General features: G+C 29.4%; 1 protein-coding gene across 1 annotated transcript; it reads right to left on the reverse strand.

Annotated features, from left to right (window-relative positions):
* Positions 1 to 58,570: 58,570 nt before the first annotated feature.
* LOC119609566 (homeotic protein distal-less) lies at positions 58,571 to 121,519 on the reverse strand. Its single transcript, XM_037964410.1, has 6 exons — positions 121,411 to 121,519; positions 117,420 to 117,613; positions 62,146 to 62,290; positions 61,920 to 62,024; positions 59,842 to 60,056; positions 58,571 to 58,783 (listed from the first exon to the last, which is right to left on the reverse strand). The coding sequence occupies exons 2-5, from the start codon at positions 117,549 to 117,551 to the stop codon at positions 59,842 to 59,844; spliced, it is 597 nt and encodes a 198-aa protein (XP_037820338.1). The 5' UTR covers positions 117,552 to 117,613; positions 121,411 to 121,519; the 3' UTR covers positions 58,571 to 58,783.
* Positions 121,520 to 124,711: the final 3,192 nt, after the last annotated feature.

Genomic DNA, 124,711 nt, shown 5'->3' on the forward strand with positions numbered 1-124,711 from the left:
ATAAACTAACTAACTAACTAACTAACTAACTAACTAACTAACTAACTAACTAACTAACTAACTAACTAACTAACTAACTAACTAACTAACTAACTAACTACAATCATTAGACAAAAACAGCGGATGATTTTTTCCCGAGCATCTAATGGAAATGTTTTACTTCTCGGCCGGTTTTTCTCCAAACTTCAATGGCTGGTTGGTGGGTGGTGTTTCTTCACATAATTGCCGTCTTAATTATATTTATAGACATAGACATTCCGACAACTGCGGCGAATCTCTTCGCTTTAATAGTAAAATATCAATATATTTCCCTGGGGTCGTTAAATTGATGTCAGAGTTGGGATATTCCCGTAATGAGAATCACTTTTATACATATAACTAGAAACTTGATGGAATATTTTATCTTCCAATATGCGTCCGATTAGATAATTTAACTGAATTTTATTTTGAAAGTGAAATTTTCGTTATGTGCAAAAGTGTTAACTCAAATATATATCAAAAAAGAAATTCGAAGTCAGTCGTGGATTTTACACTTTTACAAAACTCTCTAATTAATTCGCTTCAGCTGTAAAACCTCTTGATTTCATAACGCCTTCCTCCTAGTGTCGAGCTATACATTCCGCCGATATTAAAGCGAGTCCATAATTTTACCAAAACAATTGATCCTATTGGCAACATTAATAACAACATTTTTTGAAACAATTCTACAGAAATTGAGTATCTTACACTTTCTCTGAGAGAACATTCCAAGCTATCAATGAAAGTCAAAGACATTCCCTACAGCAAAATTTGGTAACAAAAAAAAAACAGAGCTTTTAAACTTGTAATCTCTAAAGGATTTACGATCTTATCTCGGAATTCCAAACATCTTTGAATGGAAGTAGCTTACGTATCTCCCAGTTAAAGATCTATTTGCTATTAAAAATATCTTACATTTCTCTTCGAGTGTAAAATAAATATTTAAAGCTAAATCCACATTTAAAGTAGCAGCAAGTACCAGTAGCTACAAAACTAAACGAGGAATGACCAAACTGCCGATATATTTAAATCAACGTTTTTTTATCATTTTTTTCTACTAAGAACAATTGTCTCAAACATAAAAAGTTTAAATGAAATAAGTAAGAAAAAAGAATGAACCCAAAAACAATCAAATAAAATTTGTATAAAACGAAAATGTCTACACGAATGAGGGCACAACACTTTAACAGACACAAAACAATAGACACCAGTTTGTCTCCTTCACGAATGAAAAAAAAAACATATATGAAAAATAATACAATTGTAACATCAATAAAAGAAGGTTCCCAGACACTGAGGAGATACTCCAACGAAAACGAAAAACGCACAATCATCATCATCAACATCGTCAACTAACCAAAAGTAACTTGTCGGTGTATTTCATATTTTATTTTGGATTTTTTTTTGTTTGCACTTGATAAAGACTTCAAGATTTTTATCAGTTCAAAACAATGATGTTACAGGATGATGATGACTACTACTCCCTTCAGAATTTGGTCATCGTTTTCAATCTATCTATATTTTATGTTTTAAGTAACAATTGTCTCAAACGAATGATTGAAGAATGAAGTTTTTTAAAGTTTGAAAAGCTAAAAAGATGAGAACCAACCATCAACAAAATTGTGTGAACATATGTCAGTGTCATAAATTGATCATCAACTCAGCGTATCTCTCTCCCCAACATATGAAAACTCCATCAAATTGAGAACTTACTCTCTGTCCTACTGCAAAATAATCAATTGGTTGAACATCTTTGTTCTTGAATAAACACGGAAAAGTGATTTATGTTTATTTCACAGGCAATTAAGATAAAATTGTAAGTTTGACATAAAATTAAACAGTGGTTCTGAAACTATATAGCAAATATTGGTTTGCAGGGGTTTTTTGGAGACAATTTCCAATTTTTTTGATAGACAGAAAGCTTTGAAAGCTGATAATTTGACAAATTACAATAAATTGACAAAAGATAGATAGATAGATAGATAGATAGATAGATAGATAGATAGATAGATAGATAGATAGATAGATAGATAGATATAGATAGATAGATAGATAGATAGATAGATAGATAGATAGATAGATAGATAGATAGATAGATAGATAGATAGATACTAGATAGATAGATAGATAGATAGATAGATAGATAGATAGATAGATAGATAGATAGATAGATAGATAGATAGATAGATAGATAGATAGATAGATAGATAGATAGATAGATAGATAGATAAGATAGATAGATAGATAGATAGATAGATAGATAGATAGATAGATAGATAGATAGATAGATAGATAGATAGATAGAGATAGATAGATAGATAGATAGATAGATAGATAGATAGATAGATAGATAGATAGATAGATAGATAGATAGATAGATAGATAGATAGATAGATAGATAGATAGATAGATAGATAGATAGATAGATAGATAGATAGATAGATAGATAGATAGATAGATAGATAGATAGATAGATAGATAGATAGATAGATAGATAGATAGATAGATAGATAGAATAGATAGATAGATAGATAATAGATAGATAGATAGATAGATAGATAGATAGATAGATAGATAGATAGATAGATAGATAGATAGATAGATAGATAGATAGATAGATAGATAGATAGATAGATAGATAGATAGATAGATAGATAGATAGATAGATAGATAGATAGATAGATAGATAGATAGATAGATAGATAGATAGATAGATAGATAGATAGATAGATAGATAGATAGATAGATAGATAGATAGATAGATAGATAGATAGATAGATAGATAGATAGATAGATAGATAGATAGATAGATAGATAGATAGATAATAGATAGATAGATAGATAGATAGTAGATAGATAGATAGGATAGATAGATAGATAGATAGATAGATAGATAGATAGATAGATAGATAGATAGATAGATAGATAGATAGATAGATAGATAGATAGATAGATAGATAGATAGATAGAAGATAGATAGATAGATAGATAGATAGATAGATAGATAGATAGATAGATAGATAGATAGATAGATAGATAGATAGATAGATAGATAGATAGATAGATAGATAGATAGATAGATAGATAGATAGATAGATAGATAGATAGATAGATAGATAGATAGATAGATAGATAGATAGATAGATAGATAGATAGATAGATAGATAGATAGATAGATAGATAGATAGATAGATAGATAGATAGATAGATAGATAGATAGATAGATAGATAGATAGATAGATAGATAGATAGATAGATAGATAGATAGATAGATAGATAGATAGATAGATAGATAGATAGATAGATAGATAGATAGCTAGATAGAAGCTAGATAGATAGATAGATAGATAGATAGATAGATAGATAGATAGATAGATAGATAGATAGATAGATAGATAGATAGATAGATAGATAGATAGATAGATAGATAGATAGATAGATAGATAGATAGATAGATAGATCGATAGATAGATAGATAGATAGAAGATAGATAGATAGATAGATAGATAGATAGATAGATAGATAGATAGCTAGATAGATAGATAGATAGAGATAGATAGCTAGATAGATAGGATAGATAGATAGATAGATAGATAGATAGATAGATAGATAGATAGATAGATAGATAGATAGAATAGATAGATAGATAGATAGATAGATAGATAGATAGATAGATAGATAGATAGATAGAAAGACAGATAGATTGTTGTAAAGCTAGAGTTTCATAGTTGGTCCAAGACCCTTTTGTGAGCCTATGATTCCCCTTTATTTCGCCTAGTGATGAGTATGACCACAAATTTCAATCCAATTTTTATCTTATCATTAAACCACTGTGCTAAACATAAATCATATAATTAAAACCTTGAGTGAGTAACTTTTTAAGGGAGCGTCAATTTGAAAATTCAATTTAATCAATTAAAGGTCGCAATGCACTTTTATACATTTGTTAATCAACTTTGTTTTCGGTTTCTATGTCTGTTATTGTATGGACAACTGTAACATCTGACTTTTCCCAATTAAAGCTATTTGTCGGCATTAAATTAAGTTTCTTGCGCTCTAGCATGTCAAGCGTTATGTTTAACCTTTAAGAGCTTAATTTACAATGACATTAATTAATTTGTTGCAATTATTTTAGCTTTTCTTATACCCTTTACCTTCGTGAGAAGGTTATATTGAAAGTTTGTCATTCCGTTTGAAATTTCTATAATTGTCCGACCCTGTAAAGTACATATGTATATATTCAGGATCCTTATAGATAGGGGAGTCGATTTAGCCAAATCCATCTATCCGTGTGTATGGTGTTTAGTCTATAGTCTAGTCTATAGTCTAGTCTATAGTCTAGTCTCTAGTCTAGTATAGTCTAGTCTATAGTCTAGTCTATAGTCTAGTCTATAGTCTAGTCTAGTCTAGTCTATAGTCTAGTCTATAGTCTAGTCTATAGTCTAGTCTATAGTCTAGTCTATAGTCTATAGTCTAGTCTATAGTCTAGTCTATAGTCTAGTCTATAGTCTAGTCTATAGTCTAGTCTATAGTCTAGTCTATAGTCTAGTCTATAGTCTAGTCTATAGTCTAGTCTATAGTCTAGTCTATAGTCTAGTCTATAGTCTAGTCTATAGTCTAGTCTATAGTCTAGTCTATAGTCTAGTCTATAGTCTAGTCTATAGTCTAGTCTATAGTCTAGTCTATAGTCTAGTCTATAGTCTAGTCTATAGTCTAGTCTATAGTCTAGTCTATAGTCTAGTCTATAGTCTAGTCTATAGTCTAGTCTATAGTCTAGTCTATAGTCTAGTCTATAGTCTAGTCTATAGTCTAGTCTATAGTCTAGTCTATAGTCTAGTCTATAGTCTAGTCTATAGTCTAGTCTATAGTCTAGTCTATAGTCTAGTCTATAGTCTAGTCTAGTCTAGTCTATAGTCTAGTCTATAGTCTAGTCTATAGTCTAGTCTATAGTCTAGTCTATAGTCTAGTCTATAGTCTAGTCTATAGTCTAGTCTATAGTCTAGTCTATAGTCTAGTCTATAGTCTAGTCTATAGTCTAGTCTATAGTCTAGTCTATAGTCTAGTCTATAGTCTAGTCTATAGTCTAGTCTATAGTCTAGTCTATAGTCTAGTCTATAGTCTAGTCTATAGTCTAGTCTATAGTCTAGTCTATAGTCTAGTCTATAGTCTAGTCTATAGTCTAGTCTATAGTCTAGTCTATAGTCTAGTCTATAGTCTAGTCTATAGTCTAGTCTATAGTCTAGTCTATAGTCTAGTCTATAGTCTAGTCTATAGTCTAGTCTATAGTCTAGTCTATAGTCTAGTCTATAGTCTAGTCTATAGTCTAGTCTATAGTCTAGTCTATAGTCTAGTCTATAGTCTAGTCTATAGTCTAGTCTATATAGTCTATAGTCTAGTCTATAGTATAGTCTATAGTCTAGTCTATAGTCTAGTCTATAGTCTAGTCTATAGTCTAGTCTATAGTCTAGTCTATAGTCTAGTCTATAAGTTCAGTCTATAGTCTAGTCGATAATCTAGTCTATAGTCTAGTCTATAGTCTAGTCTATAGTCTAGTCGATAGTCTAGTCTATAGTCTAGTCTATAGTCTAGTCTATAGTCTAGTCTATAGTCTAGTCGATAGTCTAGTCTATAGTCTAGTCTATAGTCTAGTCTATAGTCTAGTCTATAATCTAGTCTATAGTCTAGTCTATAGTCTAGTCTATAGTCTAGTCGATAGTCTAGTCGATAGTCTAGTCTATAGTCTAGTCCATAGTCTAGTCTATAGTCTAGTCCTATAGTCTAGTCTATAGTCTAGTCTATAGTCTAGTCTATAGTCTAGTCTATAATCTAGTCTATAGTCTAGTCTATAGTCTAGTCTATAGTCTAGTCTATAGTCTAGTCTATAGTCTAGTCTATAGTCTAGTCTATAGTCTAGTCTATAGTCCAGTCTATAGTCTAGTCTATAGTCTAGTCTATAGTCTAGTCTATAGTCTAGTCTATAGTCTAGTCTAGTCTAGTCGATAGTCTAGTCTATAGTCTAGTCTATAGTCTTGTGTAGTCTATAATCTAGTCTATAGTCTAGTCTATAGTCTAGTCTATAGTCTAGTCTATAGTCTAGTCGATAGTCTAGTCTATAGTCTAGTCTATAGTCTAGTCTATAGTCTAGTCTATAATCTAGTCTATAGTCTAGTCTATAGTCTAGTCTATAGTCTAGTCTATAGTCTAGTCTATAGTCTAGTCTATAGTCTAGTCTATAGTCTAGTCTATAGTCTAGTCTTTAGTCTAGTCTATAGTCTAGTCTATAGTCTAGTCTATAGTCTAGTCTATAGTCTAGTCTATAGTCTAGTCTATAGTCTAGTCTATAGTCTAGTCAATGGGGCTTGTAAATTTGTATTGTTATATATAAAAGATATGTAAATGAAATTTAATTAAATAAAGGACTCACCTGTTAGCAGCAATATGTATTTTTGGATGATGGGTGGTGGTGTTATCAAATCTAATGCAAAATAGTTTTTATTAAAACTCACACATTTTCGTAATATTTTGCTATTTTATTAAAATTTTTTAATATTTTAAATTTATCACTTTTTTGCCCTTTGGATTATGCAGACTTCAATATATTATTTGATTTACATATGATTTTATTTTATTTTCTTCCTTTTGACTTAAATTTTTGCCAAATATAATTTATTTTATTTACTTTTATTATACCTATTAACTTTATTAATAACTGTTAATTGACAACAACCTGTGGCATTTCTATTATTGAGATTAGATTCTTTACTTTAACATTAATCTTATAAGAAATTATAAACTTTACAAAAACAACAGCGTAGAATTTCTTTACCCTCTTTTACACACCCTCTTCTTTATTTATTTACTTCTATTTCTTATTTGCAACGAACGGCCAAACTAACGCAACACAACGACTGCCTCTTATTTGCATGAAATTTCAAACAAACTTCTAACACTTTTTTCACTAATTTACTCAATACTTTTCACCAACATTTTTACACACAATTATTAATAAACATTTAAATTACATTTTTATGCAAAAATATTTTAATTTTCTTTAGTTTTTAAACAGATTTTTTAATTATTAAACGACACTTATCATTAAACAACCAAACACTTGTTAAATTTCCCGAAAACTAAAAAGGAATTCAAATAAGAAGAGATTATTACTGTCGTTGTTGTTGTTGTTGCTATTTGTTCTAGTAGTATTGCTTAAAGCCAAATGGTTTTTGTGGTTGTTGTTATTGTCATTATTATAGTTGTATTAAATGTGTGTATACTTTGGTGAGAGGAAATTAGTGGGATATTATTGAAAGGCGCAATGGAGTTAAATGCAGTAAAGATAAACAAGGTGATTGACATTCAGTTGCAAATATTTAACTGTCAGTATTTTTGTATGCATTTTGACAGTTTTAATATACTTTAGCTTATATATACGGAATAATAAATGGTGATTAACTAAACACTTGTATAAATACCTTGATATTTGCGCCTAAAAGTTGCAAAGAATTTGGTACTTTTTTATATGTTACTAGTCGAAATGGGATATTTTGTGGAATGGTAACAAAGTGGGTCAAATGAAATGCTGTTAAAGGAATTTTTAATAGAAACATGTCGCTCATTTACTACAAGACTGGTATAACTCAAAAAACGTCTACATGCATTGTTTTCCTAACTTATTTTTTATAAATGTTTAGAGGGTCAAAACATTAATAAACTGACGGGTAGTTCACTAACTACTTTTTAACTTTTAAACAAAATATATTTTGAAATTTTTTTTTACAAAATTCTTAAAATCCAAGGCACCGATACACTGTGGTTTCGAAACTTTTATTTTTGGAAATAATTCGATAAATCTGGAACTATTTGATATATCGCAATGAAATTTCACATGTTCGGAGCTGAGTGGGGATTGAGTGGACAGTTGTAGGTGATTGTGGGCGGTATATGAGTCAGTGTTTAGCCCCTCAAAGTTGATCGGGTATTAATTTTTTTTAAAAATCGACAAAAATTAATTTTTGATCTCAATGTAGTGAAATTTAAAATACAACTACAGCTTGAAAAGATCTACAAAAATTGTGTTTACATGTGTGGATCAACTCTTTTGCTTTAAGAGTTTTTAAGGTTTAATTTTATTTATTCCTAAATTTTCACGATCTATTTTTAGTTTCTTTTAATGTGGTGGGCCTACGGAGGTCTCTTACATTATTTAAAAAATATTAAAAGTTATATATTCTCTAAAAATAGTTAGACGCATTAATATAGAGGCGTGTAAAATAAAATACGGATTATTTAAGCTGACACTGCCCCCACCTGCCTTAACCAAACTTGGTCAATTTTGAAAAAAATATTTTGATTTGCATAAAAAATTTAAAAAAACACAAAGCACCGATCCTCACAACGTACCCATATTTATATATCTATATACATATGTATGTTCCTTGTATATATACAACGAATTTCTGTTATCACAGGGTAAATAACGACACAGTGGACACTTTCATCGAAAAAATTTCATCCAAAAATTTTTTTCGAATACCATTATTCGTTCAAACTTTATAGTAGTGTTTTAAAATAATCCCTTTATTAAGATTTTTTACTCTTACGTAAATAGTGTTCTAATAAACGATCCGTTATATTTTATATCAATTAAGGTATGCGATATATGCGTTCCAAAACAAATCGCATAAATTGAATTCGCATAAACCGATACTCTAGCTTCATATAAAAACTAATGATTCGTTCCAAAGTTCTGAAAAATCGCATAAATTCAAATTTTAATTAAAAAATCAAAACAAAAACGCATAAACGTCACTTTCATAACTAGATATTATGATCATATTGCCATCATATGGTAGAATATCATTTTCATTACAAGAATTTACAAATCAAAGAATTTTTAGAAGTTTCAATTGTTTCTTTTCTTGCAATATAGTTCGTCATCAAACTTTGAGATTTTGAATTTTTATGTTGCTCTTGATATCCGGAAAACAGATCAGTCAGTCCGCGTTGGATCCATATTAAGAATTTTATTTTGTATAGTATACTGAGGATATGACCAATTCAAAAACGCTAAAAAGGTAAAAAAAACATCTAAAATTTCAAAATCTGTTAAAATTTCTAATAAAAAAAATTTTTCTTTTTAAAATCGTATAAGTTTGAATAAACTTAAATACCAGAAAGTTCCCAAACTTATAATCCTTTGATATTTTTAATGCTTTTTTATGATTTGCAAGTAAATTTTGCTTTCCTGCTCCTGAAAAGGAAAATTGTCTTTGGTAAGCCTAATTGTATTTCATCGGATCTAAAATTAACTAGTAATAAGTTTTAACCCAATCGGATAATTAAAATTAGTGGAAGAATTCGATAACTTATAACAGAATTGGGTAAATTTGATTGGGTAAAAATAATACCACAAAATATTATCTTTAAAATAAGGTATAAAATACTTAAATTGCGTCAAAAAATAGGCAAGTTGTACACATTTTTATACTAAAATATGTTAAATACAATCCCATTGATTAGACCCTTCAATCTTCGTTGTGCAAAAGACATTTTTTAATGTATTTTTCAAAATGGGTCAAATATGCGTAAATAAATATTTTTATTTAATAATTGGTCTAATAAATCGCGAATAAATTGGTTATTTCTGAAATATATAGGTCCAAGTCTTTCTAAAATAACTGCGTTACCAGTTATCTCATTTTCTATATACAAATACCGAAATTCCTAAAGCTTAAAAAAATGTATTTTAAAAGAATTACTTTTTGATAAAAGTGTCCACTGAGACGTTATTTACTGTGTGATAATAGAAATACTTTATATATATTCAATAAACATTGTGAGGAAAGGTGCTTCGCGTTTTTTAAATTTTTTATTCGAATCAAAATATTTTTTTTTTCAAAATTTACTAAGTTTGGATAGGGCTGGTGGGGGCAGTGTTAACTTAAATGAACCATATTTTATTTTACATGTTTCTACTTTAAGTTCTCAGTCCAGATCATAAACAATTTGAATAAAGTCAAAAAAAAATTGTTTCTAAAAAAGAAAGAATATAGGAACTTTTTTTGAAAAAAAAAAACTAAAAATTTATAGTGATAAGATAACTGTTGACAAGTTTTTTGTGTTTTGTTAAAATTTTTAAAAAGAAATTAATACTCGAGGTGATCAACTTTGAGGGACTAACCATTGGCCCATGTTCCGCCCACGATCACCTACAACTATCCACTCAACCCCAAAACACGTCAGCTGTAAACATGTGAAATTCCATTGCGATATATCCAATATTTCCAGAGATATCGAATTATTTGCGTTTTAATTTTTTTTAAGACATTTCTTAAAATGTTATTTGTTTAAAATTAACAAAACCATGCATCTAGACGTTTTTTTACTTATAACATTCTTGTAGTAAATGAGTACATGTTTCTATTAAAAATTCCTTTGTCATCATCTCACTAAATATCCCATTTCCACTAATAACGTATAAAAAAGTACCAAATTTTTTGCAACTTTTAGGCGCAAATATCAAGGTATTTATACAAGTGTCTAGTTAATCACCATTTATTATTCCGTATATATAAGCTAAAGTATATTAAAACTGTCAAAATGCATACAAAAATACTGACAGTTAAATATTTGCAACTGAATGTCAATCACCTTGTTTATCTTTACTGCATTTAACTCCATTGCGCCTTTCAATAATATCCCACTAATTTCCTCTCACCAAAGTATACACACATTTAATACAACTATAATAATGACAATAACAACAACAAAAACCCTTTGGCTTTAAGAAATACTACTAGAACAAATAGCAACAACAACAGTAATAATCTCTTCTTATTTGAATTCCTTTTTAGTTTTTGGGAAATTTAACAAGTGTTTGGTGTTTATTGATAAGTGTCGTTTAATAATTAAAAAATCTGCATAAAAACTAAAGAAAATTAAAATATTTTTGCATAAAAATGTAATTTAAATGTTTATTAATAATTGTGTGTAAAAATTTTGATGAAAAGTATTGAGTAAATTAGTGAAAAAAGTGTTAGAAGTTTGTTTGAAATTTCTTGCAAATAAGAGGCAGTCGTTGTGTTGCTTTAGTTTGGCCGTTCGTTGGTGCAAACAGAAAAAAATGCAAATAAGAAATGATAGTAAAAAGTAAATAAATAAAGAAGAGGGGGTGTAAAAGAGGGTAAAGAAATTCTTCGCTGTTGTTTTTGTAAAGTTTATAATTTCTTATAAGATTAAAGTAAAAGTGAAAAATCCAATTTCAATAATAGAAATGCCACAGGTTGTTGCCAATTAAAAGTTAATAATAAAGTTAATATGATAAAAGTAAATAAAATAAATTATATTTGGCAAACATCTAAGTCTAAAAGAAGAAAATAAAATAATATTAATTAAAAAATATTAATTAAATGGCAAAAAAATACGAAAATGTGCGAGTTTTAATAAAAATATATTTCATTAGATTTGATAACTCCACTCATCATCCAAAAATACATATTGCTGCTAACAGGTGAGTCCTTTATTTAATTAAATATCATTTACATATCTTTTATATATAACAATACAAATTTACAAGCCCCATTGAATCGCTATACAAACAAGGACTATACCTATACGTAAATTTTTGTCTTAAAGAAAACTAATAAATTTTAGTTTTTGTAATTTTTCTATTTTCAAAAAGATTTATTTCTGAATGCAAAACCGGTTCTATAGACTAGACTAGACTATAGACTAGACTATAGACTAGACTATAGACTAGACTATAGACTAGACTATAGACTAGACTATAGACTAGACTATAGAATAGACTATAGACTAGACTATAGACTAGACTATAGACTAGACTATAGACTAGACTATAGACTAGACTATAGACTAGACTATAGACTAGACTATAGACTAGACTATAGACTAGACTATAGACTAGACTATAGACTAGACTATAGACTAGACTATGGACTAGACTGTAGACTAGACTATAGACTAGACTATAGACTAGACTATAGACTAGACTATAGACTAGACTGTAGACTAGGACTAGACTAGACTATAGACTAGACTATAGACTAGGACTATAGACTAGACTATAGACTAGACTATAGACTAGACTATAGACTAGACTATAGACTAGACTATAGACTAGACTATAGACTAGACTATAGACTAGACTATAGACTAGACTATAGACTAGACTATAGACTAGACTATAGACTAGACTATAGACTAGACTATAGACTAGACTATAGACTAGACTATAGACTAGACTATAGACTAGACTATAGACTAGACTATAGACTAGACTATAGACTAGACTATAGACTAGACTATAGACTAGACTATAGACTAGACTATAGACTAGACTATAGACTAGACTATAGACTAGACTATAGACTAGACTATAGACTAGACTATAGACTAGACTATAGACTAGACTATAGACTAGACTATAGACTAGACTATAGACTAGACTATAGACTAGACTATAGACTAGACTATAGACTAGACTATAGACTAGACTATAGACTAGACTAGACTATAGACTAGACTATAGACTAGACTATAGACTAGACTATAGACTAGACTATAGACTAGACTATAGACTAGACTATAGACTAGACTATAGACTAGACTATAGACTAGACTATAGACTAGACTATAGACTAGACTATAGACTAGACTATAGTCTAGACTATAGACTAGACTATAGACTAGACTATAGACTAGACTATAGACTAGACTATAGACTAGACTATAGACTAGACTATAGACTAGACTATAGACTAGACTATAGACTAGACTATAGACTAGACTATAGACTAGACTATAGACTAGACTATAGACTAGACTATAGACTAGACTATAGACTAGACTATAGACTAGACTATAGACTAGACTATAGACTAGACTATAGACTAGACTATAGACTAGACTATAGACTAGACTATAGACTAGACTATAGACTAGACTATAGACTAGACTATAGACTAGACTATAGACTAGACTATAGACTAGACTATAGACTAGACTATAGACTAGACTATAGACTAGACTATAGACTAGACTATAGACTAGACTATAGACTAGACTATAGACTAGACTATAGACTAGACTATAGACTAGACTATAGACTAGACTATAGACTAGACTATAGACTAGACTATAGACTAGACTATAGACTAGACTATAGACTAGACTAGACTATAGACTAGACTATAGACTAGACTATAGACTAGACTATAGACTAGACTATAGACTAGACTATAGACTAGACTATAGACTAGACTATAGACTAGACTATAGACTAGACTATAGACTAGACTATAGACTAGACTATAGACTAGACTAGACTAGACTATAGACTAGACTATAGACTAGACTATAGACTAGACTATAGTCTAGACTATAGACTAGACTATAGACTAGACTATAGACTAGACTATAGACTAGACTATAGACTAGACTATAGACTAGACTATAGACTAGACTATAGACTAGACTATAGACTAGACTATAGACTAGACTATAGACTAGACTAGATAGACTAGAACTATAAGACTAGACTTATAGACTAGACTAGAGACCGACTATAGATAGACTAGAGACTCGGACTATAACTGCGGACTTTTGGAATGTTATGACTATAGACTCGACTATAGACTAGACTATAGACTAGACTATAGACTAGGACTATTAGACTAGACTATCGACTAGACTATTATAGACTAGACTGTTAGACTATTCTGATTGAATCAAAATCATAAGAGTAGACTTCCTGATACTTTTTCATTTTTATAACAGGTATTTTTTTGATTTTTTTAATAATAATTCGTATTGTAGGTATATAAGATTCCGCATAAAACTCTTACTTATTTTTCTTCATTTAATATTTAATGGGTTGGACAACATTTGTTTGGGTTTGCATGACTGTTGGTTGTTTGTATACAATTCATTTTCAACGTGCTGAATTGTTTGAGTTTTTGGCATTTTGACCTTTAGAGGTCAATTAAATTGTCGTCGTTATTTAACCACAACAACGAAATAAATGTCTTTCTCGGTGTCTTATGGTTGTTGTTAATTTTCTTGCTTAAAGTAGTAGATATTATTATTATTATTGATGATAAGGGTGTTGTTATTGTTGTTGCTGTTGGTCGATCGTATTGTCTTTGTCTTCTGACACAATTGTCTTGATTTGTTTTTAGTACAAAATCATCACAACTATTTAATGCAATTATTACACTTTAATAGTTTAACATTTGTTACAAACACCAATAACAACATCGACAACATGGAAGAAGAAGAACAACACACGCAAACATTTAAATTGACCCATATTGTAGATGTTTGTCCACAAGTGTTGATGTCCTCCTCATAGTTATAAATTATTGAATTAAATAATCATTAATTCATATGTATGAGAATTTGTTTGTCTTATAAAAATTTTAAATTAAATTTGCTATAACAATTTGTTTGTAGTTTTAGGGAGAGCTAGAGCGATATAGGGCAAATAACGAACCATTGAAACAACGGAAGTTCCGGCAGATTGTATGTATGTAGGATTTTGATCTCAGGGTTAAATGTGGGGACTTTGACAACTACAAATAGTTATTGCCTCAATATGGTTATATTAATAACTATGTTGAATATTTTTGAGATACATACAAATATTTTGGCGAATGTATTATGCGATTGGGTTATAGGCACCCCTCTTTTAAGAAAAGCGATCGGTTTAGATGATTTCTCATACTTATAGATTATTTCTCATACTTCTTATTATTGTTGTTAGAAGACATCATAAACATTAAAATTATGTTAAAAAAGTTTCAATACGATTGGAAACCTCTGTCAAGCACTTAGTCAAAATGTGTGTCCAAAACAAAAAGGGAGGTAAAGTATGATAACTAGACATAATCATTTTTGCGTCAAATTCTTAAAAACGACTTAAATTATAAATTAACCAATGATTTGAAAATGTCAAAAAGTAGTTCGGACCATGCTTTATAAGGAACTGATTTTAAAGAATTTCAATTTTTATATGACAAACCTTTAAATCAGATCAGTCCCTTTTCCCAATTGGAGGTTAATTCATGATCTCTCCTGTTATGAGTAAAAAATGCTATAAAATCGGCAGTAGTTTTCAAATAGTTTACACGTAAGGTTGATTTTAAATTTCTAGATAAAGGCAGTTACCAAGTGTATAGAAAAGGAGTTGTTCAGTTAGTTAGTTAGTTAGTTAGTTAGTTAATTAGTTAGTTAGTTAGTAGTTAGTTAGTTAGTTAGTTAGTAGTTAGTAGTTAGTTAGTTAGTTAGTTAGTTAGTTAGTTAGTTAGTTAGTTAGTTAGTTAGTTAGTTTTGTAGTTAGTTAGTTGTTAGTTCGTTAGTTAGTTAGTGTTAGTTAGTTAGTTAGTTTAGTTAGTTAGTTAGTTAGTTAGTTAGTTAGTTAGTTAGTTAGTTAGTTAGTTAGTTAGTTAGTTAGTTAGTTAGTTAGTTCGTTAGTTAGTTAGTTAGTTAGTTAGGTAGTTAGTTAGGTAGTAGTTAGTAGTTAGTAGTTAGTTAGTTAGTTAGTTAGTAGTTAGTTAGTTAGGAGTTAGTTAGTTAGTTAGTTAGTTAGTTAGTTAGTTAGTTAGTTAGTTAGTTAGTTAGTAGTTAGTTAGTTAGTTAGTTAGTTAGTTAGTTAGTTAGTTAGTTAGTTCGTTAGTTAGTTAGTTAGTTAGTTAGTTAGTTAGTTAGTTAGTTATTAGTTTAGTTAGTTAGTTAGTTAGTTAGTAGTTAGTTAGTTAGTTAGTAGTTAGTTAGTAGTTAGTTAGTTAGTTAGTTAGTTAGTTAGTTAGTTAGTTAGTAGTTAGTTAGTTAGTTAGTTAGTTAGTTAGTTAGTAGTTAGTAGTTAGTTAGTTAGTTAGTTAGTTAGTAGTTAGTTAGTTAGTTAGTTAGTTAGTTAGTTAGTTAGTTAGTTAGTTAGTTAGTTAGTTAGTTAGTTAGTTAGTTAGTTAGTTAGTTAGTTAGTTAGTTAGTTAGTTAGTTAGTTAGTTAGTTAGTTAGTTAGTTAGTTAGTTAGTTAGTTAGTAGTTAGTTAGTTAGTTAGTTAGTTAGTTAGTTAGTTAGTTAGTTAGTTAGTTAGTTAGTTAGTAGTTAGTTAGTTAGTTAGTTAGTAGTTAGTTAGTTAGTTAGTTAGTTAGTTAGTTAGTTAGTTAGTTAGTTAGTAGTTAGTTAGTTAGTTAGTTAGTTAGTTAGTTAGTTAGTTAGTTAGTTAGTTAGTTAGTTAGTTAGTTAGTTAGTTAGTTAGTTAGTTAGTTAGTTAGTTAGTTAGTTAGTTAGTTAGTTAGTTAGTTAGTTAGTTAGTTAGTTAGTTAGTTAGTTAGTTAGTTAGTTAGTTAGTTAGTTAGTTAGTTAGTTAGTTAGTTAGTTAGTTAGTTAGTTAGTTAGTTAGTTAGTTAGTTAGTTAGTTAGTTAGTTAGTTAGTTAGTTAGTTAGTTAGTTAGTTAGTTAGTTAGTTAGTTAGTTAGTTAGTTAGTTAGTTAGTTAGTTAGTTAGTTAGTTAGTTAGTTAGTTAGTTAGTTAGTTAGTTGATTGGTTGGTTGGTTAGTTCGTTAGTTGGTTAGTTGATCGCTTTTGCCAGTACCTCTGGTGGGAGTTGAACGACCCCGGTTTGATCGACTCCAGCACGAACAACTGACCTTGAGGCTCACAGCATTTATACCACTATTGAATAATGGGTCGATTATGTTAGTTAGTTGCCATTTCAGTTGCCTTAATAATGTAGATACTGATCGTTTTTTAAGCAATAGCTTGGAAACTTTATAAGTAATGTGTGTTTTTTTCAATAATACTCTTAGTCCAATCAGCTTTTGATTGGCCTGCACTATTTCTAGACTGTAATCGTTCTCTTATTTTGAAGCTGGCAACGTTACTTAAGTTCGGTTGCCATACATAATCGACCCATAAGTCAACATTGGAACTGGTTGGTGAAAAGTCATCTAAAGCAAAGTTTTTGTCATAATAACCATATTTTCACCCCAGTTGAGAGCTTCAACCAAATATGGTCCCATACAAAAATATTCTCCATTCTAACTTTAAATTAAATCTAAATTCTATTTCAAACTATTCTATTAAGTATTTATATGATCTAACAAAAATATCTTTGCAACAACTCAGACAATAAATTGCTGCTATCGATTATTTATTCAGAACAAAAGAAAAACAATCAAGTGAAAACAACTGGAATGGATTCTTATGAATTTTTTACATTTTTATTTGTGCAAATATATCTATATATATAAAATTCTAACGTTACTGACTGACTGACTGACTGACTGACTGACTGACTGATTCATCATCGCACAGCCTAAACGGTTGAAGCTAAAGAGCTGAAATTTGGACAGGAGGTTGGTCTCCCGCCAAATAGATCCACTAAGACGGGATTTTTGGAAATTCGAATGTTTAGGGGGTAAAAAAGGGTAAAAACGGGTAAATTCGGTAACCTTATATCTCCTAAACTAGAAAAGATACAAAAACAGTTTAAAGCTTATCGCCGTTCATTTAAAAAATAAACGGACAGGTGTCTGGTACTTTTTTAAAATTCGGCCCCTTTAGGGAATAAACGGGTAAAAACTGTATTTTGGTACTTTTTTCGCACCCCATGTATCTTTTAAACCAGTGCACATTCAAAAAATATTTTTGACTCCTTCATAATTTAACGAAAAAATAAAAATATGAATTTAGTACTTTTTGGATATTCGGACGTTTAAGGGGTTAAAATTGTACCTATTATTGGTACTTTTTTCATAAAACATTGTTTTTGGTTTATTAACTTATACATATGAATACATAATAACGGGCTCCCATTACGATGTTGCAACTTTTTGGAATAGAATTTTTATTTCGTTAATGGGGAGGAAAAAAGTACCAAAAGGGGTAAAAACGGGAAATTTGATTTTATTCAACCACAATGATCCAATTTAGATAAAATTTTTAAATTTAGAAACACTAAATATCCTAATGGGGTGTTATTTGGAACCCCGGTATCAAGTGATATTTTTTGGTACTTTTCATTCTCCAACTGGTCCTTTTTGAGTTTTCTGTGACATTGAAATAGAAACATGAAATTAATAATAAAAGGACTTTTCGCTACTTTTTCGTTCTACACAGGTACTTTTTTGAGTTTTCTTTAAAATTAAACCTAGAAACATGAAATTAAGCATGTAGAGCTCGGAGTAAATGAGAATCTATAAAACGGGACTTTTTGGTACTTTTTCGTTCTTCAAAAGGTACTTTTTGAATTTTCTATAATATTGAACCTAGAAACATGAAATTAAACATGTAGAGACCGAAGTAAATGAGAATCTATAAAAGGGGACTTTTTGGTACTTTTTCGTCCTTCGACTGGTACTTTTTGAGTTTTCTATAAAATTTAACCTAGAAACATGAAATTAAGCATGTGGAGGCCTTAGTTAATGAGAATCTATAAAAGGGGACTTTTTGGTACTTTTTCGTCCTTCGACTGGTACTTTTTGAGTTTTCTATAAAATTTAACCTAGATACATAAAATTAAGCATGTAGAGCCCTTAGTAAATGAGAATCTATAAAAGGGGACTATTTGGTACTTTTTCGTCCTTCGACTGGTACTTTTTGAGTTTTCTATAAAATTTAACCTAGAAACATGAAATTAAGCATGTAGAGCCCTTAGTAAATGAGAATCTATAAAAGGGGACTTTTTGGTACTTTTTCGTCTTTCGAATGATACTTTTTGAGTTTTCTATAAAATTTAACCTAGAAACATGAAATTAAGCATGTAGAGCCCGGAGTAAATGAGAATCTATAAAAGGGGACTTTTTGGAACTTTTTCGTCTTTCGACTGGTACTTTTTGAGTTTTCTATAAAATTTAACCTAGAAACATGAATTTAAGCATGTATAGCCCAGAGTAAATGAGAATCTATAAAAGGGAACTTTTTGGTACTTTTTCGTCCTTCGACTGGTACTTTTTGAGTTTTCTATAAAATTTAACCTAGAAACATGAAATTAGGCATGTAGAGCCCAGAGTAAATGAGAATCTATAATAGGGGACGTTTTGGTACTTTTTCGTCCTTCGACTGGTACTTTTTGAGTTTTCTATAAAATTTAACCTAGAAACATGAAATTAAGCATGCGGAGGCCTTAGTTAATGAGAATCTATAAAAGGGGACTTTTTGGTACTTTTTCGTCCTTCGACTGGTACTTTTTGAGTTTTCTATAAAATTTAACCTAGAAACATAAAATTAAGCATGTAGAGCCCTTAGTAAATGAGAATCTATAAAAGGGGACTATTTGGTACTTTTTCGTCCTTCGACTGGTACTTTTTGAGTTTTCTATAAAATTTAACCTAGAAACATGAAATTAAGCATGTAGAGCCCTTAGTAAATGAGAATCTATAAAAGGGGACTTTTTGGCACTTTTTCGTCTTTCGATTGATATTTTTTGAGTTTTCTATAAAATTTAACCTAGAAACATGAAATTAAGCATGTAGAGCCCGGAGTAAATGAGAATCTATAAAAGGGGACTTTTTTGAACTTTTTCGTCTTTCGACTGGTACTTTTTGAGTTTTCTATAAAATTTAACCTAGAAACATGAATTTAAGCATGTAGAGCCCAGAGTAAATGAGAATCTATAATAGGGGACTTTTTGGTACTTTTTCGTCCTTCGACTGGTACTTTTTGAGTTTTCTATAAAATTTAACCTAGAAACATGAAATTAAGCATGTAGAGCCCAGAGTAAATGAGAATCTATAATAGGGGACTTTTTGGTACTTTTTCGTTCTTCGACTGGTACTTTTTGAGTTTTCTATAAAATTTAACCTAGAAACATGAAATTAAGCATGTAGAGCCCTTAGTAAATGAGAATCTATAAAAGGGGACTTTTTGGTACTTTTTCGTCCTTCGACTGGTACTTTTTGAGTTTTCTATAAAATTTAACCTAGAAACATGAAATTAAGCATGTAGAGCCCTTAGTAAATGAGAATCTATAAAAGGGGACTTTTTGGTACTTTTTCGTCTTTCGACTGGTACTTTTTGAGTTTTCTATAAAATTTAACCTAGAAACATGAAATTAAGCATGTAGAGCCCGGAGTAAATGAGAATCTATAAAAGGGGACTTTTTGGTACTTTTTCGTCCTTCGACTGGTACTTTTTGAGTTTTCTATAAAATTTAACCTAGAAACATGAAATTAAGCATGTAGAGCCCGGAGTAAATGAGAATCTATAAAAGGGGACTTTTTGGTACTTTTTCGTCTTTCGACTGGTACTTTTTGAGTTTTCTATTAAATTGAACCTAGAAACATGAAAATAAGCATTTAGAGCCCGTAGTAAATGAGAATCTATAAAAGGGGACTTTTTGGTACTTTTTCGTTCTTCAAAAGGTACTTTATGAATTTTCTATAATATTGAAAATAGAAACATGAAAGTATGCATGTAGAGCCTGGATTAAGTGAGAAACTATAAAAGGGGACTTTTTGGTACTTTTTTGTTCTTCAAAAGGTACTTTTTGAATTTTCTATAATATTGAACCTAGAAACATGAAATTAAACATGTAGAGCCCGAATTAAGTGAGGACCTATAAAAGGGGACTTTTTGGTACTTTTTCGTCCTTCGAATGGTACTTTTTGAGTTTTCTTTAAAATTTAACCTAGAAACATGAAATTAAGCATGTAGAGCCTGGAGTAAATGAGAATCTATAAAAGGGGACTTTTTGGTACTTTTTCGTTCTTCAAAAGGTACTTTTTGAATTTTCTATAATATTGATCCTAGAAGCATGAAATTAAGCATATAGAGCTTGGAGTAAATGAGAATCTATAAGAGGGGACTTTTTGGTACTTTTTCGTTCTTCAAAAGGTACTTTTTGAATTTTCTATAATATTGAACCTAGAAACATGAAATTAAGCAAGTACAGCCAAGATTAAGTGATAACCTATAAAAGGGGACTTTTCGGCACTTTTTCGTTCTTCAAAAGGTACTTTTTGAATTTTCTATTATATTGAACCTAGAAACATGAAATTAAGTACGTAGAGCCCGGAGTAAGTGAGAACATATAAAAGAGGACTTTTTGGTAATTTTTCGTTCTTCAAAAGGTACTTTTTGTGTTTTTTATAACATGAAATTAACCATGTGGAGCCCGGAGTTAATGAGAATCTATAAAAGGGGACCCTTTGGTAATTTTTCGTTCTTCAACTGGTACTTTTTGAGTTTTCTAAAATATTGAATATATAAACATAAATTTAAATAGGGGACTTTTTGATATTGCAGATATATATACATTTACAATAATATTTATTTTATTCCATTACGATGAGGGTAGCGAAGTACACTGGGTATAGCTAGTACTTAATAAAAATGTAACTTTATGAAAAATTATTCCACAAGTGTTACGATTATAGAAAATATATATAAAAAATGTAGAAAAAATCTTATGAAAAATATATACAACTTTGTAAGTTGGAATTTAATTTATGCGAAAAAAGTTAAAATGTCATCTACACATAAATTACACACATACATACTATGTATGTACATAAGCAATCTTGAAAGTATTTGTATAGATTTTCTCTACCATTTACACTTACTGTTATTCACTCTATGTTAGGGAGAGTTTTATGTTATAGATAAGTTATGTAACACTCTAAAACTTGACATCCTAAGATTTCAGCAAAGCCAAAAAAGTATAGCTGGGTACATCAGGTTATGTTGAAATGACGATGTATCTTACATCAGATCCAAAACAATACACACACACAGAGGTTGCTATTGCGGACTATAGTACGCCCCACTTTTATGGAAATGGTTCCCGTAAAACCTTATAAATCGATCTAAGAAAATAATTAACGTCCAAGGTTCAGACACTCTGTTTCATGCTCATAGATCTTTAGGAGTTTCCATCTTAAATAACACCGATCCCAAGAAATTTATATCTTATTTCCACGAAAGCCTGGTAATGAAAGAGAAGGTTTTCACTTTCCACTCCCTATGCTCTTTATTAGGATCTCTTAATCTCCATATTACTAAGGTAAAACAATTGCTATAACTAGAGAAACCAAGAAAGATATCAATTTGACTTCAAACTATATCAAGATATCGGAAAACATTCTTCAGCGTTAAAGCACTGTACGCTACGAAATGCTGGAACAAATCAAATAGAATAATCCTCATAACCTTTTTAAAAACCTAAACAATTTATTACAAAAAGTTCCTTTTAAATATTTGAAAGTACTATTAACTAAACATCAACACTAACTCCTCATATCTCCATCAACTATTCTGTAGGGCATTTAAAAAAGATAACAGCAACAAGAAGAACATACATGCATGATGACAAAAAAACACTAGACATGTCTTGAGCATTCATTTGGTATCATTGGACAATGTTTTTGTTGTTGTTGTTGTTGTTTTTTCATTCTTTCACTTTTTGTCAAAGTGATACCTTTTAGAGGCAAAAGAGTGTATAGACCTTATAATATTTCCCAGGCGATTTTAGGCGTGAATCTATTTAGTTTTCTATTCAATAAAACAGCAACATTCAGCATGGAACACTGCAACATGGAAATATAGAGTTAAGACAAAAAACACCAACAACAACAAGAAGTAACACAATTTATACTACAACTGTCTAGTATCAAAGAAGAGTGTGAGCAATAGATTTCTTTCTACTATTGAATGGTTTGTAGTGGTTTGTGCTGAACAAACTCTACAATGTTGTTTGTGTTAAATGTATGTTAAAAATTTATATCGCTCATGTTTTATGCGCATGCTTAAACGTTTGAAATGTCGTTGTTTTTTTCGCTATTGAGGTTTGTTCGATTTGTTTGACTGCTGTTTGGTTTACTGCTTTTTTTTTTAAGTCTTACAGATGAGCTTTTTTTTTCAAAAAACATTTTAAAATTTTGTACCTTTTTGTTTGTTGCTGCGATTATTTGTTGTAAGTAGCTGAAGTTTAATGCCGGCAGCAAAAACACTCAATATCGTATGATTTTTATTGATGTTACAACAACTACAACTGCAGCAGCAACAACAATAACATTTATTTGTTATAATTCGTATTTGGTTGTTGCTGTTGTGTTGTTGATGTTGAATACCTCGTAACATGTGTTGTGCTCAAAGTCGATTGCTTTGACACCTAACATCGGTTTTCTGCTATTGTTATTGTTTTTTTTTTTGTTTTTATAGTTGTTATTATTTTTGTGATTTTTTTATGGCTAATACTCTTGTTGTTGTTGTTTCCCCATCGGTGCTAAACTAAATGTGGGGTTAATTGATAAGGTTTTCGTTGAGATTACAATCTGAAGTTAGAAAGACTGAAAGACTATAGACTAGACTAGAGACTAGACTAGACTAGAGACTAGACTAAAGACTAGGCTAGACTGTAGACTAGACTATAGACTGGACTATAGACTAGACTATAGACTAGACTATAGACTGGACTATAGACTAGACTATAGACTAGACTATAGACTAGACTATAGACTATAGACTAGACTATATACTATAGACTAGACTATAGACTAGACTATAGACTAGACTATAGACTAGACTATAGACTAGACTATAGACTAGACTATAGACTAGACTATAGACTAGACTATAGACTAGACAAGACTATAGACTAGACTATAGACTAGACTATAGACTAGACTATAGACTAGACTATAGACTAGACTATAGACTAGACTATAGACTAGACTATAGACTAGACTATAGACTAGACTATAGACCAGACTATAGACTAGACTATAGACTAGACTATAGACTATAGACTAGACTAGACTAGACTAGATAGGACTATAGACTAGACTAGACTAGACTAGACTAGACTATAGACTAGACTAGACTAGACTATAGACTAGACTAGACTAGACTAGACTAGACTAGACTATAGACTAGACTAGACTATAGACTAGACTATAGACTAGACTATAGACTAGACTATAGACTAGACTATAGACTAGACTATAGACTAGACTATAGACTAGACTATAGACTAGACTATAGACTAGACTATAGACTAGACTATAGACTAGACTATAGACTAGACTATAGACTAGACTATAGACTAGACTATAGACTAGACTATAGACTAGACTATAGACTAGACTATAGACTAGACTATAGACTAGCCTATAGACTAGACTATAGACTAGACTATAGACTAGACTATACTAGCCTATAGACTAGACTATAGACTAGACTATAGACTAGACTATAGACTAGACTATAGACTAGACTATAGACTAGACTATAGACTAGACTATAGACTAGACTATAGACTAGACTAAAGACTGGACTATAGACTAGACTATAGACTAGACTATAGACTAGACTATAGACTAGACTATAGACTAGACTATAGACTAGACTATAGACTAGACTATAGACTAGGCTAGACTATAGACTAGACTATAGACTAGACTATAGACTAGACTATAGACTAGACTATAGACTAGACTATAGACTAGACTATAGACTAGACTATAGACTAGACTATAGACTAGACTATAGACTAGACTATAGACTAGACTATAGACTAGACTATAGACCAGACTATAGACTAGACTATAAACTAGACTATAGACTAGACTATAGACTAGACTATAGACTAGACTATAGACTAGACTATAGACTAGACTATAGACTAGACTATAGACTAGACTATATAGAGACTATAGACTAGACTATAGACTAGACTATAGACTAGACTATAGACTAGACTATAGACTAGACTATAGACTAGACTATAGACTAGACTATAGACTAGACTATAGACTAGACTATAGACTAGACTATAGACTAGACTATAGACTAGACTATAGACTAGACTATAGACTAGACTATAGACTAGACTATAGACTAGACTATAGACTAGACTATAGACTAGACTATAGACTAGACTATAGACTAGACTATAGACTAGACTATAGACTAGACTATAGACTAGACTATAGACTAGACTATAGACTAGACTATAGACTAGACTATAGACTAGACTATAGACTAGACTATAGACTAGACTATAGACTAGACTATAGACTAGACTATAGACTAGACTATAGACTAGACTATAGACTAGACTATAGACTAGACTATAGACTAGACTATAGACTAGACTATAGACTAGACTAGACTATAGACTAGACTAGACTATAGACTAGACTAGACTAGACTATAGACTAGACTAGACTAGACTAGACTATAGACTAGACTAGACTAGACTATAGACTAGACTATAGACTAGACTATAGACTAGACTATAGACTAGACTATAGACTAGACTATAGACTAGTCTATAGACTAGACTATAGACTAGACTATAGACTAGACTATAGACTAGACTATAGACTAGACTATAGACTAGACTATAGACCAGACTATAGACTAGACTATAGACTAGACTATAGACTAGACTATAGACTAGACTAGAATAGACTAGACTATAGACTAGACTATAGACTAGACTATAGACTAGACTATAGACTAACTATAGACTAGACTATAGACTAGACTATAGACTAGACTATAGACTAGACTATAGACTAGACTATAGACTAGACTATAGACTAGACTATAGACTAGACTATAGACTAGACTATAGACTAGACTATAGACTAGACTATAGACTAGACTATAGACTAGACTATAGACTAGACTATAGACTAGACTATAGACTAGACTATAGACTAGACTATAGACTAGACTATAGACTAGACTATAGACTAGACTATAGACTAGACTATAGACTAGACTATAGACTAGACTATAGACTAGACTAGACTAGACTATAGACTAGACTATAGACTAGACTATAGACTAGACTATAGACTAGACTATAGACTAGACTATAGACTAGACTATAGACTAGACTATAGACTAGACTATAGACTAGACTATAGACTAGACTATAGACTAGACTATAGACTAAACTATAGACTAGACTATAGACTAGACTATACTAGACTATAGACTAGACTATAGACTAGACTATAGACTAGACTATAGACTAGACTATAGACTAGACTATAGACTAGACTATAGACTAGACTATAGACTAGACTATAGACTCTATAGACTAGACTATAGACTAGACTATAGACTAGACTATAGACTAGACTATAGACTAGACTATAGACTAGACTATAGACTAGACTATAGACTAGACTATAGACTAACTATAGACTAGACTATAGACTAGACTATAGACTAGACTATAGACTAGACTATAGACTAGACTATAGACTAGACTATAGACTAGACTATAGACTAGACTATAGACTAGACTATAGACTAGACTATAGACTAGACTATAGACTAGACTATAGAGACTAGACTATAGACTAGACTATAGACTAGACTATAGACTAGACTATAGACTAGACTATAGACTAGACTAGACTATAGACTATAGACAGACTAGACTAGCTATAGACTAGGAAACTATAGACTAGACTATACTAGACTATAGACTAGACTATAGACTAGACTTTAGACTAGACTAGACAATTCTAGAGTAAAGACTATAATTAATACATTTTTACAAACACCTTTCCAATTTACCCACTCGGGATATTTCATAAGTTTTTGAACAATTTCATTCCATACTTAAGACATACACATTCCTTATTGAACTCGAAATAATGTATGTAATATGTTTTTGGATTTTATAATCCTATTCCATTATTCCAATCTCCGGTGCACGTCCCACTGCAAGCATTCATCCATGCAGCCAGCCGTTCATACATCTATCGAGTGGCTGCACATGCTCGTAATCATCGTAGTTAGAGTAGAGTTTGTGTGTATAAGTACGAAAGTACTTATCTTATGAAGGTATGAATGCATTTATGCAGCATCTGTTCCCAAGAGACAAAAACCGATCATCGTGCCCGGGCAATAAACACATTAACGCATTATTTAGTTGTCAACAGACGGCAGAGAGTTAAGTTCGCATCATCAGATAGAGACTTTTTTACTTTTTAGCAATATTTATTTATTTAACTTTATTTTTTGTAGATTTTATTATTGTTTATTTATTTATTGTTTTTTTTTGTTGTTGCTACAACAAAATGTTGCTAGTTGTTACAATGATCTCGATTTGTTGTTGTTGTTGCAGACATTCGTATGTCTTCGTTTGTTCTGTTACTGTTTGTTTGGAAAGAATCTTTGCAGTTGTGATGATGATATTGAGCAACTCTAGTTATTGTTGCGATCGCTGGTAGTCGGTGGACTTGTCGGCTTGTAGTGTTTGATGTTGGCAAAACATTGTTTTGTACAAGTGATACACGCCTTTTGTCATCGTCATGATCGAAAATGATGTTACTATTGCTTTAGCTGTGCTGCTACTGATGATGATCATAAGCATGATCATCTTTTCCCGGTTTGTCGGCGCATCGTGCATTGGAATTTTTTGGAGACATTTTTAACCTGATTTGGTTTGTGAGAGTTGTTCAACAAGATCTTTTATTGGCCGCTTAAAAGAGCATCACTATAAATTCCGCATGTATATTCATGGCAATAATAATAATAATTGTGCAGTACTTACTTACTTACTTAGATGCACCAACTACAATATCCTTTTTGGTGAAAGAACAAGCGTTATACAAGTATGAAATTGCTTAAGAATTATTTGGAAATTTGATCACTTTTTTTTGTTAGTAGAGAAAAAAGGTATGAGAAATCCTTGGGGAGAAAATGTTGCATCGATTTAAGTCTATCTTTCTAATAAAACCTTTACTTGAAGGTTTGAATTGAGTCCACATTAGGAAATCAAATAAAAGATATTTGAAAAATGTGATCATCTCTTTATAGAGAAATAGTTCTTAAATGGCAAAGTACTAATTGGCTTGTGAAGGTTAAAAATACATGTCTTTATTTATGCATTTCTAGGAATGAAAGTAGTAATGAATTATTTTTTCATTAAATTTTCATAAATTTATAAATTTTGCTATTTGTTAAACAATAATAACTAAAACAAATGATCGCAACTGTCAACACACATCCTTTAAACATATTGTCCTTTTTGTGTAAAAACCCCCCATAGGGATGATTATGCCTCTTATTAGAGAAAAATGCATTTACTCCCTTACATTTTGCCACGCCTCCAAAAACACTTCGAATTTTTGCAAATAACATTAACAATACTGTGTGAATTTTTTTAATAATCCTTATTGTACATTTCAGATAATAAAAATATGTTTTACTAACCTTTATCGGTTTGTTTCGTTTTTAAGAGGATTATTAATATCCTCTCTTTATGAAAAAAAATCAATAGTTTTGCAAACAAAACATCGATCTTATTTGCTCTCTTTACGTTTTTGTTGAAATTGTAACACTGTTATTGTGTTGGCATAAAGTAGTATGTCCTTTTTGTTTGCCAACTCAGTTGGAGATCAGCTAATTTATACAAATGTTTTTGGTTATGTTTTCCTTTTTATTGTTTTTTTTTTTTTGCATTAGGGAGGTGTGATCAGGAAATATAATGGAATTTTAAATAGTTTTGCTAGATAACACTACTAATGCAAGAGGAATTATGAAAAAAAGAGGATTATTGTGTTTTGTTAAACAAAATAAACAACTGAAGGCTGTTTTTTAACATTTTTGTTGGAACATCGATGATGATCATCAAATCACCTTTTTGGAGTTTTGTTTAAGAAATTAGGTGATGAGCCTTGTTTTCCAGAAAATTTATCTATTTTGAAGTTGTCCATACAAAAATTGGAATTTGATGAAAGTGATCGCAAGTTTCCTTTCATTTGCCAATTCCATCAAGGAATCCATCCTTGGTAGACGTTCAAATGGTAGGCATTTGATGGACTATTGGCTTATAGTTTTTGATGCCACCGAAACGTTGTTGTACGTGCATTCATCATCGTCATGATCTGGAGGGACCAATGATGATCCGTGTGTTAACATTGTTTATCAATATCATTATCAGAAGATTTGAAGTTCATCCGACTCGATCCATAACTAACTAACTATCTAACTAACTATACTAACTAACTAACTACTACTAACTAACTAACTAACTAACTAACTAACTAACTAACTAACTAACTAACTAACTAACTAACTACTAACTAACTAACTAACTAACTAACTAACTAACTAACTAACTAACTAACCTAACTAACTAACTAACTAACTAACTAACTAACTAACTAACTAACTAACTAACTACTAACTAACTAACTAACTAACTAACTAACTAACTACTAACTAACTAACTAACTAACTAACTAACTAACTAACTAACTAACTAACTAACTAACTAACTACTAACTAACTAACTACTAACTAACTAACTACTAACTAACTAACTACTAACTAACTAACTAACTAACTAACTAACTAACTAACTAACTAACTAACTAACTAACTAACTAACTAACTAACTACTAACTAACTAACTAACACTACTAACTAACTAACTAACTAACTAACTAACTAACTAACTAACTACTAACTAACTAACTAACTAACTAACTAACTACTAACTAACTAACTAACTAACTAACTAACTAACTAACTAACTAACTAACTAACTAAACTAACTAACTAACTAACTAACTAACTACTAACTAACTAACTAACTAACTAACTAACTAACTAACTAACTAACTACCTAACTAACTAACTAACTAACTAACTAACTAACTAACTAACTAACTACTAACTAACTAACTACTAACTAACTAACTAACTAACTAACTAACTAACTAACTAACTACTAACTAACTACTAACTAACTAACTAACTAACTAACTAACTAACTAACTAACAACTAACTACTAACTAACTAACTAACTAACTAACTAACTAACTAACTAACTACTAACTAACTACTAACTAACTAACTAACTAACTAACTAACTAACTAACTACTAACTAACTAACTACTAACTACTAACTAACTAACTAACTAACTAACTAACTAACTAACTAACTAACTAACTAAACTAACTAACTAACAACTACCTGACTAACTAACTACTAACTAACTAACTAACTAACTAACTACTAACTACCTGACTAACTAACTAACTAACTAACTAACTAACTAACTAACTAACTACTAACTAACTACTAACTAACTAACTAACTAACTAACTAACTAACTACTAACTAACTAACTACTAACTACTAACTAACTAACTAACTAACTAACTAACTACTAACTAACTAACTAACTAAAAAAAAAACTAACTACTAACTAACTAACTACTAACTAACTAACTAACTAACTAACTAACTAACTACTAACTAACTAACTAACTAACTAACTAACTAACTAACTAACTAACTACTAACTAACTAACTAAATAACTAACTAACTAACTAACTACTAACTAACTAACTAACTAACTAACTAACTAACTAACTAACTAACTAACTACTAACTAACAACTAACTAACTAACTAACTAACTAACTAACTAACTAACTAACTAACTAACTAACTAACTAACTAACTAACTACTACGAACTAACTAACTAACTAACTAACTAACTAACTAACTACTAACTAACTAACTAACTAACTAACTAACCTAACTAACTACCTGACTAACTACTAACTAAACTAACTAACTGAACTAACTACTACTAACCTACTAACTACTACTAACTAACTACTACTAACTAACTAACTAACTAACTAACTAACTAACTAACTAACTAACTAACTAACTAACTAACTAACTAACTAACTAACTAACTAACTAACTAACTAACTAACTAACTAACTAACTAACTAACTAACTAACTAACTAACTAACTAACTTAACTAACTAACTAACTAACTAACTAACTAACTACTAACTAACTAACTAACTAACTAACTAACTAACTAACTAACTAACTAACTAACTAACTAACTAACTAACTCACTAGCAATCATACTGAGTCGCATTAAAAAAACTTGGCCCTTTAAACTTCAATTCATCTCCAGATTTCAGTACGAATTTAAATCCATCCGAGGGTTATTTTTAAGGAAAATCCTCCAGTGGGTACAAAATCTGATCTGTCAATCTTTGGCTAGTTACTATTCGTTCCAGAACAATTCTATTGTCACTAGATGTTTTTCCTTGCGGGAAAAGTTTCTGTTCAGTCAGATACGGTGAGCCGACAATATTTTACCGATTGGTAAACGGTTGTACCAAATCTGAAATCTAATTTTTATGAGAAAGAGTATCGTGGTTATGTGGCTAAATTTTCCACAAAATCCACCTCAAAATTTTGAATCCGATTTGATTTGCCTGAAATGTTCAAAGTTCGTCTATTATGTTAAGTGTCACAATCAATTGACCTATATTCCTTTAATTATCAAAATATTTACAATTTAATATTTAAACAGAATGACATTAAAACTTCAAAATCAAATTTTCTTGTTTTTATAGACCAACAAATTAGAATTTCAATATTAAAATATTTTCAATTGTTCTGCAACCAATGAATAATTGTATTTAGCTTTAGTTTTATTTAACTTTAATTAAATTATGTTCATATATAGTTTTTAGTTTTCATTACAACTTCCGCTAGAACTAAACTAAATTTCTTGTTTTCAATTTAACACTGGCAACTGGACTGCAGAGTGTTTGAAAATTTTTGTCACGTGTTTTATGTTCCAAGTGCAACGCCCCCATCTAGAGTTTCCGTTCACCCCTCTAAAATCAGCAAATCACAACTAATAATTGGCTGCATCATTTACGTCCCTAGCTATATTAATAACGGTATGAAATCTTCATAATATGCGGCAATATAATGAAAACAACATTACAACTAGACTCTTTAAATGACATAATGAGGGTTAATTTAATTAAATGTGTTTTTTTTTTGTACGAAATAATATTAGCTACAATTATATAAAACTAAACAATAGTTAAGATGAAAAAAAAAAAAACGTTTTCATACTCTGAAATTATTAAATTTTTTAGAAACATATTAAATTACATTTTGGCAGGCTTACGCCTGCGTTGTATTATAAAAAAAGCCCACCTCACTTCACAATCTCATTTTATATGTATTTAAAATCCAAATTTTTTACTTTTCTTTTTCGTTTAGTTCGTTTCTTTTTTTCAAATTTACCGCCTTTTTCAAAACATGACAGTTACAAATTAAATCATTTTCAACACCTATTTTGACAGTTCATAAAATACATTTGTCATAAAACTTCTTTCTCAATCTGATGTTCATTCGTTCGTTCGTTCCTTCTTCTTGGTCCTTTTTGTATATTTTAATTTTCTCTAGTTAAGCGAAAAGATCTCTACAGATAATGTTTAACAACCAAAAAAAAAAAAATCAACCCAGACCTTTTGAAATATTGGTTTTGTATCCACTAGTACTCTTGCTAAAGGTTTTATTTATAATGGTCATTGAAAATTCAGTTCAAACTTGTATGTTCTGTCTGACAGTTTGTCCAAAAGGAGTTTGATATGACAAAAGAATACAAAACTAAAAGATTTGTCTTTTGGTATTTTATTTTCAGTTTGTAGCATTTTTTTTTATTATTTCTTTTTTGCCAACATTTGACTTGAAGTTTTATGTCACAGCTGGATTTTATTGATGAAAGACAGAAATCAGTGTGTTTGCGAGAATAAAAAACAAAGTTTTATTTATGATTTACCTTAAAGGGCAATTGGAAGGATGGAGTAGTATTACTGATTTGCTATAGATCTAAAACACAATTTATGATAAAAGGAAACAAAAATCAACTTACTCCTCTTCTCCATTTCGGGACCTAACTCCACTTATATTTATAACTTCAATGGAAATATGTTATTAGAACAAGTGCTCGAATTTGTTCAAGTTCAATCCTTCAACAATATTTTCTTCCCGGTATCAATGAAGAATACTGATTCCTTACTATTACATTTCGTTGTGCAAAACTCCGATCCAAAATATGTATCTTGGTCTTGCTTTGACGGCCAAATCCCATTGTGAACTGTTTCATCCACTAGGTGGACTAGAGATAGTCCTCCAATCGCCCTTAAAAGACTTAAAAAAAAACTCCAAAGCCGCACTTTCTCAAGTGCTTGAGCTAAGCAAAATCTTCCTCTAATAGACCCATTTCGGAATGGCAGGGCATAATGAGTCAAACCCAATAATATCTCGACAAAAAGGAGGTTATCACTTAGTCGGGTTAGAGAGGGGTTCCCCCAAATACCAACAATCGCACTTTATTAACGGTCAATGTTCTTATAAACGTTCTAAAGACAATGTGTTCTTCTTTTCTCTAGTACTTGAGCTAAACGAAATCTTCCTATAGTAGACCCATTACGAAATATCAGGCAGCATGAGTTAAACCCAATGAACAAAAGGAGTCAATGGACAAAAAGGAGTCAATCAGGTAGTTGGGTTAGAAAGGGGTTTCCTCAAATATCAGCAATGTTCTCTAAAACATTCTAATGACAATGGGTTCTTCGCAAAGGAATTACTCGAAGTTCAACAAACGATCGACCAAGGCTTGATGATTATAACAACAACAATTAACACACACTTAAGTGTACTCCTCGGCCTCTTATTTCGGAAAGAACATCGATCCGAAATCTTGCTTAGTTGAGTTAAGGAAGAGTTCTCTCAACAACCCCACCTGATAGATCACTATGCTTCTATCTAACCACGGAGACGAACTCTTGGTGGATCTTCAAAGAAAAACTCCAAAGCTGCACTTTCTCAAGTATTTGAGCTAAACGAAATTTTTCTACAGTAGACCCATTACGGAATAACAGGCATCATGAGTCAAACCCAATGAATATCTGGACAAGAAGGAGTCAATCACTTAGTTGGGTTAGAGAGGGGTTTCCTTAAATATCATCAATCGCACTTTATTAACGATCAATGTTCTTATAAACGTTCTAAAGGTAATGGGTTATTCCTTTCTCTAGTACTGAGCTATCTTCCTATAGTAGTCCTATTACGGAATGTGAGGCACCATAAGTCAAATCCAATGAATATCTGGACAAAAAGGAGACAATCACTTAGTTGGGATAGAGAGGGGTTTCCTCAAGGGTTCTTCGCAAAGAAATTACTCAAAGTTCAATGAACAACGAACCAAGGATTGTCAACTTAGCAATACCGATTTAACACATCTTAATTCTTATAACAATAACAACATTCTCGTGAACAATATCATACTCCAGAAACACACTTAAGTGTACTCCTCAACCTCTTGTTTCGGAAACAACATCTATCAGAAATCTTGCTATATTATGAGTAAAACCCGACAAGAAGAAGGTTATCACTTAGTAGTTCAACGACCAAAGATTATCAACTCAGTAACACCGACTTAAGATGTCTCGTTGCTATAACAACAACGTCAACAATCCCACCTGATGGACCACTATGGCTATGTTTAACCACGGAGACGAACTCTTGCTGGTACTTATAAACGTTCCGGAACTAGTCAAAGTTCAACGACCAAACATGATAAATTCAGTAACACCGACTTAACACGTCTCGTTGTTATAACAACAACGTTTTCATGAGCAATGCTGAAGATACCTCAATCTCGAGAGACTTACTAAAGTGAGATCTGTTTTGGCCTGTTGTTTCGGAAACTTCGACTACATATGTTCAAAACAGCAACGCATACTCAATCAATCCATATTGGCCCAAATTTCATTAGATTATATCAATCTTCCATTGTCCACGAAATGACAAACAACTGCCAAGTGTTAACCTGACTATTAACCCGATATCACGTACTTCAGGAAAGTGGGCATTTCAGTACATTCTGAAGCAACACGAGATGCATTGCCAAATCATCAAAATGCTTATACGACAATCGGTTCTTCACACCGGAACTACATGGAATGTAGGGAATAACTAGACTAGGGTTTTCAACTCAGCAATACTGACTTTCCAAGTCACGTTTCTGCGGGCCAGTGACTCCGATGGAAATAGATAAGATACATATATCTCGTTGCTATAACAACAACACTTTTATATGCAAAGCTGAAGATACCTCAACCTCACTCACTTAAGTGATTGAGTATATAGCAATGCATACTCAATCAATCCACCTTGGCTAAAACAAAAACAAGGAAATTTTACCCATATTTCATTAGATTATATCAATCTTCCATTGTCCACGAAATGACAAACAACTACCAAGTGTTAACCTGACTATTAATCCGATATTGGAAGAGGCTATCACGTACTTCAGGAAAGTGGGCATTTCAGTACATTCTGCAACACGAGTTGCATTGCCAAATCATCAAAATGCTTATACCGAAGTCCATAGAACTTGCATTTATCAATACTTTAACCAATATTCTCTTCCTACGATTTGGGTTTCGCAAATCCTGCGACTTGGTTGGGTTGCGAGGTACTCGCATTCCTACGACAATCGTACCGGAACTACTCTGAATTCAATGAACAACTAGACTAGGGTTTTCAACTCAGTAATACTGACTTTCCAACCCTGTGACTCCGATTGAAATAGATAAGATACATATATATTGTGGTCAAACTGCGAGACTGGCACCACCATTTCGAGATCCCGTCTATCACATGGTAATGGTAGCACTTCAATTTCCCTAGATTGCAATGACTCCAAAGCGAGGGATGATTCAACAAATTAACATAACCAGAGGGAATGTAAAACTGCCTAAAAAAGTACTAATTTCTGAAGCTGTGTAGAATCCAGATTTGTAGATCGTTCTCTCACTTAAACAGTTTATACAGGCCTGCTAGATATCGACTCAGTATTCTCAGTTCTATTTGTCGATTCTATAATTTTCAATATCGGAACCAAAGCAGTATGATTGTCGTTAGGCTGCCTAGAAAATACTAATTTCTGAAGCTGTGTAGAGTCCAGATTTGTAGATTGTTCTTCCACTTAAACAGTTTATACAGGTTTAACCGTTTATACAGGTCTGCTAGCACAGACATGCAGGATTTGCAAAATTTTCAATCTCTTGAAAGAATAGAAGAAGTCGCAGAGGGTATTTAGGAGAGCATTATGTTTCTCGGAAAACTTCGAGTATTAAATTAGACCAATACAATTTTGGACTTAATGTAGCTTCCAAAACGAGTGCCGTAAGAAGTGCGAGTGTTTTGCAAATTGGTAATAACCTTCTTTCCAGTCATCGTATGGAGCTTATTGAGGACAACTTGACTTTAGTAGAATTCAGTGAAATAAAAAATATGAACTACGATAGTCTTTGGTTTCAACAAAATAACACACCAAGTCATGCAGCTCATCAAACAATTTACTTTTGATCAGTTAAAGAATCTTTTTAACATCGTTCTTGGCGATATCAATGAGCAGCCACGGAGTTTCAATTTGAGTCCTTGTACATCGAGCACTCTTTGTAATCGAGTACTTTAAATCAGAGGTTCGTATTTCCTGTTAAAATATTATGTTTCTGACATCATAAGATCGACTGTCGAATCGGCTACCGATAGAAGTAAACCTATTAATGAAAACGTTTCATACGTGTATAAAGAAGAGTAACTCCTCAAAAATTGGGTATTGGGAAAATTTCATGTAAATTGAGAAGATCTTTCTATTCTACCCATAAACTTAAAAACTATTTCTGATCAATAATAGAATAGAAAATTTTGCAAAATTCTCAACTGTAAGCCCCAAAACATACTAACTCTTCTACCAAACAAGATATACGACTATAAGGAAAAACCTAAGAAAAAAAATTTTAGCATTTTTTTGACGAAACCCAAAAGTAAGAAATTCCAAAATGTTGCCTTATGGTCTTCATCAGCAAAAAAGAAAAACAACGGCTCACAGTTATTGACAAAAGATTCCTACACTTTTGTTTAAGTTTAGCCAAAACCTAAAACTTGCAACAAAAAAAAAAAAACCCAAACCTTTTAGGCATTGACATCAAACAGACAACTTCTTCGTAGTAGTTTTTTTTTGCTTTAAAAGTCTACTACTGCAGTGCAATCGATATGCGTACAGATGCTCCACTTTGATCAGGTCATCAGCGACACATCGTTCATCATACCATGAATCCTTTAGCAAATGGAATGCGCATTGCAGTAGCATATCCAGCATATATTTCCAAACAAAACCCAAGGAAATCAACAACAACAATAGCAAAAACTTTATTTAGTTTCAAGAGCTGACCGGCAGCCGCAGCAGTAGAATAGCTTCCAAAACGTAGTAAAAAAAAAGCAAGGAACGCTTTTTATGTTTTACGCCAAGACAAACCCAACTAACAGTCAACTAAAGTAAACACAACTAAACGAGTAGTCAGTCATTCGCAGTATTCTTGGATTGCAGTCTCTTCTGCATAGGACTATGCGTTCGTTGGCTATAATGTCTGTCTCTGGGTCCGTCCGTCTTTCTGGCTTTCTGTATGTTTGGTCTTTGGCAACTCGTACGCATTTTGTATTTCTCTGTTGGTTTTCAGTTTGATTTGACTTTGGTGAAGCAGACTTTGATGGATGCATTTCAGAAATAACTTTTTAAGGATTCCACTTGTATTTTTTATTGTTTTTTTCGCTTACTTGTTTTATTTCCTTTTCTCTTTGTTTGCGTTTTTCGTGTGTTTGTTTTACTATTGACATTGTCTTTGTTGTTTTTAAATGTTTTTTGTTCTCTTAGATTTTATTCGTTTTACTGTATTTTGATCGCTAATTTGGTATGACGATTTTCAGTCTGTCCTTAAACTCTGCATCACAGCTTTTGCTTAACAGTTAGGGGGGACAATTTAAAGGCAGACGATATTAATGCGTATGTAAGTAATGGAGACTCTTTCGATCTATTTGACTCAGTATTCTCAATTCTACGTTGTTGTTTCTATAGCTTTCAATATCGGAACCAAAGCAATATGATTGTCGTTAAGCAAAACTGATTAGTTACAGATCACCCATCTCCTTTCACTTTCTCCCATGAGATACTTATTTTTCTTAACTCCAGTAGTGATCCTTTTCAAGATCACCAATCATCTTTTACTTTCTCAAATGAGATCTCCAAAATCTATTTATCTTAACTCACGCAATTTCCGAGTTGAAATTAACATTTCCATGTCCCTAGATATTACATCGAAACAAATCTGTAACTAAAAATCTCCTGCCTCTAAACCTATTACCACAACTATAATTTATTTACTTAAATATTTGTTCTTGAGTCATTCTATTCATACCTCATCTACCACTTCGATAAAAACGTCCCTTTTTTAAAACGTTAACTACAGCTAACTTTGTATCTGTTAGTGGAAAACAATATCCAGTGGTTCGATTTCTTGGCAGTCATATTGACGCTACTATTGCTTAAAGAATATACGAAATAAATTCCACTATTGCTACTGATCTTTTTTATTTTATTCAAAACAAATTCCTCTCTACAAGTGAGTATTGTAAATAAAAAAGTAAAAAAAAAACTATAACTTTGCAAAACCAAAATTGTGGTAGCCTCTTCATTCCGAGAACACGGTTCAGGTCTAATGAGATGTAAAAATATTTTAGGCTTGGACTTTGCTAAAGATCAAATCACTAAAATAGTCAGTCTGCTATAACCTTTAAACTAGATGGTACACAAAGGCCTAATATCAGATGACTTTTTCCGATAGATTGTTTTGGCGAATATTTCAAAAGCTCAGCTGTTGAATTTACTAGCAGAGGTCAGAGGTCACTGCTTCATCTAGGTACTCGACAGGAGTTCACACTCCTCTGGTGTTGTGATTAACTTCTGCAGAAATTGGTAGATAAAGGAAGTGATCGTCTGTTTAACTACTTGGCTACTTTCCAACCTACCTATGGATGGTTAAAGTGATTGTTTAAACAGACTCGTAAGGACTTCATTTTGACAAGATCACACCACTTGTCCTACTAATTGAAATATTTACAAAGATGTAGTACTAGATTCAGTATGTTGAAGTCAGTTATCTTAATATGTAGGTCATTTACTTTGGACCCAGATAGTTCATCAAATTTAGATGTCAGGTATTTGTCAAGGAATCTAGGGCATTGTCTAGTAAATTTTTCGTAGAAAGAAGACCTCCTTAACTTGGTCTCTGTACATTATAACTTCCATGTTCAGCCTTTTGAAGTAAGAATCTGAAGATACTAGGTTAGGTCAGGTGATAGTCGCCTTTAGTATAGCTCCCTTTGGTTCAAACAAGCTACCGTTATGATACCGTTTTATCAAAGGAAGGGTAATGACAGAAAATATGTTCTGATGTTTGCTTTTCTATCCTTTTGGCCTATCTGCCCACTGGCCAATGATCAGTTATAATCGCTATAAGGTCTCTGAGATGGAGTCTATTTAGGTTTATCATAAAACGCGTCCTTTTTGAATCCACAATGGGTCATGGTTCCAGTAAGTTGGAGTCGCAATTAGGCTGCTTCATAGTGATCTGCTCTTATGTCTTGAGAAGTGTCAATTTTGGCAAAAGCATTCGCACGTTGGTTGCCATATATGCGACCATGCGTCCCAACTAAAGGTAACCTTGGAATGTCTCGATATCTCCTCCAGAGAACCATTCTTGAACCATTCTTAAAGTGGTTTACACATTCTGCAGATAAGAGAGAGCATCGAATCATTTTTCTTGATCTCTTCTTGCTCAACATTTGAAACAGAAATCTTAGCAAGAGCAACCGCTCATTGGTAGCCATATATGCGCCCATGTCCAGGAACCCATCCAAGGGTAAACTTTGAAAGTCTCGCTATCTCCTCAAGAGACATTCAGGATTTCTTGAACAATTCTTAAAGTAGTGTACACATTCTCTAGATATGAGAGAGCTTCGAGTCATTTTTCGTGTGCTCTTTTTGCTCAACATTTTAGAAGAATATTCGAAAGGATTAGCTCCTCTCTGATCCTGGGAAGCCCTAGAGATGCCTGGTTTCTAAGAATTACGCTAGGGTTTCGACCGTCTACCAGCTTAGTCGAAGGACAAGAACTCAAACTATCAGATAATTATTTCATTGTCGGACCAATAAGTGTAAGGAAGTGTAATAGTTTGGTAAAGGTGTACACATTCTCTAGATATGAGAAAGTTTTGAATCATTTTTCGTGTGCTCTTCTTGCTCAACATTTTAGAATAGAATTCGACAGGAATAGATCCACTCTGATCCTGGGAAGCCCTAGAGATGCCTGGTTTCTAAGAATTATACTGTATTATGCTAGGGTTTCGACCACCTACCAGCTTAGTCGAAGGACAAGAACTCAAACTATCAGATAATTCTTTCATTGTCTGACCAATAAGTGTGAGGAAGTGTAAGAGTTTGGTAAAAGAAGTACCTCCAGGTTGTCGAACAAGATTTCTATATTTCCACAAATATTGAGATCTTATAGTGCCTCAAGTTTAACTAAAAGTATATCAACACTTATTAAATAAAAACTTATGCGGAGTTATCGGTCATCTAAACCTCAATTATACGAAAATTTTCTGTCATGATAAGAAATGGATTTCAAAAGAATAAATGCCCTCTGAAAGATTAAGCAAAACACTAAATAGGGTCGAAAAGGACCATAGTGCAGCACTAAACGGTTCAAACTAATACAATTGCAAACGTCCTTTTCGATGTGACATGGATTGGTACTGTTCGTTTCTATCAGAATTTTCGTTTTTTAAGTTCTATACCAACTGACTGACTGACTGACTGCGAAATTAAATTCGATATCGAACAAGATCTCAATATCAATATGAAAATGAATTTTTGATACGATCACTTAAGCGGTAATTTGGCCCCTGGATTAATGTCAAATCCAGACGGAACTTTCTGAAAAAAGTTAAAGGAAACACACTGAAAATTTCTCAACAATTTCAAGTTAACAGCATTAGTTTCTTAACATCTAAATCGCTACAATCAAGTTGCAAAATTTTGAAGGGGGAAAACAAAATTAAAAATTCAAATAGTGTTTCCAGCATTGTCTGCTAACGCACTTAGTTTCGCGGTCATTGTCACCCTGATTCTTTAGAAATTACGCAAAGTAACAAATTTGCCATTGTTTCCACTATTTCTACTGTCATTAACAAATACTAACAATGTGCAACAATGTAAATAAATTTCAAAAAAATTTTACATCGTAAACAATTTTAATGCAAACTTTTAAAATTTGAAGAAAAAATTAAAAAAAAAAATACACACATACATACAATGTACTTTAAATGAATTATTGTATAACTAGTTCTAGGACAAGTCAATAATATAAAAAGATACTACTTTAGTTTTTCTGTAAGAACTTTTAGTTGTTTTGTAATTCATTTCATAACCTTCATACTTACTATTATACCACAGCTTTAACTTAGTTGTATATTTGTATCTAGTGGATTTATCATTCACATTATTATACAAAAAAACAAAACAACAAAACAAAATAAAAATAAAATATTTTAACTAAAACATTTTATACAAATACAAGTTGTACGTACATAGTTATGTTTGTATTTAACAAAATATGTTTGTTTGTATGAAGTACAATTCTTTATTTCTTTCAACTTGGACAAAATAATTTCAATAATGTCAACAAAAAGATTTGCCGCGCACATCTTCAATTCAATACAAGCAGCCAATCCAACGATCATACAGAAAACACTCTAAATGTCTTCACAGACTCAATGGGACCAACTAGACTAAAAGTGAAAATGTAACCAACTGATTTAGATACCTCCGGCCTTTCCCCGTGTATCGCTCCAGTTTAGTTCTAGTTCTGTTCTAGTTTTCTAGTTTTCTGTTCTAGTTCTGTTCTGTTCTAATTCTGTTCTAGTTCTGTTCTAGTTTTCTAGTTTTCTGTTCTAGTTCTGTTCTGTTCTAATTCTGTTCTAGTTGTCTAGTTCTGTTCTAGTTCTGTTCTAGTTCTGTTCTAGTTCTGTTCTAGTTCTGTTCTAGTTCTGTTCTAGTTCTGTTCTAGTTCTGTTCTAGTTCTGTTCTAGTTCTGTTCTAGTTCTGTTCTAGTTCTGTTCTAGTTCTGTTCTAGTTCTGTTCTAGTTCTGTTCTAGTTCTGTTCTAGTTCTGTTCTAGTTGTGTTCTAGTTGTGTTCTAGTTGTGTTCTAGTTCTGTTCTAGTTCTGTTCTAGTTCTGTTCTGGTTCTGTTCTAGTTCTGTTCTAGTTTTGTTCTAGTTCTGTTCTAGTTCTGTTCTAGTTCTGTTCTAGTTCTGTTCTAGTTCTGTTCTAGTTCTGTTCTAGTTCTGTTCTAGTTCTGTTCTAGTTCTGTTCTAGTTCTGTTCTAGTTGTGTTCTAGTTGTGTTCTAGTTGTGTTCTAGTTCTGTTCTAGTTCTGTTCTAGTTCTGTTCTAGTTGTGTTCTAGTTGTGTTCTAGTTGTGTTCTAGTTGTGTTCTAGTTGTGTTCTAGTTGTGTTCTAGTTCTGTTCTAGTTCTGTTCTAGTTCTGTTCTGGTTCTGTTCTAGTTCTGTTCTAGTTTTGTTCTAGTTCTGTTCTAGTTCTGTTCTAGTTCTGTTCTAGTTCTGTTCTAGTTCTGTTCTAGTTCTGTTCTAGTTCTGTTCTAGTTCTGTTCTAGTTCAGTTCTATTTCAGTTCTAGTTCTGTTCTAGTTCTGTTGTAGTTCTGTTCTAGTTCTGTTCTAGTTCTGTTCTAGTTCTGTTCTAGTTCTGTTCTAGTTCTGTTCTAGTTCTGTTCTAGTTCTGTTCTAGTTCTGTTCTAGTTCTGTTCTAGTTCTGTTCTAGTTCTGTTCTAGTTCTGTTCTAGTTCTGTTCAGTTCTGTTCTAGTTCTGTTCTAGTTCTGTTCTAGTTCTGTTCTAGTTCTATTCTAGTTCTATTCTAGTTCTGTTCTAGTTCTGTTCTAGTTCTGTTCTAGTTCTGTTCTAGTTCTGTTCTAGTTCTGTTCTAGTTCTGTTCTAGTTCTGTTCTAGTTCTGTTCTAGTTCTGTTCCAGTTCTGTTCCAGTTCTGTTTTAGTTCTGTTCTAGTTCTGTTCTAGTTCTGTTCTAGTTCTGTTCCAGTTCTGTTCTAGTTCTGTTCTAGTTCTGTTCTAGTTCTGTTTAGTTCTGTTCTAGTTCTGTTCTAGTTCTGTTCCAGTTCTGTTCCAGTTCTGTTCTTCTGTTCTAGTTCTGTTCTAGTTCTGTTCTGTTCTAGTTCTGTTCTAGTTCTGTTCTAGTTCTGTTCTACTTCTGTTCCAGTTCTGTTCTAGTTTGTTCTAATTCTGTTCTAGTTCTGTTCCAGTTCTGTTCTAGTTCTGTTCCAGTTCTGTTCCAGTTCTGTTCTAGTTCTGTTCTAGTTCTGTTCTAGTTCTGTTCTAGTTCTGTTCTAGTTCTGTTCTAGATCTGTTCTAGTTCTGTTCTAGTTCTGTTCTGTTCTAGTTCAGTTCTAGTTCAGTTCTAGTTCAGTTCTAGTATTGTTCTAGTTAAGTTCTAGTTCAGTTCTAGTTCAGTTCTAGTTCAGTTCTAGTTCAGTTCTAGTTCAGTTCTAGTTCAGTTCTAGTTCAGTTCTAGTTCAGTTCTAGTTCAGTTCTAGTTTTGTTCTAGTTTTGTTCTAGTTCTGTTCTAGTTTTGTTCTAGTTCTGTTCTAGTTCTGTTCTAGTTCTGTTCTAGTTCTGTTCTAGTTCTGTTCTAGTTCTGTTCTAGTTCTGTTCTAGTTCTGTTCTAGTTCTGTTCTAGTTCTGTTCTAGTTCTGTTCTAGTTCTGTTCTAGTTCTGTTCTAGTTCTGTTCTAGTTCTGTTCTAGTTCTGTTCTAGTTCTGTTCTAGTTCTGTTCTAGTTCTGTTCTAGTTCTGTTCTAGTTCTGTTCTAGTTCTGTTCTAGTTCTGTTCTAGTTCTGTTCTAGTTCTGTTCTAGTTCAGTTCTAGTTCTGTTCTAGTTCTGTTCTAGTTCTGTTCTAGTTCAGTTCTAGTTCTGTTCTAGTTCTGTTCTAGTTCTGTTCTAGTTCTGTTCTAGTTCTGTTCCAGTTCTGTTCTAGTTCTGTTCTAATTCTGTTCTAATTCTGTTCCAGTTCTGTTCTAGTCCTGTTCCAGTTCTGTTCCAGTTCTGTTCTAGTTCTGTTCTAGTTCTGTTCTAGTTCTGTTCTAGTTCTGTTCTAGTTCTGTTCTAGTTCTGTTCTAGTTCTGTTCTAGTTCTGTTCTAGTTCTGTTCTAGTTCTGTTCTAGTTCTGTTCTAGTTCTGTTCTAGTTCTGTTCTAGTTCTGTTCTAGTTCTGTTCTAGTTCTGTTCTGTTCTGTTCTGTTCTGTTCTGTTCTGTTCTGTTCTAGTTCTGTTCTAGTTCAGTTCTAGTTCAGTTCTAGTTCAGTTCTAGTTCTAGTTCAGTTCTAGTTCAGTTCTAGTTCAGTTCTAGTTCAGTTCTAGTTCAGTTCTAGTTCAGTTCTAGTTCAGTTCTAGTTCAGTTCTAGTTCAGTTCTAGTTCAGTTCTAATTCAGTTCTAGTTCAGTTCTAGTTCAGTTATAGTTCAGTTCAAGTTCAGTTCTAGTTCAGTTCTAGTTCAGTTCTATAATTTTTAACTATTTAAACTTTTGATCCTATCCCTAAATAGTTGGTCTTATTTAACAGACTTGTAGCTTTACAAACATGATGACAAATAAAATTTTCTATCTTCAAGTTCTACTGCTCCACGCGTAACCTCAAAAAACTTCTGCTCTTATTTTTATTGTATTTTTGGCACAAAACCAGATCAGACACATACAAGCACGTAATTCGGTAGTCAAAATCCTGGCATATTTTATCCAAACCCACAAATATTCATTGTTTTTTTTTTTTTTTTTTTCGTTTATTTGCCCTTTATTCCTACTATCTCTCTTTTTTGACCATCCGTCCGTCCAACCAACCATCCAAAATGCTGAATATTTTAAAAATATAAAACAGAAAAGAAAAAAAACAATTTCTTCAAGTCCAAAACAAAAATACGATCTCTACGCAACCGAACGTACCGAATGGAATTAAATAAGAAAAAAAACAGAACCATTCATTCTTTTGTGTTTGGCATAAATGTTAAAGTGCGATTTTTTTATTCGTTCCTTCAGTTTTGTCACCGTTTTAGGCAACCACCACAAATCTTGTGATATTTTTGCATTTTTTGTCGGGTTTTATTTTTATTTCTTGAATATTGGATTTAAGGTTTAAACTTGTCTCTTCGTTCATATAAAGACATGAGAATTTTAACGAAAAAAAAATTAAGAAAAAAAAACGGAATACAAAAATTGCTAAGTTAGTAGCAAGTGACTGACTTAATGAGCAAAAGGAAATGATTGACATATGTTAAATTTTGATGAAACATTTCGTCAACATCAAGGTAAATAAAGGCTGTATTACAGTGACATCACTAGGAAAGGGATTATGGTTTTTTTTTTGCTCTACATACTACTAATAGGCATAACTAGGTAGATGAAGTCAACTAGTAATTTGTTTACTGTGGGCCTGCTTTAGTAACATGACTACACTGAGATAGACTAGATTATAGACTAAACTAAAGATATGACTATAAAGTAGACACTATAGACTGAACTATAGACTAGACTGTACACTAGACTGTAGACTGGATTATATACTAGATCATAGACTACACTATAGACTAAATCATAGACTAGATCATGGAATACACTATAGACTAGATCATAGACTAGACTATAGACTAGACTATAGACTAGACTATAGCCTAGACTATAGACTAGACTATAGACTAGACTATAGGCTAGACTAAAGACTAGACTATAGACTAGACTATAGACTAGACTATAGACTAGACTATAGACTAGACTATAGACTAGACTATAGACTAGACTATAGAAAATACCATAGACAATACTAGAGACTATACTATAGACAAGACTATTGACTATAGACTATGGCTAGACTCTAGACAAGACTATAGACAAGACTATAGACAAGACTATAGACAAGACTATAGACTAGACTATAGACAAGACTATAGACTATACTATAGACTATACTATAGACAAGACTATAGACTATGGCTAGACTATAGACTATGGCTAGACCATAGACTATGGCTAGACTCTAGACTAGACTAGACTATAGACTAGACTATAGACTAGACTATAGACTAGACTATAGACTAGACTATAGACTAGACTATAGACTAGACTATAGACTAGACTATAGACTAGACTATAGACTAGACTATAGACTAGACTATAGACTAGACTATAGACTAGGCTATAGACTAGACTATAGACTAGACTATAGACTAGACTATAGACTAGACTATAGACTAGACTATAGACTAGACTATAGACTAGACTATAGACTAGACTATAGACTAGACTATAGACTAGACTATAGACTAGACTATAGACTAGACTATAGACTAGACTATAGACTATACTATAGACTAGACTATAGACTAGACTATAGACTAGACTATAGACTAGACTAGACTATATAGACTAGACTATAGACTAGACTATAGACTAGACTATAGACTAGACTATAGACTAGACTATAGACTAGACTATAGACTAGACTATAGACTAGACTATAGACTAGACTATAGACTAGACTATAGACTAGACTATAGACTAGACGATAGACTAGACTAGACTATAGACTAGACTATAGACTAGACTATAGACTAGACTATAGACTAGACTATAGACTAGACTATAGACTAGACTATAGACTAGACTATAGACTAGACTATAGACTAGACTATAGACTAGACTATAGACTAGACTATAGACTAGACTATAGACTAGACTATAGACTAGACTATATAGACTATAGACTAGACTATAGACTAGACTAGACTAGACTAGACTAGACTATAGACTAGACTATAGACTAGACTATAGACTAGACTATAGACTAGACTATAGACTAGACTATAGACTAGACTATAGACTAGACTATAGACTAGACTATAGACTAGACTATAGACTAGACTATAGACTAGACTATAGACTAGACTATAGACTAGACTATAGACTATACTATAGACTAGACATAGACTAGACTATAGACTAGACTATAGACTAGACTATAGACTAGACTATAGACTAGACTATAGACTAGACTATAGACTATACTGAACTGACTATAGACTAGACTATAGACTAGACTATAGACTAGACTATAGACTAGACTATAGACTAGACTATAGACTAGACTATAGACTAGACTATAGACTAGACTATAGACTAGACTATAGACTAGACTATAGACTAGACTATAGACTGACTAGACTATAGACTAGACTATAGACTAGACTATAGACTAGACTATAGACTAGACTATAGACTAGACTATAGACTAGACTATAGACTAGACTATAGACTAGACTATAGACTAGACTATAGACTAGACTATAGACTAGACTATAGACTAGACTATAGACTAGACTATAGACTAGACTATAGACTAGACTATAGACTAGACTATAGACTAGACTATAGACTAGACTATAGACTAGACTATAGACTAGACTATAGACTAGACTATAGACTAGACTATAGACTAGACTATAGACTAGACTATAGACTAGACTATAGACTAGACTATAGACTAGACTATAGACTAGACTAGACTAGACTATAGACTAGACTATAGACTAGACTATAGACTAGACTATAGACTAGACTATAGACTAGACTATAGACTAGACTTATAGACTAGACTATAGACTAGACTATAGACTAGACTATAGACTAGACTATAGACTAGACTATAGACTAGACTATAGACTAGACTATAGACTAGACTATAGACTAGACTATAGACTAGACTATAGACTAGACTATAGACTAGACTATAGACTAGACTATAGACTAGACTATAGACTAGACTATAGACTAGACTATAGACTAGACTATAGACTAGACTATAGACTAGACTATAGACTAGACTATAGACTAGACTATAGACTAGACTATAGACTAGATATAGACTAGACTATAGACTAGACTATAGACTAGACTATAGACTAGAATAGACTAGACTATAGACTAGACTATAGACTAGACTATAGACTAGACTATAGACTAGACTATAGACTAGACTATAGACCATAGACTAGACTATAGACTAGACTATAGACTAGAATATAGACTAGACATAGACTAGACTATAGAATAGACTATAGATAGACTATAGAAAGACTATAGACAGGACTATCGACTAGACTATAGATAGACTATAGACTAGACTATAGACTAGACTATAGACTAGAGTATAGACTCGACTATAGGCTAGACTCTAGAATAGACTATGACTAGATTATAGACTAGACTATAGACTTAGACTATAGACTAGGGACTATAGACTGGGACTATAGACTAGACGAAGACTAGACTATAGGAATAGATATATACTCTACTATAGTAACTAGACATTACACTAAATAAAAATGAAGTCCAAATTGTTACTTCTTGACATAATCAATTGTAATATATTAGTTACAATAGAATGTTTTTTAAAGAATCTAAAGGATTTATTTAGAAAATAAACTTATGCGATTTAGCCTAAATCAACCATATAAAATTTATACATAATTTCCAGAAGTTCAACTGTATTTTAAGTCTAAATAATTTAATCAAACCATAAATAGAGAAAAACTATTTAATAACAAGCATAATTTTTGTAATAACTACAACCATAAGCCATAAATAATTATTTATTCGTACAATTTTACCGCATGGATACGAATTCTTGACATGGAAAATTAACTTCCAATACTTATGCTTACTTACTGCTCATTTGCCGGAGTGTATAGTCGTCGTATATAAATATCTTCTCTACAAATGGTGTGATCATTTAGTAAATATTTTTTAATTTTCAACCTTTATTATCCAGATATTTAATTAATCTAAAGAATGATGGGCGTAGAGAAGAGTGTATCCTTTAAATACTTAACTTAGCCAAGAGTAAATTATTTAAAACGAATAGCACGAGTAAATTGTAAATTCTTAACAAAATTCATTAGTATGTACCTTAGTAATCGGTATCCAATGGGGTGTTCGTTCGATGCAGTTTAAACATTCGATTGTTGGTTTTATTAAGGTAATACGACTCTAATAGATCTCGTACATAAATAAAATATTAGCATTATTATGTATTGTTGTTATGGAAGTGCTTCCTACAAATTCCCCATATAATAAGCAACTACATACTACCTATTGATACACACATGCCAAATCATACAAATAAATCTTTAGGATCGATATTTATTAAGGGACAACCAACACCTTAATATGGTTGCAGGTTGTTGGTTGCAGTTTTGTATCTTACTCCTCGTATGGCAAAAGGAATAGTCCAGTATGTTGTTGTTCTATTTTTGCTTTTGCATACTAATTCGATTAAGCAACATTTTTCCATAATTAATGACTGTGAAAACATGTACCACAGTTCCAAATACATACAATTATGGCCATTACATTTATTACACAAAAACATTGTCCTTAATTGTAAAATACGATTGAATCGCATCAAATATATTTATCTGTTCCACTACTACTTACCCTAGCATGTGTTGTGTGTTTATGAATAAATAACAAACTATTCTAACTAATTTTTTTTTTGCCTTCAAATACATACATTCATATTATATGTACCTATTGCCAATAATAGATTTATTAGTTGAATACTATTTAGATGCAGTTGTTGGTTTGCACACTCGAGAAAAAAATTTAGTTGCATTACACGAATGATAGTCTAGTATATAGTCTAGTGTATAGTCTAGTCTATAGTCTAGTCTATAGTCTAGTCTATAGTCTAGTCTATAGTCTAGTCTATAGTCTAGTCTATAGTCTAGTCTATAGTCTAGTCTATAGTCTAGTCTATAGTCTAGTCTATAGTCTAGTCTATAGTCTAGTCTTAGTCTAGTCTATAGTCTAGTCTATAGTCTAGTCTATAGTCTAGTCTATAGTCTAGTCTATAGTCTAGTCTATAGTCTATCTATAGTCTAGTCTATAGTCTAGTCTATAGTCTAGTCTATAGTCTAGTCTATAGTCTAGTCTATAGTCTAGTCTATAGTCTAGTCTATAGTCTAGTCTATAGTCTAGTCTATAGTCTAGTCTATAGTCTAGTCTATAGTCTAGTCTATAGTCTAGTCTATAGTCTAGTCTATAGTCTAGTCTATAGTCTAGTCTATAGTCTAGTCTATAGTCTAGTCTATAGTCTAGTCTATAGTCTAGTCTATAGTCTAGTCTATAGTCTAGTCTATAGTCTATCTAGTCTAGTCTATAGTCTAGTCTATAGTCTAGTCTATAGTCTAGTCTATAGTCTAGTCTATAGTCTAGTCTATAGTCTAGTCTATAGTCTAGTCTATAGTCTAGTCTATAGTCTAGTCTATAGTCTAGTCTATAGTCTAGTCTATAGTCTAGTCTATAGTCTAGTCTATAGTCTAGTCTATAGTCTAGTCTATAGTCTAGTCTATAGTCTAGTCTCTAGTCTAGTCTATAGTCTAGTCTATAGTCTAGTCTATAGTCTAGTCTATAGTCTAGTCTATAGTCTAGTCTATAGTCTAGTCTATAGTCTAGTCTATAGTCTAGTCTATAGTCTAGTCTATAGTCTAGTCTATAGTCTAGTCTATAGTCTAGTCTATAGTCTAGTCTATAGTCTTATCTAGCTAGTTCTATAGTCTAGTCTATAGTCTAGTCTAATAGCTCTTAGTCTATAGTCTAGTCTATAGTCTCAGTCTATAGTCTAGTCTATAGTCTAGTACTATAGTTTCTTTGTCTATAGTTCGTCATAGTCTAGTCTAGGTAGTCTTAAGTCTAGTATATAGTCTAGTCCTATAGTCTAGTCTATATCGTCTAGTCTATAGTCTAGTCTATAGTTCTAGTCTATAGTCTCGTCTATAGTCTAGTCTATAGTCTAGTCTATAGGTCTAGTCTATAGTCTCGTCCTATAGTACCTAGTCTATAGTCTCAGTCTATAGTCTAGTTCTATAGTCTAGTCTATAGTCTAGTCTATAGTCTAGTCTATAGTCCAGTCTAAGTCTAGTCATCGTCTAGGTCTATAGTCTAGGGTATCGTCATAGCTCTAGTCTAGTCTATATATAGGTCTATGTCTAGTCTATAGTCTAGTCTATAGTCTAGTCTATAGTCAGTCTAGAGGTCTACGGGCGATCGTCTAGTCTATAAGTCTAGTCTATAGTCTAGTCTATAGTCTAGTTAGTCTAGTCTTAGTCTATCTAGTCCTAGTCTATAGTATAGGTCTATAGTCTAGTCCTATAGTCTAGTCTATAGTCGAGTCTATAGTCTAGTCTATAGTCTAGTCTATAGTCTAGTCTATAGTCTAGTCTATAGCTAGTCTAGTCTATAGTTCTAGTCTAGTCTAGGTCTAGTCTTAGTCTAGTCCTATACGATCTAAGTCTATAGTCCTAGTCTATAGTCTAGTCGTCTATAGTCTTAGTCTATAGTCTAGTCCTAGTTAGTCTAGTCCTATAGTCATAGTTCTCGATATCTAGTCTATAGTCTAGTCTATAGGCTAGTCCTAGTCTATAGTCTAGTCTATACTAGTCTATCGTCTAGTCTAAGTCTATTCAGTATCTTAGTCTATAGTCTAGTCTAATAGTCTAGTCTATATCTAGGTCTATAGTCTTAGTCTATAGTCTAGTCTATAGTCTAGTCCTATTAGTCTAAGTCTATAGTCCTAGTCTATCTAGTCTAGTCTATAGTCTATCTATAGTCTAGTCTATAGCTAGTCTATAGTCTAGTCTATAGTCTAGTCTATAGTCTAGTCTATAGTCTAGTTTATAGCCTAGTCTATAGTCTAGTCTATAGTCTAGTCTATAGTCTAGTCTATAGTCTAGTCTATAGTCTAGTATATAGTCTAGTCTATAGTCTAGTTATAGTGTAGTCTACAATCTAGTCTATAGTCTAGTCTATAATCTAGTCTATAGTGTAGTCTTGTCTATAATCTAGTCTATAGTGTAGTCTAGAGTCTAGTCTATTGTCTAGTCTATAGCCTAGTCTATAGTCTACTATGTAGTCTAGGCATTGGCCATTGTCTCATCATTGGACATCAGTATGATGACACAATCTTGACTTGGAAACCTAAACTTCTTGATCGTTAAGTCCTTCCCTAATATTACCACCAACTTTTATTATAAATTTCCTTGAGTGTAAGTAAAACATCCATAAATTTATTCATGTTTAAATGGAATGAAAAAGAAAGAAAACAAACAAATTGTACAATTCATCTTGATTGTAATATGACCATGAGTATTCGAATATTTATGGTTAAAAGAGATACAAATACAACATGGAGAAAAAAAGTTGGAAAAAGTGGAAAACATGATGATTGAACAAGAAAAAGTGACAAAATACATGGTGGAGGACAAGTGTATGGATGGATGTCCGATAAAAATTACAAAATACAAAATTTATTGAAACGAATGTGATGGCACGTGGATCAAACAACGACACCACCAACAACAACAACAAGATTATTGCAGCCAATACAACAAACACACTTACGCTCAATATTATTACTGATCTATGAATTTCTGATTATGACAATGTTGTTGATGATGAGACTAACTGATCGTGTTGCTGTCATTGCTGATGAGTGACTCGTCTGAAATAGTCCCAACTAGAGAGTAGAGTAGTTTAAAATAATGTTAATGATCTGATGATTTGATCATCATGATTAGAAATCTATAATATAAAGAGAAAGAAATGTTTATTTGCAAATTTTATATTGATCATCAGCAGACGTCAACACGAGTAGCAGCATCACCAACCACCAAACATTAACAACGATACGACAAGGAAGGAGCACTTGTGTGTGTGTTAAACCAAAAATGGTGATATCGAACAATTTAAATGTTGCTGTCCAAATGGAAACACGAACAACAAACTTACACCATTCGGCTGAATATTGTGGTGTTTTTATTTAAGTTTGCAGACGGAATAACAATTTCAATACGAAAGTAATAATAAATGAACAAATATCAAATCAAATCGTTTGTCATCATCAGTGGCAGCAGCATTTACAATTATTCATTATTTTATTTTCTTTATGGGTTGTTCCTCTTCTTTCTTCATTTCCATGACAGAGGAGGCTGTTGCTTGCCGCACAGTTGCAGTGATATGGTTGGATGTGCAACAATTTCATGCGAAAACATCAAGGAAAATTATTTACTAATTAATTAACAAATAACGATGTGATCGGCATAATGATTTTAACATTAAAACTTTATGTTTCTGCATTCCGTTTGTATTTCGTTTAAATAAGATTTTTTAATTTGAAAATTAAAATGACAAGTTGTTCTTAATTTTAAAGCGTTTCTGACTTACTGTACCATGCAGGTATTATGGATTATGAAAAATTTATATTCAGTTTTAAAAAGTTGATTTTTTTTAGAAATAAAATCTTCTATTCACCAAAACAGGCCGATGTTTTCTTTCAGACGCAAAACTATATACTAGGACTGAACTAGAACTGAACAAGAACTGAACTAGAACTGAACAAGAACTGAACCAGAACTGAACTAGAACTGAACTAGAACTGAACTAGAACTGAACTAGAACTGAACTAGAACTGAACTAGAACTGAACTAGAACTGAACTAGAACTGAACTAGAACTGAACTAGAACTGAACTAGAACTGAACTAGAACTGAACTAGAACTGAACTAGAACTGAACTAGAACTGAACTAGAACTGAACAAGAACTGAACTAGAACTGAACTAGAACTGAACAAGAACTGAACTAGAACTGAACTCGAACTGAACTAGAACTGAACTAGAACTGAACTAGAACTGAACTAGAACTGAACTAGAACTGAACTAGACTGAACTAGAACTGAACTAGAACTGAACTAGAACTGAACTAGAACTGAACTAGAACTGAACTAGAACTGAACTAGAACTGAACTAGAACCTAACTAGAACCTAACTAGAACTGAACTACAACTGAACTAGGACTGAACTAGAACTGAACTAGAACTGAACTAGAACTGAACTAGAACTGAACTAGAACTGAACTAGAACTGAACTAGAACTGAAATAGAACTGAACTACAACTGAACTAGAACCTAACTACAACTGAACTAGAACTGAACTAGAACTGAACAAGAACTGAACTAGAACTGAACTAGAACTGAACTAGAACCGAACTAGAACTGAACTAGAACTGAACTAGAACTGAACTAGAACTGAACTAGAACTGACTAGAACTGAACTAGAACTGAACTAGAACTGAACTAGAACTGAACTAGAACTGAACTAAACTGAACCTAAACTGAACTAGAACTGAACTAGAACTGAACTAGAACTGAACTAGAACTGAACTAGAACTGAACTAGAACGAACTAGAACCTGAACTAGAACTGAACTAGAACTGAAACTAGAACTGAACTAGAAACTGAACTAGAACTGAACTAGAACTGAACTAGAACTGAACTAGAACTGAACTAGAACTGACTAGAACTGAACTAGAACTGAACTAGAACTGAACTAGAAACTGAACTAGAACTGAACTAGGAACTGAACTAGAACTGACTAGAAACTGAACTAGAACTGAACTAGAACTGAACTAGAACTGAACTAGAACTGAACTAGAACTGAACTAGAACTGAACTAGAACTGAACTAGAACTGAACTAGAACTGAACTAGAACTGAACTAGAACTGAACTAGAACTGAACTAGAACTGAACTAGAACTGAACTAGAACTGAACTAGAACTGAACTACGAACTGAACTAGAACTGAACTAGAACTGAACTAGAACTGACTACTAGAACTGAACTAGAACTGAACTAGAACTGAACTAGAACTGAACTAGAACTGAACTAGAACTGAAATAGAACTGAACTACAACTGAACTAGAACCTAACTACAACTGAACTAGAACTGAACTAGAACTGAACAAGAACTGAACTAGAACTGAACTAGAATTGAACTAGAACTGAACTCGAACTGAATTAGAACTGAACTAAGACTGAACTAGAGCTAAACTAGAACTAAACTAGAACTGAGCTATAACTGAACTGGAGCTGAATTGGAACTGAACTAGAACTAAGTTTTCGATTAAAATTTTCTTTGTATAGAAATTTGTTAATAAAATGAATTTGTCAATTAAATGTATCCCTAAATCTTCCTCTTCTGGAAATGTCTTTTTCGAATATTAATTTAAAATACATGATTTCTATGTACAATATATTGTCATAACTTTTGTGTAGCAATAGCTCTTGTTATCCTGCTGTCTGCATTTGTACAAAAGAACAATTTATAATGAAAAGATAGGAAAATTCATTCAAGCAGATAATGGAATCATTCATGTTCATCAAAGTCACTTGTAACACTAACAAGAGCCACAATTTTAGTCAAAGGCTCATACTCCTTAAATGATGACAGATATGCTGACTGTGGAACAATCAGGAACAATAACCTTACAGTGATGGTATGAAGCACACAGTCTGTGTTTCATAATCCTCTTCTCTGTGAGTGAGAGCATGTTGTACATGTTTTGTCTTTTCAGTCTTAATGTATGAATCCTTGTATCCTGTTGCATTTGTATGTCGTCGTGTGTGTGAGTTTTGTTAATGGTACAAATTTTTTGTTTCCTTCCGCTGCTTTATTGCAGTTTGTAGTGATTGTACATTAATGTACAAAAGCATTAAATAACGAAAAACAAATGAAATGTATTTGAAATGACGAAGAAAATAAGTGAATAAATGAATAAATAATTTCAAGTGCTAAAAATCTTTTCGTAGTCCCTTTAAATATAAAATGATGATTTTAAATGCGGCACTTAACTTTTTAAGGACGTTATTTTCATTAAAATTTTAATGAAATAAATTCTATTTAGTCTCCAAGAAGGGTGTTTCTTTTTTAGAATTAGTTGTTATTATCTTAATAAATTAAAGGGATATTATTAATAACTGCAATTTGAAGAAAATTAAAAAACAAGGAAATATTATAAACAAATTGGAATTAATTTGCAAGTACCTCTACATATGTATTAAGAATGTAGAAGTTAATATCGGAGATCTTACATTTAACATTTTCTATCCATCCGTCCGTGTTTGGACTCTTTGAAATCGGTAGAAAACTTCTCACAACTCCTTAGAAATTGAAACAGCGTTAGAATAACTCTGACAGTTTAAATAACTACATTATACTCTCTAGATGACTTAGGGACAGTAAATTTATGGTTTACTTACTCTCCGCATTATTAGAGGACATTATTAGAGGAAATTGACTACTGTCTTTGCTTTGCCTTAGAAAATTCTATACCTCTATAACTGTATAACTTCTGTAATTCTATAACTGAACTAGAACTGAATTAGAACTGAACTAGAATTGAATTAGAACTGAACTAGAACTGAAATAGAACTGAACTAGAACTGAACTGAAGTAGAACTGAACCAGAACTGATCTAGAACTGAATTAGAACTGAACTAGAACTGAACTAGAACTGAACTAGAATTGAACTAGAACTTAACTAGAATTGAACTAGAACTGAACTAAAACTGAACTAGAACTGAACTAGAACTGAACTAGAACTGAACTAGAACTGAACTAGAACTGAACTAGAACTGAACTAGAACCGAACTACAACTGAACTAGAACTGAACTAGAACTGAACTAGAACTGAACTAGAACTGAACTAGAACTGAACTAGAACTGAACTAGAACTGAACTAGAACTGAACTAGAACTGAACAAGAACTGAACTAGAACTGAACTAGAACTAGAACTGAACAAGAACTGAACTAGAACTGAACTAGAACTGAACTAGAACTGAACTAGAACTGAACTAGAACTGAACTAGAACTGAACTAGAACTGAACCAGAACTGAACTAGAACTGAACTAGAACTGAACTAGAACTGAACTAGAACTGAACTAGAACTGAACTAGAACTGAACTAGAACTGAACTAGAACTGAACTAGAACTGAACTAGAACTGAACTACAACTGAACTAGAACTGAACTAGAACTGAACTACAACTGAATTAGAACTGAACTAGAACTGAACTAGAACTGAACTAGAACTGATCTAGAACTGATCTAGAACTGAACTAGAACTGAACTGGAACTGAACTAGAACTGAACTAGAACTGAACTAGAACTGAAGTAGAACTGAACTTGAACTGAACTAGAACTGAACTAGAACTGAACTAGAACTGAACTAGAACTGAACTAGAACTGACTAGAACTGAACTAGAACTGAACTAGAACTGAACTAGAACTGAACTAGAACTGAACTAGAACTGAACTAGAACTGAACTAGAACTGAACTAGAACTGAACTAGAACTGAACTAGAACTGAACTAGAACTGAACTAGAACTGAACTAGAACTGAACTAGAACTGAACTAGAACTGAACTACAACTGAATTAGAACTGAACTAGAACTGAACTAGAACTGAACTAGAACTGATCTAGAACTGATCTAGAACTGAACTAGAACTGAACTGGAACTGAACTAGAACTGAACTAGAACTGAAGTAGAACTGAACTTGAACTGAACTAGAACTGAACTAGAACTGAACTATAACTGAACTAGAACTGAACTAGAACTGAACTAGAACTGAACTAGAACTGAACTAGAACTGAACTAGAACTGAACTAGAACTGAACTAGAACTGAACTAGAACTGAACTAGAACTAGAACTGAACTAGAACTGAACTAGAACTGAACTAGAACTGAACTAGAACTGAACTAGAACTGAACTAGAACTGAACTAGAACTGAACTAGAACTGAACTGGAACTGAACTAGAACTGAACTAGAACTGAACTAGAGCTGAACTAGAACTGAACTAGAATTGAACTAGAACTCTACTAGAACTCAACTAGAACTGAACTAGAATTGTATTAGAAATTAAGTAGAACTGAAGCAGAAAGGACCATAGATCATCCAATAAACTTGTCTAGATACTGTCTATCGACCAATATATAAACTATTTATGGTTGATTAATTTTCCCTGTCATAGTTATTACCCAAGGACATCATTTACCTGTCTGAATTATAGTTGAAAGTTGGTAAAAATTTACGATTTGCTATTTGGCTAAATTGTATTTTAAAAAGTAATAAATAATGAGCTCATTTGTATTTTTATTTAATTTTTTATTTCATTTTAATTATTTTCATATAGGGTTTTGTTTTTTTTTTTTTTGCTACATTTTATTTTCTTTTTAATTGTAATTAATTTTCTTTTATTTTTAAACATTTTTATTTTATTTTATTTTATTTTATTTTATTTTTTTTTTTTGTGTTAAGACAACTTTTTTTAAGATCATCAGCTGATTTTCAATTCATGTTTATTTTGTTTTGTTTTTTATTATAATATTATTAATATAAATTACAAAAAATTATTATAAATATTTACAAAAAATTATTTTTTTTATTAACTCAAAAGAAATGCTTGTTTAAAAACAATGAGGAATGTTTTCTTTTTTTTAATTTAATTTTTTTATATATATTTTTTTATTATTATTTAAATGTTTTTATTATTGTATTTATATTAAAGTAAATTGTTTTATGTCTTACATAAAAATTATATTTAAAACTTATTTTATAATTTATATTATTATTATTTTTTTAGAGCTAATTAATGCAAATTTTATTTAAAAATAATAATATTTAATAATAATAATAAAAAAAAACATCTGATTATCAAATTTTATTTTAAATTTTTATATTAAATAGTAAAAAAAAACTTTTTTTTATACAAGGTGCACTTTTTTTACACACACACATTTTTCTTTTTTATTAATTCATACAATTTGTTTAGGCATTTTCCTAAAAAAAAAACAAACAAAAAATAATTATTTTAAAATTACACTTTTTTTAAATTACTTTAGTTTAACTTTTGTGTTTGTGTTGTTTTTTTGTAATTTTTTAATTAAAATTTAATTAATATATATGCATAGAATTATCTATAGGATCGGTTTGGTAAAAGGTTGTTGTGGTTAGAGTAGAAGGAGGTGTTTGTTAAACCGCTGGCCATACCCTGCAAAGAGAGAGAGAGAGGAAAAGAGAATATTTTATTAATAAAAGTCTATTTTATATTTAAAAATATATATAAAGAAAACTTAAAAGCTTTTATTAAAAAGTAGAAATTAAACTTTAAAGTTCAAAAAAGCTTAAAGTTTTATATATAGCCAAAAGTTTTTCAAAAGCTTTTGTTGTTATATGATTCAAAAGTTTAGCACTAATCAAAAGCTTAAAAGCATTCTATAGAAAACCCGAACATTTAAAAACTTTTAATAGTTAAAAGTTATAGTACACCGATAGCTTTAGAATAAAAGCTTTTGAAGAGCGCTAGCTTAAATAATGCTACCTTAAAGTTTATGCATTTCCACTATGAAACTAAAAAAGCTTTTGCTTAAAAAACAATTTGATCTAAACGCAAAAGCTCATAACCATTCAAAAGCTCATCATTGCTTTAAAGCTCATAATAGGATAAAAGCTCATTGTCGCTTAGTTAATCACAACCGTTTTAAAGGTCATAATTGCTTAACAGCTCATAATTGCTTAAATGCTCATAATTGCTTAAAAGCTCATAATTCCTTAAAAGTTCACAATTGCTTAAAAGCTCATAATTGCTTAAAAGCTCATAACTGCTTAAAACCTCATAATTGCTTAAAAGCTCATAATTGCTTAAAAGCTCATAATTGCTCAAAAGCTCATAAATGCTTAAAAGCTCATAATTGCTTAAAAGCTCACAATCGCTTAAAAGCTCATAACCTTTGAAAAGTTTAAAGCTCATACATAAAAGCTCAATAGTTTGAACATTAAGTAAGCCCGTGGTTTTATCACATAAACTTTTAAAGATTGCAAATTTTAAGTAAAGCTTTTAAAAGCTTATATATCTAGTACTACGAAACTACAAAAGCTTTAGCTTTCAAAAGTTTTCTAACAATAAAGCTTTCGCTTTAAAAGAAATCGCGGGCATTATAATTTTGAAATAAAATGAAAATTAACAAACGCTTTCCAAATTTTTAAGCTTTTTATAAAACTTTTTTTCATATAAATATACATTAAAGCAATTAAACATAAATAGTTTACCTACGTTAATAACGATGGATTTGTTTCTGGCTGATACCAGTATTGAGGTACATAACCGCCCATTTGTGGTGGTGGATTATGATGATGTGTTTGCGGATGTGACGCTGCTGGATGAGGTGGTTGTGGTGTCATTTGCGGTGGTTTATGATCAATCCAATGTGGTTTTTGATCCCATGGCGCTTGCGTTGGCGGACTTAATCCCGTTGGTGGAAATTCTAGAAAGAGAAAAGAAGAAATAATAAGATTTATGAGTAAAATTATAAAAAACAATAATTGCTGAATAGCCGCTGAATAAGATTTCTTGCAGCTGAATAGGGAAAATATACAATTAAATTCAATAGTAATAATTTTTAGTTGCTGAATAGCTCAAAAGTTTAGCTGAATTACTTAAAAATCTTATAAATATATAGAGTTTTCATTAAAAGATTAATAATTTCTTAGCTAAATAGAATTTCTTACAGCTGAATATGAAAAACTAGCAGCTGAATTCAGAATAAATGTTAAATAAGTTTTTTAAACATAAAAATGTTTAATAAAATCCATATTTTCATGCAAATAAAGTTGCTGAATACGATTTTTTGTAGCTGAATTGCTTTAATTATAAGCTGAATACAAAAAATGTGCAGCTGAATTCAATAGAAATGTCATATAAGTCTACTAATCATACAAATGATAGCTGAATAGGGTTTTTTGCAGCTGAATATGAAAAATGTTCAGCTGAATTTAATATAAATGTCAAATAAGTTTTCTAATTAAGAAAATTTGTTAATAAAAACCCTTGTTTAATGCAAACAAAGTTGCTGAATAGGATATTTTGTAGCTGAATGACAAAAAAAATTTAGCTGAATTCTCAAAAAAGTATTAAAGGAAACTAAAGACACTAGCTGAATATAAAAATATTGATAGAATTTTAGATTTTCATAGCTGAATAGGATTTCTGGTAGCTGAATATGAAAAATGTTAAGCTTAATTGTTTAAAATTTATAAAATAATTTAGCTGAATAGCTAAAAAGTGTAGCTGAGTACGTTTAATTGTAATTAATGTTTCCAATTAGAGAATTTTTTAGCTGAATTGCTTAAAACTGTTGCAGAATTTAAAAAATTTACTAGTAAATGTATGAATTTATAAAAATACTTTAATTTAAAGCAGTTTTGATATACATAATTTCTGTTAGCTGAATATGTTTTAAGGTAGCTGAATTGCTAAAGAAAGTAGCTTAATACGTTGTATACTTAAATATTTGGATTTTTGACAGAATTTATCTTAGCTGAATTAGATTTTTCGCAGCTGAATTGCTAAAAAGTTTAGCTGAATACGTTTAATTGTAATAAAAAGCTTAAAATAGAGACATTTTTTAGCTGAATTGTCAAAAACTGTAGCTGAATTGAAAAAATTGTCTAGTAAATTTGTGAATTTATAAAAATACTTTGATTTAAAGCAGTTTTGACACAATTTCTCTTAGCTGAATATGTTTTAAAGTAGCTGAATTGCTAAAAACTGTAGCTGAATACGTTGAACTAAAATAAATAGCTTAAAATAGATAATTTTTTTGCTGAATTTGCCAAAACCTTAGCTGAATTGCTAAAATGTGAAGCTGAATACATTGAAACGTAATAAATACCTAAAAATAGAGAATTTTTTAGCTGAATTGCCCAAAACTTTAGATTTATAAAAATTCTTTAATTTTGTGCATTTTTGTGAGAATTTCTCTTAGCTGAATATGATTTAAAGCAGCTGAAATGCAAAAAAGTGTAGCTGAATACGTTAAACTATAATAGATATTTAAAAATACAGAATTTTTTAGCTGAATTTAAAGATTTTAACACAATCTCTCTTAGCTGAATATGTTTAAAGACAGCTGAATTGTCAGAAATTGTTGTATTTATACTGGGACTATAAAAATACTAAAGTTTAGCAACACTTTTAATAGGTTAACTTTAGCTGAATAACAGAATTATAAAGTTGATTAAGAAATTTAATTGATTTGAACAATTTCCCAAAGAAATTTATTAACTGAATTGTTTTTATCAATCACTTAATGATTAATAGTTTAATTGATTATTAGTTGAAAACTTACCGGGTGATAATTCAGATACAGGCGTACTTGAAGGCGTCGGACTATGTCCGGGAGGTAGATAATGTGATGGTGAGCCACTATTTGAACCGCCACCGTTATTACCGCCTAAAAATAGACAATTTATATTAAATAATTAAATAATTATAATGAAATTGTTTTTTTTAATTAATGTTATTTTTAAATCTAAAAGTTAAGGGGGTGGGGGGGAGAGAATCTTCAAACTTACCACTATGCATATTTTGATTGGGACTATGTTGACCAGGATTTGGACCACCACTGCCCAAGGGCATGCCACTACCTTGACCAGGACCCTGGGCGGCTTTCATCATTTTTTTGTACTTTGAGCGACGATTTTGAAACCAGATTTTAACCTGCAATGATAACAAAAACAAAAACACACACTTGTCAGTTACAATTATTATAAACAAAAACAGTAAATATTAAATAATATTTTGCATTAACATAACATGACTTTTCGAAATTAATTTTAACACTTTTATAAGACACAAATAGAGTTATTAATAAGTCACATGGCAAAGAGTGTTGAGGGGGGATTTGGGGCTATTTGTGTGGAAATTAATGGGTCATTTTTCATTTGTGCACAAGAGGTGTGCAAAAACCAAAGCAAAAAATAACGTTTACATAGATTTTAATTGGTTAATATTAATATTATTAAATAGTTTATAATAAACTTAAAAATACTACTAATATACTAAAGAGATAAATGAGTTTGTGTGAAAAAAAAAAAATGTTAAAGAGTGGTTTTGGTCTTATAATTATATAAACTTGTCATGATATTTATTTGATTCCATAACGCTATTTATTTGGCTAATAATGATGATCATGATGTCTAACTACAAATGTTGTGGTTTTCAGTGATCGGTGGTGGCATTTTCATAACTTATAGTTAATTAAAGTTAATTTAATAAGTTTTTAATAGGTTTTAATAAACACTTAGGCATTCTATTAAAAGCTTTATGTTAAAGCTTTTTTTTGCAATTAATTCATTCATGAATTTTTAGTAATTTGAAAACTTCGTTTTAAACTAATTTCGTGTTATGAACAAATTTGTTAAGTAGAAAATTTATTAACAATCTTCTTTTTTATATACAAAATTTATTATGTTTAATGTTAATTTTTACTTAATAAATTTATAAAAAACACGACAGCTGTAATATTATTATTTATCTATAACAACCACTTCATTTAAACTATAGCCGAATTACTTAAAAGTTAACTGAATGATTGTAAATCATTTAAAAAATTTAAATATGAAATACATAAGTCTATAACTCCTCAGCTGAATTAGGTTTGTTGCAGCTGAATTGCTTAAAAGTAAAGCTTTATAATTAGAAAACTTTTCTAGGCTTTCAAATATATAAAATGTTTATGAAATATTTCAATATTTCCTTAGCTGAATTAGGTTTGTTGCAGCTGAATTGCTTTAAACTCAAGCTTAATTGTTTAAGAACATTTCTAAAATTTAAAATATGTTAAATATTTATGAAATATTTCCATATTTCCTTAGCTGAATAAGGTTTGTTGCAGCTGAATTGCTTAAAACTCAAGCTGAATTGTTTAAAAACATTTCTAGGCTTTCAAATATATACAATTTTTATTAAATATTTCAATATTTCCTTAGCTGAATTAGGTTTGTTGTAGCTGAATTGCTTAAAACTCAAGCTGAATTGTTTAAAAACATTTCTAGGCTTTCAAATATATAAAATTTTTATTAAATATTTCAAGATTTCCTTAGCTGAATTAGGTTTCTTGCAGATGAATTGCTTAAAACTCAAGCTGAATTGTTAGAAAACACTTCTATATTAAATTTTTATCAAATAGTTCAATAATTCTTTAGCTGAATTAGGTTTAGTGTAGCTGAATTGTCTAAAAGTAAAGTTGAATCATTAGAAAACACTTCTATATCAATATTTCTTCAGCTGAATTGCTAGAAAATGCCGCTGAATAAGATTTCTTGCTAAAAAATAAAGCTGAATTGTTAGAGAATACTTCTATATTAGATTTTTATTAAATAGTTCAATAATTCTTTAGCTGAATTAGGTTTATTGTGGCTGAATTGTTTAAAAGTAAAGCCGAATCATTAGAAAACACTTCTATAACAATATTTCTTCAGCTGAATTGCTAAAAAATGGCGCTGAATAAGATTTCTTGCAAATGAATAGCATAAATTTGCTGAATTTTAGAAAACATAAGAAGGCTTATAAAAATAGTATTTTTTCAAAAATAATTTAATATTTTCTTAGCTGAATAGAATTTCTTGTAGCTGAATAGCACAAATTTGCAGCTGAATTTATTACAAACATTAAATAAGTTTTAAAGGAAAACAAATTTGTCTATAGAATACCTTTCTGATGCAAATAAAGTTGCTGAATAGGTTTTTTGTAGCTGAATAGCTAAAAATTGTAGCTGAATTATTAGAAAAAGTTAGCAGGATTATAAAAATATAAAATTTTCATAAATAATGTAATATTTTCTTAGCTGAATAGGAATTTTAAAAGCTGAATAGCTTAAAATTGTAGCTGAACTGTTAGATTTCTTAAGCAGGCTTATGGAAACTCAAAATTTTGCTGTATAGCTTAATATTATCTTAGCTGAATAAACTTTTTGGCAGCTGAATTGTTAAAATTTTTAGCTGAATAGCATTTCTAGTAGCTGAATAAGAAAATTGTTCAGCTGAATTGATTAAAAACATTTATAAACAAATAAATTTGTTAATAAAACTTCTTATTTGTTGTAAATAAAGTTGCTGAATAGGTTTTTTTTAAGCTGAATAGCTCAAAATTTTAGCTGAATAGTTCGAAAACATTAGAATACTTATGAGATTATTAAATTTTCATAAATAATTTAGCGTTTTCTTAGCTGAATAATGGTTTTTGCAGCTGAATTGTTAAAATTATTAGCTGAATAGCATTTCTAGTAGCTGAATAAGAAAATTGTTCAGCTGAATTGATTAAAAACTTCGAAAAAGTTTTGTAATCAAACAAATTTGTTAATTAAATACCTTATTTGTTGTAAACAAGTAGCTGAATAGGATTTTTTCCAGCTGAGGCTCACTTTTCAATAAAGCAGGGACAAGTTTGAGACTCATAACCTCCAGAATAGCGAAATGTAGCATTGATCTTTCAATTTGTTTTCATTTAAAGATATTATTCTTTCTAATGAAACTGAAATTAAAACTGGATATTTTACTCATCAAGTTTGCTTTATTTGCATTTAGCTGAATTTACTTTTTATTTCATTATTATTGTAATTATGATTAGAGTTGTTGTTTGTTGTTGTTGTTAAGACAATAACTGACATTTGAAAATAAAAGCCGCTCTTGTTTTATATCTATCATAATAATGATAAAAAATAAATAATAATTTATGCTATTTGCTACTTAAAGCAAAAGTTTGTTATATGCAAAGTATATCTTGTACAAACTTCTTGTTGTGTTAAAGACTTTTTTTTCATATCTAGATTGTTTTGAAAGTTTTTACAGCGAAAGTGGTTTTTTGTTTGAAAAAAAGTAGAAAAAAAAACTAAAAGTGTAGAAAAAAATTATTTATAAAAAAAACAATAAAATAACTTTAAACAACAAATGACTGAACAACTTCATCACAAAATATACACAGTAGCGTTTTTTTCTATTATAAATTATATTTTATAACTGATTTTAATGGCTTCCTGTCATAATAAGAAAAAGTTGTTAATATAAGATTTGTTAGATGATATAAATTTATTTATGAGCTTTGTATTTCAAAAAAGAAACATAACTAGTGGCTGGCTAAAAACAGACTTTATATAACTTTTAATGGGGATTCCCTAGAACATTTCACTTTTTTTTTTTGGTTTATTAATCTGGGAATTGTTTCAAAAATCTATTCTTTCAATAAATTGAATTGAATTATAATTTATTATTTTCAAATTCCCATAAAACAAAACTTTATTAGCATATAAACAAATATTCCCACGTTTTAAACATTAATTTTAGTTTGCAAACTTAACTTAATAACTACACTAATGTGTCATAAACATTTAACACTAGTGTGTTTTTAACTTTTATATATAGATTTTTTTTAAACTTTTTTCAGTTTTCTTATTAAACATAAACACTTGTCATATAAATTAAAACTAAAATTTAGTATTTTATAGGCTTAACTATTACACTATTACTATAACAAATTGCTTATTCAAGCAAAACTAACTTAAAATAATATTGGCTAATATGTTTAGCAAAGAAAAAAAAGTTGTTAACACACAAATTTTTAAACAACTTTGTAGTTGGCCATTTACTTATATGGCCCAAAAATAAACAGTAAACTGCATGTATAGACTTTATAAAGCAATCAAGTGCAATGTTTTTATTAATTAATTATGATTTCTAACACCAAAACTAATTAATATAGCTATTCAGCTAGCTGAATACAAATAAAAATATATTAAAAACGTAAATAATTAAAGTTTTAACAAATTTTCAATGAAATAATATTATTCAGCTAGCTGAATAGAAGAAAAACTTAGAAAATCAAAAAGAAATTTTTTATAATTTTTTAAAGAAATTTTGTAATTCAGCTAGCTGAATAAGTGAAAAAAATCTAAATTTTGCTTAATTAAGCAATTTTTTAGGAGTTTTTGTTTAATTCAGCTAGCTGAATTAGATTTTTATTACACACATAAACTAAAAATTTTCTTTTTTAGTATATAAGAAAAGTTTTTGCTTTATTCAGCTAGCTGAATTTGATATTTATTAAACAAATTGTTTAAAAAATTATGTATTGTTAAACTATAAGTAATTTTTGTTTAATTCAGCAAGCTGAATTAGATTTTTTATTATACAAATAACCTTAAAAGTTTAATTTTATGTAATTACGAATGATTAGCTGAATTACATAAAAATCTAATTCAGCTAGCTGAATTACATAAAATTAGACTTTTAAGCAACAAAATAGCTAAAAAATTATATTTTGTGAAATTAAAAAAGAAATTTGTCCAATTTAGCTAGCTGAATTTGGTTATTAATAAAGAATTTGTCAAAAATTTACATTTTCTACAATCTTGACCGGATTTTATGGAATTCAGCTAGCTGAATTAGATTTTTATTTAAGGAATAACCTTAAAAGTTCAATATTATGAAATTATGAATGAATTTTATGTAATTCAGCTAGCTGAATTAGACTTTTATGAAACAAATTGGTTAAAAAAAATAAATTTTATGAAATTATAAAAGAAATTTGTTGAATTCAGCTAGCTGAATTTGTTTATTAATAAAGAATTTTTCAAAAATTTACATTGTCTACAATCTTGACTCGATTTTGTGGAACTAAGCTTGCTGAATTTGATTTTTATTAAAGAAATCACCTTAAAAGTTCAATATTATGAAATTATGAATGAATTTTACGTAATTCAGCTAGCTGAATTAGACTTTTATGAAACAAATTGGTTAAAAAATTAAATTTTATGAAATTACAAAAGAATTCAGCTAGCTGAATTTGATTATTATTAAATAAATTTGTGAAAAATTTACACTTTATACAATCTTGACACGATTTTGTGGAATTCAGCTAGCTGAATTAGACTTTATGAATAGGAATTTATTCAATTCAGCTAGCTGAATTTGATTATTATTAAAGAAATTCCATTAAAAATTAGATTTTCTACAATCTTGACACGATTTAAAGTAATTCAGCTAGGTGAATTAGACATTTATTAAACAAGTTCACTTAAAAATTATATTTCCATAAATTATTAATGAAATTTGTTCAATTCAGCTAGCTGAATGTGATTATTATAAAAGAAATTTCATTAAAAATTACATTTTCTACAATCTTGACACGATTTAAAGTAATTCAGCTAGCTGAATTACGTTATTTCTTTTCATAATATTAAAATTTCAATATTTCTTTGTTTTTATAGCATTTGATGTTTATTCAGCTAGCTGAATTGTAAAAAATTTAATAAAATATCAACTTTTTTGTAGTAAACTATATACCAGCCTTTGGTTGCTCTTATTCAGCTAGCTGATTTAACTTAATTATACTTTTTTCAATTAATTCTAAAATCATCTCTAACTAACTTAATTGCTTTTATTGAAAGTAATAAAATTGAAAACATCTGTTTTATTTAGCTTTCAATTTAAACTTCTACAATCAATAGAGCATAACATTTGTTGGAAATGTTTTCGACTGCAAACCCTTTTGTAGACATTTTAAATCATATGTTTATATGAACGGAAAGTAAAAGTGTATTAAAATTTACAAAGCCCGCATATTGACAAATATGTCAATAATATGTCATTTGTTAAAAAGAAAACGAAAAAAAAACAACAAAAACACTTTCAATTGTAAGTATCAATCAACTGAAATACAAAGTTAAGAGAAAATTAGCATATCTGCAACAATAACATCCTTTTTAACCTACTTTTTTGCTGCTGTTGGCTGGCTGTTTGGCTTTTGTTGTTTGACCAACAATTTAGAAGGAATGAAGAGAGAGAAAAAAAAGCTTGTTTTCCGACTTGATCACTCACTTCCTTAACATGTCAGTTGTTATAATTTATGTTGGTTTTTTCCTCTCGCTTTATTGTTGTTTCGGTTACTAGAGCTTTGTTGTTGTTGTTGTAGATGTTGCTTAACAGATTACAGACATTTATGACAGGTCTTAAGACAAGACTTGCAAGTGTTTTTATTGTTTATTATTATTATTATTTTTTTTTGTTTGCATTCATTCTCTTACTAGTTTATAAATTATGTTTAGATCTCAGGGGTATTTAAAGTGTAAAATACATTAAAAGAAGCTTTAATGTGTCATATAGTTTTTTACTGTTTACCAAGTAAAGTTGTTTTTCTTTATACTTTGTTAGATTTTAGCTTTAAAATTTGCTATTCAGCTAGCTGAATTGGTTAAAAGTAAGCAAAATATTTTAATTAAGCTTTTCTTATTCATTGATGTTATTGTTTAGCTGTATTCAGCTAGCTGAATTGTATAATTTCTTAGCTGAATACGTTAAAATTAAACAAAATATTTAAATAAGACTTATTTTAGCACTGTAATGCCAAATATAACGTTATTCAGCTAGCTGAATTAAACATTTTTGCTGTAAATATAAAGATTTTGTAGTAAACTTTTCTAATTAAATGATATTTTTGTTATTCAGCTAGCTGAATTGTCATATTTCATTGTAAAACTCTTGAAAATTGCTTAATTTAACAAAAAGTTTAATTTTTCTAGTAACAAATTGTAGTTTTTTCTTATTCAGCTAGCTGAATTATATATTAAAGCTTAAAAACACTTAAATAAATCATTATTTGTTTTATACTATACAATTTTTCGCTATTCAGCTAGCTGAATTATATTATTAGGTATTATAGCTGCTGAAAATTTAGACAATTCAGCAAAAAATCTTATTTAAAGTAAATTTCTTAGGTTCTTGGCTTTATTCAGCTAGCTGAATTAAACAATTTTTGTTAAAATACATAGATTTAGCTGTAAAATTTATAAAAATATATTTTTTTAGCTAATATGTTTACTAAAAGTCTAATTCAGCTAGCTGAATTGCTAGATTTTGAAACTAACAACAAAATAATTAATGTTTAAATAGTTTTTTTACACAAAAAACGCTATTCAGCTAGCTGAATTGTTGAAAAAATTAAAAAAAAAAGAAACTTTAAAGTAGGCTTTGACAGTTTAGGGCCAAAACTTGTAATTCAGCTAGCTGAATAATAAAATTTTTTGTAAATTCTGTTTAAAAAATGTTAAAAAAAAATTGTTTAAAATTTAATTTAAAAACGAAAGTTTTAAGTAAATTTTCTGAAATAAATTTTAAAAATTTTTAATTGTTTTTAAAGTACAAATCTTGTTTTATGTTTTCGCTTATAAAACCAACAACAATTGCATTTACAAACAATGTATATTTGTAGCAGCAACAACATGTTGTCGGTGTTTCTTTGTAAGCAACAAAACTTAAAAAAATTGTTTTTAAAATACCAGTGCAAAATTTACAACAACAGCAAAAGAAAAATGTTAAGCTGCTTGTTGCAAAAAGAATTTATGAATGAAAACTTTTAACAAGAGTTTTGAATCTTTTCAATAAACAACCAACAGCAGCAGCAACAACAACAAGCAGAGCAGAGCGGCTTTTGTGTTGCACATAGTTTTGGGGCTCGTTAAAATTGCCAACAAACGGAAGACGTTCAAACAGGTTAAAAGGGTATTTTCTCTTTAGATCAATTTCAAACAACAGCCCGGGGAAACAAATAATTCTCATTAATACTGACTGTAAGCACACACAGTGCAACTATTTTTGTGGTAACATGTTGTCTATTTTCCAGCGTTTAAGCCATAAATTTATTAACAACTTTTTTGAAAATTTTAACTATTTGGCTTTTCTTCTTCAGTATGTTTTCCCTTCCTTCTTTCTGGCTCAAAATACCAAAAATTGTTTATAACTATTGTTTTGGGTTTTTGACTATGGAAAATAAGGCGTTGTTAGTCGTCTATTAACTATAGTAACTATGGCTTTTGGTAAATATTTGTTAAAGCTTATTTTTATTTCAATTTTGGTAACAAATATTAATGTGGTGTATGGCTGCATGGTACGTTGGTTAAATGAATGATGTATGCTTTTTGTTCAGTTTTGCATACAAAGGAGACATAAGTTTATCGCATATTTAAAGGAATGCATTCGTGCCTTATAAACAAACCTCAAGAATATTACAATTTCTTCCACGTAAGCCTTTGGCGTGTTAAAGTATTTCTCATACAGAGAGTTAAAACTATAACTCGTTCGCATCCCCCAATAACTAGTTACAGTACTAGTTCTGTATCAACACTCTTCTCTCTAAAGCAAAGATGCACAAAAAGCACTCTTATGAGCTTCTCTTGCTTTCACGCTTATTTGTCACTCTCTGCCTCTACTTGCTCTAAAACAAAAGCTACATAGAGTAAATTAGTTCTATGATTTCTCCCTGACTTTAACTGCTAACCTGGAGCCACTAAATCGGTTTCAAGTTAAAGAATACATTATTTTACCCCACCTGCTTATCATCATCATTCTTTTTAACAAAACCAAATACAATTCTTACATAAAACATGTACTCGTATAACAAATAAAGTCATTATGCATTTAGCATAAATTCCTCTCACAAAAATAAAATACTTAAAACAAGAAAATGATTTACAGTCTTAGTGGCGCTTGAGAAATATTACAAAATAATTTATTTCTTTTACAGAAGATCTTTTCCTTTACCTCAAATAGTTAAGAATGCATTAAAAACAAAGATAAGTGTTAAACTAAGAGGTCTTTTGCAGAAAAAGATTTGCAAAAGATTTTCAACTAAATAAAGTGGAAATTTTAGCTTCAACGACAGAGAATTATGCAATTCGAAAGGATATTTTTCTTAAGAGAGAAATACTGAGAGATCTTTGTGGTCATCAAGTTTAGATCAACGATTCATAGTTCAGTTCTAGTTCAATTCCAGTTCAATTCTATATCAGTTCTAGTTCAATTCTAGTTCAGTTCTAGTTCAGTTCTAGTTCAGTTCTAGTTCAGTTCTAGTTCAGTTCTAGTTCAGTTCTAGTTCAGTTCTAGTTCAGTTCTAGTTCAGTTCTAGTTCAGTTCTAGTTCAGTTCTAATTCAGTTCTAGTTCTGTTCTAGTTCTGTTCTAGTTCTGTTCTAGTTCTGTTCTAGTTCTGTTCTAGTTCTGTTCTAGTTCTGTTCTAGTTCTGTTCTAGTTCTGTTCTAGTTCTGTTCTAGTTCTGTTCTAGTTCTGTTCTAGTTCTGTTCTAGTTCTGTTCTAGTTCTGTTCTAGTTCTGTTCTAGTTCTGTTCTAGTTCTAGTTCTGTTCTAGTTCTGTTCTAGTTCTGTTCTAGTTCTAGTTCTGTTCTAGTTCTGTTCTAGTTCTGTTCTAGTTCTGTTCTAGTTCTGTTCTAGTTCTGTTCTAGTTCTGTTCTAGTTCTGTTCTAGTTCTGTTCTAGTTCTGTTCTAGTTCTGTTCTAGTTCTGTTCTAGTTCTGTTCTAGTTCTGTTCTAGTTCTGTTCTAGTTCTGTTCTAGTTCTGTTCTAGTTCTATTCTAGTTCTATTCTAGTTCTATTCTAGTTCTGTTCTAGTTCTGTTCTGTTCTGTTCTAGTTCTGTTCTAGTTCTGTTCTAGTTCTGTTCTAGTTCTGTTCTAGTTCTGTTCTAGTTCTGTTCTAGTTCTGTCCTAGTTCTGTACTAGTTCTGTTCTAGTTCTGTTCGAGTTCTGTTCTAGTTCTGTTCTAGTTCTGTTCTAGTTCCGTTCTAGTTCTGTTCTAGTTCTGTTCTAGTTCTGTTAAAGTTCTGTTCTAGTTCAGTTCTAGTTCTGTTCCAGTTCTGTTCTAGTTCTGTTCTGTTCTAGTTCTGTTCTAGTTCTGTTCTAGTTGTGTTCTAGTTGTGTTCTAGTTCTGTTCTAGTTCTGTTCTAGTTCTGTTCTAGTTCTGTTCTAGTTCTGTTCTAGTTCTGTTCTAGTTCTGTTCTAGTTCTGTTCTAGTTCTGTTCTAGTTCTGTTCTAGTTCTGTTCAAGTTCTGTTCTAGTTCTGTTCTAGTTCTGTTCTAGTTCTGTTCTAGTTCTGTTCTAGTTCTGTTCTAGTTCTGTTCTAGTTCTGATCTAGTTCTGTTCTAGTTCTGTTCTAGTTCTGTTCTAGTTCTGTTCTAATTCTGTTCTAGTTCTGTTCTAGTTCTGTTCTAGTTCTGTTCTAGTTCTGATCTAGTTCTGTTCTAGTTCTGTTCTAGTTCTGTTCTAGTTCTGTTCTAATTCTGTTCTAGTTCTGTTCTAGTTCTGTTCTAGTTCTGTTCTAGTTCTGTTCTAGTTCTGTTCTAGTTCTGTTCTAGTTCTGTTCTAGTTCTGTTCTAGTTCTGTTCTAGTTCTGTTCTAGTTCTGTTCTAGTTCTGTTCTAGTTCTGTTCAAGTTCTGTTCTAGTTCTGTTCTAGTTCTGTTCTAGTTCTGTTCTAGTTCTGTTCTAGTTCTGTTCTAGTTCTGTTCTAGTTCTGATCTAGTTCTGTTCTAGTTCTGTTCTAGTTCTGTTCTAGTTCTGTTCTAATTCTGTTCTAGTTCTGTTCTAGTTCTGTTCTAGTTCTGTTCTAGTTCTGATCTAGTTCTGTTCTAGTTCTGTTCTAGTTCTGTTCTAGTTCTGTTCTAATTCTGTTCTAGTTCTGTTCTAGTTCTGTTCTAGTTCTGTTCTAGTTCTGTTCTAGTTCTGTTCTAGTTCTGTTCTAGTTCTGTTCTAGTTCTGTTCTAGTTCTGTTCTAGTTCTGTTCTAGTTCTGTTCTAGTTCTGTTCTAGTTCTGTTCTAGTTCTGTTCTAGTTCTGTTCTAGTTCTGTTCTAGTTCTGTTCTAGTTCTGTTCTAGTTCTGTTCTAGTTCTGTTCTAGTTCTGTTCTAGTTCTGTTCTAGTTCTGTTCTAGTTCTGTTCTAGTTCTGTTCTAGTTCTGTTCTAGTTCTGTTCTAGTTCTGTTCTAGTTCTATTCTAGTTTTGTTCTAGATCTGTTCTAGTTTTAGTCCGATTCTACTTAAAATTTTGTTTTTTTGTATTTTATTTTTTTATCAAAAATTTCCTGTAGTGTACTTCTGAAAACTCTTATACCTCCGATTACAGTTTCTATACACAAAAAACAAAAAAACATAAAAAAAATATTTTCCAACAATTTTCATTTAAAACCAGTTTAATATGAAATTTTTAACAATTCATTAAACACATGGTTAACAAGATTTTATAACAGATTTTAATCGCACCTGAGATCGAAGTCTTGAAAGGATACAACAACAGCAACAACAAAAACTAAAGCTTAATTTACACTTAATGGTATTTGTTTTACTAACACAGTCGGCAGTGCTGAAATGTAAAATCGAAAAGATTTCACTGAAGAATTCTCTTTTCTAGGATTAAGTGTGAAAATACTTTTGACTATAGTATAGTCAACTGTTTTAACTATAGTATAGTATGATCTTGACTATAGTATAGTAAGTAGTCTTGAGATTGACACCCTTAAAACTGCCGGGTTAGGAAATTAGAGAGCAAGTTGCCAATGTAAAAAAACATACACATATTAAATTGTCATTTAGTATCAAATGTTGATAGTTGTTAAAGTATTTATTTAATCCAAAAAAATGATCGTTAAATAATGGAGAAACAAACATTTAACAAAAATTATTAAAACAACGTTTTAGAAGAATTTGGCGGGAACTTTTAAAATTAATGTTCAAGAAGATTAAACTTAAAAATCTGGCCAAATAAACAATAATGGTGGGAATTTTTAGAAAAAGGAGATAAAGTCCTGTCAATTTTAATTATAAATTAAAAAAGATTTTGTATAATTTTGTGTGCAAATTTTGCTGGTTTTTATTTTTTTAAATTTCCCACAGAATTTATTAGAGTTTTTTTTTTTCAAACTGAATAATTGATTATTATTTCTTAATAATTTAGTGGTTTTGGTGTGTGAATAATAAACAAAAACTATTACTTTTTTTTCTAAACTTAATAATAAAAAGCTTATGATGGGAAAATTCTAAATAAATTGTTTAAAATATTAACAAAAAAACAACTAAAACCCCGATACCAGAAGGAAATCAATGAAGCTTGAAATTTATAGCAAATCACTGACAATCTAAGTTTAATTTCTGTTTTTTTTAAAGTTCACTGTCAATGTTTTGTTTTAATTATATTTTATTTAAGTTTAAACTTTTTGTTATTTTATTTAAACACTTTTTAACAAAAACAAAAAAAATACACAATTTTACTTTTTTTGTGATTTTCCATTTGGCAAATGGTTACGCAAGACCTGCCAAGTGGAAAATTTGTTTTCAATGCCATGAAGTTTTTTTGTAATAAAAAAACACAAATATATTTCTTTTTGCAATTTGTTTTTTTATGTTTTTAAAATCCATAACAATTTCATAAAAATTTCTTAAAAATCCAAGATTTAAATCTTAAATGTTTTTACTAAAACATGTTTTTTTTTCTGTTCAATGAAATTTTTATGATTGCAACATTTTACGAAAAAAAAGACTTTAAACACGTGCTAGTTTTAAAACGATTTTATGAATGATCACTTGATTTTGTTGTCTGTCTGTCTTGACTACATTTTGTAACCATTAAGACGTGATCTGCTGCCCCTGTCCACTTTAAGACACTTGTTAAAAGCCAAATAGCAAATTGTTAAAGAGTTACGCTTTACTACAGCAAAAAACTAAAACTTTTAAAGAAAAGTTTATTCGATTAATCGAATAACATCTCTTAAACTGTCTAGCCAACATTATAGACCCGTTTGACGCACGATTCAAAAGACCTTTATATAAGATAATACTGATGGGCCCCTAGATCATTCTAAAGTTTTCAGAAAATACAAATCAAACAACAACATATAACAAAAATAAATATTTAATCGAATACTCTTCTCAAATACCTTTCAAAACAATCACTCTAAAAGCTGATGTTATTAAAATACATCCACTTTCAAACTAAACTTGAGGTTTGCGTTTTTGTCATAATTTCAGTTACACTTGCATTTCATAGATGCTGATGATGATGAACAACTTTTAAGCGACAAGATCATAAATCATAAAATTCTGTTTAGATTAAATTTTTTTTTATAAAAAGGAGAAAAAAATCAACCGGCATAAATTAAATATCACAAAGTTAAAATCTTAAACGAAAAAGAAAATATTATATAGTGATTGCATTTTGATAAGTTTTTATACCCTGCAGTAAAAAATTGGGAGAACTATGGATTTGGTCATTAAGTAGATCTGATAAGATACAATGATTAGTTCTAGTACAGTTCTAGTACAGTTCTAGTTCAGTTCTAGTTCAGTTCTAGTTTAGTTCTAGTTTAGTTCTAGTTCAGTTCTAGTTCAGTTCTAGTTCAGTTCTAGTTCAGTTCTTGCTCAGTTCTAGTTCAGTTCTAGTTCAGTTTTAGTTCTGTTCTAGTTCAGTTCTAGTTCAGTTCTAGTTCAGTTCTAGTTCAGTCTAGTTCAGTTCTAGTTCAGTTCTAGTTCAGTTCTAGTTCAGTCTAGTTCAGTTCTAGTTCAGTTCTAGTTCAGTTCTAGTTCAGTTCTAGTTCAGTTCTAGTTCAGTTCTAGTTCAGTTCTAGTTCAGTTCTAGTTCAGTTCTAGTTCAGTTCTAGTTCTAGTTCGTTCTAGTTCAGTTCTAGTTCAGTTCTAGTTCAGTTCTAGTTCAGTTCTAGTTCAGTTCTAGTTCAGTTCTAGTTCAGTTCTAGTTCAGTTCTAGTTCAGTTCTAGTTCAGTTCTAGTTCAGTTCTAGTTCAGTTCTAGTTCAGTTCTAGTTCAGTTCTAGTTCAGTTCTAGTTCAGTTCTAGTTCAGTTCTAGTTCAGTTCTAGTTCAGTTTCTAGTTCAGTTCTAGTTCAGTTCTAGTTCAGTTCTAGTTCAGTTCTAGTTCAGTTCTAGTTCAGTTCTAGTTCAGTTCTAGTTCAGTTCTAGTTCAGTTCTAGTTCAGTTCTAGTTCAGTTCTAGTTCAGTTCTAGTTCAGTTCTAGTTCAGTTCTAGTTCAGTTCTAGTTCAGTTCTAGTTCAGTTCTAGTTCAGTTCTAGTTCAGTTCTAGTTCAGTTCTAGTTCAGTTCTAGTTCAGTTCTAGTTCAGTTCTAGTTCAGTTCTAGTTCAGTTCTAGTTCAGTTCAGTTCTAGTTCAGTTCTAGTTCAGTTCTAGTTCAGTTCTAGTTCAGTTCTAGTTCAGTTCTAGTTCAGTTCTAGTTCAGTTCTAGTTCAGTTCTAGTTCAGTTCTAGTTCAGTTCTAGTTCAGTTCTAGTTCAGTTCTAGTTCAGTTCTAGTTCAGTTCTAGTTCAGTTCTAGTTCAGTTCTAGTTCAGTTCTAGTTCAGTTCTAGTCAGTTCTAGTTCAGTTCTAGTTCAGTTCTAGTTCAGTTCTAGTTCAGTTCTAGTTCAGTTCTAGTTCAGTTCTAGTTCAGTTCTAGTTCAGTTCTAGTTCAGTTCTAGTTCAGTTCTAGTTCAGTTCTAGTTCAGTTCTATTTCAGTTCTAGTTCAGTTCTAGTTCAGTTCTAGTTCAGTTCTAGTTCAGTTCTAGTTCAGTTCTAGTTCAGTTCTAGTTCAGTTCTAGTTCAGTTCTAGTTCAGTTCTAGTTCAGTTCTAGTTCAGTTCTAGTTCAGTTCTAGTTCAGTTCAGTTCTAGTTCAGTTCTAGTTCAGTTCTAGTTCAGTTCTAGTTCAGTTCTAGTTCAGTTCTAGTTCAGTTCAAATCAGTTTAAATTCGGTTCTATTCAGTAAAGTTTTACCTATAGCCTGGACAAAAGTCTTGACTATAGCCTATAGTCCAGGCTTGACTATAGTCTGGACTAAAGTCTTGACTATAGCCTCGACTAAAGTCTTAACTATAGTCTGGGCTAACGTCTTGACTACAGTTTGAACTAAAGTCTTGACTACAGTTTGAACTAAAGTCTTGACTATAGTCAGGACTAAAGTCTAGACTAAGTTTTGTCTATTGTCTGGACTAAAGTATTTAATATACACTAAGCTATAGCACTAACTAAAATCTAGTCTATAATTTAGTCAATAGACTCGATTATAGCCTAATACCTAGTCTACAGTCTGATCAATAGTCTAGTATGTAGTCTTAAACGTCAATAAAGCTTATAAGCTCTTTTGATTATAGTCCATTGTCGGGTAAATAACATTCGTCGACAACCGACTACAACTTACGTACTTCTTCAGTTAAAGATTGCATGTAACAGTCATGTACCAGAGAAGTAGTAAGATCATGCGCAACTATAACATCTTGTATGTTATAGCGCGCGGATGCTGAATATATTGCCTGGCGGAGGTTTTTTTTCGTTTTGCACACACACATTCGTTTGTATACAAATACATATTAAGTGAATGTTAAGTGCGCTAAGTAAGTAAGTGAGTGAGTGGTATTTAATATTACTAAACATATTTTGACTACTCGTGTTAAGCGAGCATAATAAAGAAAACTAAATTTAACTAAAAAAACAAAATTGTGTTAATGAAAGTGGTTTTAGTTGGCAGCTAAAAACAGCAAGTTTTTTTTTTTGGAATTACTAATTTACATAAACTATTGATAAAAATTATTTAAAGATTGATAAAGAAAAATATATGAATATTGGCAAGTTAATGAGAAGTTTAAGATGGCGTTTAAGAAAATGGTAGCCTAGTAAGGTAACTGGTTGTTCTGGGGGTCTATAGTCAGGAGGAGGCGAATGATATTAGTTTAAAGAGTCTTTGTTTAATATAATTTTTATATATTTTATTAAAAGATTAAAAAAAAATATTACAAAATCAAAAATTGTTTTAAGTTTTGTTATTTTTACCTTCTTTTAAAGCAAAACATTGAAAAAATAAAACAAAATGTTTTAGCCACAAAAAAGTAAAAGAAAACGTCTGAACAACGAATTTCCAAATAAAAACGTTAAAGGCAGTTTAAGTTAACGCCCTCACGCCTCTATTTTTTTTTAATATAAAAGAAAACACAAACCCCAACCAAAAGAGTAGGAAAACGAAACATCTTATACAAAAATCCCTCAAAGGCTTCAAGGCCAACAATAGCAGGCACAAAACAAAAATCAGTTTAAGTATATTGACTGACTGACAGACTACATACCTTATACTGAAGTTTGATATAATAAACAGCAACAACAACAGCCAAAAACACCAGTAAAAGAATTTATATAAATATGTTAAAAAATATTGCCGGTTTTAATATGGTTTTTTGTTGTTAACAAATCAACTCAATAAATGCATTGTGACTTATCACTTAAGCCCTAAATCTTTTTCGAAAAAAACACGTACAAAGAAAAATTGAATAAAAACATTAAATGAATTATGAGTTTTTAACTTTTCCTTTAACTTCCCCTTAACATAAACACATTTACACTTTAAAATTTTTACGTTTTTTTACAAAAAGGCGTTAAATATTACAAGAAAATCTATTAAACCTCAACTCATCATCATCATTTGCAGCAGCAGCAAACATGTGCTAAACAAGTTCAACATACACATAAACTAACTTCATGCTGTGTATAGTTCAGTTCAAACTGTGCTTTTTGCTATGACTATTATTGTTAACTATTGAACTATTGCCACCTTTTGCCAATAGGCTTGAAAACCGTAAAGATGCTGCTGCATGTTTCAATTTTACGCAATACCTTGTAATGCTACGTGTGCTAGTTTGTATATGTGTTAAGTCCATTATTATTATAATTTATTGTACGCACGCGTTTGGCTTTGTGCTACCCTTAAATAATAGTTTTTTAAATATTTTATTGTGTTTTTTATATTATGTTGTTCACTATTTTGTTACACATTATTAAAGAAATGATGAAATATTAATTTAGTTTCATAAATTTATATATATTTTGACATCTATTTGTCGTACATTAAATGTGGCAGATTGTATGCTATTAAATAGCAAAGGAATTGTCTGTAGTCCTAGTCTATAATCTGTAAATAGTAGTGTAGACTATAAATTATAACACCGTTTTAATCTGGATATGACAGTCTGGAGTCTTAGTCCTAGTTCTATAGTCTAGTCTATAGGTCCTAGTCTATAGTCTAGTCTATAGTCTAGTCTATAGTCTAGTCTATAGTCTAGTATATAGTCTAGTCTATAGTCTAGTCTATAGTCCTAGTCTATGTCTAGATCTATAGTCTAGTCTATAGTCTAGTCTATAGTCTAGTCTATAGTCTAGTCTATAGTCTAGTCTATAGTCTAGTCTATAGTCTAGTCTATAGTCTAGTCTATAGTCTAGTCTATAGTCTAGTCTATAGTCTAGTCTATAGTCTAGTCTATAGTCTAGTCTATAGTCTAGTCTATAGTCTAGTCTATAGTCTAGTCTATAGTCTAGTCTATAGTCTAGTCTATAGTCTAGTCTATAGTCTAGTCTATAGTCTAGTCTATAGTCTAGTCTATAGTCTAGTCTATAGTCTAGTCTATAGTCTAGTCTAGTTAGTCTAGTCAGTTATAGTCTTAGTCTATAGTCTAGTCTATAGTCTCGTCTATAGTCTAGTCTATAGTCTCGTCTATAGTCTAGTCTATAGTCTCGTCTATAGTCTAGTCTATAGTCTAGTCTATAGTTCTAGTCTATAGTCTAGTCTATAGTCTAGTCTATAGTCTAGTCTATAGTCTAGTCTATAGTCTAGTCTATAGTCTAGTCTATAGTCTAGTCTATAGTCTAGTCTATAGTCTAGTCTATAGTCTAGTCTATAGTCTAGTCTATAGTCTAGTCTATAGTCTAGTCTATAGTCTAGTCTATAGTCTAGTCTATAGTCTAGTCTATAGTCTAGTCTATAGTCTAGTCTAGTCTATAGGTCTAGTCTATAGTCTAGTCTATAGTCTAGTCTATAGTCTAGTCTATAGTCTAGTCTATAGTCTAGTCTATAGTCTAGTCTATAGTCTAGTCTATAGTCTAGTCTATAGTCTAGTCTATAGTCTAGTCTATAGTCTAGTCTATAGTCTAGTCTATAGTCTAGTCTATAGTCTAGTCTATAGTCTAGTCTATAGTCTAGTCTATAGTCTAGTCTATAGTCTAGTCTATAGTCTAGTCTATAGTCTAGTCTATAGTCTAGTCTATAGTCTAGTCTATAGTCTAGTCTATAGTCTAGTCTATAGTCTAGTCTATAGTCTAGTCTATAGTCTAGTCTATAGTCTAGTCTATAGTCTATAGTCTAGTCTATAGTCTAGTCTATAGTCTAGTCTATAGTCTAGTCTATAGTCTAGTCTATAGTCTAGTCTATAGTCTAGTCTATAGTCTAGTCTATAGTCTAGTCTATAGTCTAGTCTATAGTCTAGTCTATAGTCTAGTCTATAGTCTAGTCTATAGTCTAGTCTATAGTCTAGTCTAGTAGTCTAGTCTATAGGTCTAGTCTATAGTCTAGTCTATAGTCTAGTCTATAGTCTAGTCTATAGTCTAGTCTATAGTCTAGTCTATAGTCTAGTCTATAGTCTAGTCTGTAGTCTAGTCTATAGTCTAGTCTATAGTCTAGTCTGTAGTCTAGTCTATAGTCTAGTCTATAGTCTAGTCTATAGCCTAGTCTATAGTCTAGTCTATAGTCTTGTCTATAGTTAAGTCTATAGTACATCCTACTATTCTAGTCTCGAGTCCATAGTTATGACCAGTCTATAGTCTAGACCTTAGTCTAGTATTTAGTCTAGTTGTTAAACTATTCTATAATCTAGTCATTAACCTAGTCTAGTCTATTATCTAGATTATGGTCTTATTTATCATATTTGGACTGGTTAAGAAATTTTTATCCAGCCCTAAGAATTTTTTAATTCAAATCAATTGACAATTAAGGTTTATTGACATTTGATCCCAAACATTGTTGTTTATATTCTTAATAATTATTTATCAGTTTAATATTGTTTACTATTTACGTAAATATATAACAATTAAAATTGACCTTTAGCAACCCTTTAGAAAAAAGGGTTTATTTTATTTTTTGTTAAATATGTATAAGACAATATTTTATAAATTCAAAAACTTGACCAGTCTACGAGTACATTATTATTTCAAACATTACCTACCTACCTACTTACTAACTAATAATAGTGATAATGATAAATATTAATAATAACTACAACACGTGTCATGTATTAAATTTTATGTTCAAAACCATTTTAAGTAGTACCTCTAACAACTCTAGATAAATTTCAAATTATGGGGTATTTATATATACCATGGTTATCAAATAGAATCAAAAACTCAGTTTGACAGTCTTGCTAAACCATTTAAAGGAGAAAGGAAAGGAAATTATGAAAAAAACAGTAAATATTTTAAATGATATTTCTTTATGCAGCTGAGTTTTCTAAACTTATGACAATAAGCCCTCAACACTAAGAACATAAACAGTCCACTTAGACAATAAAAATCAAAGTCCGTAAAATGCTGTTGAAAAAAAAGTAGCCTTTTGCCAAATAAACTTATTTAATTTCCCTAGAAATCTTCAACATCTTGATGATGTGTCTAGTTTAGGTTATGTTTTCTTAAACAAAGATACTATAGCTGATGTTTGCTGAAAGATCATCAAGATATTGATGCCTTTTTTTCTCGCTCTCTCATTACCAAACTGGGAGGATAATGTTTTATTTCTATTTTTCCTTTAAGTTAGTCGTATTATTTTTTAAAGAAAAATTCTATATATTTTTTCATTATTATTATTATCATTTGTTATTATAACTAAGAAGTAGTTTCGTTATGGGGTTCTATAGTTTTTTTTCATCTTTTTTCTTCTTTAACCAAAAGCTATAAAAGGCTAAAAGTATGTAGCTTTAAGCACTTCAACATTAAACAGTCTATAACTATATATAATATTGTTGTTGTTTGTTTAGACAACACAAGCCATGATTATTACCTGGTCCATATGATGGTGTAGCATTTTTACAGCTGCTGCTTGTGTTTAAAGCGCGTGTTTCTCTATTTTTCGCTATAGCTTTTTTTTATTATTGTTTTTCCTTTTTCCACTTTTTTTATGGTTTCTTTATATGTTGGTCTTTTGGCAATAGCTAAATGATTCTAGTTCTCTTGTGATTGAGATCGTTATATACAGCTAATGAAGGGAAAAACGATTTTGAAGATGAAAGCTTTTTTCTTAAAACAGGCCTTTCTAAAACTTATAGGAATTGTGAGATGTTTAAGAAAAATAAACATAGTTTTATTAAATTGATACTGAAAGCTTTGAAAAGCTTTTAATAATATTAAGCTTTTTAATGAAAATAAGCTTTTAAGAAAAAGCTTTAAATAAAGATTATGACTAAAGAACAAAATTGGCCAATATCCAAAGCTGTTGAAGAACTTGTAGATTTTTTAAAAAAAGCTTTCAACAAGTTTTTTAGCAAAGAGCTTGCTATTAAAATTTGGGCGCAAGATAGTATAATAATGAAAGCTTTTAAAAGCATTTAATAATATGAAGCTTTCAAAAGCTTTTTATAATATTAAGATTTATGCACAAAATAAGCTTATAAGAAAAGCTTTAAATGAATATCAGTTAAAATCCATGATTTGATCAAAAGCTTTTCGCCAGCGGATGAGCTTTAAAGTTAAAAATCTTGTAATAAAGCTTTTAATCGATTTCAGAAGCATTTACAAATGTTGAAGCTTTTTTATTAAATCAAGCTTTCTGAAACAAAAAGTTTCCCATAAAATGAAAATGTTGAAGCTTTCTGAAACAAAAAAGCTTTTCCGTAAAATTTTACAAACTAAATTTTTAATCGATTTTAAAAGCTTTTGAAAATTTTAATGATTTTTATTAAATCAAGCTTTTAGAAACAAAAAGCTTTTCCATAAAAGTTTACAAACTAAAAAACCTACAAGAAAAGCTTATTACAATGCATAGCGTAATCAAGAACATAATGTAGTTTAAACAACTTTTATTTGCTTTCTAAAGTTTTTTATTAAATAGAGCTTTTAGCAAATATTAGTTTAAACACAACGCTTTTCCAGCTTATTTAAGAACATTTTAATCATTAAGTAGTAAGAACAACTTATGGCAACTTTCTAAAGCTTTTGAAATATTAAAACTTTTTACTAGCGAAAGCTAATAAAGTTAATATTAAGGTAGAATGAACTAATTTTAGAAGTTTTTTTATAAAAACAAAACTTTAGCAAACATTAGTTTAAGCAAAAAGCTTTACAATAAAAGCTTAGCAAACATTAGTTTTAACGAAAAGCTTTCAATAAAAGAAACATTAAGAGAAAGCTTATTGCAATCAATAGCTTATCCAAGAATGTGTTCATTAAAAAGCTGCTTAAAAAACTAATGAGAGCTTTGGAAAGCTTTGATATAGAAAAGCTTTTATTAATGAACTATGACAGTTTACTGCATGAATTGGTTATACTTTAGCCGGATTTTCCCTAATCCCAAGACTAGTTCGTTTATAGCAACCTTTTCGCCAGTCTTCGCTCAAATAAGCTATTTTTTCGTCATCGTTGGTATAACATATCAACGTTTCGATACATATAATGTTATAGGTAGCACACACGGTTACGATTAAGCAATCACTTAAAAACTCTAAAGTAACAATAATAATAATAAAAAGCAACACAAACTGTAATATATATTTAGATATATAGGAAAAAAATCTTCACTTTTTTTGCGCAAAACAAATCATTTGAACGTGTTGTTTTAGTCTCTGAACGTCTCATACGTACGATATATGTACGTTGCTTTAATATGATGATAATAAAAATCAAGATCAATATCTTTATTTATAACTCTATAAATGTTCAAAATACCATTACATTTCATTTCATTACATTAAAATTACACATTCAACTACCTGTGTTGTGGCTGCAGTGGGTTTTTTTGTGGCAAAAGCCAACGGCTGTATTTTTTATCTATATATTTTTTTTTATTCATTTCAAAATCACTGAGGATGGTTTTAAAAGTTGTGGATTTATGTATGAAAAGTTTGTTTTTAATTATTTAGCTGGTGTTTTTATATGTATATTTGAGTGTTTAAATCATATTTATTATTTAATAACAACTTTCCCAGGAGAATTTTTTTGCAAAATAGAGAAATACAGGAATCTATTTTGTAGCGGAATAAGTAAATATATGTTATTTACTTCTGGTTGCCCGCAGGAGCCTAAGGAAATGGTTTAGAAATAAGTAAAAATTATATGTATTACAGGAAAGAGTAAAAGCTTTATTGCCAGGTTATTTACTTAAAAATCGAAATACATACATTTTAGCTTTAGAGCTTATAAGCTTTCGAAAAGCCATCTATCAAATTGAGCTTTTGGTTAGAAGCTTTTTTTGAACAAAAAACTTATGATAAAAGTAGCTGCTATTAAATAAAACATTTATAAACATTAAGAAAGCTTTTTAAAGCTTTTTCTATATTTAAGCTTTTGATAACTTTCTCAGGAAATTTCTTTGCAAAATAGAGAAATACAGGAATCTATTTTGTAGCGGAATAAGTAAATATATGTTATTTACTTCTGGTTGCCCGCAGGAGCCTAAGGAAATGGTTCAGAAATAAGTAGAAATTATATGTTAATATTACAGGAAAGAGTAAAAGCTTTATTGCCAGATTATTTACTTACATTTACATTTTAGCTTTAAAGCTTTCGAAAAGCCATCTATCAAATTGAGCATTTGGTTAGAAGCTTTTTTTTGAACAAAAAACTTATGATAAAAGTGGCTGCTATTAAATAAAACATTTATAAAGCTTAATAAAGCTTTTTAAAGCTTTTGATACAATCAAGCTTTTTAGAAAAATTTTTTGCTTTACATCTTACAATTCTAAACAAATCTAGATAATTTCAAGAAAAATATACATTAACAACATCTTCAACAAAGCTTTTGTTACTTCTTTATCAATTCAAAAATTAATATTTCACAACACACAACATACCAGTTTGTCACTTTTTAGTTACCTGACATAATTGGCAACTGTTTGAAATTCTTTTGCAAAAATTATGATTTTCATGATCAATGATGATTATACATTTTGTAAAAGGTGCGAAAATATTAATTTTTTCTTTTATTAAAGTTTTATCACATATTTTGCCACACACACTCACACACTTTGTTGTATCACTTTTGACCATTTAAAGTTTTGCGTAAAACTATGTTTATGGTTGCCATTTATAGGTGTTTTTGAGACTAATTGATTTATATCTCTGTATGATAATGTTAAAAAAAACCATAAAAGGAAGTTAAGGGGTTCTTAAGAGAGTATTGTAAGTGAAATAGTTTATTTTGCAATATTTTGTTAAAATATGTAATTATTAGCATGTAATAGGCAGATAAATATATAAAATTTTTACAGAGTTTGGTTTGGAAATCTTTACTGAGTAATCTAGATCTTTTTTGTTTAATAACAAGGTTTTACACTCAAAGAAAAAGGGTTAATATAAAGGAAACAGTTTTTATTTCATTAATATACAATAGAAAATCTTTTTAATGTATGACAAAGTTTGCAAAAGCTTTGTTTATTGAAAAAGCTTGGAATAGTTTTGTTTATTTAAAAAAGAAGCGAAAAGCTTTGTATATTGAAAAAAGCTTGGAAAAACTTTGTTTATGGAATAAAAGCTTAGAAAAACTTTGTTTATTGAACAAGCTTTGTATTTTTAGAAAATCCTGGAAAATTTTGTTAAATAAATAAAAGTTTAAAACGCTTTTGTAAGTATTTTAAATCTTAGAAAAGCTTTGCAAAAATTCAAAAGCTCAGAAAAGCTTTTATAAAGCTATGGAATGCTTTGTTTATTGAAAAAAGCTTGGATGAGTTTTGTTTATTTAAAAATGCGTGGAAAAGCTTTGTTAAATGAAAAAAAAACTTGGAAAAGTTTTGTTTATTGAATAAAAGCTTATAAAAGCTTTGTTTATTGACCAAGAGGTGGAAAATCTTTATATATTTATAAGAGCTCAGAAAAGCTTTGTATATCTAGAAAATTCTGGAGAATTTTGTTAAATTAATAAAAGTTTAAGACGGTTTTGTATGTATTTTAAATTTTAGAAAAAGCTTTTATAAAGTTATGGAATGATTTGTTTATTGAAAAAAGCTTGGAGAAGTTTTGTTTATTTAAAAGCTCGCATTAGCTTTGTAGTTTCATAAAAGCTTTGAACAGATTTGCATATAGAGAAAAGCTTTCGAAAACTTTATAGACAGAGTAAAGCTTGAAAAAGCTTTGTACGAAGAAAAAAGCTTTCTAAAACTTTATAGATAAAGAAAAGTTTGAAAAAAGCTTTATACATAGAAAAATGTTTGCAAATATTTAGAAACCAAGAATAAAAACTTTATTTAAAAATAACTTGCAAAAGCTTTAACAAACTTACCGAAAGTGTTGGAAAAGCTTTTCAGCAAGCTTTTAAAAATATAATTCAATTGCTAATTAACAATTTACTTAAATATTTTAATGCTTTATTTATAAAATTTGATACACTTCTTTTTTACAAATATCTCTCTTACAATACAATGATAAAGCAACATTTATTTGTCGTTTACAATTAGAAAACTTGAACTTTAGCTAAATAAAACAAATTCCTAGAATTGACTAAATTTCAGGGTAAAAACAAAAACAATATTATAGATTATATTATAAATTAAAATCATAGAAAAAAATTTCCATTTTTTTATAGGAATTTTTTTTTGTTAGTGTAATTTTAAAAATAATTTATTCTAGATAAATATACATATAAACTTTTTGCTAATACACATGTACACAAATATATGTACATTTATATTAGTTTAAAACTAAAATTTCAGACAGACAGTCTCAATGACCGCAACAAAATATATAAAAAAAATATATTGCACAACGGAAACAATATTTCATATACACCAGAATAGTCTTTTTTTCTCAAATACAATAAACAATTTACAATTACGAATATTTTTTTTATGAAAAAACAACAACTAAAGCAAAAAAAAACTAGCAACAATTAATGCAGAAATCACAAAACTATTTGACCAGTTTTTATTGTTTTAAATTGAAGCGAAAAATACACGCAACAGGTGTTTTATGTTTTATAACTTTTAGAATTATCTATTAAAATTCTATTTGTGAAAAAAAAAAATAAAAATGTATTTAGTTTTGTTGGAATTTTAAAGAAAAATACATTTTTTTCTTTATATTTAATTTAAAATTCCAAATACTAAACATTTTTTCTAAGACTGTGTAACTGTTTTGCAGTTAGCAGTAGTTGTAGTAGTAGTTAGTTTTTAAGGGGAAGTGACTAAAGCTTTTTTTAATAAAAATTTTTATGCGAAAAAAAAAATTCTCTAGCTGAAAAATCTAACCTTGACAATTGTTTGATCAAATGAAGCCGACAATTGAATTGTGTGCTTTTTCAATTTTAAGCTTTTTTTATAAAAAATTATTATTGTTGTTGAGAGTTACACGAAATAAGTTTAGGCAGTTAAAGTTTGTTAAGTGATTTGTATTCAAAAAGTTTAATTGTGCCACTCGTATAATCCTGCTGCTAGTAGTTCTGCTAAGCTTTCAAAGCTTTTAATTTTTTTTACTCTAATGACTTAGTTAAGGATTCCATCTTTATTGTTCTGGAACTAGTACTTTCGCTAGAAACAAGCTTAAAGCTTTCATTTTGCAACGAATACAAAATAACTTAATTAATCTGGAAACTTAAGTTACAAAAGCTTCCTCTTTAAAGTGATTTGTCTCCAACACATATAGCGTTCCCTTTTGTCTTTATTTATTTCACTTTTTTTTCTAAAAATTTTATGACTCATTTAATGTTTTTAAATTTTTATTTAGATAATCGCAAAAAAAAAAACACTTAAAACAAAATCTAGAATCTACAGTCGGTAATTAAACAAAATTTCTTGTATTTTTTGTTTCTCTAACAGGTGAAGCTTCGTCATTACATTTTAAAATGTTGCATGTGTTTCTTTTTTTGCGCCAAAAACAAAAAAAAAAAAACAATTGCAACAAAATAAAATCATAGTTTTAAATTTGAAAAAAACTACAACATGACAAAAATCTCAAAGGTTAAAAACATGGGAACAGTTTCCGGATTTATTTGTTTGGTGATCAAATAATAATAATAAAAATTCGTCATTGAAAATCTATAAAAAAAGTGTAAGATTTAAGTAAAGAAAATATAAAAAAAATATATATTACTGATGTATGTGTGAGTGTGTGGCATACATATACCTACAACGGATGTACGTCAATAACATCCGTTCAGACATGATTTTTCAAGCTCAAAAATATACCACTAACTAAATGCTAATACGTTAGCATATTAATAGATTTTATTCTAATATAAAATCTATTAAAAATTAACTTTAAGTTAAAAAAAACATATTCATCGAAAGACTGGATTATAAAACAGACTAAAGTAGATATTTGAGTATGACTATAGGCTAGACTATTGTTCAGATAAAAAACTAAAATATACCAACTATGTTTGGACTTAAGTCTACATAATAGCACAGACTGTAGGCTAAACTATACTGTAGTCCAGACTGACTAAAAACTAAATTATGGTTCGGGCTATAGACTTGACTATAGTTTAGATTAAAGTCTAACTTTAGACTAGACTATATTCCAAATCTAGACTAAACTATAATTCAACCGTAAACTATACATTAGTACAAATATAGACTAAACTTAAGTCAAGCACAAGACTAAACTCACACTATATAGTCCACACATTAGACTTAAATACAGTTCAAACTTTAGACTTTAAACTGGACAATCATCCAGACTGTAGACTATACTATAGTTCAGTCTATAGACCAACAAATATACCAGCCTATATACTAAACTATAGTTCAGACTATTGACTATAGCATAGACTACTACACTATAGACTTATATAGTTCAGACTATAGTGAAGACTATAGTTCAGACTATAGTCAAGACTATAGTAAAGACTATAGTTCAGACTATAGTAAAGACTATAGTATAGACTATAGTAAAAAACTATAGATTACACTATAGTTCAGACTAGAATCAAGACTATAGTCATTACTATATTCGAGACTAGAATCAACACTATAGACTACACTATAGTTTAGACTATAGTCAAGTTCAGACAATAGTTCAGACTATACTTCAGCCTATAGTTAAGTCTATAGTTTAGACTATAATCAAGACTATAATTCAGACTAGAATCAAGACTATAGTCAAAACTATATTCAAGACTGGAATCAAGACTTTAATCAGGACTATATATAAGACTACAGTTAAGACTATAGTTCAGACTATATTCAAGACTATAGTTCAGACTATAGTCAAGACTATAGTTCAGACTATAGTTAAGACTATAGTTCAGACTATAGTTAAGACTATAGTTCAGACTATAGTTAAGACTATAGTTCAGACTATAGTTAAGACTATAGTTCAGACTATAGTTAAGACTATAGTTCAGACTATAGTTAAGACTATAGTTCAGACTATACTCCACTCTATAGATCAGACTGTAGTCAATACTATAGTTCAGACTATAGTCCACACTATAGATCAGACTATAGTTCAGACTATAGTCAAGACCATAGTCCACACTATAGATCAGACTATAGTTAGGACTATAGTCAAGACTATAGTTCAGACTATAGTCAAGATTATAGTTCAGACTATAGTCAAGACTATAGTTCAGACTATAGTCAAGACTATATTTCAGACTATAGTCAAGACTATAGTTCAGACTATAGTTCAGACTATAGTCAAGACTATAGTTCAGACTATAGTCAAGACTATGGTTCAGACTATAGTCAAGACTATAGTTCAAACTATAGTTAAGACTATACTTCAGACTATAGTTCAGACTATATTTAAGACTATAGTTCAGACTATATTTCAGACTAAAGTCCACACTATAGATCAGATTATAGTCAATACTATAGTTCAGACTATAGTCCACACTATAGATCAGACTATAGTTCAGACTATAGTCAAGACAGTAGTTCAGACTATAGTTCAGACTATAGTCAAGACTATAGTTCAGACTATAGTTAAGACTATAGTCAAGACTATAGTTCAGACTGCAGTCAAGATTATAGTTCAGGCTATAGTCCACACTATAGTTTAGACTATAGTCAAGACTCTAGTTCAGGCTATAGTCCAGACTATTATCAAGCGTATAATAAAAACTATGATCCAGACTATAATTAGAATATAGACTGACTTCAAAATCCAATCCCCATTAAAGACTATATATAACTCCAACTAAACTCTACTTTCTATCCCAAAACATTTTCCATATTTTTAGAGCACAAACTAATCAAACTAAATAAAGAACAGCTCAAATGCTAATTGGCTACAAAAAAGTATCAAATGAAAAACTGAAACTTATTTAGACACTTGCTACTGCCACTTGCCTCCTTCTCCTCCTTCTTCTTCTTCTTCTTCTTGCAACAGAATACCAACCACCCTCAAATGCAAACTGAATCCTTACAAAAATAACAACAAAACACAAAACGAACAATATTAAAAATTTAACTTTAGTTAAACAGCAGCCAATGGTGCTCTCTATAGCACTTGCTATTTAGTAATATGAGTAAAATGTGCAGGAATAGCATATTGAACAATTTGATGCCAATTAAGGAAGTTGTAGTATTTATTTGTTTAAGGATTTTTCTAATGATTAAAGCTTAAATTTATAATAAAACATTGTATAATATAATGAATTGTATTTAATAGTCTATTATTTTAAAAATATTTTTTAATGGTTTTGGTTTTTTTTTTTGTGAGTTTTGTTTTATTTTGAATTTCACGTGACGGTTACAGGTTGTTGAATTTACCAAACATTTTTATAAGAGACACATTTATAAATGTAGACGTTTTTATTATTGTTGTTTTTTTGTGAAAATAATCACTATAATAAAAAGTTAAATTTTAAAAAAATCACTAAACCATGAAATTTTTTACTTAAAAAAAAAAACTGGAAATATTTATGATAAACAATAAACAATTACACTGACATTTTGTCATCATATTTATTGTTTTAGAAAAAAAAAAATATTTAAATTGTTTATGAAAAGAAAAAAAATCATGCATATTCATTTAGAAGGGAGGGATTCCATTAAACGAAAGCTATTGAAAACTAATACATATGTACATATAAATAAACTTTTGTTAAGGAAAGCTTCAACGTAAGCTGCTGCTGAGCTTTAAGCTTGTTGCTGTTTACTTTAGAGTTATTTTATTTCAAAACTTCTTGTAATTCTCGTTTTCAGTTTCCTTTAAAAATTTTTATTTTCTTTTTTAAATTCAATAAAAATTTAAATATTCCCATCAAATATATTTTGCATTATTATTTATGCTAATAAATTTTTTTTGTTTTGTTTTCAGTTTCTTAGAAATGTAATAAAACAATATTAAAACAAATAACTGTAGTAAATAGTAGTTGTTGTTTTTTTTTTTTTTTGTTCACTATTTACAACAAAACAATTACATTTTACCACGACATGCTATTGTTTTTTAAAACAAAAAGGCAAAAAAAAAATTTTTTTTTTCGAAAATTTACAAAAAAAAAACCTAAAGTTTTTCCAAAATAATTTTAAAATGCATTGTTGTAATTGTTATATGGTTGTTGTTGTTGTTGTTGCTGCTGTTACATTCTATACATTGTAAAATTTTCTTTATAAGTTGAATGTAATTTTGTTTGCCAACGCTATTGCTACTGCTGTGTTTGTTGCTGTTACTTTGTTGTTAAACAATTGCGTGTTTTAATATAAAACTCGGAAAATATATATATTTTTTCCAACATTTTTTTTCTATATATTGTTGTTGTTAAGAAAAACAATGGCTTTTGTGTTAAAAGTTAGAAAAAAAAAACTTAAAAATGAAATCAAACAACAAAAAAAAAAATTACGCAATCCGTCAACCATGGCAATCAAAAGACAAGAAACAATGACGTTGTTGCAGGGTTTTATTTATTTATATTTTATTTTTAATTTTTTTTTTATAAAAAAAAAAAATATAAATAGTTTAATATAAATATGCGTGTTTAAAAGAAAATTTTAGATTTATGGGAAATTTTTGTAATGTTTTTACAATGTTTTAAAAAAAATGGAGCTTTACAACTCTCGAAAGCAGTGATCGGTAAAGAACAATGTAAACTATAGTATGAATTACAGTCTGAACTGTAATCTTAACTATCGGCTATAGTCTTGCTTATTCCCTGGGTTCTATTCTAAACTATAGTCTAAACTGTAGACAATAATCTGAACTACAGTTTAGACTATAGTCTGAACTATAGTTTAGGATATATGTATTCTGACCTATAGCCTGATCAATAGTATGAACTATAGACTATAGTCAGGGCTATATTCTAGTCTGGATCATGGGCAATAGTCTGGACTTTAGACTATAATCTAGACTATAGTCTAGACTATAGACTGCACTATAGACTGGACTATAGACTATAGTCTGGACTATAGACTGGACCATAGACTGCAGTCTGGACTGTAGACTATAGTCTTGACTATAGACTATAGTCCTGACTATAGATTATAGTATAAACTATAGAGTATAGTCTAAACTATAGAGTATAGTCCTGACTATAGACTATAGTCTGGACTATAGACTATAGTCTGGACTATAGACAATAGTCTGGACTACAGACTATAGTCTGGACTACAGACTATAGTCTGGACTATAGACTATTGTGTGGACTATAGACTATAGTGTAGACTATAAACTATAGTTTGGACTATAAACTACAATCTGGACAATAAACTGTAGTCTGACTTTAGACAATATTTTGGACTATAGACAATAGTCTGGATCATAGACAATAATCTGGACTATAGACCATAGTGTGCACTATAGTCTAGACTATAGTCTGGACTATAGACTGGATTATAATCTGGACTATAAACTGGACTATAGTCTGGACTATACTATAGATTATAGTCCGGACTATACTATAGACTATAGTCTGGACTATAAACTGTAGTCTGGACTATGGACTATAGTCTGGATTATAGACTATTGTCGGGACTATAGACTGGACTGGACTATAAACTATAGTCTGGACTATAGACTATAGTCTGGACTATGGACTATAGTCTGGAGTATAAACTATTGTCTGGACTATAGACTATAATCTGGACTATAGACTATAGTCTAGACTATAGTCTGGACTATAGACTATAGTCTGCATTTTAGACTATAGTCTGGACTATATACTAAAGTCTGGACTATAGACTATAGTCTGGACTATAGACTATAGTCTGGACTATAGACTATAGTCTGGACTATAGACTATAGTCTGGACTATAGACTATAGTCTGGACTGTAGACTATAGTCTGGACTATAGACTATAGTCTGGACTATAGACTATAGTCTGGACTATAGACTGTAGTCTGGACTATAGACTATAGTCTGGACTATAGACTGTAGTCTGGACTATAGACTATAGTCTGGACTATAGACTATAGTCTGGACTATAGACCATAGTCTGGACTATAGACTATAGTCTGGACTATAGACCATAGTCTGGGCTATAGACTATAGTCTGAACTAAATTATGGGCAATATCTTGAACTATAGACTTTAGTTTGGTCTATAATCTAAACTGTACACTAAGATCCTAATGATCTTAACCGTAGTCGATAATAGTTGCTTATTTACATTCAAACATTAATATTTGTTATAAAATACATGTTAATAAGATCATTTATCAATGATCAAACATTTGAAATTTTGCTTCCCCACACCCCCTTAACATAAAGTGAACACATTTACACTCGATTACATCCATTGACTACAACATAGAGACAGTCGTTACCGTATATAATTTGTGGGCCGTTATTGTTGACATACTAAATATAAAATTTGTTAAAAAAAAAATTAATGATTTTTTGCGCATATTATTTTTTTTTTATTTAAACATTAAATATGAGTTGGTACAAGTTATGTTATCTTAAAATCGTTTATGGAAAAATAAACGACATAAATAAGAAAAAATATATATATATACAACAAGTAAAAACTGGTAACTGACACTCATGCTCTTGATGATTGAGTTTGTTTTAAGAGTATGTGATTAAAATCTTTTTTTTTTTTTTTTTAATAAAAGGAAATTGCAAAATCTTGTAAAGATTGAGAGATTGAGACAATAACAGCAAAATTTTGAAATAAAAATCATATTACAACTAATATTAATGTTAGTTTAAACATGATAATATAAATATTTAGAAATTGACAAAAAAAATTATATATAAAAAATTTCAAGCAGCAAATCTGGGAAAGTTTTAACAATACTTTTGCTATATTTTTACTTTGGCCACGTGTTCTCTACATTTAGTGCTAAATACTTTAACAATTTATTTTTCATTTAAAACAAATTTATGCGATTTGTGTTACGCGATAATAACAATAATTATAAATTTATTATTTAACAAAGACAGACAGATACCACCACCATTCTTATGCATTTAAAAGGTAAAAGTGTAAAGAAACTGCATCTTTATAGGAAATCACTTTTTTTTTGGCATACAACCTCCAACTTAAACCCTTAACTGGAGGCCTTTTGGTTTTTAGAACAAGCGTGCAAAAGGCAACAAAAAAAGTAGGCTTTACCCGAATATATGTACCGATGCGGTGTTTATGCGTAAAAATTTAGCTTTTTTCTACTTTAAAGTCTTCCTCCTTTTTGCTTTTGAGACTTAGTCTGCTGTTTGGCTGTGTATGATGGATTTTTAATCGATGATGAAGTTTTGCTTTATTTTCTCATTTCATAGAGGTGGGCGATGTTGTTTTTTTTTTGTTTAGATTGAAAGGGAAAAGGTTTTGTGTTCGCAAAAGAACTATCAGAAATTTAAATCAAATACACCAACAGTTTTGTAGCTTTTTCCTCTGTTTTTGGGCAGACAGTAAAGAATTTGTCATGAATCATAAGACAGCAATTGCAGCATGAATTTGTTGAAAAAGCAGACAAAGAAATTTGTAAAATAATCACAATTAGATTAATATTTGAACAAAATTTTTCAAATTTAACAAAAATTGAATAATTTTGCACCTAAGTTGAGAAATTTAGGGTGTGCTACTTAGTTTTTTAAAAGCTTTATCATATTTTGAAATTATTTATAATAGAACAAGTGCTAAACTTTAATATTTTTCAAAAATTCCGTGTTTTGATGGTTAAGGGGAAATAAAATAGGGTGTGCTACTTAGTTTTTTAAAACCAATTTAAAATTTAAATACGAAAATGAGTTCTTATTTAGAAAATCTACCAAAATTAACCAAAATTTCAGTTTTAGGATACCAAGAAGAAGAAATTTTGGGTGTGCTACTTAGTTTTTTTAAACAAATTTAACATTTTGATATAATTTCTAAGAGCTCTTGTAAAATACTTTAATATTTATAAAAAATCCAAAGTTTTAATAATGACCGAGGGTGTGCTACTTAGTTTTTTAAAATTAAATTCAAATTTAAATATGAAAACAAGTTTACATTTAGAAAATCTACCAAACTGAACAAAAATTTCAGATTTAAAATGCCCCAGAGAAGAAATTTTGGGTGTGCTACTTAGTTTTTTTAAACAAATTTAATATTTTTATATAATTTCTAATCGTTTTTATAAAATACTTTAATATTTACATGAAATCCAGAGTTTTAATTGACACCAAGATATAAAACAGGGTGTGCTACTTAGTTTTTCGAAACCAATTTCACATGTTTAAACTAATTCTGATAGAACATGTGGAACACTTTAGTATTTTCTAGAAATCAAGTGTTTTACTTGTAACAAGGATTCAAAATAGGGTGTGCTACATAGTTTTTCGAATGTAGTCCAAAAATTGGATTAAAAATTAATACCTCCTTAAAGAAATCTGCAAAATTTAGCAAAAATTTTTGTTTTAAAATACTAAAAAAAGCTAATTTAGGGTGTGCTATTAAGATTTTTACAATCGATTTAATTTTTAAAAATCACATCCAATAGAACAAGTGATAAAATTTCATAAATGTGAGAAATCAAGTGTTTTTCCTGTCACCGGTAAATAAAATAGGGTGTGCTACTTAATTTTTCTAAACTAATTTAAAATTTGAATATGAAAATAAAGTTTCATTACATTCTGCAAGAATAATGCCAAATTTTTGTTTTAATATGTTATAGAAAACTAATTTAGGGTGTGCTACTTAGTTTTTTACAACCGATTTCCAATTTGAAAACTAATTATTGTAGGGAATATGTCGAACTATCATTTGCAACAGAAATTAAGTATTTAAAACAGCTATAAGACATAAATTAGGGTGTGCTACTTAAGTTTTTAAAGCCAAAAACGTTTTTAGTTGGTAATTTAGAAAAAATAGAACTAAATAATTAGGATTATAAGAAAATTTTGTTTAAAAATTTAAAATTAAAGGGTGTGCTACTTAATTTTTTTAAGCAAAAAAACGTTTTTGGTTGGTAATTTAGAAAAAATTCTGAAACTGCTATCATAATGTAAACTTTTCTTTATAAACTTTATTTCTCTAAGTGTATCACTTAAACTACCTTAAAACTGTCATCACTGTCATTATTTTCCCAAACTACGAAGGCTGTTAAGTAAATTAATAGGTTTAGCTTTAAAACCATTTATTAAGAAAACAATTATTTACTACTGGAAACACATTACTTAGTTCCTTTAACTTAAAAACATTTCATCCTTTTTAGTCTTATACCCATTTTTTTTGGCAACAAGTGATCCTAATTGAATAATTACAATGATTTAAAAAACCACACACACATACAAATAATATAGTACAGAACTGTTAAAAATTGAATGAAGATCACACTTCCAACACATTGCCATCACAAAGCTAAACTCTATACAATGTGTCGTCCTCAGCCTAACTAACATGGTGCACTAAGTTAAAGACTCTTTTCTGGAAAAACAGCGTGTGAACTTTTCAACAAGTATCAAATAAACAAAATCAAAACAACAACTTTTTTTGGTTTATAACCTCGAAACTTTTTCTCTTAAAAAAAAAAACATGATTAAACTGCGTGTTTATGACTTTTTATCGGTATATTTTGATCTTATTTCATGTTTATATAGCTTCAAAGCACCCAACAAAATACAATCCTGCCAAAGTTTAAGGAACTTTCTTCTTTTCAATATCAAAAAAACAACTTTTTAGATGAACTGTTAAAACGGCGCTTCATGGTATTGCTATAACTGGCAGAAACTTTAAGAACTCCTAGAGTATGTGTGTTGTATGCTTGTGTGTTAAAGCGTTCTTTATCCTCAGACGCATCGCCCACGGTTTACACCCCCTTCGTAAAAAAAAAGATGTGTGTTGGTTTTTTATTCTCTTTCATGTTTCTTAGTTTTTTCTTTAAATTTCATTTAGAGCAAAAGAAGCTTTAAAGTTTTGCCAAAACTTGTGATTTTAGGAAAATTTATAGTCTTGACTATAGCTCATGACTATATACTCATCTATAGTCAAGTATATAGACTGATCTATAGTCAAGGCTATAGACTAATCTATAGTACGATCTATAGTCAAGACTATAGTAAAGACTATAGACCGATCTATAGTCAAGACTATAGACTGATCTATAGTCAAGACTATAGACTGATCTATAGTCAAGACTATAGACTGATCTATAGTCAAGACTATAGACTGATCTATAGTCAAGACTATAGACTGATCTATAGTCAAGACTATAGACTAATCTATAGTCAAGACTATAGACTGATCTATACTCAAGACTATAGACTGATCTATAGTCAAGACTATAGACTGATCTATACTCAAGACTATAGACTGATCTATAGTCAAGACTATAGACTGATCTATAGTCAAGACTATAGACTGATCTATAGTCAAGACTATAGACTGATCTATAGTCAAGACTATAGACTGATCTATAGTCCAGACTATAGACTGACCTATAGTCCAGAATATAGACTGATCTATAGTCAAGGCTATAGACTAATCTATAGTCCGATCTATAGTCAAGACTATAGTAAAGACTATAGACCGATCTATAGTCAAGACTATAGACTGATCTATAGTCAAGACTATAGACTGATCTATAGTCAAGACTATAGACTGATCTATAGTCAAGACTATAGACTGATCTATAGTCAAGACTATAGACTGATCTATAGTCAAGACTATAGACTAATCTATAGTCAAGACTATAGACTGATCTATACTCAAGACTATAGACTGATCTATAGTCAAGACTATAGACTGATCTATAGTCAAGACTATAGACTGATCTATACTCAAGACTATAGACTGATCTATACTCAAGACTATAGACTGATCTATAGTCAAGACTATAGACTGATCTATACTCAAGACTATAGACTGATCTATAGTCAAGACTATAGACTAATCTATAGTCAAGACTATAGACTAATCTATAGTCAAGACTATAGACTGATCTATAGTCAAGACTATAGACTGATCTATAGTCAAGACTATAGACTGATCTATAGTCAAGACTATAGACTGATCTATAGTCAAGACTATAGACTGATCTATAGTCCAGACTATAGACTGATCTATAGTCCAGAATATAGACTGATCTATAGTCAAGACTATAGACTAATCTATAGTCAAGACTATAGACTGATCTATAGTCAAGACTATAGACTGATCTATAGTCAAGACTATAGACTGATCTATAGTCAAGACTATAGACTGATCTATAGTCAAGACTATAGACTGATCTGTAGTCAAAACTATAGACTGATCTATAGTCAAGACTATAGACTGATCTATAGTAAAGACTATAGACTGATCTATAGTCAAGACTATAGACTGATCTATAGTCAAGACTATAGACTATAGACTGATCTATAGTCAAGACTACAGACTGACCTATAGTCAAGACTACAGACTGTTCTATAGCCAAGACTATAGACTGATCTATAGTGAAGACTATAGACTCTATAGAAGTGACTATAGATCATTCTGAAGTCTTGACTATAGATCTGTCTATAGTTTTGACTATAGATCAGTTTATAGTCTTGACTATAGAACAGTCTATAGTCTTGACTATAGATTAGTCTATAGTCTTGACTATAGATCAGTCTATAGTCTTGACTATAGATCAGTCTATAGTCTTGACTATAGATCAGTCTATAGTCTTGTCTATAGATCAGTATATAGTCTTGACTATAGATCAGTCTATAGTCTCGACTATAGATCAGTCTATAGTCTCGACTATAGATCAGTCTATAGTCTCGACTATAGATCAGTCTATAGTATATAGTATAGATCAGTCTATAGTCTTGACTATAGATCAGTGTAAATTCTATAGTCTTGACTGTAGATCAGTTTATAGTCTCGACTGTCGAGCAGTCTGTAGTTTGACTATAGATCATAGAGAGACTATAGATGCTTGTAGCGGCTAATATTAACTGTTAGGATGTCTAAATAACAATCCGTAGTAATGGAAAGTTTAAAATTGCTCCGTTTTTTTAGAAAGAATGTGAGAGCAAGCTACTGTTCATTGATGTTAAGTGTAAATCTTAACATTTTGTAAATATTGTTTAACAAAATTATTAATAACAAGTAGAACTTGATTTATATATTGTTGTTATTTTCTAAAAAAAAGATAAAAATCTTAAAAAAACAACATTTCGCCTGAATGATATTTTTTACAACTTTGAACATGTTTTTTTTTATAAGAAACATCTTTACGATCAGTCTTAGAAGGAGGATGAGGAGGTAAAAAAAAACAAAAAGAAACTTATTATTTTCATTTTTTTTTTTTTGTTTATTGTATAAATAAAATTAAATAAAACTTGCTGACCGCATTTAAATACAACAACTATGATCAACGTCAACATCATTTACATTAAATGAAAAAAATATTAAACAACATACAAGATACAAGTACACAGATTCATGTGAACACAACATGAATTAGTAGTTAAACAGTGAGGTGGAAATCTCTTATGGTAAGGTAAGGTGTGAAGCAGCAGAAACTGATAAAATGCTGAAGGCAAGTGCCAGACCAGGCACTGTTCAAGAAAATTTGTAAAACATAAACTATTGTAAAAGTTAAATTTGTTCAAAAAGTTTTATAAAACCCCCCTAACTGCTATGATTAGCTACGATAACGAAACTCTGACAATCATCCATATTGTCATCTGAGGGGCTTGTATCTTTTGAATACAATGTGTTTGTATGTAGATTTGTTTGTTTGAATTATTCTATATAGATATTGTAAACAGATCCATCATCATACTAGTTTCAATTTTTTCCTCATATTCATAGCAATACAGCTCTATTTACTATATTTTATATGAGATTTGCTTTACATACTCATACTAACCACGATTAGCTTTAAGTATTGAGCTACTACTATGACGACTGACCTGACAACGTAGTAGCAATTTATATGTAGTTTTTTTTTTTTTTTTTTTTTGTTATACAGAGACCACAGAATCACGTACAATTAAATAAACCCTCATTTTTTTTTAACATTATATTACTTTATTTTATTGTTTTTTTTTTTTTTTGTAAGTCCTAATCTGTGTTAAGAGTAAATGATATACATAGTTTTTTTTTGTTCCATCTATGTCATTTATAGCTAAAATTTATTATGATTTCAACAAACTCTCTGCATACTCGTGCATTTTACATACTATATTGTCACATACTACAATGTCAATTAAATTATGGGTCATGTAGTAATAAAATCTCTTTCGCTATAAACACTCCAACATAAGCTGTGGTCATAGCTCGAGTTTGCAATAGACAATATTTATTATAATAGATCATGCATCATGTTGGAAGTTTTGTAAAAAAAAAAAAATGAAAGTGTTATAATTTATTAAAGAAAAGTAAAACTTATTGAGAAAGTTAAGAGCGTGTTTGAAGATCATTGTCGCAGGAAGTTTGAAAGAGAGAAAGTTTTAAGGGTTTAAAACATTTCAAAAGCATTTGTTTGAGTATTGTACGAGCAAGTTCTTAGCCAAGACACTTTTGAGAGATCCATAATAAAGACTGATCTATATTCGAGGCAGTTGACAGATCAATAAGAAATAATATAGAATGATCTACAATCAAGACCATAGACTGATCTATAGTCACGACAATAGTCCGATCTATTGTCAAGAATATCGACTGATCTATAGTCAAGACTATAGACTGATCTATAGTCAAGACTAATGATTGATCTATTGTCAAGACTATAGACTGATCTATAGTCTAGACTATAGACTGATCTATAGTCAAGGCTATAGACTGATCTATAGTCAAGACTATAGACTGACCTATAAACAAGAATATAGACTGAACTATAGTCAAGACTATAGACTGATCTATAGTCAAAACTATAGATTGATCTATAGTCAAGACTATAGACTGATCTATAGTCAAGACTGATCTATAGTCAATACTATAGACTGATGTGTATTGGAGACTATAGACTGATCTATAGTCAAGACTATAGACTGATCTGTAGTCAACATTATAGACTGATCTATAGTCAAGAATATAGACTGATCTATAGTCAAGACTATAGACTGAGCTATAGTCAAGACTATAGACTGATTTATAGTCAAATTATAGACTGATCTTTAGTATAGACTATAGACTGATCTATAGTCAAGACTATAGACTGATCTATAGTCAAGACTATAAACTGATCTATAGTCAACACTATAGACTGATCAATAATCAAGACTATAGACTGATCTATAGTAAAGACTATAAACTGATCTATAGTCAAGACTATAGATTGATCTATTATCAAGACTATAGACTGATCTATAGTCAAGACTATAAACTGATGTATAGTCAAGACTAAAGACTGATCTGTAGTCAAGACTATAGACTGATCTATAGTCAAGACTATAGACTGATTTATAGTCAAGACTATAGACTGATCTATAGTCGAGAATATAAACTGGTCTATAGTCAAGACTTTAGACACTGATCTATAGTCAAGACTATAGACTGATCTATGTATATTCAAGTCTATAGACTAATCTATAGTCATAGACTATAGTCAAGACTATAGACTGATCGATAGTCAACACTATAGACTGATCTATAGTCAAGTCATTAGACTGATCTCTAAAAACTGCAAACCCTACAAAGTATTGCACCACTTCTAACAATTGTGAAAATATAGAAAGAAAAAAATTCCCCGGAAAAATTAAATCTAATTCTGACACGATTTTAAACAATACAATGATGGCGTAAAAACTGCAATACAAAAAAAAATATTGTCACTATGAACCTTTTCAAAAAGGGAGTGATTTTAATTTTTTCCAATAAGAAAAAAAATCGTAATAAAAAACCAGACATTAAAAGCTGCCCAGTCATGATGATTAAATAAATTTTAATAAGAATACGCTAAACAGAAAAAAAGAAACAATAAACATTAAACAACAATTAAGAAAAAACCAACACACTCACTTAGAAAAAATGCTTAGTATGCTTAAGTTTTTTCCTTTAGTACAAAAAAACAAATTTGTTTTAAATAAAATATGAGAACAACTACTAACCAGCATAATAAAATAAACTAATGAAAATTAAACAAAAAAAAAAAAAAACAATTGCATTAAATCTTTTTAAATAAGCTACAAAATACACTCAAAGAAAATTTTGTTCTAAAAGAAAAGTGTAAATGTAAATAAATTATTATAATTAAATTTGTGTTAATTTAGTTTATTACAACGAAATTAGAAAAAAGCTTTGAGGCAAGAATATTTTCTAATTAAAAATCAGGCAGATGCTTTTGGCCGGCCAAACAACAACAAAAACCACTACTTTAGTCATGAGAGTAAATTTATAAGAGCATTTAGTCACAACTGACAATCTAACTGACAAAATGACGAATGTTTTGCATTAATTTATTTAACACAAACAAAACTACTGCACAAAAACAAAAAATATTCCATTTTACATGCAAGTTTTTTTGTTGAAAATTTTTTCTATTATTTTAGGTTTTTTTTGCTCTAAAGCTGATATAGCTTAGAGATATTAAAGCAGAAAAAAAAAGCGAAAAAAATATAAATCTAGTAGTCAGTCATTCAGTCATATAGCCAGCCAGTATTTAAGTTTTAAAATAATAAAACATGATTTGTGAATAAAATTAAAATTATGACCATGAATGATGTTTTGCCGCCACATTTATAACAAGTTTTTTTATTTGTGTGTGCAATTTTGATGTTGTTATTGTTTTTGTTGTTGTTCACATACATTTGTAGGAGCAGTGGGGAAATTAACCCTAAAAGGATCTTCGGGAAGAACTAGAGTCAAGACTTTAGATTGATCTATATTAAAAACTATACACTGATCTATAGTCAAAACTGTAGACTGATCCTTAGCTAAAACTATAGACTGATCTATAGTCAAAACAATAGACTGATCTATAGTTAAGATTAGAGAATAATCTATAGTCAAGATTATAGACTGACCTATAGACAAGACTATGGACTGATCTTTAGCCAAGACTACAGAATAATCTATAGCCAAGACTATAGACAGATCTATAGTCAAGACTATAGACAGATCTATAGTCAAGACTATAGACAAGACGATATACTGATCTCTAGCAAGACTATAGACTGATCTATAGTCAAGACTATAGACTGATCTATAGTCAAGACTATATGCTGATTTATAATCAAGATTATAGACTGATCTATAGTCAAGACTATAGACTGATCTATAGTCAAGACTATATGCTGATTTATAATCAAGATTATAGACTGATCTATAGTCAAAACAATAGACTGATCTATAGTCAAGACTAGAGAATGATCTGTAGTCAAGAATATAAACTGACCAATAGTCAAGAGTATAGACTGATCTATAGTCAAGACTATAGACTTATCCAAAATCAAGACTATAGAATGATCTATAGTCAAGACTATTGACTGAAATATAGTCAAGACTATGGACTGATCTATAGTCAAGACTATATACTGATCTCTAGCAAGGCTATAGACTGATCAATAGTCAAGACTACAGACTGATCTATAGTAAAGACTATAGACTGATCTATAGTCAAGACTATATGCTGATCTATAATCAAGACTATAGACTGATCTATATCCAAACCATTGGCTGATCTATAGTCAAGACTAGAGAATGATCTATAGTCAAGAATATAAACTGTCCAATAGTCAAGACTATAGACTGATCTATAGTCAAGACTATAGACTGATCAATAGTCAAGACTACAGACTGATCTATAGTCAAGACTATAGACTGAACTATAGTCAAGACTATAGACTGATCTATAGTCAAGACTATAGACTGATCTATAGTCAAGACTATAGACTGATCTATACTCAAGACTATAGATTGATCTATAGTCAAGACTATAGACTGATCTATAGTCAAGACTATAGACTGATCTATAGTCAAGACTATAGATTGATCTATAGTCAAGACTATAGACTGATCTATAGTCAAGACTATAGACTGATCTATAGTCAAGACTATAGACTGATCTATAGTCAAGACTATAGACTGATCTATAGTCAAGACTATAGACTGATCTATAGTCAAGACTATAGATTGATCTATAGTCAAGACTATAGACTGATCTATAGTCAAGACTATAGACTGATCTATAGTCAAGACTATAGACTGATCTATAGTCAAGACTATCGACTGATTATAGTCAAGACTATCGACTGATTATAGTCAAGACTATAAACTGATCTATAGTCAAGACTATAGACTGATCTATAGTCAAGACTATAGACTGATCTATAGTCAAGACTATAGACTGATCTATAGTCAAGACTATAGACTGATCTATAGTCAGGACTATATACTGATATACAGTCAAGACTATAGACTGATCTATATTCAAGACTACAGACTGATCTATAGTCAAGACTATAGATTGATCTATAGTCAAGACTATAGACTGATCTATAGTCAAGACTATCGACTGATTATAGTCAAGACTATAGACTGATCTATAGTTAAGACTATAAACTGATCTATAGTCAAGACTATAGACTGATTTATAGTCAAGACTATATACTGACATACAGTCAAGACTATAGACTGATCTATACTCAAGACTGTACATAGACTGATCTATATTCAAGACTACAGACTGATCTATAGTCAAGACTATAGATTGATCTATAGTCAGGACTATAGACTGATCAATAGTCAAGACTATAGATTGATCTATAGTCAAGACTATAGATTGGTCTATAGTCAATACTCTAGATTGATCTATAGTTAAAACTATAGACTGATCTGTAGTCAAGACTATAGACTGATTTATAGTCAATATTATAGACTGATCTATATTTAATACTATTGACTGATGTATAGTCTGATTTGCAGTCTAGAGTCATTTAGTTTCTTTGCTCCTCAAAGAGTTAAATTTTACACAAAATTTTTAAAATATTTTATCTTTAAATACATATTTTTCTCAAATATTTGCAATTGTGATTAGAATTTAATTTTAAACAAAAAATCTATTAGATAATAAGTTTGAATAATTCAAATAAAAATACATATAACAATTTTTTTATTATTATTAATGAAAAAATAATCATAAATTTTGATGTATACATCCGACTGACTGTTTTAAACCAACGTATGAACAAACAGTCAGTCAAAATGCCAGGCAGTCGAGTCATATACTACTTCTAACCAACTAACCAAGCATATATCCAACCATTCATTCATCCATCCATCTATACAACAATCTAACTGACTAAACTTACATGTTGTTGTTTTTTTTTTCTTCTTTATACTAAAGTAAACTGACAGATCGTTTGTTTTCAAACGCTCAAAAATAAAAATATATTTAGAAAAAAACAAATCTAGCTGGAGGGCATATAACTATTACGAAAGTGTTTGCTGGTGATTTTTGTTCCAAGTTTTCTTTAAAAAATAATATTATTAGTATTGCATGTTGTTTATGTCAGGCGAAGAGTCATGCATGCATGCAGGTCTCACTTCTATTACTACTTTTTTTTTTTTGAGCAGGCGGCCTGTTGAAGCTTCATTAGAAGCCAAACAAAAAAAAATATATAGAAAAATAGTTGCTGCTGCGTTAACTGGCAGTCAAGCAAATAGTCAAACATTAAATCAGCTCCACTCTCTATAACACACCGTAGTTTATTTTTATTATATTTCATTAGCAAGCGAGCTTTTTTTTTCTTCATTCGATTTTCTATTTGAAAATCTAAGTAAAAAACTAGAATTAAAAATTCAACTTTTTATGTTTTTGTACGGCTGTTAAGACGTTAATGTGACATGCAATTGCAAAATGATGTTTTGAGTTTTTTTTAGTTGCCAGCATATGAAAAGAGCTTTTGCTTTTCAGTATTTGACTTACATATAAACAACAAAAACTACGGGTGTGACATTGGCAAACATTTTGCAAAAATTACTTAAAATTTATGTATACAACGTATGTATGTTTGTTACTAGTGTATGTAGGTTTTTTTATGTTTTTAGATTTTTAAAAAATTTTTATTAAAAAAAAAATTGTGAAAAATCAAGTTTGATTTTCTTGCTGGTGTTGTTGTTGTTGTTTGTTTGGCAACTTCAAAATTACACTCAAAGACAAATGTCAATTTTAATCACAGATTAGAAATAAACAACTTTGTTCTCATAATTATGCATGTTGTTGTGTTATAGATTATATTGGAAAAAAAACTAGGGCTTGTTTTAATAAGATTGCAATACAGTGCAGTATGTTAAAAGGGGAAGGTCTCCTTAATAGCAAATGAGCTTAGAACTATTAATAGAGAAAAAATTTTTAGAGCTTTCTTTTATAGAATTTAAAACTAACATTTGTTTAAAATTCCAGAAAGGAAACCCACTAGTCAAATACTAAAGAAAGCTAACTAAAAGCTTTTTGTGTTAAACTAGCAAAAAGTGTTTTAAGCGTATTCTTATGAAATTATAATTCAAAATATAAAAATTGTTTAAATACTTTTATTTATTAAGCTAACAAAAAAGCGTTTCCTAATAAAGCTTTAAAAAAGCTTTTTTTCAAGTTTTTCCCAATAAATCTTCAAAAAAGCTTTTTCCTATAAAACTTTAAACAAGGATTTTGATTTTCTTTATAAAGCTTAAAAAGGCTTTGCTTATAAAGCTTTCGAAATCGCTTTCTCTTAATGATTTAAAAAAGCTTTTTTCTCCCAAAGCTTTTCTTTTTGAAGCTTTAGAATGCTTTTCTCATAAAGCATTAAAAAAGCTTTTAATCTCAAAGCTTTAAAGAAGTTTTACCTTATAAAGCTTTAAAAAGCTTTTTAAAAACTTTTCTTCATACAGCTTCAAAAAGTTTTTCTCTCGTAAAACTTAAACACAGCTTTTCCTTATAAAGCTTTAAATATGCCTGAATTGAACTTTAAGTTTTCCCTCACAATGCTTTTACTTTCAAAGCTTAAAGCTTAAAATATACTTGAATTGAACTTTAAGTTTTTCCTCACATTGTTTTTACTTTCAAAGTTTTAAAAAGTTTTTTCACATAGCTTTTCTTCATAAAGCCTTAAAAAAGCTTTTTATTTTAAAGCTTTAAAGAAGTTTTTCTTCATAAAGTTTTCCTCATTAAGCTTTAAAACGCCTTTAAAAATCGTTTCTCCAAACATACTTAAAAAGCTTTTTCTCATAAAACAAAAAAAAGCTTTTCCTTATAAAGCTTTAAACAAGATTGAATTGAACTTTAAAAATTACTTAAAAAAGCTTATCCTTATAGCTTTAAAAAAGCTTTTCCCCGTAAAGCTTTAAAAAATCATTTCCTATAAAGCTTAAAAAAGCATTTATTCATAAAGTTTTAAATATACTTGCATTTAATTTTTAAAAAAGCTAAAAAAGCATTTTCTATTAAAACTATTTTAAAAAAGTTTTTCCTTATAAAGCTTAAAACTGATTTAAAAAAGCTTTTCCTCATAAATATTTATAAAGCATTAGAATAAATAAAGCTTTTCTTCATAAAGTATTTAAAACGCTCAAATTGAACTTTTAAAAAAGGCTTTTCTTAAAAAGCTTAAAAGTTGTTTCACTTAAGGCTTTAAAAAAGCTTTTTGTATTAAAACTATTTTAAAAAAGTTTTCCTCATCATGCAACTGTTTTTTTTTTAAATATTTTCCTCATAAAGCTTTAGAACAATTTTTCTTCAGACTTTAAAAAATCTTGTTTTTAGAATGTTTGAAGCTTTTTAAACTTTTAATTTAGATATTACAAAACCTTTATAAACTTTTCTAAACACAAATAATAGCTTTAAAAGATTTCTTAAGTTAAAAGCTTTTTTATTTTTTATTTTTTTTTTTAACTTTTAGTTAAAAGTTTATAAAGCTTTATATAAATCGAACGAATTTTATAAGTTTTAGGCTAAAGCCCATACAATCAGACAAACGCTTTCAGCCAGTTTAGCTTTCAAAGGTCAGAGATCGCAGTTTATTACTAATAACAAAATGAAGCTTTTTCTAAAGCATTAAAACACCATTTAAAGCTTTTCATAAAAATCTTACAAACTAATTAAAGCTTTCAAAGTTCAAAGATTACATGTCTCTACTAATAACAAAATTAAGCTTTTTTCTAAAGGATTTTCCACAAATAATATAAACCGAACATAGTGACTAAAGCTTTTATCCTGTTAAGCTTTCAAATTTTAGATGTCGCTGTTTATTTGCGAATAACAAAACAAGGTTTTTGTAAAAGGTTTAAACCATCCACTGCTTCTTAAGCTTAAAGTTTATACAACATTTTACTAACAACAAAATAGAGCTTTTATGCTCTAACCTCTATTAATTTAAAATCTTGAAACTATTTGTCCATTCCATACAAAAAAAACCCTTGTTAAACTTAAAAAACAATTAATAAATTTCTGTTGTAAATTTTCTTGTAAACATGCCACTGTTTAATGTCTAGTTTTAACCTAAACACACACATTTTTTTCTGTTTAAACTTTTTAGCTTTTTTTTTTGCTGTTTCACTTCAAATCACCCATTTTGATATATTTATTGATAGTGGGCGTGTGTATCCTAATTGAATTAGTACTCGTCTATATAGTGAGTGTATTTTCAGTTCAGTTTGTTTGCTCTGTGGTCTGTGGCAACACATGCAAGTTTTCTGACTGTGTGTGTTTTTTTTTTTTGTACCTACAACAAGCCCTCCATATGCTACCCATACCACCACTAGGCAGTAAGAAAAATTATATATTGAAATGAAGAAAAAAATAAGTTCATTGTAAATTCTGTTTAAAGTTTTTAAACTTGAAAGAATTAAAACCAAAAACTTGTTTATTGCTTTGCTTCGTTTTTTTTATACTCTTCGAGAATCGAGTGGGTGGGTGTTGTTTTTTTCTGTTGTTGTTGTTGTTTATGTAGAATTTTAAGTTCTTTTGAGTTAGTTTTTTTGTGAGTGTATGTTTTTAAAAGTTGTAATAGAATTTTTTGTTTTATACAAAATCGTTTAAGATTTAAAGAAAAATATGTTTAGGGAGAGCTTCCTAATAAAATTATCTATTAATTGAGGGCTCTTAAAGATCTGTGAATGCAAGGAGCTGCATTTATTTACGTCCGTCCTTCCATGACAAAATTTGCGAAATACCATGTATTTGGTTTACTTCTATAACTCGCGGAAAAAGTGTTTTTGTTTAGTGGACTTAGTGAGTTTTTGGCTTGAATTAATTGCTTAATTTTTCTCAGTGTTATTGTTGTTTTAAAATTTTGACCATTTTTTTTTTTTCGTTTACAATAAACACCTTTTTTACCATGAAGTTTTTTTTGTATATTTTTTGGGTTTTTTAAACAACAAAAAGTTCTATTTACATTTGCATGTTTAAATTAACGCCTTAGGAGTTGACGGCTCAGAGAGAAGCGAAAAAACAACAACAACAACAAAACTGCAACGACGATATTGCAACTTTATAGACTTAACTAACATGAATACGAAAAAACCCGCACATTTTCAACATTTATTTATATATTGGAAACAAATACAACAACTTGTATAAATTACAAAAAATTGCAACAAAAAAAAAAGCTGGCAGCTGTCAATCCATCTACAACAAACAAGACAACAAAAAACTAAAATTTACGTTCTTTTTGGCAAAGAGACACAACTGAAATAAAAAACATTGAGAAAAATTTTTGTCGAAAAACATTCCATGCAATAGATTATACCCTAAATTTAAAGCTTTTGGAATAATTTCAAAGCTTTTAAAACAAATTTAAAAAACTTTTTTAACGCCAAATAAATATGATTCAGAAAAACAGCAAAAATATATTAAAAAGCAGCAGCAAACTGAAAACGTTTTAAATCCGTTAAAAGCTTTTAAATAAAGTTTTAAAGCTTTTTCCCAATAATTTCTCAAAATATTAGAAAAATGTCACAAAAGCTTATTGCAAATCTGTATTTGAATAAAACTATATTATAAAGTTCATTTAAAAGCTTTAATAAATAAAATAATTAATGTTAAAACTCACATTAGAAGCTTTTCGAATCATTTAAAAGTTTTTGAATTAAGTTTCAAGGTTTTTGAATGACGACATCTCTAAAGCTTTACAAATTCCTTAAAAACCCAAAAAGAATCGATAACAATTTTTGTAAAGCTTTAATTATGTGAAAGTTTTCTAAATAAAGACTTCTCTTAAAAGCTTTAATTATCTAAAAGCTTTATGCAAAGTTTTTGAAAAAGCTTTCCTTACCAATATATTCAAACACTTAAAGAGCTTCTGAGTAAAAACGCGAATAAATAAAACTTTTAAAACTCTTTAACAATTCATGTAAAGCTTTAACTATCTGAAAGCTTTATGACTCCATTAAAAGCTTAACAAAAAATCGTATCAAAACTAAGAACAATTTATGTGAACAAAACTAACTACTTTAGAAATTGTTACCATTTGTAAGCTTTGTGCTTTCTTTAAAAGCTTTGAAACTAAAGTTTTAAAAACTTTCTTTAGTAATTTTAGCATTCAAAACAACTAATAACACAAAGTGTTGATAAATTCGAGGGGGAAACAATTACAAAGCTTTACTACTAATTTTAAAAGCTTTTAGAAGCAAAAGCTTTAAGACTTTTTTGTTTGAAATTTCTCTCAATAATATTAGAATTTAAAAAAAATAATAGAAAGTGTTGAAGAATTTGCATAAGAAACAATTTGAAAGATTTACTATACATGTTAAAAGCTTTTAGACAAACATTTTAAAATATCTAGATTTTGTTTTTAAATTTCATTCAGTAATTTTATTATTTAAAACATCTTATAACAGCAAGTGTTGATGAGTTGGAAGAGGTAAACATTTGAAAGCTTCTTTAAAGCTTTTAATCTCAAATTTTTAAATTTGTACGTTAGAAGTTGTACTAAAAGAATCACAAAGATTTGAAGGATTGATAAAGATTTAAACAACTTTTTATCTGCATATAAATTTCAAAGAACGGTTAAGTTCAAAGGGAAAAACATATGAATGCTTTAGATTTTGTCCCGAAAGCTTTAAACACTAATTGTGGAATTGATCATCGATCTTTATTAAGAAGTTGATCCTCGATCTTTAAAAGAAAAGATGAGTTTGAAGTCATTGTGAGAGCTTTATTGCCAGGAAAGCTTGCTGATTTTGAAAAGCTCTTTGTGCGCAGTTTTTTCTCTGTGTGTGTATTTATGTTTTTTCTTTTTTCAATAAAAAAACTATTGCAAAAATCGTAACAAACCACAATATTTTTTATATGGTAACAAGACTAGACAACATTGTGGCCAAAAAGGAAAGAGTTGAATTGCATGAAGGTAGACAATACATTCACAGAACCCCTTAACTGACATGCAAACTTAAAGCAAAAAAATTTTTTTTTTTTTTTTTTTTTTTTTTTTTGTTACATACATTTTAAGGCAAACGAGCAAACAGTGTGACACGCCCCCAACGTTTTCAGTTAAACTTTATTAGACAAGACACAATTTAATAAAACTTATACAAGAAAATGTTTAAGAAATATTTAGTTAAGAAATCAATAAAACAAAAGTTGAGAGGAAAACAAGCAGAAAGAAAATACTTTTGGTAAATAAGTCATAAAACTGCTAAAGAATTGAAAAATAAGGAAGGAAGGAATATTAATAAATTTTATATGACTCTTCAACTGCCCCCTATATGATAAAAAATATGAATATAAAAGTGTTAATTAAACAAATGAACTTAAATGAACTAAAGCTAACCCCTTTTTTTGAAGGGGGGAGAAAAATTAATTTATGTTTTATTTTAAGGGTGTAACTGTTAGTTAATATTTAAAACCGTTATCACAATCTTTGAAAACTTAAACCAACATCATCATGATTGACTTTATCAACAAACTGGAATATCAACCTCATCTTTTGGTGGTTTCCTTTTCTTTTTCCTTAAAATTTATTAAGGTTAATGTTGCTTTTTAACAAAAAAAAAAAACTAACAAAACTGCAAGTGCTTTCAAAAATAATTTCCTTCAACACTTTGCTTTGGTCAAGAAAAGGGTCACTCACTGACAGTTGGTCTGGTCTGTTAGCTGGTCAACCAACCAGCCAGTTTGTCTTGTTTTACAATCGATTTTTAGTGCAGTTTCAGTTTACTTAAGGGCCAGTAATTAAAACCGCCTTCTTGTTTTACAGACCTAAAATAACACCACCAACAACAACAACAACAGCAGCAGCAACAAAAACAAATACTCTAAAACAAAAGCGGAAGTTGTTTATTGATTGTTTAAGTAAAATATTTTTAGGCTGGACAAAAGAAAAACAATAAATTAAACTGTTTCCCAAAAAAAAAAAAATTAGTTGCCTTAACAAATTTTTGGTTAGAGCAACTAAAGAATTTGGTTGGGACAACTAAATTTTTGGTTTTATATAAAATTTGCTTAAAACCTATAAAATAGTCTTAATAGTTTTGTTGTATATACAAATATTATGTTGCTACAACCAAAAAAATCTAAAGCTAATGTAAGCTTTAAAGCTTTTTAGGTGAAACCAGTTAAATTAAATAAAGAATTTGATTGAGGGAACTAAATACTTCATTTTATATTGAAATTAATTGGTAGCAATTAGTGTGTCTAAACAAAAGTTGTGTTCCTGCTAACAAAAAAAACCTTATAACGAAAGCTTTAAAGCTTTTCTAGCCAAAGTTATAGCTTTCCATATTCCTTTAAATCCTGTTAGTAAAATCGTCTTAATAGTTTTATTGTGTAAACAAATATTATGTTGCTTTAACCAAAAAAAAAGCTAATGCTAATAAAAGCTTTAAAGCTTTTCCTGTGAAATTTGTTAAATATAATAAAAATCTTGATTAGGTCAACTAAATATTTCATTTTATATGCAAATTAATAACAAGGTCGTAAAAATTTAGTTGTCTAAAGCAAAATTATGTTATTGCAACCATAAAACTCATAATAAAGCAAGCTTTAAAGCTTTTCTAGCCAAAGTTGAAGCTTTTTAAATTCCTTCAATTCCTATTAGTCAGCCTTAACGGTAATTGTTAAAAACAACTGAATCGTTAGTCCAGTAAAATAATTTTTTAAAAATTTCCTAATACATATTCTTTAATCTTCAGGGAAATGGTGTAATTTTATGTAAATATTTTATATTTAACTAAACTTTTGATCTGAAACAAAACAATGTTAAGGGCATGTTAATAATGTTTAATGTTTCAGTTAAAACAAAACATTATTTTTGTTGTTATTGTTGTTATTTTGTTTACCTTAATATTAGTCCTTGACTACAGTTTATGGCCTTTACAAAAAAAAAGGAAATTTTGTTAAGGAACTTCTGTCACCCATACCATTAAGTATATAAGGGTGTGTTTGGAAATATTTGTCCAATGTTTAAATGAACCTAAACTGTTGTACAGATTTAATTTATTGATATAAACCGAAAAAAAACAACAAATCATAAAATAAATATTTTTAACACCAAAGCGTGGCACCTTTGTGCGGAAAATTTAGAAACAAAGTACTTTAAGAATGTTAATAAAATTGAAGTAAATTAAGGCAAATGTATTAAATGTAACTTTTATTTTGAAATTTGTTTCTATTTCACCAAATTTCTTAATAGTTATCACTCATTTACACCATTTTACACAAGTTTTACATTATTTACACCTAAAAAATTAGTAGGAATGTCGAAATCTCAAGGTTAAAAGAGGTAAAATCAACTCTGAAAGCTCAAAGAATTCAAATACAACAATTTTTTCAACAAAAATTAAAGTTCAATTAATGTTTTACAATTGTTTACCTAAAGTTTACATGAGGTAAAATAGCATAATACAAAAACTAGGCTTTATAACATATTACTTTATGTAAATTTTAAGTAAATTATATAATTTTTTTAAAATTTGACTTAATTACCCAAAAATATACATTGTTTACATGATGTAATTAAAACCAGCTAAAGTTTACACAAGGTAAAATGCAAGAAAATATGAAATCGTCAAAAATATCAAGAAAATTTCATAAAATGGATAAAAATTTTAATTGTTTACATTAGGTAAGGTAAGGTAAACAATGTAAGTAAAGTAAAATAAAGATAAATTATGTAAAATAATAAGAAAATTGCAAATTTTTATATAATATAGCAAATATCTCAGAAATTGCTTTAAATTACACAAATTTACATTGTTTACATGATGTAAACTAAAAATAACTAAAGTTTACTTGAGGTAAAATATTAAAAAATAAGATTTTAAAAGAGATAATTGAACTTTTTTAGAAAAATTCACAAATCATGTAAAATTTTCATTGTTGACATCCATGTAAAGTTATGGTAAACAATGTAATTAATGTAAAAAATTAAGAAATTACCAAATGTTTAGATAACATATCAAATTGTATGAAAATTTCTACAAATTACACCAAATTTACATTGTTTACCTAGTGTAATTGACAAAATGTAAAGTTTACATTATGTAAAAAATTGTCCAAATTTTTTTCTTTTAATAAAATCTTTAAAATTTATAATAAATTTTATGAAAATGGAAAATTTTTAATTGTTTACATCCGTGTAAAATAAAGGTAAACAATGTAATTAATGTAAAAAATTAAGAAAATTCCAAATATTTAGATAACATATCAAAAAGTATGAAAATTTCTACAAATTACACCAAATTTACATTGTTTACCTAGTGTAATTGACAAAATGTAAAGTTTACTTTATGTAAAAAATTGTCCAAATCCATTTCACTCATAAAAAACTTTAAAATTTATAATAAATTTAATGAAAAGGGAAAATTTTAAATTTTTTACATCTATGTAAAATAAAGGTAAACAATGTAATTAATGTAAAAAATTAAGAAAATTCCAAATATTTAGATAACATACTAAAATATATTAATATTTCTACAAATTACACAAAATTTACATTGTTTACCTTGGTGTAATTAATGAAATGTAAAGTTGACATTATGTAAAAAATTGTGAAAATACATTTCTTTCCTCAAAATTATACAAAATTTTAATAAATTTTGCAAAAATAAACAAAAATTTCAATTGTTTACATCCAGGTAAAATAAAGGTAAACAATGTAAACTTTAACATAAACTCTACTTTTCAAGAATTTTTCTTTAATTTTATTAAAATCTTGAAGGTTTCATAACAAATTTGCAAAAAAATGCTAAAAATTTTGATTTTTTACCTCCATGTAAAATAAAGGTAAACAATGTAAAATTTAACAAAAATTCTACTTTTCAAGTAAATTTTAAAATTTTAAGAATTTTTCTAAGGATAACTAAATAAAAAGAGACATTATTTACTGAGGTAAACCTAAAAATGTTAAGTTTACATTAGGTAAACAATGTAAAATTTAACAAAAATTTAAATTATTCTACAAATATTTGGATTTTATAAATATAACCTTTAATTACCCCAAAATTTACATTGTTTACTTGGTAAAGTAAAGTTTACCTTATGTAAAATGTAGAAAATTACATTTGTTTTAACAAAACCATTTAAATTTCTTAAAAATTTTGTAAAAAATAGAGGTAAACAATGTTAAATCTAACATAAAACCAAATTTTCTTGCCAGTTTTTAAAATTTATTAAAATTTTATTTAATGGCCCAAAAGTAGACATTGTTTACATGGCGTAATTGTAGAATGTAAAATTTACATGATGTAAATAACTAAAATTTTAAAAATTCTTTCATTAGCATTAATGTATTTATTGAATTTTTGAAAAAGTTAGATATTTTCAATTGTTTACATTAGGTAAATAATGTGTAAACAATGTAATAAGTATGTAAAGAATAGGTAAACAATGTAAAAAATTGGAATTTAAAATGAAATTTACAATTTTTATAAGAGTTTTAATAATTTAAGAATATTTAAGTTTGTTACACAAAAATTTACATTGTTTACCTAATGTAAATTACCAAATGTAAAATTTACATAGTGTAAAATTTTAAAAAAAATATTTTTTTTAATAAAAATAGTTTTAAAGAACATATGAAGCAAATAAAATTTTTATATATTTTATACCATGTAAAGTACAGGTAAACAATGTAATAATTTCCATTAAATAAGAATTTTTCAATAAATTCCTAAAGTTTAAGAAGATTTTGTTTTGCCGAGTCCAAAAATGTACCTTATTTACATCAAGTAATTTGACACATACAAAGTTTACACTAAGTAAACTAATATAAAAGAAATTATTCTCTTAAAATGTTTCATAATTTATATAAATATGTTTCATAATTTATATAAATATTCATAAAATAACAAACATTTTATATGGTTTACCTCATGTAAACAATGTCAAAAATTTGTGTAAACAATTTAAAATGTATTTATTTAAAATATATTCCACATATTTAGAAAGTTTACTTAGTTTACGTGATGTAAAAATTGATTTGAAAATATAATTTTCTTAAAAAAAAATTATTTAAAATATTTCAAAATTCCTTTTTAATGAAATTTATTCCCTATTTTATACATAAATATGTATATAAAGTAATTAAATAAAAAAACAAGTATAATTTGAAAAAAAAAATATTTGACATTGTTCCCTTTTCTCTAAAGCTTTAGAAAGGTGTAAAAATTGAACTCTATAAACCAGCTGCTGTTGGTTGCTACTTGTACATTTAATCAATAATAAATAATTTATTAAATCATTTCAAATAATATTTAGTATAGAAAATTTTTAATTGTTAAAAGCTCTAATTATTAACTATGGTTTAATACTAACCTGGGTTTGTGTTAAGCCCAGACTCGCTGCTAATTCAGCACGTTCTGGCAAGGCCAAGTATTGTGTACGCTGGAAACGACGATTTAATTGTTGCAATTGCAGTGAACTATAGATGGTACGTGGTTTACGCATTTTCTTGCCTTTACCATTCACTCGTAATCCCGAGTCCTCACATTTATCCGATATGGAAAAATCTGTAAAATCATTGGTTGAAAAAGAGAAAGAAAAGGAGGAAAAAAATAAAAAGAACAAAAATAACAAATGGTTTAAATTTGAACAAAATTTTAAGTTAATTATAGAAAATATTTGTCTAGGAGTATTTTTTAATATTTTATTCAAAATGTCTAAATAATTACAAGTCTAAGTTTTATCTTTAATTTTTATTTTCATTTTTTTTTTTCTTAAATATATACCGGCTCTTTTTTTCTTGTTATTTTACCCTTAATAAAACTTTTTTTGCTGCTTTTGTATAAATTTATCAAAACTATAATTAAGTTTTGAGAAAGACACAGACAAAAAAAACGACCACATTTTTATTATTTATGACTATTTTTTTTTTCACTTGGTCAGCTTGACATTCAATGTTTTATGTGTTGCATTTTCAAACACATACATATACACAGAGATATACATAAATTAATTTAAAAATGAAAGCATCCAACTTTACAGGTTGGTTAGACTGTAAAAGCTTTAATTTTGAAATGAAAACATCAGACGTTAAAACTACAAATGTTAAGAATTACTTAATCGATGTGTAATTTGTATAAATGAAAGCTTTTCTTAAGCTTAAAGCTTAATTCTAGTTCAAAGCTTTTTTAAGCTAGAACATTTTTTAAGCTTAAAAGATAGATGGATAGTTTTTATAAATGAAAGCTTTTTTAAGCTTAAAGCTTAATTCTAGTTCAAAGCTTTAATAAGCTAGAACATTTTTTAAGCTTAAAAGATAGATGGATAACTTTTATAAATGAAAGCTTTTTTAAGCTTAAATGTTAATAATAGTTCAAAGCTTTTATAAGCTTGAAACATTTTTAAGCTTAAAAGGTAGATGGATAGTTTTTATAAATGAAAGCTTTTTTAAGCATAAATGTTAATCATAGTTCAAAGCTTTTATGAACTTGAAACATTTTTAAGCTTAAAAGATAGATGGATAGTTTTTATAAATAAAAGCTTTTTTAAGCTTAAATGTTAACAATAGTTCAAAGCTTTTATAAGCTTGAAACATTTTTAAGCTTAAAAGATAGATGGATAGTTTTTATAAATGAAAGCTTTTTAAGCTTAAAACTTAAATCTAGTTCAATGCTTTTTTAAGCTTGAAAGTTTTTTAAGCTTAACGAATTTATTTAAGCTTAAAGCTTTATTTTAGCTTAAAGCTTTATTTATGCTTAAAGCTTTATTTAAGCTTAAAGCTTTATTTTAGCTTAAAGCTTTATTTATGCTTAAAGCTTTATTTAAGCTTAAAGCTTTATTTTAGCTGAAAGCTTTATTTAAGCTTTTTTAATCTCTTTTAGAGCTTTATTGGAGCTTTTAAGCTTTTTCAACTTATATAAGTTTTGTTTAGTTTAAAGCTTTATTTATGTTTGAAGTGTTTTTAAGATAAAAGCTTTTTTACAGCTCAAAAGCATTATTTTGCTTTAACCTAAAAGCTTTATTTAAGTTAAAAGCTTAAAAGCTTTATTTTAGCTGAAAGCTTTATTTAAGCTTTTTTATCTCTTTTAGAGCTTTATTGGAACTTTTAAGCTTTTTATGTTTTTTTTAAGTTTTACAGCTTAAAAGCACTTTTTTTAATTTAACCTAAAATTATTAATTTAACCTAAAAGCTTTATTTAACTTAAAAGCTTTATTTTTAATCTAAAAGCTTTATATAAACTTAAATGTTTATTTAAGCTCAATGTTTTATTTAACTCAAAGCATTTTGAAGCAAAAGCTTTAACTACGCTTAAAAATTAAAAGCTTTATTCAAGCTTAAAGCCTTATTTAACTCAAGACATTTTTAAGCAGAACGTTTTTTAAGATCAAAGCTTTATTTAACTTTAAATCATTATTTAGCTTAAAAGTTTTCAACTTTAAGAAGCTTTTAATTAGCTAAAAGTTCGAATTAAACTTAATGTTTTACTTCAGCTTAAAGCTTGCATAGCTTTAAATATACGTAAAAAAAGCTTTAATAAACTGGCTTTTGAATAAAACTTTTAATTTCATCATAAAACTTAAAGCTTTCTTAAAAATGTATTTTTCATACAAACTTAAAGAAATAAACGAAGAAGCTTACATCTTTATTTAAGTTAAAACCATTTTTAAAGGCAAAAGCTTTATTTAAGCTTAAAAGCTTTCACCTATAAAAGGCATCAATTTAGCATTACATTCGAATTATGCTTAAAGTGATCTTTCGGCTTAAAGCTAGAATATATTAAAAGCTTTAGCTATGCTTCAACCACTAAAAGCTTTAAACTTTAATAAGCTGCGTTTTAAATTAAACATCGAAATTTACCCTAAAGCTTTGAACTTTTTTTCAAAAATTTAATTTTCATACAAACAAAGCTTCAACTTTAATAAGCAGAGTTTAAAATAAAATAGAAATGAAAATAAAAACTTTCAAAAAAATAAAAAGCTTTAAACTTTAATATACTGACTTTTGAGTGAAACTTTTAATTTCATCATAAAGCTTAAAGCTTTCTTCAAAATGTCTTTTTCATGCAAACTTAAAAAAATCAAAAGAAGAAGCTTAAAGCTTTATTCGAGCAAAAAGCATTTCTATAGGCAAAAGCTTTATTTAAGCTTAAAAGCTTTCACCTATAAAAGCCATCAATTTAGCTTAACATTCGAATTGTGCTTAAAGTGGGCTTTCGGCTTATAGCTTGAATATATTAAAAGCTTTAGTTATGCTTCAACCACCAAAAGCTTTAAACTTTAATAAGCTGCGTTTTAAATTAAACATCGAAATTTACCATAAAGCTTTGAACTTTTTTTCAAAAATTTAATTTTCGTACAAACAAAGCTTCAACTTTAAAATAACACAGAAATTAAAATAAAAACTTTCAAAAGCTTTAATGCTTCCTTTCGCCTTAATAACATTTTACCAAAACCTTAAAACTTTCATTAAAATTTCCTATTCATACGAAATCAATGAAAACAAAAGCTTTCACCCTTTAACGTATTACCTTTCAGCTTAATTACCAACTTTACCTAAAAAATGAACTTTAATTTAGAACATAAACATTGCTATTTAAAGCTTTAACTACAAAACAACTGATAAAATAAAATCTATATTGAAAATGAAAACATTTGTCTACTATTACACTTACATAACCAATCCTTATATCATACATTTTTTTACACCAAATATGTATGATTATATATTCAAAGGCATGCATATGTATAAAACTGTCTGTATATATACTCGATTCACTATACATTTCTATGATCCTCTTATATAGAGAAGGCAAAGCAGTAGTTAGTATACAAAAACAACAAAAAGAACTAAAAGAATGGTGGCAATTAATTACAACGCCAAATGAAAACTTAATTACAGCAATTACAATTACCTACCAGACACTCAATTCACATACAGACAAATATACATACATACAGACATACATATGTATGTATACATACGTTTGTATACACATGTGTTTACATATGTCGATTACAATTTAAATGTATGTATTTAATGTAAATTATAAATGATATTGAAAAATATAGAGTAAATAACTAGATTTATCTAAAGTTTATAAAAATTATTGTGATTTTTTGTTTGTTTTTGGTCAAAGTTTAAATTTAAATTTTAAATCAAATAAATATGGCATTTAAAAGCTTTTCTTATATCAAACATTAAAACAAAAATGAAAAGCTTGAATGAAAATCTTATTTTCAATTTAATATCAAATTTCTAAAAGCTTAACTCTTTAAATATCGTTCCCTTGACTTTCTAACTTTTACAAAAAGCTCTTTTTTTTGAGAATTTTTTTTTATTTCATAATTTGTTTGAAATACATACCCGTTATATCTCTAGTATATTTTGACCAGTCATTCTTTGTATATTGCGCTAATTGTAGTCTAAATTCTGTTGGGCTGTAGTTAGAAACTTTTCGGTTGTTATATGGAGATTCATCTAGAAATTGTAAAGGGTTTTGTGTTTGAATATTGTTTGTTTTTTTGAATTGTTTGTGGTTAAAAGCAAATTGCATGCAGCAATAAAAGAAATTTAAGAGATTACAAAAAAAGGAAAATTTTAAATAAATATATTTAGAAAAATTCAACTTGAAAGCTACAACCCAACATTAAAGCGTAATAGAATTTAAATGCGTTAAAAGCTTAGCTTTTAAATGATTAAAAAATAGGAACTAGTTTAAAACTAATAGACTAACTGTTAAAAACCTAATGAAATATATGAAAAGCTTTTAATTGGCTTAAGCTTTAAAGAAACTTAAAGCTTTAGTTAAGCTAAAAGCTCCAATATTTTAATTAAGCTAAACACGTTTGTAAAGCTTAAAGATAAAGCCGTTATTAAGATTAAAACTGTAATAATGCTTAAAAGTTTTATAAAGCTTTATTAACACTTAAAGCTGTAACAAACGTTAAAAGACTTTAATAAAGCTAAAAGTTTTAATAAAGCTAAAATCTTTAATAAATCTAAAAGCTTAAATAAAGCTAAAAGCTTTAATAAAGCTAAAAGCTTTAAAAAGCTAAAAACTTCAATAAATCTAAAAGCTTTAATAAATCTAACAGCTTTAATAAACCTAAAAGCTTTAATAAAGCTAAAAGCTTACTTAAAGCTTAAAGCTTATTTAAAGCTTATTTAAAGCTTAAAGCTCTTATAAAGCTTAAAGCTTCAATTAAGCTTAAATCTTTAATAAAGATAAAAGCTTTTATAAAACTTACAGCTTTCATAAAGCTTAAACCTTTCATAAGGCTTAAGAATTTCATAAACTTTAAAGCTTTCTTAAAGCTAAAAGTTTTAATAATACTTAAAGCTTTCATAATACTTTTACAAATATTAAAGTGCTCATACGACTCATAAGCTTTAAGCTCTAATAAAACTTAAACATTTAAAAAAGTTTTAAGTTTCATAAAACTTGTAACTTGTAAAACTTGTAAAGCTTAAGTAAAAGCTTAGTTTAAACTTATAGCTTATAACAAGACGTTAAAGCTTTAATACAACTAACAGCTTTCAGCAGTTTTAAGCTTCTAACTTCTACTCAAAAATATGTTTATGTTAATTGGTAAAATCTAACGGCTTTCAGCAATACAATTAAAAGCTTCAACAGATGTTGTAATTTGAACTCAAAAAGCTTTAAGTAAAAGCTTCGTTTAAGCTTTAAGAACTCATTAAAGCTTTAATATAATTATGTCTATATAAGAGCTTTCAGTCTGAACATATTTGAAAAATGTTGGAATATCATTTTAGCTTTGAAGCTTTAAGCTGCAAACTTTTGCATAAAACTTTATCTGCTAAATGATTAGAAAATTTTAAAAGCTTTGAGTGAAACAATTAAAAACTGTAGAAGTTGTTGCAAACGTTTACAAAAAACATTATCTGCAAAATTATTAGAAAATTTTAAAAACTTTCAGTGATATAATTAAGAACTTTACAAGTTGTTGCAGTTTGAAATCAAAAAGCTTAATGTATTCTCCATTTAAATCATCTTTAAAACTTAAAGTAAATGTTCTTAAACTGATTTCTTTTAAAAGCTCGATACTTTTACTACAAATTTGTAGAGCTTTAAGCTTTCTTTAAAGTTAATAAAAGTAATTTGGTGGCCTCCGGTAGGTTAGTGGTTAGTGTTCTAGTCTGGTAGACCGGAGGTGGTGGGTTCGATTCCCACCTGAGGCACTGGTTAAGGAGCGCACAACAGGACCGATAGAGGCCTAGGTGTATTTCTTCGGATTTGATGTATATACATCTTCCTTTCAAACTAACTAACTAATAAAACTCATTTAGCCCCTTGTTATGACTCATATTTAAAGCTTTAAGCTTTTATAATAATTTAAAGCCTTAGGCTTTTATCATTTAGTTTTCAAAGAGAAATAAGCTTTTGTAATAATGTTTAAGGCTTAAAAAGCTCTACAAGTTATTGCCATATAAACTCAAATAGCTTCACGTTTTCCTTATATAAATCATCTACTAAACTTAATTTTAATGTTTTAAACGGATTGTTTTTAAAGTTTTTTGCTTGTATTACAGATTTTATAAAGCTTTAAGCTTATATAAACTCAAAAAGCTTAAAGTTTTCCATATATAAATGATCTATGAAACTTAATTTTAAAGTTTTAAACGAATTGTTTTAAAAGCTCATAAATTTCATTACAGAATTTATAAAGCTTTAAGCTTTCTTTAAACTTAATAAAGCGTATTTTACACCCTTTTCCATTACTCATCTTCTTGCTGATGACATAATTAAATGATTTTTATTCTGTTTAGTACTTCTCTCTAAAATAAATTTATATTTGTGTCGAAAACTTTCTGCTTCAGTGGTTTTAGATTTTGCAAAAAAACAAAACAAAAATTCAAATAAAAATCCCAAAACTTTTTATACAAAAAAATCTTTCCCGTTTATAGATGTGACGGTTCACATGCTTGACAAATACAAAGCTTTAACCTTGATGCTAAACAAAGTACTTGAATACAAATTCAAATTGATATTGTTTTTTTTTATTTGTTTATTATATTTGCAATAGAAATCACTCTTTTCTATGCATTTCAATACAATTGTATGGAATTTCAGATATAAAACAAAAAAAACTGACAATAAAAAACTCAATTTTTGCACTGATTTTAAATTTTATTTCTAAGTATAGATTTTTTGAGATTTTTTTTTTTTTTCAAAATGTAATAAAAACACATTTCAAGTTGACATGACATTTAAAACGTCAATAGAGAATTAATGAATTGTTTTAATGCATAAATAAATAACAAAAAAATTTTGTAGGTGTTTTTATATTTGAATATTTATGTTTTTTGTTTAGCGAAAAAAACATCATGTTTACACCGACACTTGTCAGTGATAAAAACGCTACTTTAATTTCGTTGTAAGAATATGATGTCAAAGTTACGACATTTACAACTATTTGCAAGCATTAGGGGTAAGCACAGTTTGTGCTTGAAAAAGTATTCAAAAAATTCAACTTTTTATCCTTAATGCTTTTTCTTCCATTAAATCAAGGGTTAACCAGAGTGTTTTAATCATTTATACAAACCGCTCAGCAGGGAGTTGTCAACACAAATGAGTGGGTTTTTATTTTTTGTGTTTAATATTGTGTTAAAGACCAATTACTAACACACAATATTGTGTTTAAAA

This window comes from Lucilia sericata, unplaced genomic scaffold, assembly GCF_015586225.1.
Source record: "Lucilia sericata isolate MDLA Ls3-8-SP2 unplaced genomic scaffold, ASM1558622v1 Contig001006F_arrow, whole genome shotgun sequence".
Classification (NCBI taxonomy): domain Eukaryota; kingdom Metazoa; phylum Arthropoda; class Insecta; order Diptera; family Calliphoridae; genus Lucilia; species Lucilia sericata.

What these genes read in the sequence shown, in the direction of transcription:
- LOC119609566 (XM_037964410.1), bottom strand. Translation starts at nt 117,551, where the DNA reads ATGCGTAAACCACGTACCATCTATAGTTCACTGCAATTGCAACAATTA. An exon ending in CAATCAAAATATGCATAGTG is followed by an intron (nt 62,025 to 62,145) that starts GTAAGTTTGAAG and finishes GTCTATTTTTAG; the next exon opens with GCGGTAATAACGGTGGCGGT. An exon ending in TGTATCTGAATTATCACCCG is followed by an intron (nt 60,057 to 61,919) that starts GTAAGTTTTCAA and finishes TTCTCTTTCTAG; the next exon opens with AATTTCCACCAACGGGATTA.